The sequence below is a fragment of the Diplotaxodon limnothrissa genome, linkage group LG5 (genome assembly GCF_057381915.1).
Source record: "Diplotaxodon limnothrissa isolate DT_005_m linkage group LG5, D_limnothrissa_male_GT1.1, whole genome shotgun sequence".
NCBI classification, from domain to species: domain Eukaryota; kingdom Metazoa; phylum Chordata; class Actinopteri; order Cichliformes; family Cichlidae; genus Diplotaxodon; species Diplotaxodon limnothrissa.
Genome location: NC_140600.1, coordinates 12567716 through 12689611, shown reverse-complemented (window position 1 = coordinate 12689611; position 121896 = coordinate 12567716). Strand labels below are relative to the sequence as shown.

The window sequence follows — 121896 nt, the reverse complement described above, 5'->3', positions numbered from 1 at the left end:
CTAACTCTCATGTACCCATCCAGACTGCCGCCAGTGTTTCCAGTATATGTTCAACAGGTCTGAACCGTGTCCAGCAACACTCTCAGCGCCGCCTCTAGTTCACATCTTACGCTCGTCCCAGAAAGCTTTGTTGAAATATATACTTTGAAATGCTTAATTGGAGTTTGAAATCAAACGTTTCTGATTAATCCAAACTGTTCATTATTGGAAAAAAGAGTCGCCTTATTGTCCACTGGTACCCTGATTGTAGTCCATTGGTCTCAACAACCAGCATATTACATATGCTGTACACGTGGCTCCATGTTGCCAAGTGAACATAGTTTGTGATGAGTACGTTTGATCCCATTATTTTGTGATGGATATCTTGACAGCAGTCCTTTCCTTTCCCGCATCTTACAGTAAATACAATATGTGTGAGTCATCCATCCTTTCCACATGGAAAGCTTCATGTTTCCTCATGGCTCGGTGGCTCTCTTGCTATCGGGTGACCTAAAAAGAAAAAAAAGAGAGAGAAGAGAATCAGGGTCGCAGAGACATCTAATCACATGAAGTGCTTCACAGTGGCTGAACAAATGTTTCTATTTGAAAGAGACAATCGGATGTCAGGGGTGAATATTTAAAGTCAAACAATTTCCTTTGTATTTCAGCCTCTGTGTCCTTTTCATTGGACCAAAAGAGCTTGTTGGCAGTCTAGCCGGTGGTCTGATTGCAAGAACCAACAGTGTCTCAACTGGTTAAGCTGAATTTCACATGTCTTGGAGCTGCAATGGTTTGTTTACACTTGAACAGAGAGCTGAAGGAGTGTAATTGCAGATGTAAAGAACTTGTTTCCCAGCAAACCCAGTGCGGTGTGTGTTTATGCTGTATAATGACCAGATATGTTCATGCATAAAATATTAATTCTGCTTGTTCCACTCCTGCAAATAAAACTACATTAAGTAAGAATGAAAATACAGATCTCATGGTGTGGTGTTTTTGCTGTTTCTTGTTAAATGATGATGCCTCAGTCAGGCAATCTATGCATCTTTCTACAACACACCTACGCCGTGTGGGAGTGAAAGAAAGATTGACATATACTGATCATCATGGTGAATAATATGCTGAGGTGGTACAAGGAGGTCAGAGGAATAAAGAGAGACCCAGTGTAAAGAGCAGAGCTGCAGAGAAAGTAAGAGAGCAGGGCCGTGTGAGCAGTTGCCAAGGAATCGATGTCTCATTGCAACTATCTACAGTGACATCTGCCACCAAGTCTCCAAGTAACTGCTCGCCAGTCCCAAAGCACCTTGCAAATTCACAATTAATGTCCACTGATGCAGTTAGCTTAAAGGCCTCATCAGACAAGGTAGGAGGGACAAAAAGGAGAGGAAGGGAGTGAAGAAGAAGAGAGACGGCAACGTGCAACAAAACAGGGATAATTGCACCTATCAGTCCCAGAGTTGGTGTTAGGCCCAGGGTCATTAATTCCACTGCCTGTGACTGAGCTCGGCAGTGCCTCTGTTCCTCAGTCTACCCCACTCACCAATTTAATTACGACTCTTAATTGTGAAGCCTCTGTGGAAGGCCCCAGCCATAATGCATTCTAATGAATGCGACAGATGTTGTTCTGTTATGCCATCTCTTGAGCAATTAGTCTTATGGCGCCTGCGCCGCTTTCCCGTCCTACTGTTTCTCTTTTTATATTTCACCTGTAAATAAACACCTGCTCCATCCCACGGCACGCACTCTGGCGCATGCACACACACTGCCCGGTCGTCAGACCCACAAATTAACTTTCACACTTCAGCAGATTACAAAGGGCCATGAAGGGCCCTCATTTAAATCAATTTATCTCATATGAATAGCATCAGTTTACTCGACATCACATGGCGGTTGTGTGGGGTAGACTGTATAGAGGTCTCGGGTTTACTGTGATGGTTGTTTTTGTTTTTTGTTCTTTTTGATTCGTCTTACCTGAAGAGATACGGCTACAGGAGCTCCACAAACAATCACCTGGAGGCTTGCCTGTTGATTAGCGCTGTATTTTCTTTGTAATTTATAATGATCTCTGAAATAAGTGATTAAATTAGACTGCGGTCTTCTGTGGGCATTTTGAAGATCCAAACAATCTCTGTTTACAAGATCAACTTTAATTTTCTTGGGAAGCCCTTCTGAGTTTTTTCTTTTCATATACTGGCGTATACAATACGAACACTAGCAAGAGTCATCAAGTTGAAAGTTTGTTTACTCAACACTAATTCAAGCAAGATGTTTCACAGACAAAACAAATCAATTGAATTGAAGATCAAGGTCATATCTATCTACATCAAATGTTAGTTAGGTTGGTAATACATGCATTTTTTTGTATTTTTTTTTTTTTTTTTGGGCATCACATGATTCTCGTGGGACTTTTTGATGTGAGCACTGATAATTTTACACGCTTTGTTGTAGCACGCTGATGAAAAGATTTCAAAGGCTACGCTATAATTAGAGTTACACACTGCACGTAGGTCACGGTGCAGAAGCGCAAAAAACACAGGTAAGAAATCCATGAAAAGGAGAAGCGTTGATCAGTGATTTCACATCAGAGAGAGAGAGAGAGAGCAGGCAGGTGTAGACAAACAGACAAATGCATTCTTCTTACTTTGGTGGTTTTGACTTTGTTGCCAGTGCTGCAGGACCAACCGGTCAGGTCAGGAAGGACCTTACACTCCTCCCCATCCATACATGGCTGCATTTGACACCACCACTTCTGGGCTACAATGGACGCTGGAGTAGTGAGCGGATGTTCAGAGAGAAAATTAAAGACGGAGGGTTAGTAAATGGATTATATGACATGAAGAGCAAAAGGCTAGAATAAGGCAAATTTACAACACCAACGTGACCAGCACACCATGCAATAATTAACACTGATCACTGGAAACCACCAGAACCATGGACAGCACACTGTGAATAAAGATTAATGGGTTTTTTTGTATTCATAAGTAGAATGAGAAGAGTTGAAAAGTTCCCTCCTGCAACACTGCTGATGTTCACTTGTTTGTGTTTTTGTTTTTTTTTTTGCTTCTTGTGCAGATGTGTGAATTTGCATGAGGAGCTGACAGTCACTTCCTGTAATTCAAATGAAATTTCTGCTTATCATTTAATTGCCTTTTGTTACATGCAAAATCAGCAAAACACATTAAGTGAATGGAACCAGCATTATTCATATTGCATAAGACCAAGGGAAAAATAGGATTATGAAGAAGAAATTCTATCAATAAAAAAAAGGCTCATTTATTTAAGACAACATGCTGATTCTGAAGTGCTGTATGATTTTTGCAGGGCAAAAAGAGCTCTTTGTACTAAAGCAAACAATTAGAAGCTGTGTTTTATTTACCGACTGCAACAACTTTTATTCTGTTCAAACTAAGAAAAACTTGGACGGCAGGATATGCATGCAGGATCACAAAAACAAAACACTTGTGGAGATTTCATATTTGTTCTAATCGTATTAAACGAAATAATTCTAATTATTAGAATTACCTAAGTTTTGATTAATGGCAGCATCCAGTCAAGGACATATTTGAACCAAATCTAATAACTCAAATCATCCCAGCATGATGATGTTTCAGAGAGCTGCCGCTTTGACAGAACTGCTGTGGCGTTGGGTTCTTTGTTAGCAACTCCTGGATCTGTTAAAAAGCTGTTTTTCTGTGTTTCAGTGAACAAAGCTTGATGCACCCTTCTTCTCTTATTGTAGTCTCGGATGAAAACTGATCACGTTAAGGTAAAACACTTTCCCACCGTCATTCCAGCCGTGGTTTGACACTTTTATATGTAGAATAACGGTATGACATCTGACATATTCACTTAGTTCCAGTGCCATGGTTCATATTAATGCAATAATATCTCATGTGGGTGAACAATGAGGTAACATGGTCAATGCCGCACATTCGCTCATATTTGACTGCACATCTATACAGTGCAGAATCTATGTTTTTGTGAATGTCATGTTATTATAGTTTTTCAAGCATGTCCTCACACGACTGAAAATGTACCTGACTTGGTAAATATGGTCTTGAGCTACTGGATCCTGTTGCACAGGTAGGAAAGTGGATGCAGTCTGGGCTGAGCTATAGTTTATCCGCTATTAAAAGCTAAAGTTTCCTCCATCTTAGCAGCTGGCACTCAAATCTCACAGATCATTTGACCCCACCTTGTAGACAAGAGACAGAATAAGAGAGAATAACTCAGTCCCCGCTCTCCTAACTCATCATCTGCCCATCCTTTAGTCTCAAAGGTGAATGCAGAAAGAAAAAAAGAATCCCATCTCCCCAACTTCATCATCATTAAGCTGCTGGACTGATGGTGTTTAGAAAGAATTTTTTTTCATATCTGCTGTTTCCAACAAATGAATGAGATAAGCTGGTATTGTGAGGAAAATTGACTTTCAACTGCATAATGCAAAAGAACATGGGCCAATTCTCTCAAGCATTCTGGGAGAAGAAAACAGTGCCACTAAGAGAAAGAGGGAGGGAGACAAGACTAAATAATAGCTGTTCACCAAGAAAACATCTTTGTAGTGAGGAAATGAGCAGTGAGAGGAACTCGGGGAGGCAGAGTGAAGGGTGCAAAGGAAAGAGGCCGTTTGAGGATGACTATCACTGATTGTAGTGGTGAAAGGAGCAGATCAAACAAAGAAAACACAGGAAGAGGAGAGTAGCAAATTGAGGCGGAGTGGAAATTGGCGAGAAGCAGAAAGCTAACTTGAAGCTGCCCAGTCAACACAAAAAAACCTCTCGCCGCTATGATGAGGCTAATGTTGAACACACTGTTATGATACATGAGCTCAGTGGCAGTAAGCGGTTCTAAAAACCAATGGCTGTGTAATGATTGTTAATGTGGCCATTACAGTGTCAACGACAGTGCTTTGTACTGCTCGAGTGTTATATAGAGCTACTAGGCATGGCCTTTGAGTGCTATTATGGAGTTAGTGTTTATTGCACCTTATCTCATGCTATTACTAGGAGGGTGGGGCATGACACATAAGAACCTGCCTGTCAAGTGAGAAAATGGACACGAGTTTGTACGTGGCCTGTGATGTCATGGATAATTCAAGTACTGGACGGCATTCAGACAGAGATCTCAACAGGTCAATGGTAAAAAGATTACAGCAATACTGTGCACCAGTTAGTTCTGAAATTATCTCCACTGGAGCCGTATTTTTCCTCGCTGTACTGATGGAGGAAGTTTAGAGGCCAGTAGGAAGCTTTTCAGGTGCGCAACGGTTTGAATGACTGAAATTCAATATTTACATTTAGAAGATTTAGATAGTCATCTTGAATAGTTCACTAATCCACTTATATTAACACTACTGACCCTCGTGAGCCTCTACAGTAAATATGAAACCACAGACAGCCTCCAGCTAGTTTAACTTAGCACATAGACCAGAAACCGGCTTAAATAGCGACCTGTCCAAAAATAATCAACTTCGTCCACTATCACTATCAAAACTCTCAAACTGCATGGCATATACATATGCCTTTTATGTACAAAAACAAACAAAAAAGAGCATATAAGCAATACATGATGGATTTATGGAAGACTGTGTGCTGTCTTAGCGCTCAGAACACACAGGCCTAGAGACCCGTCGGCTAGCATCTGGCAACCACCAGGAAAAATGTGCATTCCCCTGGTTGTCAATAGTAAATGATGGCTGCTGGCAGTCACTTTGAAATCAAATGCTAAAGCCCCACACAGTTGTCAGTGACCCACCCTGGTAGCTACTGGTCATCAGAAAAAAAGGAAAAATTCAGTTGCTGGAGGTTGTTGGCATTTGCTAACCTGAAATTGGTCACATGAACTGGTGAAAGAGGTGTATATGGTGCTGAACTGAAAAGTTCCTTGGAACTGCTATTGTCACCCAGTAGTTTGCATGGGAGACGCCAACTTGTCTGCAGACACAAACTACTCACCAAGCAGTGGAGAATGTTTTCCTTCGAAGAAAATCTGTGCCTTTTGGGATGTGTTGGTTGCAGCGATAAGGACAACTTTTACTTTGAAGACAAATGGTCTCCGTTTCCAGTTTGCATCACACTGTTTCATTTTAGCTCAGAGAGGAATTAGCAAGTGTTCACAGACAAGTTAGTGTCTTCCATGCAAGCTACAGACAACAAAGGTGGGAATCTGCTGCCATCCAAAGCATTTGCAACAGGCCTTTCAGTGCAGCATCATGTACATCTTTGTGATCCATTTCATGCTAGTGACTGGCAGGAAAACCCGAAGAAATGATCCACAACTAGTCAGGAGGTGCACATTTTCCCCCTCATGATCAGCGGCTGCCAGATGGTCGCCAACAGGTCTCTCAGCCTGTGTGACTGAGGCCTGAGACATAGCGAGCACATAAGGGTATCAGGAAGGACATCTGTGGCAAAATTCTGCACCTGAGCAATAGGCAGATCCAGCCGATGTGGGGGCTCCACAGGAAATAAGGGAGCAACATTAAGTACCTACTGCTTGCTGCTTCATACCACATGACTCGTGACTCATGTAACAGTTGTTCTTTGGTCTCAGTTAAAGTCTCTCTTACAAAACAAAACAAAGTGGAAAAACAATCATCAGCTGAGTTGCTTTTAAAATTATTAAGCTAAAGTGACAATGACGACTTTCCACTGTGTCTCTGTAACCCAGTGTTAATTTGGTTATCTGATATTGTGTGATATTCAGTATATATGTATATACCTATATTGGGTGTTATAAAATGTTCTTCAATGATTTTGAGTTTTTTTTTATTGCTATTGGTTTGCGGCTGCTTTACGACAGTCGACTGTGGTAGTACATCCTAGCGGGAGGGGCTATGAGCTCACGTGGCTTGTAGCTGTGCCAGAGAGCAAGCTGGGGTGAGCTAGCGGGGAATATCGCCTTCTGCAGTAGCCTTGAAAAGGACTATTGTTCGTTCTCCTGCCAGACGCTTCGCTGCTGTGCTGCCTTACTGCTGTGCTGCCTTACTGCTGTGCTGCCTTACTACTGTGCTGCCTTACTGGTGCCATTAAAGGACAAGCGGCCGCCATCCCTTCATCCATCCGGACCTTGATTATTTGGACCGAAGTACTCACACACACGCCCGCACTCAGTGCCATACACTCTCTTTATTTTGCTGGCCAGCTAATATCATTTGTTTTTTTGTTTTGTTTTGTTTGCATTCACAAAGACTATCCAAAGACATTTTGGTTATTGTCAAATAGACACTCTCTGATTACGGACTGAGGAGGTTGTGGTGTTACAACCCCAGGACTGAGAAAAAGGACTCTTTACATAATATATTCACTTGTCTCCTGGTTAGGAAAAGTGACTATTGATGGAAATATTTTTCTTCTTCTTGTCTTTGTTTACATTGTATCCCAGAGAAGTTTTAAGTTGTTCAGGTTGAAACATTTGCATTTAAAGTCGGTTAAGTTTCCTTTGATATATCAGTGTCAAGCTGATGTTTAAGAGGGTATGTTAAGGACAGATGTGCTCCAGTCCATCAATCCTCTAAAGTGCTGGACACCGATGGTAAATTGCCATCAGACCCTAAATAAATTGTCCTCTGCTGTTATCCATATTGCTTCACTCATTCTTTGGTGAGTAGACGTATTGGTTACAACTAAGAGTAGTAGGAAAAAAATTGGCGCCCGAACAGGGACTGGAGCGCATCACTAACTTTATCCTGAAGCACATGCACAGACATCTGTGAATTCATCTACTGCTTTGCAGAGAGAGACAATGGAGTTTTGTGACAGGTATGGTTTTGATCCAGAGTACACTGTTTTGTTAAAAGGGGCTAAAGCCGAGATTAAACTACAAGAGGTGCAAAGAGCATTCGCTTTGCTGGATCACGTTGTCAAAATTCAACAAATAGATAGTCTCCCTGACACTATTTTGTGTCAGTTCATGGAGTGCATTACCCCAATGCTCTTAGATGGAGAACATTCAGCAGATGGGGAGTGTTGGGAGGTTATTCAGATAGATGAGTACTGTCCTCAGGGACCTGACAGTTTTCACCTGGCGCATGATGTGGTCCCCCTCGCTCGAGCAATTGATGATGTGACTGCTAGTTTCAGAGAACAAGTAAACGAACTGGCATTAGCATATAATGTGAGCCCCATGACTTTAAATCAGGCTGCAGTGAGCCACATGTGTGGGAAAAATGATACATATAAGGGGTTAGCTACCTCAACTCCTGCCTTGGGAGTTAAAACTCAGTCCACACCAGGTCCCAGGTCAACTGCCGCCTGTGATGATGGCCATGTGCCCAAGGCTAAACAGGCACTTGATGCGGACTCCCTGCTTGTTGATCCTTTGCCAGCGGAGGTTCAGAGAGTCATTGTGGAGCACATTGTAAAACATGACTCGCCCATGCACACTCCCTCTGGTTTTGAGCTCCGCTCATTTTCAGGAAACTCTCCAAAACCCCCTAATGAGGTAGAGTACAGGGTATGGCGACTTAGAGCTAAACAGGTACTAAATGACTCTACCCTTTCCGAAGGGCAGCAGCGCCGTGTTTTCCTCGATAGCTTGGCTAGCCCTGCTTTGAATGTGGCCCTTTCTATTGGGTCTCAAGCATCACCAAAAGACTATCTCGATGAGCTTGACAAGGCTTATGGCAATGTCACTGGAGGTGAAGAGCTGTATATCCAGTACCTAGAGACTCATCAGAATAGTGGAGAAAAGGCATCTGATTACTTGCGCCGACTCCAGACGTTGCTGCAGGAGGTAGTTGACGGTAATGGCATACCTAGAAGTGATTTTGATGTTCAGCTACTAAAGCAGTTCCTCAGAGGTTGCTGGGATGACTCTCTAATTGCCACTCTGCATCTAAAAGAAATAGTGGGATCTGCACATCATGTTATTCCCACTTTCTCAGAGCTGCTTTTTAAAATCAGAACGCATGAGAAAGAGAGTCAGTTAAAAGAAATGCGCAGGAGACGTTACATGAGCGGCACCTCAACTAAAGTGCAGGCTCGAACACTCGTAGCCACAGATGACGGCAGGCATTCTGGCACACCTCCCACAGCGCTGGATGCTTGTACCAGAGAGCAACTGGAGGAAAGAATCAGGCAGCTAGAAGCAGAGCTAATGAACAGCTCATCTGCAGCAAATTCTCAGTGTCCCAAAAGTGATAAAACTAGGCAGAAGCTATCGCACAGAACCAAAATCCACAATCCAGCTCCACCAACTCCTGCTAGGCTACCTGGTGATCATAAAAGGGTTGGGAAATTTTGCTATAATTGTGGGGAGGATTCACATATGTTGCCACAATGTTCAAACCCAACCAATGCCATATTAGTGCAAAAGAAATTGTGTGAGAGGCACAGTGCTGGGCAAAGCCAGTGTTCAAGGGCTCAGCGACAGAATAGTCCACAGTCCAACTTGCCTTTAAACCAGTAGGAGCTCCTGCTGTGGAACGAGCAGGAGCTGATGGTCAGAGCAGTTCCAAGCCTTCAAGCCAGTGCATGTACGAAGCCCCAGCTCCAACGGTGCCTCCCCAGTTTCCTCAGGGTCTAATTGGGGAGCCTTGTGATGGTTTAGCATGGTTAGATCAAGTTCCGTGTCGGTGTTTAATTGACACCGGGTCCCAAGTGTCAATAATATCAGAGTCATTCTATTCTCGCTATCTTTCTCATAGAGAACTGTTCTCTATAAAAGAGGTACTGGACATCGAAGGTGCGGCTGGACAAAAGGTACCATATGTGGGGTACATTGAGGCTAAAGTTCAGTTCCCTGAAAGTGCTTGTGGCACAGACAAGTGTTTCAACATCTTAGCATTAGTTAGTCCAGATCAATCGTACAATGATAAGTTTTCTCTTCTTGTGGGCACAAATGTGTTAGGTCCCATGCTACAAGACTGTCAAAAAAAGGGTGGAGCAAAGTTCCTGCAGACTCTACCCATTGACACTAACTGGGTCATGGCATATACCGAATGTTTCAAGCAGGCTGACCCCCAAGCAGACGAGGTCAAAGCCCTCCGTGTTGCACTCTCCAGCAAGGTACCGGTGCATTTGAAACCAGGTGAGGTGTATACTTTGAAAGCCATCTGCCACACTAAACCTGGGAGCGATAAATTTCAGGCTCTTGTGTGTAGCTCGGAGGACACACCTACACCAGGGGGGTTTATCATCTATGACCAGATAGTTGATGTAAAACCTATGTCTCACTGTAAGTTTAAAGTTGCGGTCAAAAATGCCTCTCGGCGGGGCATCACACTGTATCCTGGAACAGCTATTGCTGAGTGCTCCCCCATTGATTGGGCGGTTCCTGTTGCACTCCCTGATCTGAACCCCCAGCCCGAAGATGCTCCTCTGCAGGCACAGTCCCTGCTAGCTTCTCATAGCGAGGACAGTAACCAATCTGCCGTGCTTCTTGGCCTTGATTTTGGGGACAGCCCGATATCACCACAATTCAAAGAGCACATACAGGCTAGAATTGTCAAAGAAGCATCAGATGCTTTCTCGAAACATGATCTTGACGTTGGTAGTGTGATGGGGGTCAGTCACCGCATTGAGTTAGAACCTCATGTCCCATTCAAAGAGCGGACAAGACGTGTTTCGCCCGCTGATTTCAATGATTTGAAAAGACACCTCCAAGACCTTTTGGCAACAGGCATTATAGAGGAGTCACATAGCCCCTATGCCTCTCCAGTAGTGCTTGTAAGGAAAAAGAATGGGGAACTGCGAATGGTTGTAGATTACCGGAGACTAAACAACCTCACCAAAAAGGACGCATACCCATTGCCTCGTATAGAGGAGACGTTCACTCTGCTCTCTGGTTCAAAATGGTTCACTGTTTTAGATCTCAAGAGCGGGTACTATCAACTTGAAGTTGAGCCATGTGATCGACCCAAGACAGCATTTACAACGCCGTTTGGAACATGGCAATTTCGGAGGATGCCTCAAGGCTTGACTAACTCCCCTGCCACGTTTCAACGGACAATGGAGAAAGTGATGGAGGGAATTAACCTCCAGGAGGTTGTTGCATTTCTAGATGACCTCATAATCTTCTCCAACTCACTGGAAGAGCATGAAGAGCGGGTGATGAAGGTCCTTAAGCGCATTGCTGAGTTTGGTCTGAAGTTATCCCCTTCTAAATGCAAGTTCTTCCAAACCTCCGTGAAATATCTGGGGCATGTAATATCTGCCCAGGGGATCCAGCCTGACCCAGACAAAATTACTGCTGTGAAAGACTGGCCATGCCCACAAACTGCCAAAGAGCTTCGGTCATTCCTAGGTTTCACGGGGTATTACAGGCGGTTTGTGAGGGATTATTCTTGCATTGTCAGGCCTCTCAATGACTAGTTAAAGGGAGAACTAGCCCCCAGGCATAAAGGCCAAAAACATTGGCCACGAACAAAGTCACCCTCACTTGGGGCAAAATGGACCCCTGCCTGCCAGGCTGCTTTTGACCTTATCGTTGAAAAACTGATTTCAGCACCTGTTCTGGCTTTCGCCAACTGGCAGCTCCCGTACGTAGTACACACAGATGCCAGTATGTCAGGCCTGGGAGCAGCGTTGTATCAGGTTCAAGACGGCCAGACTCGAGTAGTAGCTTATGCTAGTCGTGGCCTCTCCAAAAGCGAAAAGAATTACCCTGTACATAAATTAGAATTTCTCGCCCTCAAGTGGGCAGTAAGTGAGAAGTTCCATGATTATTTGTATGGGGCTAATTTCAAGGTGCTGACTGATAACAACCCTTTGACGTATGTGTTGACCAGTGCGAAGCTTGATGCTGCAAGTCACAGATGGCTTGCTTCTCTGTCGATTTACAACTTTGACATACACTACAAATCTGGCCAACATAACACTGATGCTGACGGGCTCTCTAGGAGGCCTCATGGACCCTCAGAGGAGGACGAGGAGTCCCTGGAGACAGACAGAAGAATCTCCAGCATGCTGGACTGTGCTAGTTTGTCCCCTGAGGAGTTTAAAGTTCTCGATGGGGAGGCAATGAGTACTGTGTGTAAGCGTCATAGTGTCAATGTCAACACGATCTTAGGTGAAGGCACACAGACAGTCGACACTGTAATCCCTGCCGTGGAAACACTCTTGTGCAATGACAGTGCGGTTCCTGATGACCTTGAGGATCCGGTCCCCCTACCTGGCCAGTCAGCCCTACCAGGAATGTCTATGGTGGACTGGTATCAGTTACAGAGAAATGACAGCTCTTTAGCCCGCATCATAGGCATTTTAGAGACTGGGGATGAGACTTTTGACAGAAAGTCTGAGGAACCTGAGGTGGTTCTGTTTTTACGGGAGAAATCAAAGTTACTTCTAGTTGATGGGGTGCTATACCGTAGAGTTTTTGATCAAAAGGGGAAGGCCTTCCATCAACTTGTCATCCCTAATAGCCATCGAGAGAGAGCTTTCCAAGGTGTTCATGACGAGACAGGTCACATGGGTATTGAGAGAACCTTAGAACTGGCTAGAGCGAGGTTTTACTGGCCAAAAATGGCTAGCTACATTGAGAACAAGTGTAAAACATGTGAGAGGTGTGTGAAACGAAAGGCACGAGTGCAGAAAGCCTCTAAACTTGTCAACATCAAAGTCAGTGGTCCCCTCGAGTTAGTGTGCATAGATTTTCTGACAATAGAACCCGATTCGAGAGACACCAGGAACATCCTAGTACTAACTGATCATTTTACAAAATATGCACAGGCATATCCCACGAGAGATCAGACAGCGAAAACGGTGTCCACAGTGTTATGGGAGAACTTCATCAGTCACTACGGGTTTCCTCGCAGAATCCATAGTGATCAAGGTGCTTGTTTTGAATCTGAAATAGTGGCAGAGCTTTGTAAACTAGCAGGGATTACAAAGTCCCGTACGACACCCTACCATCCACGTGGAAATCCAGTGGAAAGATTCAACAGGACTCTGTTGGACCTCCTCGGAACTCTGGAGGATAAGAAAAAAGAGGAGTGGAGGAAGTATGTTCGCCCCATTGTACATGCTTATAACTGTACAAAACATGACGCAACTGGAGAAGCGCCCTTCCTTCTGATGTTTGGTAGAGAGCCACGCCTTCCGATTGATCTCTGTTTTGGACATAGTCCACGTGGCCACAGCACCAGAACACATATTCAGTATGTACGAGAACTAAAGAGTAGGCTGAAGTATGCATACGACCTAGCCTCAAGAAATGCTGAGAAGAGACAATTGTTGAACAAAAGACGCTGGGATGCTAAGGTTACTGCCCTTCCATTGGAAGTGGGTGACAGAGTCCTGGTAAGGAATCTGAGCCTAAGAAAGAAACACAAAATCTCTGATAAGTGGGAGCCTATTGTGCACATCGTTGTTAAGCAGACGGATGAGTCTATCCCGGTTTATGTGATTAGGCCAGAGGATGCAGAGGGCAGAGAGCGAGTTCTGCATCGTGACATGCTTCTTCCCTGTGGGTTCCTACCGGTTAACCTGCAATGTGACAGTCAGGATGTGCTAACCAGTTCGGTTCAACCTCTCATGAGAGTGGATGCAGGGAGCAACACAGAAGAAACTCGGCTGGAGGAGGAGTTTGGGCAAGACGAGGAAATAAACTTTACATCCAGCCAATTTCCTGACAATGACTTGTTGGCGGATCAAAGGGATGTTCTGGGAGAACAGGAGGCGTCCCAGCCACAGTATCCTCTGAATCCTGGGGCACCTGAATTCATTGTAGATCTGACAGGATCGGAGACAGCAAACGATGAGGAGGTGCTCAGCCCAGCCCCAACATGTGGTAGGCCACAAAGGAGGAGAGTGCCACCGGCTTATCTCAGTGACTATCAGGTCGGCTACAAAGTCGATTGTAAGCATCACAGTTTCAATGTGCCGATGACACTTGCATTGCTCAATAACTTTTTCCTGTCATTACAACAACAGATTGCTGGGTTAGTGCAATCTCTGTCGGGTGATAGTGACGGGGACGTCACACTTTAAGCAGGGGTGGATGTAACCCAGTGTTAATTTGGTTATCTGATATTGTGTGATATTCAGTATATATGTATATACCTATATTGGGTGTTATAAAATGTTCTTCAATGATTTTGAGTTTTTTTTTATTGCTATTGGTTTGCGGCTGCTTTACGACAGTCGACTGTGGTAGTACATCCTAGCGGGAGGGGCTATGAGCTCACGTGGCTTGTAGCTGTGCCAGAGAGCAAGCTGGGGTGAGCTAGCGGGGAATATCGCCTTCTGCAGTAGCCTTGAAAAGGACTATTGTTCGTTCTCCTGCCAGACGCTTCGCTGCTGTGCTGCCTTACTGCTGTGCTGCCTTACTGCTGTGCTGCCTTACTACTGTGCTGCCTTACTGGTGCCATTAAAGGACAAGCGGCCGCCATCCCTTCATCCATCCGGACCTTGATTATTTGGACCGAAGTACTCACACACACGCCCGCACTCAGTGCCATACACTCTCTTTATTTTGCTGGCCAGCTAATATCATTTGTTTTTTTGTTTTGTTTTGTTTGCATTCACAAAGACTATCCAAAGACATTTTGGTTATTGTCAAATAGACACTCTCTGATTACGGACTGAGGAGGTTGTGGTGTTACAACCCCAGGACTGAGAAAAAGGACTCTTTACATAATATATTCACTTGTCTCCTGGTTAGGAAAAGTGACTATTGATGGAAATATTTTTTCTTCTTCTTGTCTTTGTTTACATTGTATCCCAGAGAAGTTTTAAGTTGTTCAGGTTGAAACATTTGCATTTAAAGTCGGTTAAGTTTCCTTTGATATATCAGTGTCAAGCTGATGTTTAAGAGGGTATGTTAAGGACAGATGTGCTCCAGTCCATCAATCCTCTAAAGTGCTGGACACCGATGGTAAATTGCCATCAGACCCTAAATAAATTGTCCTCTGCTGTTATCCATATTGCTTCACTCATTCTTTGGTGAGTAGACGTATTGGTTACATCTCCACAGTCTTGCCTGTAATTTTTTCACAATAATGTTCAACAAGTACCAGTGAAAATGAATCACTGCCAAGTTCGTCAAACAGAAAGACATTTTTTCAGGGAAAAATGCATTTAACACATGAACTCCCCCTTAGCTCTACGTACTCTAATTGCATCAGTCTCATTAAGACTCTACATTTATATTCACAAAAGGTGCCCATGCTAATTAAAAAAAGGTTTGCAGCTCAGGCATACATTTCATCACAGTTACTCGCAGTCGTTATAGAAGCTGCACTCAGAATGCCTTTTAAGTTCTCCTGCAAACTTTCAGCATGGGATCAGCTGAGGGCAAACGTCTAGACAGGGCTTTGTTTAAGGTGCAGGTGATTAGGCAACAGAAGGGACTGGAGCTACAGTATGTTATTCCCCTGGCTCTCATTGAGTCTCCTGGGTTGTCGAAATAAGGTCTGCGGATGCTTTATGCTACGAGGGTGCCTACAGCTTTTGCTCGCCTGCTACTGATTACAACATGTCAATCTAGCACACACCTGGTAAATGTCACTCAGCATTCTGCCAGCTGCAGCTTCACTTTTTTCATTTTTGTGTGTGCAAACAAGCATGTCAGCCGTACGAGCATTCATCCCAGCGCCGCCTCTGTTCATGCCTTCTCTGCCACTGCTTGCATTGATATTGTAATGTTTGTGACATCAAGTGGACAAAGTTGAAATTGCAGGTCTCCTTCTCCACTGCATGAAAGCAAAAAGATGTTTTGTTCACATCCCTGTGGCACAACGCTGCTCAGTTATTGTATGCAATGCCTTGATTCTTGCCAATTAGCACTTCAAGAATGCATGCTGTGCTCCAGCTTAGCAGGTGAATTAACAAGCGTTGACTGAAAAAAAAAAAACACCACCTCCATTCACCTCGATGCCAAAAATATAAACCTGATTTCTAACACTGCTTTAATTTCTGATTTTTACCAGGTCAACACAATCAAACTCTCAAAAGACAAAAAAACTGTTATGCATAATCTAAATCATTTCTCTTTCTTTTCCTCCTCAACCTCAGTAGCATATCCTGGGTCTACCCTAGGGCCTCCCTACAGTTAGACATGCCCAAAACACCTCACCAAGAGGCACTCAGGCAGCATGCTGGTCAGATGCCCAAACACCTAAACTGGCTGCTTTGAATGTAGCACCTCTACTCAGGGCCTACCCTCTAAGGGTGAGATATGGTAATGAATATAGTTTAGCTATATTATAGTACATTATTCATTATTCTCATGACCTTTACTTTTATGATGTACCACAGTAAAAAATGTACATTTTCATCCATACAGCCTTTTTTTGATGGATTGAGCCTTTTCCCACCTCGTCCTCAGTTCATCAGTGGGCAAAAAATGTATCTGTCACATTGAATGCAAAAAAGTCACCAAGTTCAAAGGGACTTCCCTGACTCCTAACCTTTTCATCTAAAGTAACCAATTAGCCTCTGATATAACAAAACTAATTTAATGACTACCTATCCAATTGTGTAACTATGCTGTAGCCTGTTTGATGTTAGCCAGGACATCCTATCACACTGTGCGCACAGCATGTGTCTGTGGGAGTGTATCCCCATTAATACTTTACAAAGGCACTGCTTGAACTCACACGATGGAGCAGCTGAATATATACACTACAGCAGAGGAGGGTTTCTTTGTGTCTGTGTCTGGGTGCTTACACATTTATATGTGCGCACATGTCTGTTGAGCACTATAGATGTAATGTGATTTTCATGTGTCCATCTATACAGTCCCAAATGTGCAATAAGTGTAAGCTATAATGCACAATCAGAGCATTCCTGTGCCCTTGCTCCGAGGTCATCACTATTTAAAGGGAATATGATGCACCTCCATGTACTCAAACCCATACACACCCATAGGCAGTTTGGAGGTGGATCCAGATATATGAATGCTCCCAGGCTTTGTAACAGTTCCACTCAGTGATCCTGAAGTGCAGAAGCAGTTGGAGAGCGGCATCCATCTCTTTCTACAATGATTTACTAACACACTTTATCTCCATTGCCCCAGCTCGCACATCCATGCCAGCACACCCAGGTATGTGGACAAAAAACAAGAAGAAGAAGCAAAAAAGTGAAAAACACATTGGTATAACTGTCAGACAAAGACTGCACGCGGTTTATGGTTATGCACATACACCAGAACAGATTGGCAAAATTTCAAAAGCATGACATTAAGGAGCAGATATTATTGTAAACAACAGCAGGTTGATGTGTGCTGAAACACTTAACTAAATTTCTTGGCCCAGCAATGAAACACAGTTTGGCTGTCACCATATCTATCACACAGCGAGCAAAATTCACTCAGCCACCATTTTTATCAGGTCGCCGTGCTCTCTCTCGTTCCCCACCGCCAAACATACTTTAATGACAGTGACTGTGAAAAGATTTAAAGTCATTTTGTCTGGTACCCAAAAAAATCACCGTAAAAACATGCAGTTCACTTTATGAGCAACTTTCTGCTTTTGTACAGAAGTGTACTCCAGAGAAAGCAGATCAGATGGATGCCGGTGCTACTCTGATGATACAAGTGCAGAGGTTTGTTTATTTATTATGACATATTGTTAAAATTGCTGCTTACATCAATAAATTCACACTGTGTGATAGTGTTCACAATTGGGACCTTTACATCTAGTGAATCTGGTCAATCTTCAGGTTCAAGGTTCCTTTATTGGCACCTCTAGGCATATTTGTTTTGCAGTTAAAAGAGCAGACAACCCTTCTACCAGACATCAAACACAGACCCTGGACAATATTCACAAACACATGGTGAGAAAAATAAAAGAGAGAAAAGAGAGAGGGCTCCAGGCTTCACTACAACCCCAACTGCAAACCTTCAGACTAATAAATACAATTTAAAAAAAGGCCAAGAAGCTAAAAACAATATCATAATACATCACAAATTAAAAATCAATGGAACCGATATTACTTATTCAGATAAAGAATAGCAACATGGGACAAAGCTGTTTCTTTACAGCTTTGTCCTGCATTTAGGGACTGCTAACCTCGTCAAATAAGGGGTGGCCGTCAGCATTCACGATGGAACTGGTCATCCTCTGTAGCTGTCTGGTATAAAGAGGCTCTGGGCTAAGCTGCTGTTACTGTTCACAATTTGCAACAGTTTGTTCCTGTCCTTCAAAGATAGATTAGCGTACTGTGACACCAAGGAAAACATTTCCATAACATAACTCTGCTACTGCACTTCTTTTCTTGACATCGACCTGTGTTTTGTTTGTTTTTTAGGATATATAAATATAAAATATATGTGAGCCACTCAGAAGTGGACAGGGTGCATTTCTCCTACAGCGTTAGCCCGAAAAGAGCTTCACTGCTTGACTTCTATTTTTTTTCCGGTTAACAATTCTACCTCTGCAAACTCTTCACGCGCAGATTTAGACTTCTCCAAATGACCTTACTTTTTGCAGGACAAACCCTTTATTCTCACACGCCACCAGCGCTAATTCCAACAGAGAAGAAAAAGAAAAGAAGCCAATACAGAAGTGGGTTTCAGGGTTGTTGTGATGAATAGAGTTCACTTGAAAAAGCGTATCCCACCATGCAGTGCAGCAGCCCAGTAATGGGACCTCTCACCATTAACTCCTCTTTCAGCCAGCATCAATAATGTAACTCCATTTACACTATGGCTTTTCTACAAAGGCTACCTGCTGAGAGGGGGTTGTCTCTTTCCATCAGTGCTCCAGCCAAAAAAAGGGGAGAGAGAAGCACGCGTGGATGTGTGCGTGCACTGAGGTGTGTTTGTGTGCGTAAGAAAACCCTGGATGAGGTGAGATCTTTTGGAACTGTGAACTCAGAGGTCAAGCCTGACTCATGAGATAAGTGCTGCTGAGCACTGGATTTGGAAGTGAGAGGAGGTGAGACTCCGAGGTGAGATCTGAATAGAAAATTGCATGTGCGTCGAAAAAAGTCGAAAAAAGTGATTAAGACCATCAAAAAGAATCCATCACTAACTCTCAATCACACGCAGAGTGCATTAGGTTCTCATTAGTGTCACTCCTCCTTTTAGCAAACGAGACCACGTCTTTGAAGTAAACAAATAAAAGCAAGGAATCAGTGCAGTGCCTGCTCTGAAGGGTTAGCAAAGTTTCACGTGATTCCTTGTTTATCCTGGCTTTCATTACAAAGCCAGTCATCTTTGCTATGGTTGCCTGGTTTTATCATTATCAAGCAATAGTTCCCATCTTGGAACTCATCAAAGAGGTTAAAAAACAAATCTACTTTTTTATTGGGTGAAAATGGTGCTGAAATGAACCAGCAGGTATGCTTGTTACTAAAGTTATTTCAATGGGGAAAGCACCGTCTACTGGTCACGCGCAGCAATAGCAACTCAGTGCCTGGAGGTTGGCACAGACTGGCAGTGTGTGCACAGCCCTGACTAGTAAAGGTGGAAAGCGTGCGGGCATTTGCAAAGTCAGATAAAACGAAGACTCAAATGAAAATGGGAAGTTGTATTAAAGCCGATTGTATGTAGCAATAGCACAGCTGTAGGATTGGGAACCACGTGTCAAAAATAATGTGCGTTTTAATAAGAAGTTGCTATTTGCCAAACTAAATGACTGTGAGTAGTTCTTGTTTGTGTGCTGCACTGTCTGTCAATAGACGTCAACAAACAGCGAGCCGGGGTGAATGAGATTTGTTTTGGCTCGTTTTTTACCCTTCTTGATAATTACCATATCATTCATTTACAGCATTAGAGTGATAATGGGGCTAATACGCTATTTTTCATGGAAAATAAACCAAACGCTGTGAAATCTGATCTAGTTCCAAATCTGAAACAGAAAAAAAAGAGACATCACTTCAAGTTTGCCCACAGATCTCACATCAAAGACTCTATTTGTGTAGATTCATTACTTATTTGTTTGCAAGTGCGGAATCAGCTTCCAGTCCCCTTCCCGAGGTGACGTTAACAGTATGAATTACCCTCATGCTTTGGAGAGGTAGTGTCTCCGCTCACATATTAAACAACTGTGTATTTTCTTCTGGTAGGGGGCTAATACAGTGCGATTGGATGAGGTTGGCTGACACAGTGTGTGTGTGTCTGATCTCAGTGGAGCGTCTGCGGATGATAGGGGTCAGTGACACTGCTTGTTTCTTGCTGGGCAGCAGCTCTCGATGCGGACAAACGGGTGCAACAGAGGTCTATGAAAACGACCCTCAGCTTTTGTCTGTCCATCTTCGCTACTAGCCGCACACTCAGCATGTATAAACAGACACATTTGTGTATCTGAGCGAAAGTCTGTGGATGATTAATTAGCTTGATGATATTTTTGTTGTTGTCGTTTTTCAGAATCCAACATTTTTATTTAACTGTTGACTTGAAAATCATAACCAACATAAGGGTTTGATGTCATGCTTTTATTTGTTTATAAAAACGTTCCTCTCGCTAATCACCCAAATGTTCTGTCTGAACCCATAAAAACATGCAAAAAAAAAATACTTTCTCTATCACCATCTGTCAAATACTCGCGCGGCCTGACTGGATATGAAACGTTAAGCTGTCCCATATACCAGCATTCCTTTAAAACCGCAGCTTAATCATCCAATCTGATGTCATATTTTTGATTCTCCTTTCATATGGCATGGGGGAATTAGCAAGGCAAGGAGAAACATTACCGGCATTAGTGGCTTTAACTTTTCATGTTATCTCCTTGGGATGCAATGAACCCCAAACCGCTGGTGAAAGAGGACCGAGATATATCCAGGTTTACTTTAACACATTAAAAATCCTATTACTCAAGACCCACTTAAAGGTGCTTTACATTCATTTTCCAGTAAACATCCTATCTTAATTTAAGTAAAGACAGTGGTGTGAATTCACTCTCAATCTCACTCCTTCTATTATAGGGAAATAAACTGAAAATACATTTTCAATCCAGCAGCAGTGTGCCATTAAAAAAAAGTCATTTTCAGACAGAATCCAACCTGGCAGCAAATTTAAACTCATCTATTTACGTTTCTAATATCTCCAAAATGAATCTAGTAATGATTTGTTTTAGGTGAGAAGTTTCATGTAGAAACTTTAATGATGCAAGATAATTAAAACCATTTTTAGCCTTCGTGACCCCGCCGGATTCAGCAGCGTGTCAATTATTACAAAAACATGTTGTGCAGCGAAGCACTGTCCAAACCTGCAAAATCTTCATTTGGAATTCCAGTCACGCTCGCAAAGGTTTCCAACAGATACCAAAAAGATCTGGCAGAAATGGAGAGACTCTGCTGCAGTGTTGTGGGGGAGATGTCTGCAATATGATGCACAAAACACAGAAACCGAAAGCACACCCTACTTGTTTATGTGTTTCACAAAGCAACGATGCCCAACAAATTCAGGCCTGTGCGCTGTTAGAAGACGGGGCTGATTTTCAGCCCAAACATCCACTCAGGCTGTTGGTCGGTGATCAGCTCCACTAGAATCACTAATTCTACTTCATTTCAAGAGATTCTCACATCGGGATTTGTTTGGTATAAATGAGGAACCACTGGAAGAGACGCTTGGCCTGATATACACACTCACACTAACACTCACACATAGTTTTACCTTCCACACAGGAGGGTCTGGCTCTGGTCGTGCCAGCGACCTGCCCCGGGAAACAGGAACACTTGACGGTTTGAGAGCGCTCCTCAATCTTATTCTTATTACAGCAGCGATGCACCGCCACCACCTCACATGTCCCCTGCTTCACTTGGTATGATGCTGTGAGAGAGAGAGAGAGAGAGAGAAAGAGAGAGAGAGAAGGAGGGGAAAAAAGGGTGGGGGGATTATTTGCTTGAAATTCATCGACTGTAAGGGAGATTTTGTTGGTGTTTTGGCATTTGTTGTTGAAAATAATCGAGTCGAAATTCAAACACATTTGCGCCGCAAATAACAAGCCAGCTTTTCTGAGGATTAAACAGATCTGCTGAATAATTTACTTTTGTTTAAACTCCTCGATTTATTCCGGTCTCAGTCTTTGATTCATAAGTAAACACTTTTTAGTGATATTTTGCTTTTATTCTCAGCCCAGCGCCCTCATTAACTCTGTCACAGAGGCGACTCTTGTTCTCGTGATGGTGTGCATGGAGGGAAATTAAAAAAAGCAAACAGCATATGAAAAAATAATCATTTCTTTTTGACTCCTTTCAGACAAAGCACTTGATCTAAGCAGAGACGTGTGCACTTTATTTAGTTAGAGGAAATCGCTGTCACGTTTGCATCCGCATTTTTGTTTTTATCATTCCATCTCCATGCACGTCTGTCTGTGTGTTTGGTTCCTTGCATTTGTGTGTGCTTCTTAAAGTCATGATATATGTGAGGATAATTGTTTTTACCTGACACCTCCAACAAACCAGCCACCTCTAATGTCTCTTATTAGCTTCTCACTTCCCAGCAGGCATTGGTCTGGTTAATTATAAGACTCTCCGGACAGCAAACGAACCTGAGGGGTTGTAGCGCAAACCCAAAGCTTTCTGCACAGTGGCAAAATGTGGTACTATGTGTGTGAGTGTTTCAGTATTTTTTGTTGAATTCCTTCTGAACATCTTGCCCCCTCACACATGATTTCTTTTCAGAGTCTTCAGGGACTAAAAGGTGACTGTATCTTCATTTTAGGAGTAAGCTCACGAGAGCAACCATTTATACTTTAACTTGATCTGTCACATGTACAAGGCAGCAAGGATGACTTGTAAATTATGTTACATAGTAATGCATAGAAGTGTGTAATGCGCACTGTCTGTGTTAATGTTACATTCCCCTCAGCACATGAATAAACCCATGAATCCCTTAGCAGAAAGGTTTTTGTGCCTACCTAAAGGAAAATGCGCCAACCAAAACTGTTGGGTACAATGTTTAGTGAATCTAAGCTTTGCTTATGGCTTCTGAATGGATTCCAGCTGCCTTATCTTCCCTCTCAAAGCTTGTTGTGCACTCTTGAGAGTCTCTGGCACCGTTTCCAGAGCACAGCAAACCCTGCTGGCGACATAACTACCTATAAGCCTCTTTACAGCCCTGGAAAAACCTTGGTTATACTGTACCATAAGCCCAGATTTCATTTATGTACGTGACTATACCCAGACTCCAAAACTTTTCATGGTAAGCTGAATGGGCTTTGCAGGCAGACACAAAAGTGTGCACAAGCACACACACTCATACAGCGCACACACTCAGCAGAGGGTTCCATTTCTGCAGGCCATGGCCCCTCTCATCCTTTCTGATTTAAAGTTTGTTTGTTCTCTTCTCCAGAGAGCCCCATCAATGATCCCTGGCTCTCCGAGGGCGCCCCTCCGCTATCATCCCTCCACTTTCATTTCCCTCACTCCTCTGTCTCGGGCTCTCCTGAGGCTGGAGCAGCTGCCGGATTACACCCGTGCACACTGCACATGCACTCACTGACACACGCAAACATATATATAGGCTCTGTGTAATGATAAAAATCAAGAAAAGATCAAACTCAGCACAAGTCAAATGGACAAGAACTACACATTAAGTCATAGTTACAACAGCAATAATCACAACTGAAGCTCAAAGTAACAGCGTAAAAATAAGAAAATCTAATTCAAGCACAATTTTATAGCCTGTACAAAATAAATAAGAAATTATTCTGCTGCTGTTGCAGAACTGGAACTGAGTAAGACTGCTCAATCTGCTGGCCTTATCTCAGGAAAAAGGCAGCTTGTTAGCACGAGAGAGGAAAGAGAGGAAGAGAGTCAAGCAGGAGGAGGGAAAGCAGTGTCACAGGCAGCAGAGAGAACAAAGAGCAGCTCGCCTTCCGCTGGCATAATGAGGTCAGGAGGTACACTGGCCTTCTCTCTTTATTGCCTATATCAGGACTGGGCAGAAGATGTTTACGTTTGAAAACTTTAAAGCTTTGAGGGTATGTTTGAGCAGTGGATGATAAACCCTTCCCAGCTTCATTTATGCACATTCTTTTTGTCTGTCCGTGGCACGTACCCTAATTAAAATCTCAACGAAGTATAAATGGATGCAAATGAGGCAAATTCAGGCTGATGTAAGGTATGAGAACAGCCCACATCCTTCTCTTAATGTGATTTCCATTATTTAAGGAAGACAGGAGACAGAAAGCCTCTGCTGGGTTTTCTTAAAGTATACATATGCAGCTTAATGAAGAAGAAGAAGAAAAAGAGACCAAGGTGCTCTTCAAGTAAATGCTTTAAGAGGCTTTCTTTCATAGACAGTTTAAAGGACACTCTAAACAACTTCAGAGTATTTTAGATGTTGCCACTGTCGCGTTCATCGAGGAGCAACACAACACACTGCATACCGAAACATATTTTTGCTTAGACTGCCTGTGGTTTGTTGATGTGAAACATTATGTGGCTAAAATGTAACAATAAAAAGATAAAAATAAAAAAATAAAATACAGTTTTTATATAATGGTGAAGGGATTTGCTTCAGTAGGAGCAAAAACTGTCCAGTGTTTAGGTGTAAAATAGCCTTTAAATATAATAAACTAATTTCAATCACACCACCACACAGTACTGACCCACACATATGGTTCTTACACACACACTGGACTTTCTGGACTTTGGTTTTGCACAACACTGGTCACTATATTCTTCATTTCCGGTTAATACTTGTACAGCTGCTGTTATTGTGTATATATTTATTTATATTTAGATTTCTTCATACATTCTTATATAGTTCTATATTGTGTATTGTGTATTTTGTTGTACAGTTATTTTATTTTCAACTTTAATTTATATATTTATCTTTATCTTATTCATCCCAGTTAAATTTACCCTTCATTCTAATTTGTGTTGTACAGTTATTTCATTTTTAACCTTAATTTATATTTTATTCCTTCCTAGTTAAATTTACCCTTTTTAATTTTTCATATTTATTTCCTATCTTATTCATAGCCTTTTCCTTTTTTGTTTTCTTTAGGTCACGAGCAGTTGTCCAAGCATTTCACTACATATCGTACTGTGTATGACTGTGTACGTGACAAATAAAATTTGAATTTGAATTTGAATTTGAATTTTTGAATTCTGGAAAATATTATACAAGATGAGCTGATTCACTGATAAGTTTGTAAGCATGTATGGTAGCCGGCAGTTAGATCTGGCTGTGGTTCTACCATTCAGCATAAAAATGCTTCAGTCAGTAAAAGGTTTGGGAGCCATACAGCAGGCAAGTAGTACAATCCACTAATCAGAAAGCAGTTCAATCCCTGGCTCCTGCAGTCTGTATGTGAAGTGCTCTAGGTCACGACACTGAACTTTAGCACCTCTAATGAATCAATAAGTGGGGGTCGTAGGAAAAGGTTCTATCAAAAAAATCTTTTTTAAAAGGATGCGTCCTTTTGGTGCTCTGAGTGGTCAATAGGACTAGAAAAGTGCTATATAAATCCATCACAACTGTGCTGGAGGAATCAACTCAACATCGCCCACTCTTGTTGCCCAGAAACAAGAAAGTAAAGCTTTTATTTGGTATCATTGCAAACACTCTCATTCTCACTCTCTCATAGTGTAATGTTAATCATACAGTGTTCCTATATAGTCTTTGTGGGGAGTAATATAACTAAATGAGGACAGAGCATTTCACTTGGAGTGTTTATGTGCATGTGTGTGCACAGTAAGTGTGATAGTGTGGTTTAACGTGTTGATTTGGATTCAGTTTGGTGGGATTTGGGTAAAATAAAACATTTGCTTTTTATAGACACGAATGCAATTTTCATGCACAATGGGTCTAATCCAACCAGCGGACTGCAGGAACGTGTCAAAAGAAGCCCAGTTCAACCAGAAAACAACAGGCTTGCAACCCTAGTGACAGTGAGTTTATGAGCATATGCACACACAGTCTCTGGGTCTGAAAGGTGAGGCAGGTGCTGGTGCTTTAATCAGAATCAGAATACTTTATCAATCCCACAAGATATTACGTGATCATAGTTGCTCCAAGACAGTAATAACAGTAACAAAGTAAACAAAATTAAATAATACAACATATTAGAAAGCTGCAAAATAGTCCGTTTGGGCTACTTCACTGCTGGCAAATACTGACTGTGTATAAATGATGTCAACCGCCAAAATTCTAGACTTTGCATTTTGAAGGTACAATGTTAATATGGTTAACATGTTAGCTTCAAAATGCAGTGTTAATTTTGTTGACTAATAATTTTCTCCATAGTTTTCATCAATGACCTCTTTTCCTGACGAAAACAAGACGATACCGAAGCAAAAAACTAATAACTAAACTACTAGACAATATCCAATCAGAACTAATTAAGTTGTGTAAAAAGGCGGGACAAGTTTGGAAGTGAGTCAGTCAGAATTAATCTCCTTGTGCAATAAGATTAGATGCGCACACTTTGATCTCCACAGTGGGAGTTCCAATGCTCCCTGTTTCTCATAGAAACGTGACAAAATGTCAGCGATTGGGACGAAAGAAGAGTAGACACATGGACAGATTTAACATTTGATGTCAAGGAAAATATGTATAGCATACTTCAGATTTACTCCACTGTATTGCATGATATTTAGGATTTGCCTCAATAATGACTAAAACTATAGATGAAAATTTGCTGTCAAAATCAACACTGATTTTGTGTTAACCATATTTAGATCAGAGGGTGAAGTGAGAAGTTATCAAACTGCACAGATTCATGTATCTGCTAATTAGCATTTTAGTTATCTTTAGTTATCTTAATTAGCGTTAAGTAACAAACTAATAAAATACTAGAATTTGACGCACCAAGACTGAAGCACAAATTTTTTGGATGGTTTGGCAGATACTTCCAAAATGCCCCAGATGGTACGAAACATGATGAAGAGGATCAGAATAGTAAGTGGGATTAGTGAAGCCTAAACAGGCTTGTGTTGGCACACCTGTCAGTCGAAATCTGCATTTGAGTCATCTGAGCACAGTGAGTATGCTCAAAACCAGTGTTTAGTTTTCTGCTTCTGAACGCTATCAATTTGAGCCCTTTAACATGGTACTCTATGGGGATTGACATGCTCTCGGAGCAGACCTCAAGTGGCCAGTTTAGGAACTGCATTTTTTAGTACTTCTGCAGTAGTTTTGTTTTCGCTACGGTGGCTCTGAGAGGCCAGACGGACTGCAACTTAAGAAAACACCAGCAATAAGAAAAAAGCTGCAAAAGTGCTCAAAACACAACGGAAATAGGAAAAACGAAAACGGAAATAGGAAAAACGAAAACGGAAATAGGAAAAAACTGATTTCCAAAAGCACAAGGGAAGTGTTTCTGCGGAGACTATAACCCGACGGACCAGTTGCAGGAACCAAAATATGCTAGGAATTGCGCTGGGAGACACTTAAAAGAAGTGGAGGATCTATCGGTTTTGTCAGGAAAGAAAGGATGAGAGGGAAGTGTGTTAGCCTAACTATTAGCCTGAAAATCCGCCATCAGTATTACATGAATCATGAGATTAAAACACACTTACCTGGCATATTTTGGTTCCTGCAACTGGTCCGTTGGGTTATTGTCTCCCCAGAAACACTTCCCTTGTGCTTTTGGAAATCTGTTTTTCCTAATTCTGTTTTCGTTTTTCCTATTTCTGTTCTTGTTTTTCCTATTTCCGTTGTGTATTGTGTTTTTTTGCAGTGTTTTTCTTATTGCTGGTGTTTTCTTAAATTGCAGTCCATTTGGCCTCATAGGGCCACTGTAGTTTTCTCACTCTGGAGAATGCAGCACAATACCATGAAAAAAATGACCCTAATGTGATATATGATACAGTTCCCATATACATTTATGTTGTCTGCTTATGATACTATTAAAAGTGAAATAGCTTTTAAAGAATTGCATATTTTAGGGCATAGGTGGCAATTTGGCTTCCCATTAGGGGCGAGACCTAATGCCATATTTAAATTTTATTTAAAATGTAGCTCACATTTGGTCATTTCATGTACAGTTTCATCCACACAATGCTTCCAACGTGTCACCAAAATCTTATTACAATATTTAATCTGGTTAGTATGGAAGTCCGTTTCCGCCACTAAAAAAAAAAAAAAAGATCCATAACTCAAAATTTCGAGTTATTTTCTCAAAATTTTGAGAAAAGTAACTCGAAATTTCGAGTTAGCGCTGCCAATCAGTAATCTACGTGAATGACGTCATTTCCTTGTTACCCGGAAGCTGAAGCCCTCAGCTACAAATGCTACAGCTAAGCTACCGGTATTACATCCAGTCGTGAATGCACAGGTTGCTGAGTGTTTTCAGCCTGGCTACACAAATGATGAAATCCCTGTGTTATTAGCTGAATCACATGGTGTTACTATCAGCAAACGTACTCGCGAAAGCGCCAATTTGTTGGGATCCATTTTTGAGTGCGCGTTCCTCTGCGCCATATGCTTCCGGGTAACAAGAAAGCGACCTCATTCACGTATATTTTTGATTGGCAGAGCTAACTCGAAATTTCGAGAAAATAACTCGAAATTTAGAGTTATGGATACTAGCTTTTTTGTTTTTATTTAGTGGCGGAAACGGGCTTCCATAGGTTAGAGTTCAACAAAAAGTCTCCCGTAAAGCCTGTTTTCACAAGGCTGAATCTGACAGCCACTCGTAGTGCGAGCTATTCAGTGAAACCAAATATAGTGCATCCTGATGTAAAAAGTAAAGTAAAATAATGAAACTTTAATTGTTTGATTCTTCTTTCATATATAAAAACCAAGTCTGTTTCACAGGACTCAAAGCGACAGTACAACAGTTGTGTAGGAAATCATGTAGTTCACCTGCACCCTACAGTCGAGCCTGCTGCTGTGAAACTAACTGCACAAAAAAAAACTTATCATGCTTTTAGAGCTTCATCACTTCATTTCTGTTCCCTTTGTTCCTCACCTATTGTTCCATATCACCGGTGGCATGTGGATATGTGCACAAATGTGTTTCTCTGCCTTCATTATCATCAAATTCTTTTGGTGCTGTCCTGTGTTGCCCAACTTGTTAGCTTGCATTTGCATGCTTTGAGTTTTACCACTAAAAGGAACATTTTCAGAGGATAATTTGAGAAGAAACAAAATAAAGTTGAACCAAAAAAAGGAGTCTGATCATCAGAACAGTATCAGTAAGAGTATTAACAACTGAAGCTCAACTGTGAGCCCTCAGAGTTGAGCCCTTTACCTTCCCATTCAGCCTCTGCTTCTCACCCTTTATCTGCTTAAAATTCATGTGGTGAGCAGCCAGCTTCCAGCTATATACATACAAAAACAGTGTATCTAATGTCATAGTGTTGCCTTTAAATCATTCTGTTATGGCCATCTTGGTTAAATAGAGCCTGAGATGAAAAGACTTGGCAAGGCTAAACGCTTCTATTCCTGCGAAAGGGAGAGAGCCGGGCGGCCGACAAACGGAGCTCCCTTGAACTGATGGGTTAGCGAGGCGATTGATGTATTCTGACAGACATCGGCAAGCAGCAGCACTGTACAATTTATCAAAAAAAAAAAACTGTGTCTATCCCTTGTCAATACCTGACAAGCATGCACATTGCTATAAAAGGCCAGGTATCTAGCAAATCTGTCAGAGGCAGCAATGCCAGTTTAGCAAAGACATACTGACTATCTCTGGTAGAGCACACAGGTCAAGTTTTAAGTTTCAACAGAGCAAGCTCACAAGACCAGGTCTCATAACTTCTCCTTTACAAAATATACTCAAAAATTATATTTTTTTAAATTTCCATATCTTCCTATTTTCTGCTTTTTGAGCCCACTCTTTAACCTTCTTTGCTCCATCTCCTCTCTACTCCAGGCCTGCACCACCCATCAATCCTGACAGGATCAATGTCTCACAAGTCCACACCAGGCCCAACACAGATTTATGTTAAATATCACAACAGGTGCTTCTGTGGAACAAAAGTATCCCCAATAAATCCTACTCCCTTGACCTTGCCTGGTATGTTTTTTGAGGAGTCATCTTAGAAACAGCCTAAAGGGGAGGCAAAAACAGGCAGTATTCTCAAAGAGATGGACATGCAGATGTGGCGTAATGTTTGTTTAAGTCTAACAGAGACCGTTTAAAGCTAAAAGGAGGCTCCTGGCATGAACAGGGTGGGCAAAGAAGAGCCATCAACATGCTATAAATTTATTTATGATGGGTTGCCAGATTAGTAACTGTTCCACAAGAACAAAATGTGTGGTTTGCCAACCACCCTCTAATCTCTGTAAACAGATATCTGCATATCAGGCAATAGCTGATGGGTTCCCAGATTAAGTGTGCTATAACAAGCTGTGATAAGAGTGTATGGAAATATATCAGTTCTGCAAGGCAGTGATTGAATTTAATCTCAAATAATCTAATTTCAAGCATTCAACCGAGAAAAGAAAAGAGAATTTCAGATATTTTTGCGAAGCACTGCTGTATGAGCGCAGACAATGACTTTACCATTGAGAAAGGCTGATGTTTCAACAGTACATGACACTGGTATGTCTTGGATCACATTTACTGCTCCTGTAATGCAGCTTATGAATTTCTCTATTTGCCTTTTTAAAAAAAGAAAGAAAAAGAAAAAATGGTGTGTGTCCAAAGGAATAGCATTAAAAAATGGAGCTGTGTTCAAGTATGTGTTGCTACACAGCTTTGTTCTGCTCATGAGGGGGCAAACTGAGAAATGAGCTGTGAAGGCAAGACTTATGCTAGATGATCTTTCTCATGTGCTGAGTGTGTCTTGCAGGTGTGCAAAGAAGACGGCTACTAACCGCGCCAAATGAATCATCTGCACGTTGTGCTGTTAACCTGAGCTACAGAGATTATGTTCTTCCTTTCCTCTAAAAACTCTTAGTCGTGTTATGTCTGCTTGATTGAAAAAATACCGATTGCCCGAGAGCCAACACTGGCTATTTTTTGACCTATAGAGCCACCATGTGGAAGCAAATGGTACAACCGCAAGGAACAAGCAAATGTCTGAATGATCAGGAAAACAAAACAGCAGTAAAACTGCCTCTGGAAAATCTTTACAGCCCTCATAACACACAGCCAATTATTCCTCAGCCTCGGCATTATGAGTGTCATGTTGTATTCATCACTGAAAAGTCCTAAACTTCCAGCAATTAGAGGAAACCCTCAAATAAAAAGCACGAGTCAGTTTCAGAGGAAGACATCTTGTTTTACCGCGAGAAAGAAACTAAGAAGAGGGCAGGCACCGATGCTGACCTTCACAACACACAAGGCCTGCAATTAGTAGTGTCCCTGCCATAAGCAGGCAGCCTCCTCTCTGTCTAAAGGAAACTAATGCCATCAGCCAGTGAACAGACTGGATGCTGGTAGCATTTTCTGTGGCATATAAAGGTCACCTTGCAAATCGCGAGCAGCAATAGTGAAGAAACTGAGATAATTAAAGAAATTGTCATAATTAAGAGCTAGGAAGAGGTGACAGGGGAGGTTGCCGCCAACAAGTTGTAGCACAAGATGCTGTGACTCAGTACAACTGTCCCCGTTGTCAGCCTCAATGAAATTTTAATAAGACTGTGTTGGTCATTTTTATTTTTTTTTGCTTAGGGTGGCTTGTCTCCATGACTTATGGAAATTAAAGCTAGAGTAGAGATGTAGCTCGCAGGCCTGAATTAAGTCAGCGCTTGCCATGGTCTCTATCTTCTTCTTCTAGTTAAGCGGGGGCTGCAGAGTTGTGCATATTAATGTGAGCATTGACAATTATAAGCCTGAGGATTAGAAGTCATGAGCCGACGGGTCTCTTCAGCGTGAGGCATACACCCTGTTTTATGGCACTGCGAACACTAAACCACTAACAGGCCTCTTGAGAACCACAGCGTTGGCCCCGTCAGGGGCTGTCAACATGAATAGATCAGATCTCACCCACACTGATCTATTTGTGTTGACAGCCCCTGACAGCTTAAGTGCCATTTGTATCTGTACAGGCTGGATCACTCAAATAGAGACGTATTTGCATCCAAGACTAAAACGAGGTCTTGTCTAGATTACATTCTGTCATGCTGGGAAACGGAGCAAATTGTGCCTGCTCGTCCCCCTCCTCCAGGACGTGGATGGCTCAGTCAGCGACAGGCTCAGGGAACATGTGTTACACCTCTGAAGTGACAGTGTAATTAACCTCTCTTGGTGTTGGAAGGGGAGCTTGGATCGAGACCTGGTGTACCTGTCGGTCCCCGATGGTTACGGTTGCCAGCAGACACTGGGTCAACGTAGAGCATCACCAAGGCAACAAGGAAGGCCACCTGCCAAGGCCAAGCTGACCTCCCCCTCAGTTTCATCCTGAGAGAGAGAGAGAGAGAGGGAATGGAGCAAAAAGAGGCACAAATGGAAGAGAAGAGGAGGAAAAGGTCATCGTGAGGGGTCACAACCTGTACCCAAAACAAGAAGAGAAAAAAAAAACAGGAGGCAACAGCAGAGCACACAAAAAATATTGTTTTTTCCAAGAAGCAGAAACAATGTGAGAGGTAACTGTCAAAGGTCAAAGGAAGCAATGAGAAGCTTGAGAACAGACTAGGCCTGCAAAAAATGTCCTTCCTACATACTACAGGAAGACTTAGATATAGGAACTGCGGGACCTGTGTGCTAAAAGCATCCTGTTAGTATAAAGTTTTCAAATTTTCTTCTTGGAGCTGCAAATTACAAAAGGGCTGATTTTACAAGAGTTAGAGCAGAGAAACATGTGTAACCCAGAAACAGTAATACATGGTAAGAGGCTGAAACTAATCACTATGTTAATGATTGGACTTTTTTTCTGCTGTTGCTTCTTGATTAGCTGGTTAATACTGTTAAACATGTCCAAAAAGGCCAAAGGTGAATTGTTTCAATTTCTTGTTTGTTTGTTTGTTTTTTTGTGGTAAACAACCCAAATCTAAAGCTTTTAACTTAGGCAGGTTTTCACATCTGAGCTGCTACACTGAGTGAACTTTGGATTTGCTGGAAAAAAATAAAGTTATTCATTTATCTAATCTACTGATTAATTATTTATCAGTTAATTTAAGGGAAAAAAATGAAAGCGTCTCACCATGTTACCTTGAATTGTAGGAACTTGTCAAGTCATATAATTACTCTGTTTTATTGTTAAAACAATGACTTAGTTAACAAAAACCACAGAACAGTAATTAGTTGCAGCACCAGATGTGTTTCACTTGCCAGTAGGTGATGCGGGACACCATCTCACCTGTTGGTCATCTGTCTCCTTTGGTCTCGCTTCCACTGTGTGGCTTCTTTATGAACAGCGGCTACAGGCCATGGCTGCATTCACGCGCACCACCTCAAATGACCTCCTCCTTTTCTTCTTCCTCCTGCTTCCACCTTTTCCTCACCTCAAACAGAAGAAGGCTCTGGAGAAAGGAGGTACAAAGACATGCTCAGTCAGAGAGGCCAGGCTGCCCTGGAGTTCCTCGGTGGCCTCGGATGGCCTTGCATGAAGGTCTACACACACAAACAAGCATACACCCGCACGCACAGGGGGCGGAGATGTGAAGGCCCAGATTCTGTCAGATCCATTGTTTACAATAGGTTCACCTACCCCCAGGCTGAATGTGATCCCCACTCTAGACATCACACGTCTCTCCCCTTCTCCCTCACAAACCCTCACACTCTGTCATGTGCGTAAATACACTAATCAAAAAACTCAAAACGTGCGTGTGTAACACACTAAAAATTAAACTGGGTAGAAAATAGGTCTGTTTAACAGAAACATGCCAAAAAAAAAGCAGTCTAAAACATTTTCTTGCAACAAATCAGATGATCAAACAAGCCATGAACACAGCCTTTTTCTCTCTCCCTCTCTCTACACACACACACACACAGAGCACATTTACACAGTGTTTGCTAAGTAAATTCAAAGCCTATCTAAGGACAGCAAGAGAGGCCCTTCTAATTACAGCTGAGTGACAGCTACTGATGCATGTTGCTGTCTGCACACTCTCATACCCACACACTGAGTAAATTACCATCCCGCCATAAGAGTGTGTCAACACACCTCTCTTTACAAAGGGACAAACTCTGCAATCTAAATGAAAGACAACACATTCACATTAATAACAAAATGTTCTCTCCCTCCTCGAACCTTCATTATTCATCATAACTCATTGATATGCAGCTCAGTCCGCTAACATGCTGAGAAACTTCCCGAGTAGATAGGACTCCCTCCACACCTGCAGCCATCTATGTAGTACCACTGCCCCCTAGTGGGAAAGAAGCAAACAGCAAAGGGCATGAATCTCATGAAAACAGGAGGTTGCTTTGGCAAGAGTGAGAAAGTAGCTGGGCAGTGAAAGCGAGCAAAAGATCATGTGAATGAGTTATTATTATTGAATTATCATTGAAGGCAGCAGCAGCATGGGTTAGAGAGAAGAGGGCAGATACACACAAACAGATATTGTTTGTGTGTTTTCACTTTATATTTGTATCACAGTATCTATACTCCTGTCTATGTATATGTATGTGTGTGTCTTTGGGTTGTTGTTTTTTTTCTAGTACAGTATCCAAGTTGTGTGCGCTGTGTGGAGGGATCAGGCACACTGCATGATTGTACGATTGCATGCAAGACTATTTCACATTCCTTTTTAAAGGCTGGGTTATGGCATGCATTTTTATCAGCTTTGTTCTCTGAAACACTCATTAAGAGAGCACAGTTGTGCATGTGTATATGTATGAATGTGTGTTTATGTGTGTGTGTGTGTGTGGTCTCCAGATGCAGCCCACTGGGACTCAGTGAAATATGCCATCAGTAACAGCAATACTGTCACCTTTATTGTGTCTCACACAGATCACAGATTGTAGCCTTTTAACTGTGTAATAAATGTACCTTATATATACTGTATATCTAGATCTATTTGTATCTATTTGTGAATAAGTGTGTGAATCAGCAAACATACACACTGCAGTAAAAGGCCAAAGTCTCTGGTGACATTATGTTAAAGCAAGATGACGTGTGCGTGGGGCTCAGCTGGTCATCATCAGCTTGTTGTGTTTGGCAGGAAGGACATGCACACTTTAGCAAACAGTGTAACGACATCCTCAAGTTTATCTAAGAACATCAAGCCTCACTCTTTCTAAAATAATCGCTGCCTCTGTATCATCACTTCCACATCCTCCCTCACCAGGCGCCTGCAAGGTCTTGAGGCCTGGGTTGTGTCACTCCTTGCAGAAAACACACACAGGACTGACACGCAATGTCATGCAATGAGACGATCCTACCTCTGCCACAAATACATCCTGTGTGCCCTGCATCCGAACAGCATCATCTGCCCGTGCTCTACACGCACGCGTGCACAATCACGAACATGCACCCGTGAACTTGCAAAATTATACTTGCATGTATTATACCGCATACAGTCTCTGACCTCATCAGGAAAGATGTTTGCTGTGCATCAGAAATAAAAGGCTAAGACACTTCCCGCAGGAAGGGTTTACCGTGACACCGTGCTGTTTGTCACTCACAGATTATATCATTTGTCAGGGCAGCACAGGAAGTCGCGGCTCGGCAGAACTGCAAAAAACAGGCGCCATACCATTATTTGATAGCTTCAGTGTCTCTTGCTTTGTATGTACCAGTGTTCATAGGCAGGCTTTGTGAAATTTTCTGTAATATTAAATAATGTCTTTTAAAAATGAATGAGAAACAAGAAGGAGATTTGTATCTGTTGAAGTCTGCTTCAGATTATTGACGGGATAGTTTAGCCATCCGACTGACTGACAGGCTGATGTTTGCCTCGCCAGCCACCAAAAAGATGATGGCGATCCATTAAACATGGTGGTTTGGACGAAGGAATTCTCAGCAACTAACAACAGCTGAGCGTTCTTGCTGCTGAGCACATTTCACTAACACATAAAGTAACACAATCAAAATAAGCAGGATGAAATTAACATAAAAATTAAATGAGCATAGACTCACATTATGAACTGCACATTAAATTTTTTATGATCCCAAGGCCTTTCCTCTGACACTACCCCAAGACTGAAGATGCTGCCCAACACTACACGGCGAGAGGCAATGATAGTTGTTTAGGTTTGACTGTTTGTGTTATGTTGGCTGTATTGGGCCAATTGCGGCTTTATTTTAAATGCTAGATATTTACTGCTGTCAGATCATAAACATTTTGTCCCTGTGCAATCAATATTACAAATAAATATGCATTTTTTAACTGTGTAAGATCTGAATGGGTCTTATGGGTTTAAAATATATTTATAAAATATACATTTATATTACATGTGCATGTTTATTTGATTAGCTACATGAATAGCTTGCACATACATCACTGCAAGCCAAATAATGTATGGACAGATCCTCGTGATCAGTTACATAAAAACAGTATATTATTTGTCTTGTTTTTGTTTCTTTGTGATTCTTTTCAGAAATAATCCTTGCAAATTACATATTTAGCAGGAGCTTTGTGTACTGTTTCTTCAGCAAATAGATAATACAAGGACCTTGAACAGAATCTAACAAAAAAATTATTTTTTCTGTTTTTTTTTTTGTGGAATATGTTCAATTTCATGAGACTCTTTTTACTTAGGCAAGATTGGTTTTCAGTATTGGATTTTAGTGGTTTATTTGGAATTTAAAACTATTTAAATAGAATACAAAATTCAAAGAAAACTGAAAAGTAGAGCTACCGGATACATGAACGTGGTCTCTGGGTGAACTCCAATAAATGTGAACACACAAAAAAACAACACAATAAGATTGTAGACCACACAAGCATCACACCAGCATCTCAGTATGCTGATTTTCTCTGCCCAGACAAAGACCAAGCAGACAAAAAGCATATCAGTGTAAAACAAAGTGCATCTCCCTAAGGCGGAAAGATATTGAAAATGAAACGGGCAAAAGCACAAAGCCCAGTGGAATCTTACGTGAAGCGTTTCAGATTTCTGCCGATATGCACAGTATTATCATTCAGTTAGGATGTGTAATGTTCTGCTTCTATATATTTGTCTGCTTTCAGCTCTAAAACCAATACGGCATGGTGCTCCTTGCCATTTCCTCTGGGTCGCTGGGCAGATAGAGCTGGTGTGTGCCCACACACAAATGCACTTTATTACACACAGTGAGGCACAATGTACAAACTTAAATTAACACTGCGGTATGCATTCATATGGCACAGCCTTTTGCATTTGTCTGTCCTCCTTTGCCCAGCTCACTTTCTTCCTGCTTCTTGTTTGTTCCTCCTCACCCTTGCTCGCCAAAGGATTCTTGCCTCCGTGCATGTGTGTCTATGTGTGTGTGTATATGTGTGTGTGTGCGTTTGTGCCTTTTCGTTTCTCTCCTCAGTGTGCAGATCAGCATCTCTGCTTTTTTCAATACCTCCCAACTGCAAATTCTAATGACACCCCAACAATCTCTCTGCTTAAACTCATAATGAAGAAGACATCTTAAAATGTCAGACATTACGCATGTGAGTCAGACACATGAAGGGCACGCATAAAATCCAGGCCACCCTTCAGAAAATCTTCAGAACTGAGGCATGTTTTGTTTTCACATTAACAACAGCGTCTACAGAATTTTTAGTTGATGCCTAAAATCCTAAATTACTTTGTTTTAGTTTGTTTTGTACTGTTAACATATTATGAACAGGCGTTTCAGTATAGTCTTTGGTAGAATCAGTATGACAGTGTGCATAACTGCATAATAAAATCTGCACTAGGTCTCTGTGTGAGGTACACAGCAGCTGAGGATTAATACTACGTCATAGCACATGATTCTTATAAATATTTTATGGTGGGGGGGTCAGAAGGCACCTGAAAGATACAGAGCAACACTGAATCTGTTTACTGTCATCCACCCGCAACATCACACCTCCTCCACTGTATTTCTTCCTCCAATAAATCAGCAAGCAATTAAATGGAAAACCCCACATTTGCTGAAATGGCCAGGTGAGGAGACGGAGAGAGAGGAGAGACAGAGTTGTAAGCAACAGTCTGAGTTTGGGACCATTGCCTGGCACTGGCATCGACTGCAGAGTTCAGAGAATGGCCTTGGCACTGAGGTACCATTATGACTCAATTGATCGGCCTGCACTTAAGTCTAAATCCCACCTTGTTGCACAAACTATCGTCTCAGAATCCGGCGGCCAAGAAATATACGTGTATTTAGAGCGGTATGTGCAGCAAGCTAGAGAGTGAATCTATTTTTGTGTCTCTATTCTTTGGTGTGTTTTCCAAGGTTGTTCTTTGGCTCCGCTCTCATTCTCTCTCTGCCAACTTCTACATCCCCTTCTTTTCAGCACTTATCTTACTTCCTCTCCCTCACTGTTTTCCACTCCTTCACTTCCATAGATAAAAGCCAGAAATGATCAGAGTCCCACTATACGTTTCATGTGCTGCAGCAGGCGACCAGCCACTCCTGGGAGTCTGGATGCCGCTCATAAGCTGGTGTACACATGTCACCCATTCACAAACATGCCGTTTTACTGATACACCCATCTATGCAGATCACACCTGTTGTACAGTTAGATTAACTCAGCAGACGCACTTCTAAGGTTGCTAAATGTACCTGTCATGTTCCCACATTGCTAACAAGTGTCATTAAAGTGTTTTAGCATCCTCTTCCACTGAATTGGGCGGCAGGGAGAGGGAGTACGCTGTTAGTTGTTTTACAAAAGGGGATGAAGCGTAGGCACTAACAGGCTAATAAACATTAGCTCACTAATACAACAAGTCTGTGGCCAAGGCCCACTCCCTGGTTTCCTCAGTTTGTCATTTAAAACCTAGACAGCCAGCTTGAGCCAACATAGATCAGAGAAATCCTCCTCAGAGCTGCTGACAGACAGAGGCACGGTCCAGCAGTAAATCTGCCGCACCCTAATAAAGCAATAAAAGGCCATTAAAAGTCAGTGTCCCTCAGCGGTGGAAGATGGATGGAAAGGAGGAAAGAATAGGAGACACTTTTTGATGATTGTACACACCCACACCCATTTTGGCAGCTTTTCTTCCCCCCTTTCCACTCGAGACAAACTAGGTATCTGCAGTATTGATGCTTCTCTCTTGTTGTTACTCCTCTTTTATTCTAGCCATAGCTTGCTTTTGTGATAAAGAAGAAGAAAAAAACAAGTAGAGACTGTGATTTAGGGGGGTGAAGCACAATCTTTATGTACTGCTCTGCTCGCTCAGTAAGTTCTCCATTTCCGCAACTGATCTGCCTTCGTGCTAGAATGATTGCATAGCAGGTTTTCACATTTTACTCATCGTGTCGTGCACAGAAACAAATAGGAAGTAGCTTTTCACGGTCGCGGTTTTTTCAGTGCCAAATTAGTAATCGTGCACTCAGTGTGTCTGCATGGTTTTAGCATGATGTGGAAAGCAACTTTTTAGTCTTGTGTACATATTTCCTTGTCTGTTTTCTCTTATCTTTCTTTACGCTTTCATTGTAAGTATATGTTATATACTTCTTGTTTTCCCCAAGCCATAGAAGAAGCCTTATATGAAGAAGAAAACTGGTTAACCACAGTGAGGCAGGAAGGACACAGCATGACCTAGTAATAAAGTGACAGAACCCTTCACCTTTCTGTGCAAAGAATAAGAAAATGAAAGAGTCAAGAGCAGAGTGTGCATGCTGCAGTGTATTGCTAACTCTGACTGGACCCTTCTTCTGTGGCTGCTGGTATTGAACGGCGGCCTGGAGCCAAACAAAAGGAGACCCGGCCCTGACAGAGAGTCCCCTGAGAGCAGCAGCCATTCATTTTGTTTTGTGCCCAAATTATGATTAATGGAAAATAAACAGCCTTGATGTGGAGCTGGCTTTGATTTTCTTTGAGCTTTTGGCCTCTAGTTGTGCGTACTGCTTTGACCCAGAAAAAAGCACTGGACAAACACTCTCTGAACACTCTCTGGGCTGCTAGATTCGTTCACACAATTGTTTTAATTAAATGCCCACACAAACACACACACAGGTAAAGGAGCACATTCCCTTTCCCCTTCTTCTCCCTCACACTCGTGCAAACGCACACGTTATTTCTCACTCTCTTGCTGTCTGAGCACATCCCCACTGAAACTCAGATATGCAGACAAGTGACATCTTGATTATTTCAGTCCCCACTCCTGTTAATGACCAGCTTGTGTGTAATTATATTAATTACCATACGTGCCATGGCTGTCAATTGGCCAGTCAAATTAAAAAAGAGAGGTTGGTGCGTGTAGGGTGAAAGCAGGGGGAAGGAAGCAGCTTACAGATAAAAGAGTTGTAGACAGTGGAAATAGCAGAGTGGAAGGAATGAAAGGAGGAAAAGAAGTCAGAGAAAACAGAGAGAGGCCGAGAGTATGAGAGAGGTGTGTGTGTGTGGGGGGGGGATCAATTGTTCATTTTACAAAGTCACTGAGACGTGTCAGCAGTGTCAATAAGTGAATTAATTTGTCTGTGAGTCTTCGGGGCATGACACCATATCACTGTGCTCCCCTGAGACAGGCGGGGCCTTTAACCTCCTCACACTCTCACAAAGCAATTCTATGTGAGGATCATACACAGATATCAGGGACAGATCTACCAACAAAGGAAATTTTTAATGCAATTACACCAGTGCCTGTGATTCCATGTGGAAGCTCGCACCACACATAAAACCCTTTAGGAGGATTTTAGATTGCACAAATGTATTAGTGTCCTTGTGCGTGAGTTAGCTGTTGTCTCTGAGTCCACAAAATGCATTTGAGGAAACACATTTTTAAATGAACCCATGGTGCTATGTTTTTTAGAGGGCCCCAGATCCGATGGAAAAATAATATATTGTTCAATACAGGGGAATATGGGCAACAGATAGCACGCTTGCACAATTCCACTTCATGCATGATTTACAGCAAATTACGGTTAAGTTGAATTGATTTGGGGTATTTACTCTCTCTCTCCCATTACTCCCTACACACAGACACACATTCCTCTGACCGTCTCATGACTATCATGCTCCTCCCTGTTGAATTCTTATACACTCATTCAGTTTCAGCATCCCATTCAGCTCCCGCATTAGGCCGTCTCTCTCACTTCCTCTCTTTCAACTCTGTGGGGGTTTTTTTGTTTGGTTTTTTTATCCCTTCCTCTTCTTCACAACTTCTCCCTTTTAAAGCTCCAATCCCGCAGGGGTGAAACCCTCTTTCCCCCTCACGAGCTGTTGCGTTGTTTGAGGGCTGCTGTGATGACCGCCCCAGGCTCTGCCGTCGCCACACGGCTTCTTCGCAGCGGCTTTACAGTGGACCCGGGCAGCACAGCACAGTGGGAGCTTTTCATAATCCCACGAACACACTCACACTGTCGCTCACAGTTAACAGCACATCTGCCAGCTGCCAGAGGGGCCGCGAACAGGGACACGCAGTCTCTCAAAGAGACACACACAGATGGACATAAAAAAAAATCCAAGCACACACACACACACAAGTGGAAGCAGCATATTGCATCCAAGGTGATAGATAGAGCACTGTGGGTTGCAACTGTGCCTGTTCAATTACAATCATTACTATCACTTAGGGAGATTTGTCATGGTCAAAGTGAGTCGGAGCTACAGAGAATATCACCTTGAGGGCTGTAAGGTGGAGTTATTTTCAGTGTTTGCAAAGGGATGACGGCATTCTCGAAACTCTCTTCCAATTGGAAGTGACTCAAATTAAAACATAAATGAATTACTCCAAAATATACTAGCAAAACAGCTGTTTTAAAAAAATAACCCCTCAGTAGTACATGACAGATTCTTTAAAAGCTCCTGACACAAAGTGGACAATAATCCAATAACTCCTAGTCAAATTACTATTTTCAAGACAAGTGAGAAGTTTGAAATACACGGCTATGTCTTTCACCATTTCTCTTGAGCTGGACAGCAGGAGTTTTCATGTGGCGGTGTAAGCTACCAGTCTATGCAAGACCTGCTAGACTTAGTCAGAGGGCTGGTGTTATGACACCACACAGAAAAGCCAAGGCCTTGTTGTCTTCAACTGATTGACTGTCTGACAAAGGACAGGATGAAAGGTAAAGAACAACTGTGGCCCTCCAACAAGAGATCTTTACTGCCGGGACCAGCTGGAGCCTACTATGAGAAAATGATTGCTGTGTGAAAGAAAACGTTAAAACATGAGATGCTTTAAAATGCTTTCATAATCTGATAAAATGTTTGTTTGAGGTCATTTTTATTAGAAAGTACAGTGAAGCATGTGATGCATGGCTCCTGGAGGTTTCTTTCTGTTAAAAGGGAGTGTTTCCTTCCCACTGTCACCAAGTGCTAATTCAAAGGGATTTGTTTGATTGCTCGGGTTTTCTCTGTATTGTTGTTGAGTCTTTACCTTACAATATGAAGTGCCTTGAGGTTGTGATTTGGTACTATACATACTGAATTGAATTGAATTGAATTGATGTATCGTTCATTAACCGATAGATACACTCTGGATATCATTCTACTCTAAGCCACCTTTCACAGTTAATGATGTATCAAATGTTATCCCCCTGGCCTGTAAGCACCAGCTGAACTTTACTCTTTTTTTCACCACAGGTCATGACTTCTGTCCACTTGTGGTTTTGTGGTTGAAACAAAAGTGAGATGCATACCACACTCTTACTTATTGATCTAATGTCGCTCCTTCCTCCATTAAAGTCATGGATCTCATATTTTTGAGAAGACACAATAGTCCTCTTAGAGCTTGCTTTCACTGAGCCTGGTTTCATGACGATGAGTGACGGCATTATTTTCCAGTGCTGTTACATGACGTCTATTCATGCTTTCTGACTCAATATCCCCAGAAGCTGCCTGAAATGAAAAGCTGTCCAGGACATTGTCATTTACAAATGAGGGTCCTTTCCCCTATCCCTCTCCCGGTGACATGGACAGTGACATGCCTCTCTAGTCTTCTTCTCTGGTCTTTTTTTTCTACCACTCCTTGTCCTCCTCCTCCTCTTAGTCAGGAAGAATCCACTTATCACAGAAATCTGTTTATGCCAGTGTGTGTGTGTGCGTACATGTGGAGGTGAGCTCCAATCTGTCACGCTGCTGTCACCTCATCAGTCCTACATGTCTAATTCTTGCTTATTCACATATCACCCACAACACCTTTTACACACATGCACAGATTATCATCATCATCATCTCAAATATGCAGTGTTCACCCCTCCGTCACACATAAACAAGTACACAGATTTACAAGATGCCATTGTGCAGAGTTCCTGCTATTACAGACACACGTCATTTCACATATAGGCTTTCTGTTTCTCCCTTTCGCACATACACATCTTTCCCTTGCATCATCATTTCTGTCTCTCCAGCTCATTTCTCTCGCCTCCCCTGCTCTCCCTTTCCTCCTCCTCGCTGTCGTGGCCTCTCTGCTTGGCTGTGTCCTCATGCACAATCACAAATGCACACAATCCATCCCTCCCACCTCATTCCCATCCAGTCATCCCAATCAGCTCTCTGTGGGGTAAGTAGATAGGAGGTTGTTGAGACATGTAGAGCAGAATAGTCTTCAGAGGATACCTGTTGTCCCATCACTGGGACCTGCTACAAGAGGAAGGGGGAGAAAAGGGAAGGGTATGGATGATAAAATTGTGTGTGTGAAAACTGTGTATGTGCGTGGATCTGGAGGGGGGCTGCGGAGGAAGAGAGGCAGAGGGGGTGAAGGGTGGAAAAGGTTGACAAAGACAGAGGAGAAGCCATCTACTGCAGACAGACGCACAGATATCAGAGTGCCACCCTCTTACAGGTGTTTGTCACAGCGTGTGAGTAAGTGAGCCCCTGGAGGATGGGTGGGTGACAGGGAGTCAGGTTGGAGAGAGTAATCTCCACAGGATTAAGAGTGCTGCTCCTGTGTTAATGTGACTGTCAATGAGAATTAAGTCTCCGGACCGATCCCCTCCACCAGGCTCCCCTCTCCCTCGCCTGTCGGCCCTGTCACACTAATGACACCGCTTTCTGTGGAGTGCCACTACCGGCGCACTCAAAACAATGGGGAAATAATTACACAATACAGTACAAATTGCAGAGCCGAGCCACAGGACGGGCAGGGATACACGCGAAGGGAGGGAGAGGGAGGGAGGGCGGAGGGGATGGGATGGGATGGGAAGGGAAGGGAGAGGGAGGGTGGAGACAAGGATGACTAACAATTACAACACGATAGGGGTTGGGTCTCATTACTGCGCCCATTAACATGCACCGAGTAATTTTCCCCACTCGGGCTGTGTGTGTGTGTGTGTGTGTGTGTGTGTGTGTGTGTGTGTGTGTGTGTGTGTGTGTGTGTGTGTGTGTGTGTGTGTGTGCACTAGACAAAGACACACACACACAGAAAGGGAGAGAAGAGAGAGAGAGAGAGACGCTTCTGTGCGTGTACGCCCAATAGAGTGTGGCCATTAGGTTCTGCAACACACCTCCTTGGCTCCGTGCGCAATCTGCTTGGAGAACCCGGCGGCACTTCATTTCTCTCTTCTACGTCTGAGCTGCGCGCGCCCCGCTATTCCCAGCCGATCTCAATCCATGCAAAGAGATTAGAAGGCGAGCAAAAAGAGTCTGGTCAGCGGATCAGCCTGGCGGAGCACTCAATAGGTGCTAAGCGGAACCGATCGCTTATTTAACCTCATAGTGATGAAACACTGCATCAATCTCACCTCATTTTTCCGCGATCTTTCTAACGGCACGCGCTGCACATTATCACAGGACGGACGGCCGTTTGAACGGGCTCGTCGCGTGTTCCATTCTTTTACGCAAAGCTATGAAAATGAGGAGACATGAGTGATCAGGAGATCGGCGAGGTTTTCTATGAAAATTACGCTGTTAATAACACATCGTTCCCCAGCAAAGCGTGTCCGCTGCGCTCTGAGCCAAACAGCAGCAAAGTTGCTTTCAGTTTGCCAGTCAGTCGCCACCTCTTCTCTCCCTGCTCGACATAGAAAAATGTTCCACATACAAAGTCCTCCTCCGACCCTAGCCTTTACGCTTTAGCCTACAGACCGCGCGTTATGAAGGAGACAAAGAGAACTTAAACGTGAATTATACTAATTTAATCTAAAGAGAAGGGGGTAAAACATCTTACCCAAATCTATAACCGCGATGGCATGATCTTTGGTAGCTGTACAGAGTCCAGGTGAGGCGATAGTAGAGCTTTGCCACTTTCTGTTTCAACTCCAAGGCGTTTTGTTTTCACACCAAACAGGGCAATCCTAGTAAGTCTTCCGTCCGGGTACCCGCGCACAAACACGCTAAAGAATGAGTGAGGAGATATGCTGCCACTCCGCAGAGCCAACCCTCCGAAACCGGGCTAGAAGACAGGGATCGCGTAATAAGGACGTGCTCCAACTTGCCATGATCTCGTTGAGTCCCATCTCAGAACCAGACTGAGGAGAAAGTCATCAGAAGTGCGTAATTCCCCCAAAGCGACACCGGGTTGATGACACTCCGCACAAGTTCATCTCGTTATGTGAGTCTGTCACACAGAGGCGTTATAGTCGCCGGGGAGATGCTGATGAGAGTGATGGTATAGTGATATAGGAGTGATAGTTGCTCTCCCGTCGCTCCTCCCGAGCAGGGATCGATTGGACCTGAGAAATGCGATGCGAGCCCGTCTTCCCCATTCAGAACACGTGCAACAGCGCCCGCCCAGTTCACCAGCTCCCTAGTACACCCCTTCTTCCTCACTGATGTCATGTAGTTTACAAGTAGCCTGGACCGTACGTATAGGTCCAAGGAGAGATGAGACACACGTCAGTGGGTTGTTTTTTTGGTTTGGTTTGGTTTGTGGGGGTTTTGGATTGCCATTAGTTAATCTTAAGGTGTTCCATCTCACTTTTGATTTCCAGAATTTTTAAACGCTGAGGTTATATTAAGTCCTGAAATTTCTTCAGGACATAAGCTATATGGCACAAGTTGCAAATCATATTTGAATGAGAAATCAGTGATGTCGACCTAAAAGGATTTTAGATCATTTTTCCCACTTTGGCTTGTTTGTTTAAGCCGATCAGTAGTTTCGGTGTCTGTTAAGGTACGAAGTACACGTACAATGCACATCAATGATTTCTATGGATTTGCCTAGTAGGGATCACAAGCTGAACATTCACACTTCAGTTATCGCCACTTCATTATTCGTGTACCCTTGTGTGTGTGTGTGTGTGTGTGTGTGTGTGTGTGTGTGTGTGTGTGTGTGTGTGTGTGTGTGTGTGTGTGTGTGTGTGTGTGTGAGTAGGATTGTCTGCTTTTGTTCCCGAGTGACTGACAGGTGCGCGACTGTGCAAAAATCGCTGACCTGTGCTCGTCAAATAATAGCCCACCTCGCCCCAACACTTCGCTCATGTTACAAACAGTGTGTGGATGTCAATACTTAGGTTCCTTGCTCGGATATGCACGCGGATGATGTAAAACTACCCACTATCACCACCTCCCTTTCACCCACCAAGATGTTAAACAGAATTTAATCACCGCAGCCTCTCCGTTACGCACCAGGAGACAGCCTATCAATTATTCCATCCCCAGAATATTCTTGTGTGTTGATGGCGATTGATTGCTTTGCGCTGCATTTGCAGTCGTTAAGACTTTGGGGATGTGGATGCCTGCTAACGACCCAAAAGTAAGGGCTATCAGACAGACTCAGATGTCTTCCTTGTCTTCTTGTTGCCAGCATTGTTACGCGACAAGATGGACTCAGTGTCCGCTGAGGTTGTTTTTTTTAATTGTATTTTTTGAGGTTATGGCTTTTTTTTTTTTTCTCTTATTGCTTCTTTAAAATTTATACAAAAATGAACCACGCGCCGTGAACCACATCATGAAGCATAGGTAATCTCAGGCACCTTCATCTGACACTGCCCTAAGCACCTTGGGACCATTTTTGCCCCCTGTGTATAGAGTGAGAAAGTCCAGTGTGTTGCTTTGAACCGATTAATCTTTGCTTGAATCTATTACAAATCGATCTGTCTGGCTTTGAACTGAGAACAGATTAGACATTGATGTAGGTTTGCAAGGAGTGAGGTACATGCAGCACTTTTACTCGCAAGATCCAGATAAAAAACATTAAACCGAAGCAAGTTTCCTAGTTTCAGCACCACGGAGAGCGCCAGACGCACTGCATACAAATTCAGCGAGTTGGACAGCTCCAGACTGTTCCGGTGTTCCGTCACCGGGCTTTTCTGTGGATTTACTTTGCTGTCAAGCGGCTAATCCACTTTGGAGATAAAAGTGGTTTAACGGTGTAAATGGTAAGTAAAGGAGGGGGCGGGAAAAAAGTTGATACTATATCCTGTTTGTAGCGGCAAGTGATTGTATCTACAGTCCTGAACCCGTGTGTCCCAGTGGGGATCTGAGGCCTTTTATCTTAAAGTGAGGCAGCTAATGGATGCAACAGCCCACATCACTTATCTCATCTATCGTTCGTCAGAGGGTCAGATAGTATAAAAGGAAGCTGCATCATGTGGACCTGGCCACTTTTCTGGAAAGCGCCGAATGGTGTGAAATTAAATTTCCTTGCGTTTTACCTCACATTGCATTTAGAGATTTCAAAGTCACCAGATTTATTTTTCCTAAAAAAAAACCAACAACAACAAACCGTTTTGGCGTTTAAGCTAACATGAAATGCTAAAGGTCGCAGAAATGACCTTCTGTGTTGTGGAAAAAGTAAGAGTATATGCTTGAAGGCCTCCTGGCATGTCATGTAAAGAGAGAGACCAGGGTTATAGGATATCGTTTGGAATTATTCCACCCCCCACCCCCACCCCAATAACAGGGGAGAAAAACATTATGGAAATGTCTGTTCATAACTTGAGGAATATTTCTTACTACTTGATCGATATTCCTGCATTAATCCTGCTGAAATGCACTGTTTTTTCTGGTGTGGGCACGCCTGGAAAAGTGGCCATGGTAAGATGAGCGGGCTGCAATTGATTTGTCTGGGTTCGGCGTGAGAAATGTTTGTCTTTTGAGATATATTAGACTATGCTAATGATCGTGCTGCAAATTACAGCAAGAAATGGCTTTATGAAAGAATGAAGGACTGACGGCTCAGACGTGATCCAATCGCTTTGTTTGGAATTCCATCCAGTAATTAAACCTCAGTCTTTATTTGAAATCGCTCTCATCATCTTGACGCTATTATTAATTCTCACTGAAGAAAAAAAAATCCACATTTTCATGACGGGGAATAGCCGTAATGTGCATCCTTAGAAGTCTGAACTGAGGCCTAAGGTAGAAAGGCAAGACCTGACAGGCAAGAGAAGGAACCCTGAACAAAAGCTGTCGTGTGCGCACACATAGGGAAAGTTTTACGTACTTGTAACTTTCTGCAGTTTATCTCATGCTGGAAATTATTTGGGTGACCGAGTGCGCCTTCTCTTCCAGGCAGACGATCCATTTTGAATGCGCTTTGGTCAGTTTTGCGCTAAAAACCATGACTTACTCATCGATTCGCAGCGGTCATGAAGGTTAATGAAAACAGACATCCTGGTTCCTCTGCTTTTGATCCCCCTCTGCATCAAGATTCTTCATTTCTTTACGAGGTCACTGACAGTAACCCGAGCAGGGCCATAAATAGTGTCCATCCCAGACAGGCCCGGTGTCTGTCAATACTCTGAAAGTTCAGACACAACATCCGAAAAGAACACGCAGGAGAACGACTGCTGACAGCAAACTTGGGATATTGAAGCAAACGCTTTTGAACAAATATTGTCTCTTTGTGACCCACTGGGTACGTTTGTGAATAAATTATTCTCGGTGTCTACACCGTTGAACCAAGTCTGTCAGGAACGATCACACAGCGCAGGCTGGTGATTTGGCCTCATGTGTGGTGTTGTACTGCCCCCATGTGGCCACGATCCGTCACGCAGGTACTTCGGGTAGTTTTTGAGGTCATCCAGATTTATTACGGTGACAGTAAAAACTGAACAAGTGCCCTTTTGCGAGGAGCCCTTTCCCTCCTTAGACCTGAACTCAGTAAAATAATGAAACCCACAGCAAAGAGCTGTCTGGCATCAGCAAGAACTGGCAAGGCAGAGGCTTCAGTTTTTCCCTCCAAGGTCAGACTTCAAAAGATGATTGATTAAATTAAGATGAATTAAATCTCTGATGCCTAATATGGCCTACATAGACACAAAGATATGCTTCAGCATGTTTTTTTAAAATTATTTATTTTAAAATTTAACACAGCTCCTGAATATGAAATTGCCCGCAAGTCTAGGAAAGCCCCAACCAAGTGTCTGACTCAGTCCAACACAGTCTCATGGATAAATAAAACATCAGGCTCAGAGGCCAAGAAATATGAACATTTTCTTGTGATCGCTCAAAATACTCCTGTGGATAGCACCAGACTGCATGCAAAGTGTCATTCCAATTCAGACAAATTTATCGTAAAATACAAAACTAACAGCATTCAGAAGTCTCTGGAAAAGGTAACAGATAATAGCAGCACTCTCATTATTTGACCATAACGACACTTTCCTTTGGTAAAATGCAAAGGAATTTATAATGAAAAAGGCATTGGCATCAAAAGGTATTCAATCAAACCAGCACAACATATTTTTAAATAATAAATGTGACAAATATTAAAGAAAACCAGGTCAAATTTAAATAAAGATCCAGCAGCAAAGAGTAGAGCTGCAAAGCCAGTTAAATATTTTTGCTTTTCATCCTAAAACAGTCTTTATCAGTATGTTTGGAGTGTTAAGGTTTACATACACATACATCCTAACATACAACATACACATACGTGTATGCACCGTTACTGTTCTAAATACTATTCCTGCATTTAAACACACAAACATTAATACTGATACAACAGAAAATACATCATGGCAGTAGGGAACACACATGCTGTATCTTACCATTTAGACTTCTATGTGTTTGGGATGAGATTGTAACTTAAAACCACGATTTCAAAATGTCAGACTACAACTGGATGTGTCAAATTGGATGTGAGAATCCAGCATGTGAATACTGTTCACCGTATTAGACTGGTTTATGCAGGATGTGCGCAGAAATTCTAGCGTGACTGTCAACAACTCTAGAGGCTCCCGTCAACGTGACACTGATCAAATGGGACAAGATGTCGCATGTGAAGGAATGCCATAACAGCTGCTCATTTGCTAACTCTGGCGACGTGGAATGAAGCAGACGCAGGGAGGTAATGAAGAAGCATAGGACACATCTTATTGCTTTCCAGATGGTTCCACTACACACGCCTAGTCCTTTAACTGATTTGACACTAATAGAGCTAGTGAAAGCCATTCAAACTCGAGCTGTCCGCCATACTGTTTTCATTCATCCAGACCTGTCAATGCAGCAGATAGTAGGTGACAAAAAACCCGCTGCACCACTGTGATTCACTGGTAAATGTGGCAACCTTTCAAGATACCTTAACGATTACTCTGCCAATGTGAAGTTTTTTTTCCCATCACAGAAAAAAGCAGGTTAAAGTTTAGAGTTCTTCAGCAGCCAGATGTCTGCGCGCCCTCGGTCCACTCACAGACGCTCTAGAGTTCATCACGAAGGGCACGGCGCTGCCATTTAGGATGGTGCGTGACATAATCGGCTGCCTCCAGCACAAGGCGCATGAACTCCTCCACATCAAAGGAGTAGTTGGTAAACTTCGGATGGTCCCCAAGGGTGGGATGGTGACCCTGAGAGAAGCATTAGAGAGGATGTGTGAAACACAGAAGCACAGGAGAAAGACAACATAAGAGCATAGGCGTGTGTGTTTACACGCTAACCTCACTGTTACACGAAGAGGACAAAGATGTTATATAAGTACGAAATGAAGTCTTTACATTTGTTCTGTTGCACCAATAACTGCACATAATTCAGTGTGCACATGTGAGGTTAAGTGTGTGTACACTTATGTTACACAGGTGAGATGAATTACCAAAGCTGCTGCTGGGGTACTGGGAAGCTAATGGCGTATACAGGAGTTTCCCCTACCTTGTCCTGTGGGAGCACTTTGTCCATTTTCTGCCAAGTCACGTATCGAATGCCCCGCAGCCGAGCCAAATCTCGATAGCAGCTCTCATCCTGACAGTTATATCTAGGAGGGACGGATGCAGACACTTTATCTCTTGCTCGCCTCGATCTGCCTCTCTTTCCCTCGTTCTAGCTCAATTTCTCTCTCTCTGTCTCTCTTTCTCTATGCACACAGTGCTTCTTCCTTTGTGTCACCCTCCAAAATCTACACCCAACTCTCTCTATGCTTCTACACACACACACACACACACACACACACACACACACACACACACACACACACACACATTTCAAGTAGCTCCTTTGCTGAGGATTGCCAGGTGTGATGACGAGCTGCTTAATTAGACAGTATTTCACAGTCATATACCAAGTGGCTGAGGGGTACTTTGGACAGAGCAGGCTGCAAAACAAACTGCTCTCCCCGTGCCTGTGCTCCACCTGGCTTTTACTCACACATACACACAACTATACACACATGCATGTGTACAGCTGACACACAGATGGACAATGTCACTCACAGCTCAAAGATGACAGACCAGTCAGGGAGGAAGAGGAGGTGGGTGAGACCAGCCCCATGCATCCCTATAAAGATGTCAGAGTTGTGGGTGATCCTCAGCTGCTCCAGGAAGGGAACATCCCTGAAAGACAGACAATGAGTTACACATCAGTCATTGTGACTGATTCCTTTATTCTTACACACAGCTGTATAACAATGTGTGGTGACCAATGCTGAGCAGCACTGAAAGCTTCCTAGACTCGTGTAGCCAGCGCTCTATAACTCACTTGTATTTGTAGTCTACCACATTGACCTCCAGTGAAGGCACAGTCTTGAGGGCATTTACCAGCTGTAACAACAACAAAAGAACAGGTTCTGTGATCAATGAGACAGCAAACAAATACAGACAGTGACAATATAAATCACAAGCCTTGTTTTTTACTCATACTTTTTATAACAAATAAGATTTTAAATAGGCACTTAACAGAGGTGGGCAGTAAATCGATAGCTGAAGGAGGAGGTGTGAGGGAGTTGTATAAAGTAAAGACAGAAATGTAAAAGAGACAGAAGACAAAGAGAAAGAAAAAGGAGGACAAGCGGTAAGAAAACAGGAGAGTTCTGTGCCGCCTGTCCTGCAGAGTGAAGAACAGGTACAAGGAAGAAAGAGACAAAGAGAAGGGCCAGTGGTGCTGGACTCACCTCCATTTGGTTTAGTATCCTTCTGTATTCTGTGCTGCGTGCAAGCAGGGTGACACGAACACGCCCCTCCTGGAAACAGCAACGCACCCAATAAACAATCAGCCAAGGACAAACAAGAGATAGACAGCTGGGAAAACATGGTGCTCATACAAATTAACGCACTTACAGCGCAGTGGATAATCTCAATAGCCTAAAATCACGTTTAGAGTCCAATTTTTAATGTGACAATGAGATTTTTTTTCCTGAAATAATCTTATTAGTCCAGACAGCCAGCTTAGGGATATTTCTTTTCACGGTCTACTACTGCCATCTTGTGATCAGAAAGAGTATTTAGACTTTTGGAGGGGTCACAATCTGTAACATACTGTTAAACAGTAAGGGCCCTTCATTAGCTTATCATCAAAATAAATGCAGGAAGTTCAAACCAGTGAAATAATCTAAATACAAAAAAACCAAACTATTATACCTCAGTGGTAATTATATATGCAATCAGTACAGACACAATTTCTCTTTTTCGAATTCAAATATATTTCAAAGAGTATTGGGGAAAAGCCAATTGAGCAAAACAAAAAGACAGCAAATTAAGATGAGGTGAGATAGAAGGAGTGGGATGGCAGTAGCAAATGGATAGGACACAATAAAGGAGAGCAGCGTGAGTTTCTGCCTGATGTCATTAATCTAAGGATGAAAGAAAGAGCTGGGAAGAGGGTCAGGGCTGGGAAGACCTCTCATTCAGTTGCCAGCCTGCTATCGCCCGTAGCCCCGTGTCTCACTGAAAAGCCTCTTAGCATATTTCCAGTGAAGAATATGAATACCCAATGAGCTGCTTCACAGGAAGGAAGAAGTTATCGGGCCTCGCTGGTCATAAAGATACAGTCAATCATTACAAGCATGGCACCATAAAGCACTTATGAGGAGGTCTGGAGAGTTATAGATGAAGAATATGAATAAGGAAGTGAGTGCATGGCACTGTCAGTATACAGTTATGCGTGTACTCTTTCAGAAAGTACTATATCAGGTTGGGGTGAGGTGGGTGTTGGGGTAGGTGTAGTGTCATTGATGCACTTAGTATCCAATAACCAATCAACTATTGTAGAAGTCAACATCGTGGTTATGTTACACTTACTGCTGATGGCAAATGATGGCAGACTCAGTGCAAAAGAGGAGGTGCCATCAAGGCAAACATTTTTAAAGGCATCGATCGTGGACTTTTGCAGAGTCTGGGCCAGATGTTTCTGAATGTTACTTACAGAATATGGAAGAGGAAATTATGTTTCTTTTCCTTATTCCTAAAGACTTCCTATTGAAGTTTATAGTGCACATCCATAATGTCGGTGTAATACTCAACTGCCAAGCATTAGAGCGTCCACGTGTGTAATTTGCTTCTACAAATTATGGGTGCAGCCGAATAGTCAGTTTTGCTTAGGAAGGTTCCCTGGAAGTATTTGTGTCCAGATACAAAGAAAATTTAGTTACCTTGTTTCTTAATTACCTCATTTAGCATAAGCTACAGTGGACTATCCTTAATGAAAGGAGAGACGATAATACCGTCCTACTACTTAGAGCAGTGATCAACAAAACACAAGAGATAGAACAGACCATGTAAATGTTAATTAAAACTGTTTTCCACCTCATGCATTAACTTGATAAATTGTTTTCAATGCTGCAGCGAAATCTTCTTCCTGTTCAGGTGTTGCCTTGAGTGAAGATTATAGGTTGTATTACACTGTATTAAAATAAACCACCTTTACGATTTGCCATAGTTCCGTTTCCATTATTGCAAGCATTTTGAATTATCAGTAAATTAATTTTTACTTCAGGTCAGCTGGGATAGGACCCAGATGCTTACCCACCCACCCTGAGTTGGATAATTGATTAATGGAGGGAATTGCATTTCAGTCATCGAAAGCCTTTACAGAAAGGAGGAACTGAATCACTAGGAAAGGAAAGAAAGAATAATGTATTTTCTTTTATAGGCTATATGTTCATTTTCTATAATATAATGTCATATTTTAAGAATATGACATTATATTATGTACTATATGACCCGCATGAAAAAAACATGGTGAGAACACGTTGAGATAAAGTAAAACATGCACTTTGTAGTCCATCTTTTTGAAACTCTAGTTTCAAAATGGCACAGATCTCCCATCACGCTCTTAGGGAGTTGGTAAGTGCAGTTGGGATTCTTTAAGCAACATGCTTCTATTTTCCTAAGACCTTGTAAAATCTTCTTCAAACCTTTCCTTGATTTCATTACATTTTCCACCAAAGTGAGGAAAAAGCAGTTAGAAAAAGAGAGCGATATGAGAGAGACCCTCTTGTCTTACAGGGCTATAATCATACAATATGAAAAGCCTTGAGCTAACCGCTGTAGAAAAGAAGCGGAATTAGGAAAAGGAAATTTTTTAGGGTATTCAACTGCGACCTGGGAAAAAACTTGACATTCCCTATCAGAAATTGAATCCAGACTATGGCAGCAAGAGCACCAAATCTTAACCACTAGACCACTCTGGCTGCAGAAGATTCAAGACACTTCTACCGGTGGGCTATTTGCTTCCACATATTCATGTTAACTGTAAAAAAAAACAAGAAAAAAAATAAAATCTACAGGTTCTTAAAGTGCATTGGCCATTTGTAGGCTCTATGACGAACTTTCCAGACCCTTGTCCACAGGTTGTAGCTGTAAGCAAGTAAGTAAATAAAATAAGTAAAGTTTATTTATTAAGTGCTTTTCACAAACAAACAGTCACAAAATACTGTACACAAAAAGAGTAAAAGAAATAAGAACATTAAGTGCCATGAAAGCTAAGACAAAGTAAGACACAATAAAATAAGCAATGTCACTGGGGGAAAATGTTAAAATGTATGTGCAAAATGTTTTGTTCCTATTTGTGCTTTTGTTAGTCTTTAAGCTTAGCAATTCTAACAGAAGACAAAAGTCCCATCCACCTCTCTAGAGAAGTCAAAGACAAAGACTAAATAAACAGACACCAGCCTGAACCTGTGGCAATAAATCCCTCAAAAGGAGACCATCCTTCACTCATAATGTTTTACCTGCTCTTACTGTTAAACTCGTAGCCTGAAGAGGCATTACCCATTGCATCAGACCTGCTGTTTCTGAAAATGGCTTTACAGAAAAATAAACATTTTAATATAGACATTATAAGATGAGATAAACGTGCATTAGCAAAGAAAAAAATTTAAAATACATCCAACTTATGCTTAGTCTTTATTTACTGAATGTATTAGTCAATGTCCCACTGATTACAGTTTAGCCTTTTCCATGAATCAAACCCATGATATCAATGAGCAAATCAAATTTTACCTGAGACCACCAAAGCAGCTCAGTAAGTACTTTTATCTTACATAGTCCCACAATTTTATTGTGAATACATAGGGTAAGAGGCACTACTGCTCTCCCTAAAGTCTGCTCAAGAAACAATATCTTAATTGTTATGCAAACAGTGAGTCCACAGAAGTGGTCGCAAACGAGCTTTTAACTGAAAACTTTTTAACCAAAATAATTGTTCAAAGGCTTGATTCAGTAGCAGTATGATCTATGCACAAGAAAGAAACTTCTGAATGCTTTCACAGGTTCTCTATAGTGGTGAAGTGCAGCCATAATGTTATTTATGAGAAATTATTTGGTGTTATGTATATTATATGGTATAACTCGGACACAGGAAAAGTAATTGCTGTGTTTCCCTAGAGATTTTGTTCCTACCTTTGGCTTGTCTTGTGTGATGTTGAGTCGATGCAGGATGTGCTGGGAAAATGCCCGAAACATCCCTTCACTGTAGCAGTCTGAGATCTGTCATTAACACAGTACATAAAGAGTCAATTTCAATAACATTTATAATTTATATATTACATACATTTATATAACTATTTTTTAACTGTTTAATATCAAATATTGTACTAGAATATGTATGCAGTCATACATAAATACTACTCTGAAATTTGAAATGAAGTAAAAACTAATTGAATCTAGCAATACCATCACATTACTGCACTGGACGGTGATAAAAAGAAATAATAAAAGAAATATATACTGTATATTACACACATAGGGAAACTGACAGCTGTATAGATATTTGCTTATCTCCCTGGAGTGAGTATCATATGAGATGAGGCATTTCTCAGGTTTTAGAATATCACATACACACCGTTGTACTGCAGCTGTAAATGTGAGCACATGAATATAAACATGATGTGCAGCAGGGGCAATCAAAAGCAGCTTGAGGCTGACCTATCAATATTTCACACCTCAAGGCTGGAACCACAGGACGACACATATTTACGTGGGATCCTCTTTGTAGTAATCTCCTTGGAATTATCATTTAAATAACATAAGCACTTGCTGAGCCTTTGAATATATTACAAAAATATTTGACCTAAACTGCATGTTTACGACTACACCAGATATCTTGAATTTAGGAAAGACCTTTAAATATATGCAATGTGAGATAAAAATAGATAGAGACGCAAACAAAGCAGGTTTGAAGATGTAAGACACTGCAGTTTTCATATAGCAAATACATATATGAATCTCAGTAGTTACACTAATTTTCACACATACACACACACACATGCGGGGGGTAACTTACAAGAGGAGTGTTGTAAAAAAGACCATATCTCATTCTTGGGAGAAGGGAGAAGAAGGCATCTTTGAAGCAAACCTATACACAAATGGGAAGAGATCAAACTTTAACTATCTGATATGACGCAGAAATTATTGTCAAGTTGTAATAATGACATCTACATGCATGCATGTATTGGGAGTCTATAACAACACTTGTACTACCATATCAGAAAAGCCAAACAATCCCCTGATGGTTTCAACTCTTTCAAAAATCGCACATTGTTTGTGACACTGGAATGATATTAGATCCTGACCAGTAAAGGATTTTTAGGATTCAGAATCAGAATCAGAATCAGAAAGGGTTTTATTGCCAAATGTTGAGCAGGTTTACAACATTAGGAAATTGCTGCGGTGCTTCAGTGCAAACATACTGTCATAAATTGCGCTTAAATAGACATGAAAAAATAAAAGTAAGAATAAGAAGGATTGATAAGGATTGATACCCTTACCAATATTTGGGGATTTAAAAATAAGATATTACAATATCGAGGATGTTTTCTTTACCTTTCACACATGTTAAACATAAACAGGTTTTCCTAACATGTGTTATTCCTAGTTTTTTATTTACCTTACCCCTCATCAAACCACTGGCATTTCAAATATGTGTGTTGCCAACAAAGATCTTACAGAGTGCCCTCTTGTGGAAAACTATGCCATATAAACACTCAGAACATAGTTGAAGAGTATTTCCGCTATTTCTTCTTTACTTTTCACATTTTTCATTTTCAGCCATTATAAATGCAAATAGTAGTATCGTCCTAAACATGTGGAAGCTGACTTTAAAACAATGATCAACTCTAATTTTTTTCTACTCTCTAGGAAGCACTTTCTTGTGCCATTCTTAAGCAACTTGGCTTGATTTCATTAGTTTAATAAATTAATTCTTTATGAGAATTGTGAGATCAGACTTTGATCTCTGACTAATCGTTCAAAACATTCATGAGAGCATCCTTCGCACTACCAAAAGAAAAAAAGAAGAAAAAAAACACCAAACAAAAAGAGCACACACATTCAGAGCAAGTCAGGAGTCAAACCCAAGAACATTTGAGCTCATTGTGCCACTGACCCCCTCTGAAACTGAGCAAATGTAAGGTGAGGTGACAATTTGTTATTTGAACAAATTTCAGGGCTGAATTTGTTCATAATTTTCTGATTCTGGTCTCTGCCCAGTCAATTAGTGTATCTCCATGTTAAGCAATTAGTAAGACTATGTAAATATAGTGCAGTTCAAACACCAAAGAAAAGGTAGAACATCTATATTTTGGCCTCAGCAACAGAGAATAATGTCAAAATTATTTTCCAGGACAGCTGTGTAGGTACAGGGCATCTTCTCCTGAACCTCTAAAAATACCTGGTTTGCCAGAGTTGTGATTATACCTACTCTTTTTGAGTCAAAAGTCTTCAGATGGATGATGTCATACTCTGAGAAGGCCCTCCACGTTTCACTGAACAGATCTCCATAACCATAAAAACTCTGGGAGAAACATATAAAATGGGCAACAAATATTGATTCAATCTCTGTCACAGCAGAAATAAAAAAAACAAAGCAATAAAATCCAAATTAACTACATTATGCCTCAAGCACCACCAGAGGCAGTTCTTCTGAAGTTTTGCTTTTGTACAAAAAATCTATTACCACACTATTATGCGGCAGCTTGCAGCACTGTGCAATTTGTGATGAAAGGTCACTGCTTTCCCTCTTCCTGCCAGTTTTCTCTAACTCTGAAAGAGGCGTTTATAAATTCATGGGGAAATAGACAACGGGAAACTCCAGCCCTGTGTCTTCTTCTGACAGACAAGTGTGGCATAAACATTTTAGGCATTAAGTGCAGCAAAACAAAGATTTGGAAGGTTATTAATTTATTTATTAGTTATTGTATTTACTTCATTATCCATTATTATTTCCCTTAAATGGAAATAATTAATTAACAAACCCATTGTAGATTAAAACCACCACTGAAACAGCAGTGGCAAGCATCAGGTACCCACCGTGTCCCACATGACAATGTTGATATCTGAGCTGAAGGAGTTATTGATGTGCTGGGAGATGTATAGGTTGATGAAGTCACAGAAATGGTGGTACATGTTCACCCCTGTTACACAAACAAATAAAATACATATATATATAAATAATAATTATTATTATATTATACTGTTACACTTTCAGACAGTTTTTTAATTCTCAGATCTCTATAATGTCATAGAAATGGGATATCACTAATATTGTCATCTCAGCTGTGGCCCTGTACAACACCAAAGCTTGTGTTTCGAAGGCACACTCAGAGAGTTGGCCTAAAGAGAGCAAAAATCATGATCAAAGTAAATAACCGGTCGGTTAGTATAAGACAAATAAAGATTATTCTGAGTTGTGACTCATGCAAAGCTGCTCTAGTAGAATTAAAGAATCAAATATGGATATGAGAATAGCTCACAGAGCTTTTACATTTTCACCTTCCTTTTAATCTTTTCATCTTGGCGATGGCCTATACCTGTTGCTTCTCTACGATGTCTTTGCTATGTAACAACTCCTATTCCATGTTTTCACTACCCTGAACCCCTCATACAATAGTGTTATTGTTGGTAAAGTTCCATCTCACCTTGACTTGGTTTCCTATTCAAGCTGGTAGACACAAACACAGTGTGCTTGACTGCTCAATGCAAAGTCACATTTAAGGCAGACTGCGAACTATCTATTTTGATTTCTTTAATTTTAATTTTAATTTTAATTTTTCTCTGATTTTAGACAAAAAATATCACTAGTATTCATTTGTGTGGATAAAAGCAGAAAGAATGCTGTCAATACATTGCTGCAACATTTAAATGAGGTTTTAAATGCGTCAGTTTCAAGTATAGTAAGAGTAAAAGATTCAAGCTTTCTGTTAAGGTTTCAGGGCTTTAATTTGAGTCCAGTAAATCTTTATTACTCACCAGCATCGAGTTTCATGAAAACTGTAGGTTTTTCAACTATTAGGTCACAGTAACCATCCTCTATGGGATGAAAATCCAGATTTGTGTATGTCTGCAGCTCAGCATACCTACAAAAACATCAAACAACTATTGTAAATAAAACAGAAAAATTATAAAATTATAAAAATTATATATGTAACTGGAAAGGCAGGACATGATGAAAAAAACATATGAACACACCAATAAAAACAAACACACAAATTAAGACATCAAAACAAATTATTCTTTTAGAAGATTTAGTGATGCAGAATAATCTATATCAGAAAACAAAAACATAATTTTCTGAGCTGTTGTCACAAGTGTTTACTGTTAACTGCAACGACAAAATCATGTTATGCAATAAGCTTAGCTCACTTGAAGAAGCTTCACATAACACTTCATGGGCATTTATGAAGATTAATAATCAAGTGAAATGAAAAATTCATTGAGAATTATAACTATAAAACTGTAAATTTTCGCTAGGTGGAAACATACATTAACTATCTATTTCTTTCAAGGATTATGTAACTGTAAATATGTAATAGCAGTTGACACATGTAGTTAGGACTTTTACAGACCTGGAACAATATTTGGTTATTATTTATATAATTATCCTACCATTGGCGCGATGAGTAAACAAACTAATCTTAAAGGGCAAGAAAACCAAAAGGTCAGGTGAGGTCAAAGTTTGTTCTCTGACCAAATTTGTACAATATTTAAGAGCGTATCCATTCCAACACGAAAAACAGCACGAGGTGCAAGCCAGCCATGTGGATGACGCCTGGGTGAAAGTCAAATTTCGGGATGTAAAACCAATCACAGATGACATTAAGGTGGTGCAAAAACACATCAGGTTCACCAGGAAGGATATGAAAAATGACACGCTAGCTTTCTTAGACTGGGAAATTGCCATCAGTAATAGGGGACATTTGAAAGTCATTGCGTAGTGTAAGCCAACGCATACAGTACTTACAGTACTTAAGGTTTGACTCTCATCATCCACAACCTAGCACGACCTAGATGTCATCAGGACGCTATAAGACAGAGGGAACACCATGAGATTGGCTGCTGTGAGTAAATGTGATCATTCTAGCTGGATATTTGTTAAACCTTGGAAGGTACCCAAAGAACGCTACGGGGGAACTGAGCGAGACGAAGGACAAGCTCTGGCTGAAGGAAAACCTTTGGTGATCCCTTATGGTTTTAGGAGTATCAGAGGAGCTCAGATGCACTGTCTGAAAACGCTGTGCCTCGGTGGTTTTCACCCTCCGAAACTGACAGCATTACTCCCAATATGCACAAAAGCAAGCAGACACTTGGAGACAGCCAGGAGTCGAACCTAGAATCTTCTGATCCGTAGTCAGATGCGTTATCCATTCAAAGATAATCCTTCAAAATATTCCAGAAAGCAAAATCTCTTGATGCAGGCTCAAAACATCCAGGTAAGAAAAATCCCACAATGTTGATTCTGTTTATACTGTTTCTAGTTTCCAGGTGAGCACAATCAACTTTGTCGGATTTCCTTACGCGGTTGGTTGAACATCCATCCAGACATTTTGCCTCCCTTTGGCAAGGACTGCCTGAAGCTGCTACGTGAGTATAAGCAGGTGGCATGTAAGATGGCAGACTACAGGAACCGCTTGAGATTTAGCCTCAGACCTAAACAGGCTGGGATTACTCCTAAAAGTCTGCAAATGACATCATCTGTTTAAGGCCTCCAAGCTACTAAAATCTTCCCAAAGCCACAGAATCAGATGCTAAACGAACTGGTGAGAAACATTGATTTACCTACCATGTTTTAAAACCAAAAGAGGAGCTGGGCCCAAAAAGACTTGCAACTCTTCTAGATGACAAAAAGCTTCAAAGGTGATTGAATTCACTGAGAAGGGAATTCAGTCATACTTTTCATGCTGTCTAACACTGCATAAATAGCCTAAGACCAGGGAGTAGAGGCAGGCTCATCTACTTACTGTGCACAAGACACATTGGCATGCGACAGAGCGGGTCCTCCAAGGCCAGTTAAAGAGACAAACACCAAGGATGTGGACAAGTGAGCAAAGATTTTGTCTGGAAGCTACAGCAAGTCTCTGTTGTTTGCCTAAGTTGTATAAACAGGAGGTAATTAAAATAAAATTTGAATTTGAATTTAATTTAAAGACCCATTGTCTGCACGATCAACTGTGCTACATACAATATCGAAAGGCTTTTGGCTTCGGTCCTCAAGCCGTCGGTAGGCAGCTGGAAACGCCATCCTCAGAACGCTATGGATTTCATGAAGAAGGTTAGCCATATCGTTATGTAGGCAGAGGACACTACGGTCACTTACAATGGTAGAACTCTCTTCCGTTGTCTTACAGCTACCGAAGAAGTGGTGCTAGTTCACAAGAGCTTACAGGATGACCCCACCCTCACCAACAGGACCACCCTCAACACCAACAAAGTGTGAGTGTGTGGGTGCACCATGAATTCCCCAGTTTAACCCATTGTGGCTAACTCTTATAAGCAGGAAGTGGGAAACAAAGACTGCTAAGTCATCCTGTCCTCGAACACCACTGGTTCAAATATGTGGATGACGCCTGGGTGAAAGTCAAATTTCGGGATGTAAAACCAATCACAGATGACATTAAGGTGGTGCAAAAACACATCAGGTTCACCAGGAAGGATATGAAAAATGACACGCTAGCTTTCTTAGACTGGGAAATTGCCATCAGTAATAGGGGACATTTGAAAGTCATTGCGTAGTGTAAGCCAACGCATACAGTACTTACAGTACTTAAGGTTTGACTCTCATCATCCACAACCTAGCACGACCTAGATGTCATCAGGACGCTATAAGACAGAGGGAACACCATGAGATTGGCTGCTGTGAGTAAATGTGATCATTCTAGCTGGATATTTGTTAAACCTTGGAAGGTACCCAAAGAACGCTACGGGGGAACTGAGCGAGACGAAGGACAAGCTCTGGCTGAAGGAAAACCTTTGGTGATCCCTTATGGTTTTAGGAGTATCAGAGGAGCTCAGATGCACTGTCTGAAAACGCTGTGCCTCGGTGGTTTTCACCCTCCGAAACTGACAGCATTACTCCCAATATGCACAAAAGCAAGCAGACACTTCGAGCCAGCCAGGAGTCGAACCTAGAATCTTCTGATCCGTAGTCAGATGCGTTATCCATTGCGCCACTGGCCCCCCGCCAAGAAAATCAAGAGGTCAGGTGAGGTCAAAGTTTGTTCTCTGACCAAATTTGTACAATATTTAAGAGCGTATCCATTCCAACACGAAAAAAAAGCACGCACTGCGAACCAGCCAGGAGTCGAACCTAGAATCTTCTGATCCGTAGTCAGACGCGTTATCCATTGCGCCACTGGCCCACCTACAACGATCCCTGAAAGGGCAGGTCAGGTCAGGTCACACTTCGATCGCCTGCAGAATTCAAAGATAATCCTTCAAAATATTCCAGAAAGCAAAATCTCTTGATGCAGGCTCAAAACATCCAGGTAAGAAAAATCCCACAATGTTGATTCTGTTTATACTGTTTCTAGTTTCCAGGTGAGCACAATCAACTTTGTCGGATTTCCTTACGCGGTTGGTTGAACATCCATCCAGACATTTTGCCTCCCTTTGGCAGACTACAGGAACCGCTTGAGATTTAGCCTCAGACCTAAACAGGCTGGGATTACTCCTAAAAGTCTGCAAATGACATCATCTGTTTAAGGCCTCCAAGCTACTAAAATCTTCCCAAAGCCACAGAATCAGATGCTAAACGAACTGGTGAGAAACATTGATTTACCTACCATGTTTTAAAACCAAAAGAGGAGCTGGGCCCAAAAAGACTTGCAACTCTTCTAGATGACAAAAAGCTTCAAAGGTGATTGAATTCACTGAGAAGTGAATTCAGTCATACTTTTCATGCTGTCTAACACTGCATAAATAGCCTAAGACCAGGGAGTAGAGGCAGGCTCATCTACTTACTGTGCACAAGACACATTGGCATGCGACAGAGCGGGTCCTCCAAGGCCAGTTAAAGAGACAAACACCAAGGATGTGGACAAGTGAGCAAAGATTTTGTCTGGAAGCTACAGCAAGTCTCTGTTGTTTGCCTAAGTTGTATAAACAGGAGGTAATTTAAAGACCCATTGTCTGCACGATCAACTGTGCTACATACAATATCGAAAGGCTTTTGGCTTCGGTCCTCAAGCCGTCGGTAGGCAGCTGGAAACGCCATCCTCAGAACGCTATGGATTTCATGAAGAAGGTCAGCCATATCGTTATGTAGGCAGAGGACACTACGGTCACTTACAATGGTAGAACTCTCTTCCGTTGTCTTACAGCTACCGAAGAAGTGGTGCTAGTTCACAAGAGCTTACAGGATGACCCCACCCTCACCAACAGGACCACCCTCAACACCAACAAAGTGTGAGTGTGTGGGTGCACCATGAATTCCCCAGTTTAACCCATTGTGGCTAACTCTTATAAGCAGGAAGTGGGAAACAAAGACTGCTAAGTCATCCTGTCCTCGAACACCACTGGTTCAAATATGTGGATGACGCCTGGGTGAAAGTCAAATTTCGGGATGTAAAACCAATCACAGATGACATTAAGGTGGTGCAAAAACACATCAGGTTCACCAGGAAGGATATGAAAAATGACACGCTAGCTTTCTTAGACTGGGAAATTGCCATCAGTAATAGGGGACATTTGAAAGTCATTGCGTAGTGTAAGCCAACGCATACAGTACTTAAGGTTTGACTCTCATCATCCACAACCTAGCACGACCTAGATGTCATCAGGACGCTATAAGACAGAGGGAACACCATGAGATTGGCTGCTGTGAGTAAATGTGATCATTCTAGCTGGATATTTGTTAAACCTTGGAAGGTACCCAAAGAACGCTACGGGGGAACTGAGCGAGACGAAGGACAAGCTCTGGCTGAAGGAAAACCTTTGGTGATCCCTTATGGTTTTAGGAGTATCAGAGGAGCTCAGATGCACTGTCTGAAAACGCTGTGCCTCGGTGGTTTTCACCCTCCGAAACTGACAGCATTACTCCCAATATGCACAAAAGCAAGCAGACACTTCGAGCCAGCCAGGAGTCGAACCTAGAATCTTCTGATCCGTAGTCAGATGCGTTATCCATTGCGCCACTGGCCCCCCGCCAAGAAAACCAAAAGGTCAGGTGAGGTCAAAGTTTGTTCTTTGACCAAATTTGTACAATATTTAAGAGCGTATCCATTCCAACACGAAAAAAAAGCACGCACTGCGAACCAGCCAGGAGTCGAACCTAGAATCTTCTGATCCGTAGTCAGACGCGTTATCCATTGCGCCACTGGCCCACCTACAACGATCCCTGAAAGGGCAGGTCAGGTCAGGTCACACTTCGATCGCCTGCAGAATTCAAAGATAATCCTTCAAAATATTCCAGAAAGCAAAATCTCTTGATGCAGGCTCAAAACATCCAGGTAAGAAAAATCCCACAATGTTGATTCTGTTTATACTGTTTCTAGTTTCCAGGTGAGCACAATCAACTTTGTCGGATTTCCTTACGCGGTTGGTTGAACATCCATCCAGACATTTTGCCTCCCTTTGGCAAGGACTGCCTGAAGCTGCTACGTGAGTATAAGCAGGTGGCATGTAAGATGGCAGACTACAGGAACCGCTTGAGATTTAGCCTCAGACCTAAACAGGCTGGGATTACTCCTAAAAGTCTGCAAATGACATCATCTGTTTAAGGCCTCCAAGCTACTAAAATCTTCCCAAAGCCACAGAATCAGATGCTAAACGAACTGGTGAGAAACATTGATTTACCTACCATGTTTTAAAACCAAAAGAGGAGCTGGGCCCAAAAAGACTTGCAACTCTTCTAGATGACAAAAAGCTTCAAAGGTGATTGAATTCACTGAGAAGTGAATTCAGTCATACTTTTCATGCTGTCTAACACTGCATAAATAGCCTAAGACCAGGGAGTAGAGGCAGGCTCATCTACTTACTGTGCACAAGACACATTGGCATGCGACAGAGCGGGTCCTCCAAGGCCAGTTAAAGAGACAAACACCAAGGATGTGGACAAGTGAGCAAAGATTTTGTCTGGAAGCTACAGCAAGTCTCTGTTGTTTGCCTAAGTTGTATAAACAGGAGGTAATTTAAAGACCCATTGTCTGCACGATCAACTGTGCTACATACAATATCGAAAGGCTTTTGGCTTCGGTCCTCAAGCCGTCGGTAGGCAGCTGGAAACGCCATCCTCAGAACGCTATGGATTTCATGAAGAAGGTCAGCCATATCGTTATGTAGGCAGAGGACACTACGGTCACTTACAATGGTAGAACTCTCTTCCGTTGTCTTACAGCTACCGAAGAAGTGGTGCTAGTTCACAAGAGCTTACAGGATGACCCCACCCTCACCAACAGGACCACCCTCAACACCAACAAAGTGTGAGTGTGTGGGTGCACCATGAATTCCCCAGTTTAACCCATTGTGGCTAACTCTTATAAGCAGGAAGTGGGAAACAAAGACTGCTAAGTCATCCTGTCCTCGAACACCACTGGTTCAAATATGTGGATGACGCCTGGGTGAAAGTCAAATTTCGGGATGTAAAACCAATCACAGATGACATTAAGGTGGTGCAAAAACACATCAGGTTCACCAGGAAGGATATGAAAAATGACACGCTAGCTTTCTTAGACTGGGAAATTGCCATCAGTAATAGGGGACATTTGAAAGTCATTGCGTAGTGTAAGCCAACGCATACAGTACTTAAGGTTTGACTCTCATCATCCACAACCTAGCACGACCTAGATGTCATCAGGACGCTATAAGACAGAGGGAACACCATGAGATTGGCTGCTGTGAGTAAATGTGATCATTCTAGCTGGATATTTGTTAAACCTTGGAAGGTACCCAAAGAACGCTACGGGGGAACTGAGCGAGACGAAGGACAAGCTCTGGCTGAAGGAAAACCTTTGGTGATCCCTTATGGTTTTAGGAGTATCAGAGGAGCTCAGATGCACTGTCTGAAAACGCTGTGCCTCGGTGGTTTTCACCCTCCGAAACTGACAGCATTACTCCCAATATGCACAAAAGCAAGCAGACACTTCGAGCCAGCCAGGAGTCGAACCTAGAATCTTCTGATCCGTAGTCAGATGCGTTATCCATTGCGCCACTGGCCCCCCGCCAAGAAAACCAAAAGGTCAGGTGAGGTCAAAGTTTGTTCTTTGACCAAATTTGTACAATATTTAAGAGCGTATCCATTCCAACACGAAAAAAAAGCACGCACTGCGAACCAGCCAGGAGTCGAACCTAGAATCTTCTGATCCGTAGTCAGACGCGTTATCCATTGCGCCACTGGCCCACCTACAACGATCCCTGAAAGGGCAGGTCAGGTCAGGTCACACTTCGATCGCCTGCAGAATTCAAAGATAATCCTTCAAAATATTCCAGAAAGCAAAATCTCTTGATGCAGGCTCAAAACATCCAGGTAAGAAAAATCCCACAATGTTGATTCTGTTTATACTGTTTCTAGTTTCCAGGTGAGCACAATCAACTTTGTCGGATTTCCTTACGCGGTTGGTTGAACATCCATCCAGACATTTTGCCTCCCTTTGGCAAGGACTGCCTGAAGCTGCTACGTGAGTATAAGCAGGTGGCATGTAAGATGGCAGACTACAGGAACCGCTTGAGATTTAGCCTCAGACCTAAACAGGCTGGGATTACTCCTAAAAGTCTGCAAATGACATCATCTGTTTAAGGCCTCCAAGCTACTAAAATCTTCCCAAAGCCACAGAATCAGATGCTAAACGAACTGGTGAGAAACATTGATTTACCTACCATGTTTTAAAACCAAAAGAGGAGCTGGGCCCAAAAAGACTTGCAACTCTTCTAGATGACAAAAAGCTTCAAAGGTGATTGAATTCACTGAGAAGTGAATTCAGTCATACTTTTCATGCTGTCTAACACTGCATAAATAGCCTAAGACCAGGGAGTAGAGGCAGGCTCATCTACTTACTGTGCACAAGACACATTGGCATGCGACAGAGCGGGTCCTCCAAGGCCAGTTAAAGAGACAAACACCAAGGATGTGGACAAGTGAGCAAAGATTTTGTCTGGAAGCTACAGCAAGTCTCTGTTGTTTGCCTAAGTTGTATAAACAGGAGGTAATTTAAAGACCCATTGTCTGCACGATCAACTGTGCTACATACAATATCGAAAGGCTTTTGGCTTCGGTCCTCAAGCCGTCGGTAGGCAGCTGGAAACGCCATCCTCAGAACGCTATGGATTTCATGAAGAAGGTCAGCCATATCGTTATGTAGGCAGAGGACACTACGGTCACTTACAATGGTAGAACTCTCTTCCGTTGTCTTACAGCTACCGAAGAAGTGGTGCTAGTTCACAAGAGCTTACAGGATGACCCCACCCTCACCAACAGGACCACCCTCAACACCAACAAAGTGTGAGTGTGTGGGTGCACCATGAATTCCCCAGTTTAACCCATTGTGGCTAACTCTTATAAGCAGGAAGTGGGAAACAAAGACTGCTAAGTCATCCTGTCCTCGAACACCACTGGTTCAAATATGTGGATGACGCCTGGGTGAAAGTCAAATTTCGGGATGTAAAACCAATCACAGATGACATTAAGGTGGTGCAAAAACACATCAGGTTCACCAGGAAGGATATGAAAAATGACACGCTAGCTTTCTTAGACTGGGAAATTGCCATCAGTAATAGGGGACATTTGAAAGTCATTGCGTAGTGTAAGCCAACGCATACAGTACTTACAGTACTTAAGGTTTGACTCTCATCATCCACAACCTAGCACGACCTAGATGTCATCAGGACGCTATAAGACAGAGGGAACACCATGAGATTGGCTGCTGTGAGTAAATGTGATCATTCTAGCTGGATATTTGTTAAACCTTGGAAGGTACCCAAAGAACGCTACGGGGGAACTGAGCGAGACGAAGGACAAGCTCTGGCTGAAGGAAAACCTTTGGTGATCCCTTATGGTTTTAGGAGTATCAGAGGAGCTCAGATGCACTGTCTGAAAACGCTGTGCCTCGGTGGTTTTCACCCTCCGAAACTGACAGCATTACTCCCAATATGCACAAAAGCAAGCAGACACTTCGAGCCAGCCAGGAGTCGAACCTAGAATCTTCTGATCCGTAGTCAGATGCGTTATCCATTGCGCCACTGGCCCCCCGCCAAGAAAATCAAAAGGTCAGGTGAGGTCAAAGTTTGTTCTTTGACCAAATTTGTACAATATTTAAGAGCGTATCCATTCCAACACGAAAAAAAAGCACGCACTGCGAACCAGCCAGGAGTCGAACCTAGAATCTTCTGATCCGTAGTCAGACGCGTTATCCATTGCGCCACTGGCCCACCTACAACGATCCCTGAAAGGGCAGGTCAGGTCAGGTCACACTTCGATCGCCTGCAGAATTCAAAGATAATCCTTCAAAATATTCCAGAAAGCAAAATCTCTTGATGCAGGCTCAAAACATCCAGGTAAGAAAAATCCCACAATGTTGATTCTGTTTATACTGTTTCTAGTTTCCAGGTGAGCACAATCAACTTTGTCGGATTTCCTTACGCGGTTGGTTGAACATCCATCCAGACATTTTGCCTCCCTTTGGCAAGGACTGCCTGAAGCTGCTACGTGAGTATAAGCAGGTGGCATGTAAGATGGCAGACTACAGGAACCGCTTGAGATTTAGCCTCAGACCTAAACAGGCTGGGATTACTCCTAAAAGTCTGCAAATGACATCATCTGTTTAAGGCCTCCAAGCTACTAAAATCTTCCCAAAGCCACAGAATCAGATGCTAAACGAACTGGTGAGAAACATTGATTTACCTACCATGTTTTAAAACCAAAAGAGGAGCTGGGCCCAAAAAGACTTGCAACTCTTCTAGATGACAAAAAGCTTCAAAGGTGATTGAATTCACTGAGAAGTGAATTCAGTCATACTTTTCATGCTGTCTAACACTGCATAAATAGCCTAAGACCAGGGAGTAGAGGCAGGCTCATCTACTTACTGTGCACAAGACACATTGGCATGCGACAGAGCGGGTCCTCCAAGGCCAGTTAAAGAGACAAACACCAAGGATGTGGACAAGTGAGCAAAGATTTTGTCTGGAAGCTACAGCAAGTCTCTGTTGTTTGCCTAAGTTGTATAAACAGGAGGTAATTTAAAGACCCATTGTCTGCACGATCAACTGTGCTACATACAATATCGAAAGGCTTTTGGCTTCGGTCCTCAAGCCGTCGGTAGGCAGCTGGAAACGCCATCCTCAGAACGCTATGGATTTCATGAAGAAGGTCAGCCATATCGTTATGTAGGCAGAGGACACTACGGTCACTTACAATGGTAGAACTCTCTTCCGTTGTCTTACAGCTACCGAAGAAGTGGTGCTAGTTCACAAGAGCTTACAGGATGACCCCACCCTCACCAACAGGACCACCCTCAACACCAACAAAGTGTGAGTGTGTGGGTGCACCATGAATTCCCCAGTTTAACCCATTGTGGCTAACTCTTATAAGCAGGAAGTGGGAAACAAAGACTGCTAAGTCATCCTGTCCTCGAACACCACTGGTTCAAATATGTGGATGACGCCTGGGTGAAAGTCAAATTTCGGGATGTAAAACCAATCACAGATGACATTAAGGTGGTGCAAAAACACATCAGGTTCACCAGGAAGGATATGAAAAATGACACGCTAGCTTTCTTAGACTGGGAAATTGCCATCAGTAATAGGGGACATTTGAAAGTCATTGCGTAGTGTAAGCCAACGCATACAGTACTTACAGTACTTAAGGTTTGACTCTCATCATCCACAACCTAGCACGACCTAGATGTCATCAGGACGCTATAAGACAGAGGGAACACCATGAGATTGGCTGCTGTGAGTAAATGTGATCATTCTAGCTGGATATTTGTTAAACCTTGGAAGGTACCCAAAGAACGCTACGGGGGAACTGAGCGAGACGAAGGACAAGCTCTGGCTGAAGGAAAACCTTTGGTGATCCCTTATGGTTTTAGGAGTATCAGAGGAGCTCAGATGCACTGTCTGAAAACGCTGTGCCTCGGTGGTTTTCACCCTCCGAAACTGACAGCATTACTCCCAATATGCACAAAAGCAAGCAGACACTTCGAGCCAGCCAGGAGTCGAACCTAGAATCTTCTGATCCGTAGTCAGATGCGTTATCCATTGCGCCACTGGCCCCCCGCCAAGAAAATCAAGAGGTCAGGTGAGGTCAAAGTTTGTTCTCTGACCAAATTTGTACAATATTTAAGAGCGTATCCATTCCAACACGAAAAAAAAGCACGCACTGCGAACCAGCCAGGAGTCGAACCTAGAATCTTCTGATCCGTAGTCAGACGCGTTATCCATTGCGCCACTGGCCCACCTACAACGATCCCTGAAAGGGCAGGTCAGGTCAGGTCACACTTCGATCGCCTGCAGAATTCAAAGATAATCCTTCAAAATATTCCAGAAAGCAAAATCTCTTGATGCAGGCTCAAAACATCCAGGTAAGAAAAATCCCACAATGTTGATTCTGTTTATACTGTTTCCAGTTTCCAGGTGAGCACAATCAACCTTGTCGGATTTCCTTACGCGGTTGGTTGAACATCCATCCAGACATTTTGCCTCCCTTTGGCAAGGACTGCCTGAAGCTGCTACGTGAGTATAAGCAGGTGGCATGTAAGATGGCAGACTACAGGAACCGCTTGAGATTTAGCCTCAGACCTAAACAGGCTGGGATTACTCCTAAAAGTCTGCAAATGACATCATCTGTTTAACACCTGCAAAGCCAGGCTTCTACCTTTCTACCTATAAAACCCGAGAGCAGCCAAATGGCTGGTAGGCTTTTAGTTAAGCTTTAGCTTCAGCCAAGTGGAAGCTAAATTGGCTAGTCATTCATATGTATATTAGGTCGTTACCTGGGAATTCTGGAGGGAGGGGAGTGGGGGTGTGTGATTGAGGGCATGGGGGAGCTGCTAAAAGCTGTGCACTTCCTTTTGTGTTTCATCTTGATGCATTCTCAATCATCCAGGGAAATAAATCTCCAAAAGTCACCAACTTGGAGTGTTTCAGTTTGCCATCTTAGGGAGAAATCAACACACATGGGTGTATGTCCTTTGTTGCGGAGATTTATTGATAAAAACAGTACAAAAAACCAACCATTTGTACACATATTTACAGGCTTTGTGCCTTCAGAACTGCTTTAATTTTCAGCAAGATGATGGAAAGATTCCTTAGACTTTGACATGATAGCATTACACAGTTGCAGTAGATTTGTCAGCGAATATCCATGATGCACATTTCCCATCTAAGGTGCTCTACTGGATTGAGATCTGGTGACTGTGGAGTCCATTTGAGTACTGTGAACAAGGAATGGGAATGGATAAGAATTTAGTAATTCTGATTCTATTATTGATATCACTTACTGATTCGATTCCTCATTGATTCACTTTGACAATGACCACCATTGCTAAGCTGCATACGAAAGACATTACATTGATACAATGTTGTTGCATGTTTGTTGTGATCAGTGTTCGGATCTCTACTCAGAAAAAGTAATTATTACACACATTACACTGAATGCTTTCCCTAAAAGTAATGCAGTATGTTAATTACACCAAGAAAAATTAATTCCTCCACTTTACCATCGCGGTGTTGTGCAATAAAAATAAAAGTTATGTCCATATCCACACCATATACTGCAATGCCATTTCCCTCCTCTGGCACACAACCTGAAATCGGATGGATAAACAAGCAGACTAGCAAATTCAAAAAATTGGATGCTGGGTACCGGTTTTCTACCAGAACCAGTTCACGATTTTTCTATGGTGCCAGTTAATATTACTTTTTATTTTTCGCATGTATCTTTTGACAGTCTAGTCTGGCCATGCATCTTGCGGGGGGTTACCAGGGTTCCATCTCTAAATGACTGCTGGTCAGCAAACCTGGGAAACCCACAGATAATTGGAACTATGGCACGAAACCGCTTCCAAGACATCATGCAACACCTACGCTTTGATGACAAGTCCACCCGCAGTGATCGAGCAAAGTTCGCTGCAATTTCCAGTGTGTGGGGATCATTTGTCACCAACTGCATCACGTGCTACAACCCTGGTCTACATATCACCGTTGATGAACAGCTTTTCCCATCAAAGACTCGGTGCTGTTTCCTGCAGTATATTGCAAGTAAACCTGACAAGTTTGGGACACAAACACACAAATGCAAGAACAATCATGCCACTGTGCGATGTGTTCACTGCAACAGATACACATGTGGTAAATGCAGACTACAGATACCATGGCAGTGCCAGGATTGTGAGTGATTGCTGAAAATGTTGAAATGTACTCACTCACTTTTTATTATTATTTGTAAATATGTGTACAAATGGTTGGTTTTTTGTACTGTTTTTATCAATAAATCTCCGCAACAAAGGACATACACCCATGTGTGTTGATTTCTCCCTAAGATGGCAAACTGAAACACTCCAAGTTGGTGACTTTTGGAGATTTATTTCCCTGGATGATTGAGAATGCATCAAGATGAAACACAAAAGGAAGTGCACAGCTTTTAGCAGCTCCCCCACGCCCTCAATCACACACCCCCACTCCCCTCCCTCCAGAATTCCCAGGTAACAACCTAATATACATATGAATGACTAGCCAATTTAGCTTCCACTTGGCTGAAGCTAAAGCTTAGCTAAAAGCCTACCAGCCATTTGGCAACTCTCCGGGTTTTATAGGTAGAAAAGCCAAATGGCTGGTCTCTGGGAGTTTAAGTTAAGGCCTCCAACCTACTAAAATCTTCCCAAAGCCACAGAATCAGATGCTAAACGAACTGGTGAGAAACATTGATTTACCTACCATGTTTTAAAACCAAAAGAGGAGCTGGGCCCAAAAAGACTTGCAACTCTTCTAGATGACAAAAAGCTTCAAAGGTGATTGAATTCACTGAGAAGTGAATTCAGTCATACTTTTCATGCTGTCTAACACTGCATAAATAGCCTAAGACCAGGGAGTAGAGGCAGGCTCATCTACTTACTGTGCACAAGACACATTGGCATGCGACAGAGCGGGTCCTCCAAGGCCAGTTAAAGAGACAAACACCAAGGATGTGGACAAGTGAGCAAAGATTTTGTCTGGAAGCTACAGCAAGTCTCTGTTGTTTGCCTAAGTTGTATAAACAGGAGGTAATTTAAAGACCCATTGTCTGCACAATCAACTGTGCTACATACAATATCGAAAGGCTTTTGGCTTCGGTCCTCAAGCCGTCGGTAGGCAGCTGGAAACGCCATCCTCAGAACGCTATGGATTTCATGAAGAAGGTCAGCCATATCGTTATGTAGGCAGAGGACACTACGGTCACTTACAATGGTAGAACTCTCTTCCGTTGTCTTACAGCTACCGAAGAAGTGGTGCTAGTTCACAAGAGCTTACAGGATGACCCCACCCTCACCAACAGGACCACCCTCAACACCAACAAAGTGTGAGTGTGTGGGTGCACCATGAATTCCCCAGTTTAACCCATTGTGGCTAACTCTTATAAGCAGGAAGTGGGAAACAAAGACTGCTAAGTCATCCTGTCCTCGAACACCACTGGTTCAAATATGTGGATGACGCCTGGGTGAAAGTCAAATTTCGGGATGTAAAACCAATCACAGATGACATTAAGGTGGTGCAAAAACACATCAGGTTCACCAGGAAGGATATGAAAAATGACACGCTAGCTTTCTTAGACTGGGAAATTGCCATCAGTAATAGGGGACATTTGAAAGTCATTGCGTAGTGTAAGCCAACGCATACAGTACTTACAGTACTTAAGGTTTGACTCTCATCATCCACAACCTAGCACGACCTAGATGTCATCAGGACGCTATAAGACAGAGGGAACACCATGAGATTGGCTGCTGTGAGTAAATGTGATCATTCTAGCTGGATATTTGTTAAACCTTGGAAGGTACCCAAAGAACGCTACGGGGGAACTGAGCGAGACGAAGGACAAGCTCTGGCTGAAGGAAAACCTTTGGTGATCCCTTATGGTTTTAGGAGTATCAGAGGAGCTCAGATGCACTGTCTGAAAACGCTGTGCCTCGGTGGTTTTCACCCTCCGAAACTGACAGCATTGCTCCCAATATGCACAAAAGCAAGCAGACACTTCGAGCCAGCCAGGAGTCGAACCTAGAATCTTCTGATCCGTAGTCAGATGCGTTATCCATTGCGCCACTGGCCCCCCGCCAAGAAAAATCAAAAGGTCAGGTGAGGTCAAAGTTTGTTCTCTGACCAAATTTGTACAATATTTAAGAGCGTATCCATTCCAACACGAAAAAATGCACGCACTGCGAACCAGCCAGGAGTCGAACCTAGAATCTTCTGATCCGTAGTCAGATGCGTTATCCATTGCGCCACTGGCCCCCCGCCAAGAAAATCAAGAGGTCAGGTGAGGTCAAAGTTTGTTCTCTGACCAAATTTGTACAATATTTAAGAGCGTATCCATTCCAACACGAAAAAAAAGCACGCACTGCGAACCAGCCAGGAGTCGAACCTAGAATCTTCTGATCCGTAGTCAGACGCGTTATCCATTGCGCCACTGGCCCACCTACAACGATCCCTGAAAGGGCAGGTCAGGTCAGGTCACACTTCGATCGCCTGCAGAATTCAAAGATAATCCTTCAAAATATTCCAGAAAGCAAAATCTCTTGATGCAGGCTCAAAACATCCAGGTAAGAAAAATCCCACAATGTTGATTCTGTTTATACTGTTTCTAGTTTCCAGGTGAGCACAATCAACTTTGTCGGATTTCCTTACGCGGTTGGTTGAACATCCATCCAGACATTTTGCCTCCCTTTGGCAAGGACTGCCTGAAGCTGCTACGTGAGTATAAGCAGGTGGCATGTAAGATGGCAGACTACAGGAACCGCTTGAGATTTAGCCTCAGACCTAAACAGGCTGGGATTACTCCTAAAAGTCTGCAAATGACATCATCTGTTTAAGGCCTCCAAGCTACTAAAATCTTCCCAAAGCCACAGAATCAGATGCTAAACGAACTGGTGAGAAACATTGATTTACCTACCATGTTTTAAAACCAAAAGAGGAGCTGGGCCCAAAAAGACTTGCAACTCTTCTAGATGACAAAAAGCTTCAAAGGTGATTGAATTCACTGAGAAGTGAATTCAGTCATACTTTTCATGCTGTCTAACACTGCATAAATAGCCTAAGACCAGGGAGTAGAGGCAGGCTCATCTACTTACTGTGCACAAGACACATTGGCATGCGACAGAGCGGGTCCTCCAAGGCCAGTTAAAGAGACAAACACCAAGGATGTGGACAAGTGAGCAAAGATTTTGTCTGGAAGCTACAGCAAGTCTCTGTTGTTTGCCTAAGTTGTATAAACAGGAGGTAATTTAAAGACCCATTGTCTGCACGATCAACTGTGCTACATACAATATCGAAAGGCTTTTGGCTTCGGTCCTCAAGCCGTCGGTAGGCAGCTGGAAACGCCATCCTCAGAACGCTATGGATTTCATGAAGAAGGTCAGCCATATCGTTATGTAGGCAGAGGACACTACGGTCACTTACAATGGTAGAACTCTCTTCCGTTGTCTTACAGCTACCGAAGAAGTGGTGCTAGTTCACAAGAGCTTACAGGATGACCCCACCCTCACCAACAGGACCACCCTCAACACCAACAAAGTGTGAGTGTGTGGGTGCACCATGAATTCCCCAGTTTAACCCATTGTGGCTAACTCTTATAAGCAGGAAGTGGGAAACAAAGACTGCTAAGTCATCCTGTCCTCGAACACCACTGGTTCAAATATGTGGATGACGCCTGGGTGAAAGTCAAATTTCGGGATGTAAAACCAATCACAGATGACATTAAGGTGGTGCAAAAACACATCAGGTTCACCAGGAAGGATATGAAAAATGACACGCTAGCTTTCTTAGACTGGGAAATTGCCATCAGTAATAGGGGACATTTGAAAGTCATTGCGTAGTGTAAGCCAACGCATACAGTACTTACAGTACTTAAGGTTTGACTCTCATCATCCACAACCTAGCACGACCTAGATGTCATCAGGACGCTATAAGACAGAGGGAACACCATGAGATTGGCTGCTGTGAGTAAATGTGATCATTCTAGCTGGATATTTGTTAAACCTTGGAAGGTACCCAAAGAACGCTACGGGGGAACTGAGCGAGACGAAGGACAAGCTCTGGCTGAAGGAAAACCTTTGGTGATCCCTTATGGTTTTAGGAGTATCAGAGGAGCTCAGATGCACTGTCTGAAAACGCTGTGCCTCGGTGGTTTTCACCCTCCGAAACTGACAGCATTACTCCCAATATGCACAAAAGCAAGCAGACACTTCGAGCCAGCCAGGAGTCGAACCTAGAATCTTCTGATCCGTAGTCAGATGCGTTATCCATTGCGCCACTGGCCCCCCGCCAAGAAAATCAAAAGGTCAGGTGAGGTCAAAGTTTGTTCTTTGACCAAATTTGTACAATATTTAAGAGCGTATCCATTCCAACACGAAAAAAAAGCACGCACTGCGAACCAGCCAGGAGTCGAACCTAGAATCTTCTGATCCGTAGTCAGACGCGTTATCCATTGCGCCACTGGCCCACCTACAACGATCCCTGAAAGGGCAGGTCAGGTCAGGTCACACTTCGATCGCCTGCAGAATTCAAAGATAATCCTTCAAAATATTCCAGAAAGCAAAATCTCTTGATGCAGGCTCAAAACATCCAGGTAAGAAAAATCCCACAATGTTGATTCTGTTTATACTGTTTCTAGTTTCCAGGTGAGCACAATCAACTTTGTCGGATTTCCTTACGCGGTTGGTTGAACATCCATCCAGACATTTTGCCTCCCTTTGGCAAGGACTGCCTGAAGCTGCTACGTGAGTATAAGCAGGTGGCATGTAAGATGGCAGACTACAGGAACCGCTTGAGATTTAGCCTCAGACCTAAACAGGCTGGGATTACTCCTAAAAGTCTGCAAATGACATCATCTGTTTAAGGCCTCCAAGCTACTAAAATCTTCCCAAAGCCACAGAATCAGATGCTAAACGAACTGGTGAGAAACATTGATTTACCTACCATGTTTTAAAACCAAAAGAGGAGCTGGGCCCAAAAAGACTTGCAACTCTTCTAGATGACAAAAAGCTTCAAAGGTGATTGAATTCACTGAGAAGTGAATTCAGTCATACTTTTCATGCTGTCTAACACTGCATAAATAGCCTAAGACCAGGGAGTAGAGGCAGGCTCATCTACTTACTGTGCACAAGACACATTGGCATGCGACAGAGCGGGTCCTCCAAGGCCAGTTAAAGAGACAAACACCAAGGATGTGGACAAGTGAGCAAAGATTTTGTCTGGAAGCTACAGCAAGTCTCTGTTGTTTGCCTAAGTTGTATAAACAGGAGGTAATTTAAAGACCCATTGTCTGCACGATCAACTGTGCTACATACAATATCGAAAGGCTTTTGGCTTCGGTCCTCAAGCCGTCGGTAGGCAGCTGGAAACGCCATCCTCAGAACGCTATGGATTTCATGAAGAAGGTCAGCCATATCGTTATGTAGGCAGAGGACACTACGGTCACTTACAATGGTAGAACTCTCTTCCGTTGTCTTACAGCTACCGAAGAAGTGGTGCTAGTTCACAAGAGCTTACAGGATGACCCCACCCTCACCAACAGGACCACCCTCAACACCAACAAAGTGTGAGTGTGTGGGTGCACCATGAATTCCCCAGTTTAACCCATTGTGGCTAACTCTTATAAGCAGGAAGTGGGAAACAAAGACTGCTAAGTCATCCTGTCCTCGAACACCACTGGTTCAAATATGTGGATGACGCCTGGGTGAAAGTCAAATTTCGGGATGTAAAACCAATCACAGATGACATTAAGGTGGTGCAAAAACACATCAGGTTCACCAGGAAGGATATGAAAAATGACACGCTAGCTTTCTTAGACTGGGAAATTGCCATCAGTAATAGGGGACATTTGAAAGTCATTGCGTAGTGTAAGCCAACGCATACAGTACTTAAGGTTTGACTCTCATCATCCACAACCTAGCACGACCTAGATGTCATCAGGACGCTATAAGACAGAGGGAACACCATGAGATTGGCTGCTGTGAGTAAATGTGATCATTCTAGCTGGATATTTGTTAAACCTTGGAAGGTACCCAAAGAACGCTACGGGGGAACTGAGCGAGACGAAGGACAAGCTCTGGCTGAAGGAAAACCTTTGGTGATCCCTTATGGTTTTAGGAGTATCAGAGGAGCTCAGATGCACTGTCTGAAAACGCTGTGCCTCGGTGGTTTTCACCCTCCGAAACTGACAGCATTACTCCCAATATGCACAAAAGCAAGCAGACACTTCGAGCCAGCCAGGAGTCGAACCTAGAATCTTCTGATCCGTAGTCAGATGCGTTATCCATTGCGCCACTGGCCCCCCGCCAAGAAAATCAAGAGGTCAGGTGAGGTCAAAGTTTGTTCTCTGACCAAATTTGTACAATATTTAAGAGCGTATCCATTCCAACACGAAAAAAAAGCACGCACTGCGAACCAGCCAGGAGTCGAACCTAGAATCTTCTGATCCGTAGTCAGACGCGTTATCCATTGCGCCACTGGCCCACCTACAACGATCCCTGAAAGGGCAGGTCAGGTCAGGTCACACTTCGATCGCCTGCAGAATTCAAAGATAATCCTTCAAAATATTCCAGAAAGCAAAATCTCTTGATGCAGGCTCAAAACATCCAGGTAAGAAAAATCCCACAATGTTGATTCTGTTTATACTGTTTCCAGTTTCCAGGTGAGCACAATCAACCTTGTCGGATTTCCTTACGCGGTTGGTTGAACATCCATCCAGACATTTTGCCTCCCTTTGGCAAGGACTGCCTGAAGCTGCTACGTGAGTATAAGCAGGTGGCATGTAAGATGGCAGACTACAGGAACCGCTTGAGATTTAGCCTCAGACCTAAACAGGCTGGGATTACTCCTAAAAGTCTGCAAATGACATCATCTGTTTAACACCTGCAAAGCCAGGCTTCTACCTTTCTACCTATAAAACCCGAGAGCAGCCAAATGGCTGGTAGGCTTTTAGTTAAGCTTTAGCTTCAGCCAAGTGGAAGCTAAATTGGCTAGTCATTCATATGTATATTAGGTCGTTACCTGGGAATTCTGGAGGGAGGGGAGTGGGGGTGTGTGATTGAGGGCTTGGGGGAGCTGCTAAAAGCTGTGCACTTCCTTTTGTGTTTCATCTTGATGCATTCTCAATCATCCAGGGAAATAAATCTCCAAAAGTCACCAACTTGGAGTGTTTCAGTTTGCCATCTTAGGGAGAAATCAACACACATGGGTGTATGTCCTTTGTTGCGGAGATTTATTGATAAAAACAGTACAAAAAACCAACCATTTGTACACATATTTACAGGCTTTGTGCCTTCAGAACTGCTTTAATTTTCAGCAAGATGATGGAAAGATTCCTTAGACTTTGACATGATAGCATTACACAGTTGCAGTAGATTTGTCAGCGAATATCCATGATGCACATTTCCCATCTAAGGTGCTCTACTGGATTGAGATCTGGTGACTGTGGAGTCCATTTGAGTACTGTGAACAAGGAATGGGAATGGATAAGAATTTAGTAATTCTGATTCTATTATTGATATCACTTACTGATTCGATTCCTCATTGATTCACTTTGACAATGACCACCATTGCTAAGCTGCATACGAAAGACATTACATTGATACAATGTTGTTGCATGTTTGTTGTGATCAGTGTTCGGATCTCTACTCAGAAAAAGTAATTATTACACACATTACACTGAATGCTTTCCCTAAAAGTAATGCAGTATGTTAATTACACCAAGAAAAATTAATTCCTCCACTTTACCATCGCGGTGTTGTGCAATAAAAATAAAAGTTATGTCCATATCCACACCATATACTGCAATGCCATTTCCCTCCTCTGGCACACAACCTGAAATCGGATGGATAAACAAGCAGACTAGCAAATTCAAAAAATTGGATGCTGGGTACCGGTTTTCTACCAGAACCAGTTCACGATTTTTCTATGGTGCCAGTTAATATTACTTTTTATTTTTCGCATGTATCTTTTGACAGTCTAGTCTGGCCATGCATCTTGCGGGGGGTTACCAGGGTTCCATCTCTAAATGACTGCTGGTCAGCAAACCTGGGAAACCCACAGATAATTGGAACTATGGCACGAAACCGCTTCCAAGACATCATGCAACACCTACGCTTTGATGACAAGTCCACCCGCAGTGATCGAGCAAAGTTCGCTGCAATTTCCAGTGTGTGGGGATCATTTGTCACCAACTGCATCACGTGCTACAACCCTGGTCTACATATCACCGTTGATGAACAGCTTTTCCCATCAAAGACTCGGTGCTGTTTCCTGCAGTATATTGCAAGTAAACCTGACAAGTTTGGGACACAAACACACAAATGCAAGAACAATCATGCCACTGTGCGATGTGTTCACTGCAACAGATACACATGTGGTAAATGCAGACTACAGATACCATGGCAGTGCCAGGATTGTGAGTGATTGCTGAAAATGTTGAAATGTACTCACTCACTTTTTATTATTATTTGTAAATATGTGTACAAATGGTTGGTTTTTTGTACTGTTTTTATCAATAAATCTCCGCAACAAAGGACATACACCCATGTGTGTTGATTTCTCCCTAAGATGGCAAACTGAAACACTCCAAGTTGGTGACTTTTGGAGATTTATTTCCCTGGATGATTGAGAATGCATCAAGATGAAACACAAAAGGAAGTGCACAGCTTTTAGCAGCTCCCCCACGCCCTCAATCACACACCCCCACTCCCCTCCCTCCAGAATTCCCAGGTAACAACCTAATATACATATGAATGACTAGCCAATTTAGCTTCCACTTGGCTGAAGCTAAAGCTTAGCTAAAAGCCTACCAGCCATTTGGCAACTCTCCGGGTTTTATAGGTAGAAAAGCCAAATGGCTGGTCTCTGGGAGTTTAAGTTAAGGCCTCCAACCTACTAAAATCTTCCCAAAGCCACAGAATCAGATGCTAAACGAACTGGTGAGAAACATTGATTTACCTACCATGTTTTAAAACCAAAAGAGGAGCTGGGCCCAAAAAGACTTGCAACTCTTCTAGATGACAAAAAGCTTCAAAGGTGATTGAATTCACTGAGAAGTGAATTCAGTCATACTTTTCATGCTGTCTAACACTGCATAAATAGCCTAAGACCAGGGAGTAGAGGCAGGCTCATCTACTTACTGTGCACAAGACACATTGGCATGCGACAGAGCGGGTCCTCCAAGGCCAGTTAAAGAGACAAACACCAAGGATGTGGACAAGTGAGCAAAGATTTTGTCTGGAAGCTACAGCAAGTCTCTGTTGTTTGCCTAAGTTGTATAAACAGGAGGTAATTTAAAGACCCATTGTCTGCACAATCAACTGTGCTACATACAATATCGAAAGGCTTTTGGCTTCGGTCCTCAAGCCGTCGGTAGGCAGCTGGAAACGCCATCCTCAGAACGCTATGGATTTCATGAAGAAGGTCAGCCATATCGTTATGTAGGCAGAGGACACTACGGTCACTTACAATGGTAGAACTCTCTTCCGTTGTCTTACAGCTACCGAAGAAGTGGTGCTAGTTCACAAGAGCTTACAGGATGACCCCACCCTCACCAACAGGACCACCCTCAACACCAACAAAGTGTGAGTGTGTGGGTGCACCATGAATTCCCCAGTTTAACCCATTGTGGCTAACTCTTATAAGCAGGAAGTGGGAAACAAAGACTGCTAAGTCATCCTGTCCTCGAACACCACTGGTTCAAATATGTGGATGACGCCTGGGTGAAAGTCAAATTTCGGGATGTAAAACCAATCACAGATGACATTAAGGTGGTGCAAAAACACATCAGGTTCACCAGGAAGGATATGAAAAATGACACGCTAGCTTTCTTAGACTGGGAAATTGCCATCAGTAATAGGGGACATTTGAAAGTCATTGCGTAGTGTAAGCCAACGCATACAGTACTTACAGTACTTAAGGTTTGACTCTCATCATCCACAACCTAGCACGACCTAGATGTCATCAGGACGCTATAAGACAGAGGGAACACCATGAGATTGGCTGCTGTGAGTAAATGTGATCATTCTAGCTGGATATTTGTTAAACCTTGGAAGGTACCCAAAGAACGCTACGGGGGAACTGAGCGAGACGAAGGACAAGCTCTGGCTGAAGGAAAACCTTTGGTGATCCCTTATGGTTTTAGGAGTATCAGAGGAGCTCAGATGCACTGTCTGAAAACGCTGTGCCTCGGTGGTTTTCACCCTCCGAAACTGACAGCATTGCTCCCAATATGCACAAAAGCAAGCAGACACTTCGAGCCAGCCAGGAGTCGAACCTAGAATCTTCTGATCTGTAGTCAGATGCGTTATCCATTGCGCCACTGGCCCCCCGCCAAGAAAAATCAAAAGGTCAGGTGAGGTCAAAGTTTGTTCTCTGACCAAATTTGTACAATATTTAAGAGCGTATCCATTCCAACACGAAAAAAAAGCACGCACTGCGAACCAGCCAGGAGTCGAACCTAGAATCTTCTGATCCGTAGTCAGACGCGTTATCCATTGCGCCACTGGCCCACCTACAACGATCCCTGAAAGGGCAGGTCAGGTCAGGTCACACTTCGATCGCCTGCAGAATTCAAAGATAATCCTTCAAAATATTCCAGAAAGCAAAATCTCTTGATGCAGGCTCAAAACATCCAGGTAAGAAAAATCCCACAATGTTGATTCTGTTTATACTGTTTCTAGTTTCCAGGTGAGCACAATCAACTTTGTCGGATTTCCTTACGCGGTTGGTTGAACATCCATCCAGACATTTTGCCTCCCTTTGGCAAGGACTGCCTGAAGCTGCTACGTGAGTATAAGCAGGTGGCATGTAAGATGGCAGACTACAGGAACCGCTTGAGATTTAGCCTCAGACCTAAACAGGCTGGGATTACTCCTAAAAGTCTGCAAATGACATCATCTGTTTAAGGCCTCCAAGCTACTAAAATCTTCCCAAAGCCACAGAATCAGATGCTAAACGAACTGGTGAGAAACATTGATTTACCTACCATGTTTTAAAACCAAAAGAGGAGCTGGGCCCAAAAAGACTTGCAACTCTTCTAGATGACAAAAAGCTTCAAAGGTGATTGAATTCACTGAGAAGTGAATTCAGTCATACTTTTCATGCTGTCTAACACTGCATAAATAGCCTAAGACCAGGGAGTAGAGGCAGGCTCATCTACTTACTGTGCACAAGACACATTGGCATGCGACAGAGCGGGTCCTCCAAGGCCAGTTAAAGAGACAAACACCAAGGATGTGGACAAGTGAGCAAAGATTTTGTCTGGAAGCTACAGCAAGTCTCTGTTGTTTGCCTAAGTTGTATAAACAGGAGGTAATTTAAAGACCCATTGTCTGCACGATCAACTGTGCTACATACAATATCGAAAGGCTTTTGGCTTCGGTCCTCAAGCCGTCGGTAGGCAGCTGGAAACGCCATCCTCAGAACGCTATGGATTTCATGAAGAAGGTCAGCCATATCGTTATGTAGGCAGAGGACACTACGGTCACTTACAATGGTAGAACTCTCTTCCGTTGTCTTACAGCTACCGAAGAAGTGGTGCTAGTTCACAAGAGCTTACAGGATGACCCCACCCTCACCAACAGGACCACCCTCAACACCAACAAAGTGTGAGTGTGTGGGTGCACCATGAATTCCCCAGTTTAACCCATTGTGGCTAACTCTTATAAGCAGGAAGTGGGAAACAAAGACTGCTAAGTCATCCTGTCCTCGAACACCACTGGTTCAAATATGTGGATGACGCCTGGGTGAAAGTCAAATTTCGGGATGTAAAACCAATCACAGATGACATTAAGGTGGTGCAAAAACACATCAGGTTCACCAGGAAGGATATGAAAAATGACACGCTAGCTTTCTTAGACTGGGAAATTGCCATCAGTAATAGGGGACATTTGAAAGTCATTGCGTAGTGTAAGCCAACGCATACAGTACTTACAGTACTTAAGGTTTGACTCTCATCATCCACAACCTAGCACGACCTAGATGTCATCAGGACGCTATAAGACAGAGGGAACACCATGAGATTGGCTGCTGTGAGTAAATGTGATCATTCTAGCTGGATATTTGTTAAACCTTGGAAGGTACCCAAAGAACGCTACGGGGGAACTGAGCGAGACGAAGGACAAGCTCTGGCTGAAGGAAAACCTTTGGTGATCCCTTATGGTTTTAGGAGTATCAGAGGAGCTCAGATGCACTGTCTGAAAACGCTGTGCCTCGGTGGTTTTCACCCTCCGAAACTGACAGCATTACTCCCAATATGCACAAAAGCAAGCAGACACTTCGAGCCAGCCAGGAGTCGAACCTAGAATCTTCTGATCCGTAGTCAGATGCGTTATCCATTGCGCCACTGGCCCCCCGCCAAGAAAACCAAAAGGTCAGGTGAGGTCAAAGTTTGTTCTTTGACCAAATTTGTACAATATTTAAGAGCGTATCCATTCCAACACGAAAAAAAAGCACGCACTGCGAACCAGCCAGGAGTCGAACCTAGAATCTTCTGATCCGTAGTCAGACGCGTTATCCATTGCGCCACTGGCCCACCTACAACGATCCCTGAAAGGGCAGGTCAGGTCAGGTCACACTTCGATCGCCTGCAGAATTCAAAGATAATCCTTCAAAATATTCCAGAAAGCAAAATCTCTTGATGCAGGCTCAAAACATCCAGGTAAGAAAAATCCCACAATGTTGATTCTGTTTATACTGTTTCTAGTTTCCAGGTGAGCACAATCAACTTTGTCGGATTTCCTTACGCGGTTGGTTGAACATCCATCCAGACATTTTGCCTCCCTTTGGCAAGGACTGCCTGAAGCTGCTACGTGAGTATAAGCAGGTGGCATGTAAGATGGCAGACTACAGGAACCGCTTGAGATTTAGCCTCAGACCTAAACAGGCTGGGATTACTCCTAAAAGTCTGCAAATGACATCATCTGTTTAAGGCCTCCAAGCTACTAAAATCTTCCCAAAGCCACAGAATCAGATGCTAAACGAACTGGTGAGAAACATTGATTTACCTACCATGTTTTAAAACCAAAAGAGGAGCTGGGCCCAAAAAGACTTGCAACTCTTCTAGATGACAAAAAGCTTCAAAGGTGATTGAATTCACTGAGAAGTGAATTCAGTCATACTTTTCATGCTGTCTAACACTGCATAAATAGCCTAAGACCAGGGAGTAGAGGCAGGCTCATCTACTTACTGTGCACAAGACACATTGGCATGCGACAGAGCGGGTCCTCCAAGGCCAGTTAAAGAGACAAACACCAAGGATGTGGACAAGTGAGCAAAGATTTTGTCTGGAAGCTACAGCAAGTCTCTGTTGTTTGCCTAAGTTGTATAAACAGGAGGTAATTTAAAGACCCATTGTCTGCACGATCAACTGTGCTACATACAATATCGAAAGGCTTTTGGCTTCGGTCCTCAAGCCGTCGGTAGGCAGCTGGAAACGCCATCCTCAGAACGCTATGGATTTCATGAAGAAGGTCAGCCATATCGTTATGTAGGCAGAGGACACTACGGTCACTTACAATGGTAGAACTCTCTTCCGTTGTCTTACAGCTACCGAAGAAGTGGTGCTAGTTCACAAGAGCTTACAGGATGACCCCACCCTCACCAACAGGACCACCCTCAACACCAACAAAGTGTGAGTGTGTGGGTGCACCATGAATTCCCCAGTTTAACCCATTGTGGCTAACTCTTATAAGCAGGAAGTGGGAAACAAAGACTGCTAAGTCATCCTGTCCTCGAACACCACTGGTTCAAATATGTGGATGACGCCTGGGTGAAAGTCAAATTTCGGGATGTAAAACCAATCACAGATGACATTAAGGTGGTGCAAAAACACATCAGGTTCACCAGGAAGGATATGAAAAATGACACGCTAGCTTTCTTAGACTGGGAAATTGCCATCAGTAATAGGGGACATTTGAAAGTCATTGCGTAGTGTAAGCCAACGCATACAGTACTTACAGTACTTAAGGTTTGACTCTCATCATCCACAACCTAGCACGACCTAGATGTCATCAGGACGCTATAAGACAGAGGGAACACCATGAGATTGGCTGCTGTGAGTAAATGTGATCATTCTAGCTGGATATTTGTTAAACCTTGGAAGGTACCCAAAGAACGCTACGGGGGAACTGAGCGAGACGAAGGACAAGCTCTGGCTGAAGGAAAACCTTTGGTGATCCCTTATGGTTTTAGGAGTATCAGAGGAGCTCAGATGCACTGTCTGAAAACGCTGTGCCTCGGTGGTTTTCACCCTCCGAAACTGACAGCATTACTCCCAATATGCACAAAAGCAAGCAGACACTTCGAGCCAGCCAGGAGTCGAACCTAGAATCTTCTGATCCGTAGTCAGATGCGTTATCCATTGCGCCACTGGCCCCCCGCCAAGAAAATCAAAAGGTCAGGTGAGGTCAAAGTTTGTTCTTTGACCAAATTTGTACAATATTTAAGAGCGTATCCATTCCAACACGAAAAAAAAGCACGCACTGCGAACCAGCCAGGAGTCGAACCTAGAATCTTCTGATCCGTAGTCAGACGCGTTATCCATTGCGCCACTGGCCCACCTACAACGATCCCTGAAAGGGCAGGTCAGGTCAGGTCACACTTCGATCGCCTGCAGAATTCAAAGATAATCCTTCAAAATATTCCAGAAAGCAAAATCTCTTGATGCAGGCTCAAAACATCCAGGTAAGAAAAATCCCACAATGTTGATTCTGTTTATACTGTTTCTAGTTTCCAGGTGAGCACAATCAACTTTGTCGGATTTCCTTACGCGGTTGGTTGAACATCCATCCAGACATTTTGCCTCCCTTTGGCAAGGACTGCCTGAAGCTGCTACGTGAGTATAAGCAGGTGGCATGTAAGATGGCAGACTACAGGAACCGCTTGAGATTTAGCCTCAGACCTAAACAGGCTGGGATTACTCCTAAAAGTCTGCAAATGACATCATCTGTTTAAGGCCTCCAACCTACTAAAATCTTCCCAAAGCCACAGAATCAGATGCTAAACGAACTGGTGAGAAACATTGATTTACCTACCATGTTTTAAAACCAAAAGAGGAGCTGGGCCCAAAAAGACTTGCAACTCTTCTAGATGACAAAAAGCTTCAAAGGTGATTGAATTCACTGAGAAGTGAATTCAGTCATACTTTTCATGCTGTCTAACACTGCATAAATAGCCTAAGACCAGGGAGTAGAGGCAGGCTCATCTACTTACTGTGCACAAGACACATTGGCATGCGACAGAGCGGGTCCTCCAAGGCCAGTTAAAGAGACAAACACCAAGGATGTGGACAAGTGAGCAAAGATTTTGTCTGGAAGCTACAGCAAGTCTCTGTTGTTTGCCTAAGTTGTATAAACAGGAGGTAATTTAAAGACCCATTGTCTGCACAATCAACTGTGCTACATACAATATCGAAAGGCTTTTGGCTTCGGTCCTCAAGCCGTCGGTAGGCAGCTGGAAACGCCATCCTCAGAACGCTATGGATTTCATGAAGAAGGTCAGCCATATCGTTATGTAGGCAGAGGACACTACGGTCACTTACAATGGTAGAACTCTCTTCCGTTGTCTTACAGCTACCGAAGAAGTGGTGCTAGTTCACAAGAGCTTACAGGATGACCCCACCCTCACCAACAGGACCACCCTCAACACCAACAAAGTGTGAGTGTGTGGGTGCACCATGAATTCCCCAGTTTAACCCATTGTGGCTAACTCTTATAAGCAGGAAGTGGGAAACAAAGACTGCTAAGTCATCCTGTCCTCGAACACCACTGGTTCAAATATGTGGATGACGCCTGGGTGAAAGTCAAATTTCGGGATGTAAAACCAATCACAGATGACATTAAGGTGGTGCAAAAACACATCAGGTTCACCAGGAAGGATATGAAAAATGACACGCTAGCTTTCTTAGACTGGGAAATTGCCATCAGTAATAGGGGACATTTGAAAGTCATTGCGTAGTGTAAGCCAACGCATACAGTACTTACAGTACTTAAGGTTTGACTCTCATCATCCACAACCTAGCACGACCTAGATGTCATCAGGACGCTATAAGACAGAGGGAACACCATGAGATTGGCTGCTGTGAGTAAATGTGATCATTCTAGCTGGATATTTGTTAAACCTTGGAAGGTACCCAAAGAACGCTACGGGGGAACTGAGCGAGACGAAGGACAAGCTCTGGCTGAAGGAAAACCTTTGGTGATCCCTTATGGTTTTAGGAGTATCAGAGGAGCTCAGATGCACTGTCTGAAAACGCTGTGCCTCGGTGGTTTTCACCCTCCGAAACTGACAGCATTGCTCCCAATATGCACAAAAGCAAGCAGACACTTCGAGCCAGCCAGGAGTCGAACCTAGAATCTTCTGATCCGTTATCCATTGCGCCACTGGCCCCCTACAATGATCCCTGAAAGGGCAGGTGAGGTCAGGTGAGGTCAGGTCACACTTCGATCGCCTGCAGAATTCAAAGATAATCCTTCAAAATATTCCAGAAAGCAAAATCTCTTGATGCAGGCTCAAAACATCCAGGTAAGAAAAATCCCACAATGTTGATTCTGTTTATACTGTTTCCAGTTTCCAGGTGAGCACAATCAACTTTGTCGGATTTCCTTACGCGGTTGGTTGAACATCCATCCAGACATTTTGCCTCCCTTTGGCAAGGACTGCCTGAAGCTGCTACGTGAGTATAAGCAGGTGGCATGTAAGATGGCAGACTACAGGAACCGCTTGAGATTTAGCCTCAGACCTAAACAGGCTGGGATTACTCCTAAAAGTCTGCAAATGACATCATCTGTTTAAGGCCTCCAAGCTACTAAAATCTTCCCAAAGCCACAGAATCAGATGCTAAACGAACTGGTGAGAAACATTGATTTACCTACCATGTTTTAAAACCAAAAGAGGAGCTGGGCCCAAAAAGACTTGCAACTCTTCTAGATGACAAAAAGCTTCAAAGGTGATTGAATTCACTGAGAAGTGAATTCAGTCATACTTTTCATGCTGTCTAACACTGCATAAATAGCCTAAGACCAGGGAGTAGAGGCAGGCTCATCTACTTACTGTGCACAAGACACATTGGCATGCGACAGAGCGGGTCCTCCAAGGCCAGTTAAAGAGACAAACACCAAGGATGTGGACAAGTGAGCAAAGATTTTGTCTGGAAGCTACAGCAAGTCTCTGTTGTTTGCCTAAGTTGTATAAACAGGAGGTAATTTAAAGACCCATTGTCTGCACGATCAACTGTGCTACATACAATATCGAAAGGCTTTTGGCTTCGGTCCTCAAGCCGTCGGTAGGCAGCTGGAAACGCCATCCTCAGAACGCTATGGATTTCATGAAGAAGGTCAGCCATATCGTTATGTAGGCAGAGGACACTACGGTCACTTACAATGGTAGAACTCTCTTCCGTTGTCTTACAGCTACCGAAGAAGTGGTGCTAGTTCATAAGACCTTACAGGATGACCCCACCCTCACCAACAGGACCACCCTCAACACCAACAAAGTGTGAGTGTGTGGGTGCACCATGAATTCCCCAGTTTAACCCATTGTGGCTAACTCTTATAAGCAGGAAGTGGGAAACAAAGACTGCTAAGTCATCCTGTCCTCGAACACCACTGGTTCAGATATGTGGATGACGCCTGGGTGAAAGTCAAATTTCGGGATGTAAAACCAATCACAGATGACATTAAGGTGGTGCAAAAACACATCAGGTTCACCAGGAAGGATATGAAAAATGACACGCTAGCTTTCTTAGACTGGGAAATTGCCATCAGTAATAGGGGACATTTGAAAGTCATTGCGTAGTGTAAGCCAACGCATACAGTACTTACAGTACTTAAGGTTTGACTCTCATCATCCACAACCTAGCACGACCTAGATGTCATCAGGACGCTATAAGACAGAGGGAACACCATGAGATTGGCTGCTGTGAGTAAATGTGATCATTCTAGCTGGATATTTGTTAAACCTTGGAAGGTACCCAAAGAACGCTACGGGGGAACTGAGCGAGACGAAGGACAAGCTCTGGCTGAAGGAAAACCTTTGGTGATCCCTTATGGTTTTAGGAGTATCAGAGGAGCTCAGATGCACTGTCTGAAAACGCTGTGCCTCGGTGGTTTTCACCCTCCGAAACTGACAGCATTACTCCCAATATGCACAAAAGCAAGCAGACACTTCGAGCCAGCCAGGAGTCGAACCTAGAATTTTCTGATCCGTAGTCAGACGCGTTATCCATTGCACCACTGGCCCCCCGCCAAGAAAATCAAAAGGTCAGGTGAGGTCAAAGTTTGTTCTCTGACCAAATTTGTACAATATTTAAGAGCGTATCCATTCCACACCGGTTCTGACTTAAACGGTAGTAACTAGACCGAAAAGCAGCGCACATTTCGGTGCTTTATTTCGGTGCTTTTTTTCCCTGAGCTGTGATACACTTCTAGCCAATCATTTTACGTTTCCGAGGATAGTAGGCGGGTCCAGGTACGTACGTTCTTTTAGAGCAGAGCTACAGATTAAAAATGCCCAAGGTGAAGCGGTCAAAAGTCTGGCTGTACTTCACAGCAAAAGATGCAAACTCAGCAGCCTGCAACAAGTGCTTTAAGCTGATACTGTGATACTGTCAAAGGAGGTAACACCTCAAATCCGGTGAAACACCTGGCGACGCATAGCGGGCTTTTTTTTAAAAGCCCAGAAATGCGCCGTATTTGATAGCTTGCTGCGAGACCTCACACCGAGCGCATCTACTGCGGGTGGGTTGCCTGTTATCGGACCCGGAGTTAGCAACATCCCCAAAAACCCGAAGAATAGAGTCCTGGCCCCTAGCCCTGCCAGTGTAGCAGAAATGATGACGGATGATGATGGCAGCAGCAGCCGTTCTTCTCTGCGTGAGTAGCTTAATGTTGTTCGTGTGTAATTTACGTTGAGTAGGCTAACCACGTTATTACATTAATGCATGTAAGGTGAACTAGCAAACATCATCATAGCTACATGCGGCTGTCTTCTTGTTCGATGGCAGATACTCCCTTCACCCTGGCCAAAAAGGCTAAAATGACCAAAGAAAAAGAGGGAAACGGTTAAACATGAGAGGTTTTTGGATAAAGTTTGTGTTTTTTCCATTGTTTAAGCACTGCTTCCAGCCAAGAGTGATACCATATATGCCCCATAGCTGCAGAAAAGGCTAACATTGTTATCTTTTTACAAAAAACCAGCTGAACATGAGAGGTTTTTGGACCAATTTTGTGTTCTCCATTCTTTAAGCACCGGTTTGAGCACCGTTTGAGCACCGGCACCATTTCAAAAGTACCGATTTGGCACCGGTATCGGATAAAACCTAAACGATACCCATCCCTATTTGTGGATGTGTTTCAGTATTTGACATTGTGTTTTATATTTGTAAATCAAGGAAATCAGTGGGACAAACATCCAGCTTTCTTTTGTTAACAGTGGCTCCGGAAGATTATTAACACAAGCTCAAGATTTCAACAGAAGCCATTCATTGTAGTTTGATTGCTAAGTGTAGGATTCATGTGAATGTATCTGTCCTGCCTCACCAAGACTGCAAGGGGCTTTTGTGGTCGCCCTCTCCAACAAGTGCTTCCTTGATGAGTTTGCAGTGTCCACCAATCTCTCCTGTCTGAATGAAGTCCTCTTTGTACCTGCAGCATAAACACAGTTGACTTTCAAAGCATACTCATTGATGTTTAAAAAAATAAAAATAAAAACTGTATTTTCAAATTGCACTGACCTCTCATGACTTCTGCGTGGCTTTCGTAAGTCCAGGTAAAGATTTGTAGCCTTGCAGAATCTAATGTGACTACAACACTTTAATGAGGAGTCCCCCTTGAAATGCAAATTCATAAATATTTAGTATTCAGGTGACCAGCAAAATGTGGACCTTAAAGGCCATGAGAGTGGCCTCTTTACTAGGTTCTCTCTATACCACTGCTTTTGAACTTGAAATTATTTTAGGCTCATTGTCTGTGGACTCCTGTTGAATACTGCGTCTATTTCTACCTGTTGTTTCTTCCTGTTGACTCAAAGGCGTGTGGGAACTAAGGAAATGAGCAGACTTACTGGCCGGGTAGCCTTGCAGAGTGTTTTGAGCTCAGAGAGGCGCTCTTTGACGTAGCCGAAATCAGCCTGCTTCCAGAAAAGTTCCTGGGCGGCATCCAGTGAACGGGCCCTGACAGATTCAGACAAATCAGCAAAAGCACAACCATTACACCATCGATGACGCACACTTTGCATGAAACCACTTATACTGTGGAAAATTACATACACTGCAACTCAGTAAATCCAAAATTTCTTAATTTAAAAATCACGACAATAATTTTGGTAATTTCACTGAATATGATGTGAGGGACAGTACCATCCAGAGTCAGCTTTGGTGCACATAGGATAGCTGAAGCGTTTCTCTGGATCACAGTTCTTCTCATAACCCCAACAAAAAGACAGATCCTGGAGTGCATCCTGTTGTCAAAATACAAATTAATATAAGCAGTGTTGTGTGTGTATGTAGGAGAGAGAGGGTGTGAGAGAGAAAGAAATAAAGAAAAGTTACATTAAATCTTATCTTTCTTTTAGAAAATCCATTAGAAACAGAATGTAATATGCAATGTGAAAGACACAGCAGTGGTGATGGATTATCTGCTAATCCATTTACCTAACTAACCTAACTAAGCTGATGCAAAGTCTGTCTAGAAGCAATGGCCCCAGGCACTTAGTTGTGTAGTTATTTTGAATTAACAGAATTAACTTTATTCACTTAAGTCTTACAAAAACCACGTGGAAAGTTTGCAGTTTCACCAAAATACGATTTTAACAAGCTTTTAATTCAGCTGCTTCTATTTAGAGGAGTCTCTCTCTTGTAAAGAAGCACAGACAAAGCAAAATAAACTGTTAAGTTTCTTCTTTCTGAGTTCAGGAAAACAATATCCATTAAACCAATGCACAGAAATCCTGTATTTCAAAATTACTACTGTGTGGATCACAAGGAAATAGCTCGCATGATGCCTATACTCACAGGCAAAATAATTAATTAACCATTTTCATGTGAGTCATAAGTTAACAAGGTTACCTGTTATATTTTTTACCGTATTCTGAAAGTAAAGTAAAGAACAAACATTAACTCCAACCAAGTTCATATCTTACTTTAAAAGGGCAGAGCGGGTCCAGGCGGCATCGCTTGGCGACCCTCTTGTTGTTGTTCAGGAAATAGGGTACGTGCTCTGGTGGCAGGGAGATCGTGCTGTAGTTGAGAGTTGGTGTTGGTGGTTTGTGGTGTGGGTTTTCAGGCGTCTCAGTGATTACCACAAAGGGTGAAAAAACTATGCTCAGTGCTACCAGGAGCAGCATAGTCAGAATTACACAGACATGCGAAATAGATGCTTCCCTTCACCGCACACTGTGAAAAGGCAAGAGGCAGAGAAACAGACTCAGACTTGCAATGGGTAAAACTTAACACTGGAGTATACAAGCATGTGGGTACAAGCAAGTGCATGGGAGTGTAGCTCTGGGCAGATCTAAGCTTCACAAAAGGAAACGTTTTTTGTTTTTTTGTTTTTGTTAGTGTTAGTGACCTTTCTCCGTTAGTAAGCACAACTGAGGCTGCAGGGCCAAATGAGAAATATTCACTGGTAATAATGTGACCTAATATGCAGGTAGCCAGTGCAGTACCTGGTATTTACACAACAGCCAAATTTGCATGATCAATGCTATTTTGTCAAAAGTATGCATGTTCTTGCACAGCCTGGAGCCTTCGTCCCAATACCATTGACTGATGATTGAATAGTACAGTGTGACCTTTCTTAAAGCAGATACCACATTGTGCTGTATAACAAATGGCTCCCACACAGTTTCACATTCAAATGAAGGGAAGGAAACGAGGAAACTGCCTTATGCTGCACATTTGGTAACAATAGGTGGTGAAGGTTAACGTTATCGGTCATTAATTGCATATTCTCCTGGTGGTAACGTTGACACAGTTAGGTAAAGCTTAAATGTGTGTGACGTTAAGGCGGTGGTACTGATGTAACTGGAGACATGAAATTAAGAGCGCTACATCAAAGCACCGGCTAAGCATATATTGATCAAACTCAGTAATACCTGTGGAACACAAGTAAGCCTAAAACACGTCACCGACGAATTGTATCTATTTTTTACGATTATGGTTAGGTATATTTTAAATCTTTAAAAGGAGTAGTTTTAAAAAAGCCCTTGAGAAATCTGGCTTCATTTCCTCGAGTTTCTGACGTGCAGGAGCTCTCCGAGCGCATGAAAACTTCGTTTTTAGAGCGTTTAATTAATTCTTAAGTTTTAGCTAGCTTCCGGTCAATTAGCAAGTTAACTAAACTTTACCTCTACGTCGCGACCGTCAATAGTGACCTAACAGGCACGTGAGATGAGATTGAGGAGTTGTTGTGATTATAACGCATTACTTAAACGTTTCTTCGTCTGTGGATAAAAAAAAAGGAAAATACGAACTGAGGCTGACCGGTAACTGAAGTATACTATGCAGAGGCTAACATCTAGCCTTTAAGTTCTTGACAAAGACAAGGAGCCCCCTTAACGTTAATTTTAAGATAGACTAAAGAGGCAGTACAAGAAAAGGAGCAAGAAAAAATGTTTTTACATTTCCGAGAAACAAAACCTTTAAAAGAAACGAGACCCTTATCAGTGGTTGCCTATAAAAGATTGCTATAAGTTTATATGAGAGACAGTTTACCTGAATGCAGTCTGCTTTCCCCAGATTGAAGCGATGCAGTGACCGGCGGTCGCCATAACACCGGAAACCTTACACCGGCATGTAATACGAACATTCGGCCATAGGGTGGCGCTGTCCACCGCAGTTTTCTGATAGTAAACGGCACTATAGCGCTCTCCACACTCCACGTTATTACAAAATACATCATTCAGTTTAATAATAAAAACACAAATATTCAGTGCAAACTTGTTAATGTGCTTTGTCTCTTACAGAATATTATTCAAATGTAACTAAGGCCACTCAGTTTCAGAATATCATCTCACATTCTAGGTGTTACAATATGGCATTAGTCATTTGTATCAGTCATTTTTTTTAAGTTTTAGTCTTGCCAAAAAGTGAAAGAGACACATAGAATTGTTCAGAACAGATTTATTGTTGTGTTGCACTGAGATGTAGTGTTTTATTTGAATGCAATGAAAATTCGATCTTCTGTGTGATTTAACAATAAAGAACCAACTTACTTTTTACTAACCTAATAAATGTATATTAATTTACATATGTATAAAGTTTGAAATCCAATCTTCAGGATTTCACTCAAAGACTACTCAGGCCTACACCACACTTTGTGATCTGTAAGGTGTTAAGAACAATACATAAATTTCTCTGTACAATACATTTTATATATATCTTAAACCTTTCTGATTATAAAGAAATGTTGGATGAATTCATATAGTGAAAAAACCTTCACCAGCTCATACAATTTAAACTATACAATACTATGTTAAAGGTTCAATCACAAGAAATTTTGAAAGCAAACTCCCAAAGATTCCAGATGGACGAGTCAAGTCAACGTCGACAATTCTTCACATACTGATTCTGTATTCATTGTATGCTTTGCACAATTCCAATATTGACACTTAAATAAAGCATATGATAATCAATTAAAACAAAATAACAAATATGAATGAATTTCCTTCTTACACAGTGATTCAACTTAAAAGTTCTACCTCATTGTTTCTTGTGAATGCATTTATTGTTGATATTGTCAGCTGATTCGTGCCCCAAAATAACACGTAAAGGAAACTGGTTTATTTCTGGTTCTTCAGCAATTCATCGATTTGGGTTTTGTACATATTCTTTACATCTTCAAGGTCCAGTCTCAGCTCCTCTGCTTCTTCAGCCTTTTCTCCATACATCTGCAGAATGGTGTTATGCCTCTGCTCCAGATCCTGAAATGCACAGCCACAATAATCAGAAGACACTCTGCAAATAAGCCCTCTCAAGAGGAAATATGATTCAATTCAAGTTTTGACATCTGGCAGCATGGAAAATGTATAACATTAATTCCCTGCGCTGTACAGCCTTGTACCTTCAGCTGAACTTTCAACTTGGGGATCTCTGTCACCTTCTCCTCCATCTCATCGTTTTGATTTGTGAGTCGAACCAGCTCCTGTGCCATCACAGATCGTCTCCTCTCCAGATTAGCGATCTCAAGCTAAAAAGGGGAGAAAAAGAAAAGGACAAAAAGGTGAGGTGCAGTACAAATAACTGCGTGCATTTGCTGATAGCAGAAGCAACAGCCTAATCACTAAAATTTTAATTCGACATTACCTGCAGCTGTGCTATCTCTCCTTCTCTCAGTTTGAGTTGAGACTGGAGGTTTTCTATGATGCTGGAGCCTCCAGACAGTCTGGCCGCCTCATACAGGTTGGTCCCACTCATCGACATGGACATAGTCATAGTGCCCAGTGAATGGTCTAAAGAGTCATCCTGCAGATGGATTAAGAAGAAGGAGAAAAATAATGTACAAAAGGACATCACAGCATTTAAAAACTCATCTTCAGTTTACAGAGCTTAACCTTTTTATCATATTCCTAACTACCTCTATGAGAAAAGTAGAATGCACCTGTGAAAGAACAGAAGTGTGCAGCCCATTGTCTGCCCCACTCATCGAGCTGGAGCGAGACAAGGAGGGTGTAGATGATGCTAGGGCCTCTCCAACTGATTGTGTCGTGGCCTTTCGCTCCTGATAGGACACAATTGAAATAATGAAGTCATGACTGAATGAAGAAAAGTCAAAACAGAAAAGAAAAGGAAAAAAAAACAACACATAAGAGATTCTCTCAAACCTTTTCCTTGAGTGCTTCCTGTGCCAAATAGCATTTCTTCTTTTCTTGCTCTACCTTCATCTTCTCCATCTCTAACTGATTAGTCAGCAGTAACTGGTAGAAGGAGCAAAAAAAAAGATGCCCATGAGAAATCATTTTCATACAGGACAACATCATAAGTAGAAAATAGCTTTTTTGGTACCTTTTCTTTCTTTGTTTCCTCTAACGTTCGATTGTGTTCTCCTTGCAGGTTTTCCAATTCAACACGATCCCTACATTGATAAAATGAGCAAGAAGTCACCAAAAAAAATTAAACAGCAATAAAAACAGTGCAATACATCTGTGAAATGCTACAAATGAAAGCCTAACTGTGTGATATAAAGGATTACTTTTCTACATGGTTCCTCAGGGAGAAAAAAAAAAGGTTTATATCTAATGTATTTATATTTCCAACAACTTGTTTTTTGTTAAAAGACCAAAAACAGTGACGAGCCAGCCAGGAGTCGAACCTAGAATCTTCTGATCCGTAGTCAGACGCGTTATCCATTGCGCCACTGGCCCCACCACACCCTCTGCTTTCCTCATCAAAGAAAACAGTCTGCCACTGAAACCACGTGCTGACACATGAGTGGATGTTGAGGGGCCTCAGCTTCACAGTCACAAATGGCTTTGTTGAAAAACAAAAGCACTCCAGGAAGGATTAGCATTACAAGCGAGACTACTGTGACTCAGTTTTCCTGTCTCACTGAGAAAAACCCGAGCTACTCATTTCTTTTCACATACATATGAAAGAACAAAACCAAACTGCAATCTACAAACAAAGCCTAGCAGAGACTGTAAGATGTTTTTCACCATTAATCTTGACACAGAATATTTTTCTATTGGCACAACATAAAACCACAACCAAAGAGATTTCATTTCATTCAGAGCAACTAATGCAATAAATGCAGCATTTCATTGTGCTGCTCAAACTCTTTGTGTTGTTAACTGATGTTTCAAAGCAGGTTTTTGGAACCAATAAGAAAAACCACAGCGAAAAAAGACAAATGAAATTCAAAGTCAGGCTCTAAGTTCTACACAAAGCCTCTCTGACAACGTGGAGAACAATCCCATTTTTGACAGTCACACTAACACTTTTTTTTGTGCAAAGCAAAGAAAAGCCACCAACAACCAAACGGCAAAAATTGATAATTATCAAACAAACTAACCACACATATGTTTACTTTAACTCCACATATAAGCCACATACAGTAAACGCGGTATACATGATGATGGGGATGATCTACATGAGCACTTAACCCTGTAGACTCCAGTTTGTTTGGTTGGTTTTTTTAAATTTATTACCTGCTGCTCTCATCTTCCAATTTCTCCCTCTTGTTTTTCTCAGCATCCAGCTGTGCCAGAAGCCTGGCTTTCTCCTGCCGAAGCAAGGAATTCTGGGATTCCAGAGAGGCTAACTGGGACTTAATGGACAACAGTTCTTCTGTTGCTGATCGCTCTTTCTCCACAGCAATGGCTAGCTGCGCCTGGGCATCCACTGTTTAGAGGGGGTGCAAAAACAAATCAAGCTTTTATTCCCCACTTTCTACGATACTGTAATTTGCTGTTTGTTTTACACAGACATGGTGTAAAAGCTTAAATCCCTAAGTCTCACCAAGCCTGTCAGAGATATTCTTCTCAAGTTTTTCCCACGAGGCCGTTTGACCACCCAGTGAGGCCTGTAGGTTTTCAATTTGTCGCAGTAAAGGTCGCGTGGCAGAGGTAACGCTCTGGCTGAGCTCCTGGTTCCTAGTTTCTGCATCCTGAAGTCTCTGACAGAAGACAAGAAATGATGGCATGCATTAAAAAAAGAATTCTGTTGCTATATTTAAAAAAAGATGAGCTCTTTACTGTCATTGTACATGTACCACGAAATTGTTGTAAAATTATTTTCTTCTATCAAAATGTATTTTTCGTCTATTGAGATAATTTAGTTGGAAATAGTATGCTACCTGTTGAAGTTCACTGATCTCCTCTCTCAAATAATCTTCTTTCCTGGCCTGCTGTTGCTCTGCTCTCTGCAGTGCCAGCCTCAGGTCAGCCACCTGTACACAGCATTAGACAACAATATAATGTTGAGTTAACTATTTTTTTTAAATTGCACCAGTATCTTATAGTTGATGTTTATCACATGTGTTTTATATATTTAGTGTGTGGCCCAGTGTTACCTGGTTTGCTAGGGCTTCCTGTTGTATCTTGGCCTCCTCCTGAGCCTTCTCCAGAGCCAGACTCAGCTGTTCTCTGGCCTGAGTCTCCCTGCTCAGAGCCACCTCTTCAGCCTCACTGGCTCTGCTGGCATTTACCTTGTGTAGTTCTGCTAGCTCCCTAACAGAGATATTGAAGAAGACCATCATCACTGTGACTTTCCATAAATATTACAATCAGCACATGTATCTATGTATATTTATTTAGAGTGGTCCCGGCTCTAAGGTAATATAATAATGAGATGCCTTCGGCTACGTTCACACTGCAGGTGAAAGCGCATCAAATCCGATTTCTTTGACCCTATGCGACCCGTATCCGATCATGGTATGACAGTGTGAACGGCACAAATCCGATATTTTCAAATCAGAGCTGGGTCACTTTCGTATGTGGTACTGAATCCGATACATATCCGATGTTTTAGAAAGCGACTGCTGTTTGATGGTAATGTCACATTAAATCTGTCTTTTGCGTCACTGACACAAGACAGACGCCAATTATCAGCTCCGGAGAAGACACTGTGAACGCTTCCTGGCCATCAAGCGTAGATGTTAGTGAAACTGTTGGGAAGACAACGTTGGAGAAACGTGAGCATGTTATTTGTACTGTATAATCTGCAGATTCTGACAGAAATCTGCAGCTATCCTTTGAAGCACCGCTCCTCTAAAACAGCAATAAGGATCATTATTAGGTTATCTACATTATTATGTAAATAAAATAACTTAAAACAAAAATTGGGAAACGTAAAGTCCGAAGTCTTTATATTAAGGACCATCAGTCAAACAATACTATTTGGTCTGGGTATAAACAGAGCGCGTTGTGTGTGACGTCTTCTTTTGAGCATTCGGGCCGCTTTGACCGTTCACACTAGAGAGCGTTTGCTGTCACATTTTATTTGTATTGTGAACAAGCAGACAAAAAATCGGATTTGATCAAAAAATCGGAATTGAGCATTAACACCTGCAGTGTGAACGTAGCCTTAGTGTACATGGAACGAGCATGGCCATGAATTGTCACTTTAAATGAAAGGCATGTGGAAAAACAACCACATGGCTTGTTCTGTTTTAAAATACATATCAAAGTTCAACTCGTGGTTGTAAAACATTTAATCAGCCTGACTCACACAAATTAGTTTTTGGCTTTTGGCCAAAATTTGTGTCTTCACAGTGTAAATATGGCAATGAGGAAATAGTATCAAGGGAAACATAGGGAGAAAAAAAACTTTGCAAAAAGAAAACAACATGGATGAGTGCACTCTAATAGCTCTGGTTAACATATGAATGTCTTTACGAATACAGTGACCATTTAGGATCTGCAAAGAATTTGTCATGTTGCAAGCTTATGAGGTTAGTTTGCTTACTTATAAGAGTTGTCCAGAGCAGCCTCGAGGCTCCTGTTTTTCTCCTGCAGCTCCTCAGTGTCTGACTGCAGCCTGCTCAGTTCCTTCTCCTGGCGCTCCACCACACCATTCAGCTTCTTGATGTTCTCTCTGTGCTGTTTCTCCACCTCCTCCTTTCCATCTAGAACCTGCACATAACAGGAAACCATGATCATTTTATAGTTGAAGTAAATATCAATAATTGTCTACACTGGATGGGCAAATGAGATACAAATGTGTTTGAGAAAAAAAAACAACTGAGAAAAAGTGACTTTATCATGTTACATTTACCAGTAATAAATGACTAGTAAATGCCATGATTTACAACATTGTTTTCTTTAGATCTCCTGCAAGAAAACAAAGTATAAGACTTTGGCTTGACATACCATACGTTACACGTGACCATGTTGAAGCCATAATCCACACTACCATAACAAACTGAGAAAACTAGTATGAGCAGCATTGTTTAACAGTGTAAGCAAATGTAACAGTGTTCTTAAGGTGTGCATTTACTCATCATTTTGGAAAGTGACATTTTTATTTTCCACAGTCTCAAGAGTATGATTCAAGGGGCTTTTTCATTTAAAACAGGGCAGAGGAGGCTGTTGAGAGCTTGAAAGCATTTTGGAATTACTTTCATTTTTAAAACAAGCCCCATCTAGTACCATTACTGAAAGGACATGCCAAAACATGCAATAAAAGTAAACCCCTCTTGTAATAAAACCAAATGAATTCCCATAAAATGAGAGCTGAAGAATAAAAACGCTCCCAATCAGCACAATTACGAGCAAGTTCAGCTTAATTATAAACTAATTAACAGGTACCTTTTGATTCTTCCAACATAATATTTAACCACTAAACACTGAAAACAAAGAATTAATAATATTAATATTATGTTTTTAATTAAAAATTATGATAACATTTTCTTAAAAATTATTGTAAATTAAATTAAATTGCATATATAAACCCCCAAATCACAACAGTAACCTCAAGGCACTTTACATTGTAAGGTAAATACTAGAGATGGCACGATACCACTTTTTTATGTCCGATACCGATATCACAAATTTGGATATCTGCCGATACTGATATGAATCCGATATAGTGTTTTTTAATCAATAAAACGTTTTTTTAATATCTTGCAGCTTTTTGTATAAGTTCATACTCAAGTTACAAAAACAAACACTAAAGCTATTCTGATATACCTGTATGTAAAAAATACACTGCACCCAAAATATTTCATAGTTCAGCAAAACTGATCAATCTAATAACCTTAAACCTACTCCATCCTTTCTATTCTGGTATTTTAAAGAGTACTTAGCAGAAATATTAAGCAACCTAACTAATAGGGTTGCAAACTCCCAGCAAAAAAAAAAATAGGGAAACACCCTCCACCTCGTGATGCTTAATCGACGTAATCAACTTTAATTTGATGCAGTGTGAAGAAAAAAATGCACAGAAATAAAAACATTTTCTACAATAATTAAATAGATTCAACATCTTTCTTCAACAGAACTGCAGACTGCACAGATGGTATCTTCCCAAAGGAAAAAGTAGTATAGCTTACTAGGGTATATTAGACTTAATAGTTACTATATACAGTAATGGACTTCTATATATTCTACATCAGATTAAAACTTTGGGTGTAAGATTCGGATAATTATTTATTAAAAGCTCAACATTTTAAATGAGAATAAGAAAGAAAAGTATGTCTTTGTGCCCCCTTTTCCCTGTTAATGCCCTATCGGCCCCCCTGGCTAAACTTTGCTAGATCGGCTCCTGCACAGTTACCAGTCGTCAGCTACATAGAAAAAGATCCTGGTGTAGAAAGTAATAATAAATAAATTCTAACAACAGCTGATCAAGCTGAAACGTGCTGCTGTTGTTCAGCTGCTGGTTTCCTCTTTCTGGCGCGAAGTGGGCCAAAAACAAAGAAGAGAGACGGACTCGCGACAGAAAAGCCGATCAGCTGATCATTGATCAGTTTCATGATTGAAGTAGCAGCAGGAGAGGGAGGAAGAGAGAAGAGGCAGTTGGTCCATATGTTGTTAAGCTTAACGCGGGAATGCTTTACAAACATTCAGAGATGAACTTACACATTTGCTTTACTTCTCTCTGGGATCACTTCCTCGGAGATGAAATGACGGTTTGGCTACAAATACACACAGCAGCACTATCACGTGACGCACACTGCTCCGACGTGCTACCGTTATGAGCCAAGTTACGCTGTGTCGCAAGTTTTGTGAGGTGCTTTTTTGATATTTAATGGATCAGTTTACATTTTTTATTTCTCTCCGATATCTGATCCAATAATTTAGGTCAGTATCGGACCGATACCGATACGTAATATCGGATCGGTCCATCTCTAGTAAAATACCCTAAAATAATAGCGACTATCAGATGAACCCTATATGAACACGCACTTGGCGACAGTGAAAAGAAAAAACTCCCTCTTAACAGGAAGAACTGGAAGCCGTGATCGGTTAAAGGTGAGGGAAGGAAGAGAGAACAAAATAAGTTGATCCAGGATCTGCCTTAAAACTAAAATGCTTTAAATAACAGTTGGGTATGAACTTTTATTCAAGTGTAGTATTGAACACATCCCAAATCCCTACCTGCTGGAGCTGTCTCAGCTCTTCCTCTTGATCCTTGATTTTCTTTTGTTGTTTGGTGATCTTTGTGTCACTCTCCTTCTCCTTCACACGCAGTTTCTTGATGATGTTGCTGTGCTGTAGCTGCTGTTTGGACAGCTTTTCACCTAAAAGTGAGAAAAATAAAAACCTACTCAGACACTTTAACAAAGCCGATATGTGATGCTAAGTGGGGCGATCGTGGCTCAAGAGTTGGGAGTTCGCCTTGTAATCGGAAGGTTGCCGGTCCGAGCCCCGGTTTGGACAGTCTCGGTCATTGTGTCCTTGGGCAAGACACTTCACCCGTTGCCTACTGGTGGTGGTCAGAGGGCCCAGTGGCGCCAGTGTCCGACAGCCTCGCCTCTGTCAGTGCGCCCCAGGGTGGCTGTGGCTAAAATGTGTGTGTGTGAATGGGTGGATGACTGGATATGTAAAGCGCTTTGGGGTCCTTAGGGACTAGTAAAGCGCTAAATAAATACAGACCATTTACCATTTAATCAGTAATAACCTAACAAGTAAGAGCTACTGTCCTACCAAGTGTTGATTATGCCATCTGTTGGTTGCGGTGGAAAAAAAACATGTTCCATAAACAAGTCTTACCCTCTTCCAGCAGACCTCTGATCTGCTCCTCCTTCTCCTTGATGATCTCCATTGTATCACTGGCGTTTAGTCTTGTGGAAAGCTCCTCTCGCAAACCCTTTATCTCCTACAGCACCAAAAGAATAAAATAAAATCTTTGCCACAAAAATTTTGGACATGTAAATTTTTAATTGTCCATCTAGAAGTAATTGTGGTAGGAGAAATACATGAAAGGTCAGCACCTTTCATTTATTTTGTTAATCATAAGTTAACAAGTCACAGACTAAGAGCTCTTAGCATTACCTTCTTAGCTATGTCTCTCTCTTTGCAGGCCAGCTGAGCCTTCCTTTCTGCCTCTGCTATACGCTGGGTGAACTCTTCCTTCAGGGACTGAACAGTGGAGCTCTCCTCCTTCAGACCTATCACTTCACTGGAGGATGAAAGACCTCATTAGTTTAACCTTTGGTAGAACCTCAAAATCCCATCCTTTCGTGAACCTCGGGACCAAAAAATGGTCCCGCCCCAAAAGTGCTCTAAAAATGTTATATATCAATATTTTTTTCTACTTTAAATTAGTCAATCTTTTAAAACTACTTCTGCTTAAAATATCCATGTCAAGTTTTAATTATATTTTCATTGTTTTAACCCTTTAAATCCCAGTTTTATTACATGAGCGCCCTGTTTTTTTAGCCCCAAAAAACAAAAAAACTAAATATTTTCCAAAAAAAACATTTGAAGTAATATTTGTTTGTTATTATAATTAGGCCTTTAGATGGACTAAAGATTGCCACCAACAGTCATTTCGATCGCCTTTTTTTTTTTTTCCAGGAGCACATTTCATAAAATGCACACTATCGACCACGCCCAAAAAGTGCAATAAAAATATTAAATATTAATTTTTTTTTTCACTTTAAATTGGTCAGTCTTTTAAAACTACTTCTCCCTGAAATATTCATATAAAGTTTTAATTATATTTTCGTTGTTTTAACCCTTTAAATTACAAAAAAACTAAACTAAAAAACTAAATATTTTCCCAAAAAAACATTTGAAGTAATATTTGATTGTTATTATAATTAGGCCTTTAGATGGACTAAAGATTGCCACCAACAGTCATTTCGATCGCCTTTTTTTTTTTTTTTCAGGACCAGAAAATGGTCTCCAGGCGGCAAATGCTCCTCCTCTAGGCCGAAATAAGTGCATGTTGCCGGGGTAAGTCGCGACGATCACCGGGGCACGATCACCGGGGACTGCTTTTTCCAGCCCACACGTCCGATACCACGTGACAACAAATACGTCATTTCCTGTTGACTAAAAAAAAATGCACCCTCTCATGGTCCTAGGGACCAAAAAATGGTCCGCCCGATCAGCGGGCGAAGCCGCTGCTGCACGCCGGAAATGAGGCTTCATTTCCGGCAGGTCTGTCCAAGCAGCCCGCTGTTTTCCAGCAGAGGTCAAATGTGAAGCAAGGGCGCCACCCGGTGGACAAATAAAAAAATTACAACTCTAAGGCCTGTAGTCCAAAACGAAACCTAAGCTGGAAACCTGACGATCCCTTTGACCGTAATTTTTCTGGCGTGAAAAATAGCATTTATAATGGGTTTCAATGGGGCACAAATCGGCCACGAGGTTCGATAGTGGATGTATGTCTGTAGCTCAGCCATTTAAGCTCATTTTTTTTCATTTTAAAATAAAATGAAAAAAAAATACATTTTTGAAAATTTGGCTATACTCCATTAAACACAGTGGAAATGGCGTGGAATTGAAAAATGCAAAGGCCACGAAATGGTCCCAGGTTCTACAGAGGGTTAAAAGCTCATTTTGAAAGACAACCTCAAGACCAAGCCAGCGTTTAAAAATCCATACTAGTAGATTAGTATGACAATTCAGAGTCACTTAATTTTTAAGTAAAGGATTTGAAATTCTTAGCAGACTCTTACAGTACTGTCATGCCAATTTAGAAATCCATTTCATTAAATCAGATTGACTTATTCTCCCCTTGCTTGCTCAGTGTTTGCACAGTGGCATTATGCTGGTGACATTTCATCTCACCTACATATCCGGAAGACCAGCACTCCTGGCAAGACTGTTTACACTTCCTTTGTGAACCAGGTGTCTGCCTCATACTCACTCTTTCAGATTGTCACACTCCTCCTCCAGTGTGGCCTTGTCTTTGCTAACTGCCAGCAGCTGAGACTCTCTCTTCTCAAGACGCCCTGATAGCTCATCAATAACCTATAACGTGACCACAACATGCTCTGTATTTACAGAAGATTCTAAAAATGTCGCAAAAGAAATCATTTGGTTCTGTTTAACAAGAAGCGAAATTCTTAAAGTTTATCAATAAAGATTCCAATTTGTCAGGTAAATACATATTTATGGATAAAGAGAAACATTACTTAGATTATAAGCACTGTTACTCAATTCACTGAAAATAAATCCATGACTACTTTTAATACAACCAAGTAAACGATTTAGTCCTTTCTTAAGCAAATATTCAACAAAATTGCTGATTAAAAAGAAGCTTTAAAATAATCTTAAACAGAAAAAACAAAGTACCTAAAGTCACACTAAATGCGCTGAAGATCAAGCGCTGTACAGTTCACAAGCTGTCATGATGCTGTGACATGACAATCTAACAGAGCAATTTCTCCCTTTCTTGCATATGGAGGAGAAAAACTATGCTAAAAATGTTTTTTGTAAATTTATTATTTTTAAATGTGACTCATTTGCCACTTCATCAGTTATACATTACTTTTCAGTTACAGATAAAAACCTACCCTTCTTTGAGCAGTAACCATTTTGCAGGTTGTATTCAATGGATTTTAGAAGCAATATGGACTTTTTCCAACTAGATCTGGCAGTATGTGCATTGCATAAACAATCTTTTCAAATGACAGGACCAGATGCAGACAGCATTTGGTTACCTTCTGAAGCTCCAGTATCTGGACAGTTGAGGCACTTTTCATTTCTGCAGTGATTGGTGGAGTGATCTGTTCTTCAGCTGCAGCGGTGGCATCAGACAGTGTGAGATTAACCTCCTGCTCTGTCAAGTCTTCGGGCTGCTCGCTATTCACAGGTGTCGCACTTCGTCCGCTTTCCTCCATCTCATCCAGCGACTGCTCCCGCATTGTTTCAGTGAATCCCTCCTCGTCATCTTCTTCCTTCTCATCTACCTTTGCTGCCTCTCCACCTTCCTGCTTCTGACATTCAGCTTGTTGCACTGTTAAAGGGGCAGGACCCGCAGTGACGGATGCTAGAGTCCGACTGCCAGGGATTTCGTCATCCGAGTTGACCTCACTGACGCTCCGGCTATCCAGTGACTGCACGCTAAAGGAATCAATACGCTCAAATGCATCTGAGGAGGAACCACAGCTCTCTGTGAGTTTTGGGTAGTCTTCTAGTCTAGGAAAATCTCCACATGTGGAGGCAGTGAGAAGCTGGAAGGAGCCCTGCATTAGGTGAAGGCCAGTCTTTCCTTCACCGGTTTCTTGTCTAGAGCTGGCTGAGCTCTCGCTCAGCACACTCTCATGGTCAAGCACTTCAATGTCACTGGTGGTTGAGGTTCCTGAGGAGAAAGCACTAACTGGAGGAGAGGGTGTATCATTCTGACGATCCTCTGTCTTTGAGTCTTTATGCTCTAGGAGTACTTCCTTAGTGGATACGGGAGGTGACGGATCAGAAGGGGCAGCACTCTTAGGTTGAGGGGAATCTGTGGTATCCTTCTCTGGTTGGTGTTCTATTGAAGTGTGTGACTGCTCTGCTTTTGAGTCAACAGAAACTACTGAGTCAGCATCTGTTTTCACACTGCTTGCTTTACTGTCAGAGTCACAAGGAAGATCACTGGAAGAGGAAACAGGAGAAACTGGCTGCAGGAGGACAGTGTCTGCTGGTGAGGGCTTGATCTCCACCACCTGGATCTCACCAGCTTTCTGACTCTCATGGATCTTATCAGCAGGTCCAGATTGAGGATCCTCAACCACGAATGACATTTGACTCTCCACATCTTTTTGGACAACAGCCTCTTTGATTTGCTTTTCTTTCTCTTGAGGCCGCCTTTGAGACTTAGTAGGGGGTACTGACACAACCTGAGTTTTGGTGACAGCCTGTGAATCTCCAGGTGACAAAAAGGCACTGAAAAAATTTTCGGATTCATCCACAACAGTACGAGTGACGGGAGTAGTGATGGCTTCCGATGAAGGGGGTGGTGTGATGGTCTTTTCCTCGGTGGGTGCTTCCCACTGTGTCAACCCCCAGCCTCCACTTAATGAAAGCTTTCCAGGTAATGTGACATCTGCTGAGAAAGATTATTTATGTCAAGTCTTTCGATAGCTTTAGCTTCTAATTTTACATTTGCATATCATTTACATACATCAACATTAGCTGTTAACACGCTATATTACATTAATTACTTACCGTGGTGGGGCATTACAGTTGTACCATCCCACTGGTCCTCCTCTTTGATGTCCAGAACTCGGTCGATTGACTTCTGAGCTGATGTTAAAGCTTGTTTAGCGAAGCTGGACAGGTGAGATGCGTTGAACCAACTCATTTTGCTTATAAGGCAAGACAGCAAACAAACTCCAAGTTCAGGATTTGTAACACGGATGTTAGAGCGAATTCAGCGTCAGCAGAAGAATACGTTTATTTTTTCCGTTTTTCCATTTTTTTATATAGATATATAATCAACGCCGACTGGTTGGGAATAATCTGCACTGTCAAAAAACGGACTGTCCACTCCAAGCTTTGATGACAGCAAGTTACCAAACAGCTAGTTAGCAATGCATACCTTTGGTGTATATGGACAGTACCAATGCACTATAGTTTCGGATCGAAAACTGACAAGCTGGCCCTCAAAATCGCTTTCACGCCAAAGGTCAGTCATGCAGGAATACAGTTATCCCCAGAACTCTGCAACCATCGCAAATTCAGACCATTCTCACGTTTAATCCCAAATTTCACGGCTACTTTCCTTGGTTGTCATCGTTTGTTTTGGTCGCTCACAACTTGTAGCAATGCTAGCATTAGCTTGCTCGCTGCTTCCTTTTCCACGTAGCACAGTGACGTCATTATCCGGTCTGAGCCGTAACCCAGCGAAGAAGCGCGTCCGTGCCCCTCCCGCTCCGTAAATATTAGCACAACAGACAGCTATCAGCCAGTAAACGGTATCATTGGTTATTAAACTGTCTCTTAAATCTATTTTTGTGTTTTATTTATTAACCGAGGTTACGAGTAAAATAAGGAGTAAAAGAGAGTTTGACTTTGAAACCATTTGTCATTCGTTTCATCAGTGTTTATTAACCAAAAATGTTTGTTTGATTGATGCAAAGAACTTTCTTAGAAGGAAAACCGAAAATTCAGCTTTAGAGAAAGGACATTGCAATATGGTCTGAAAATAAGAACATGAACAAAATATATATATATTGGGGTTTTTTTGTTGTGATATAACCCTGGCATTCAAAGGCTGTATGTAAATATGTTAAGCTTCTGAAGTTTACCCTGGCTCTTGAGCAATCCTTTTGGGAACCAGATCCACATAGGACGTAGTGCCAACTCCTGCTAAGAATAATCTCATTATAACACATTTAATTGGAAATATCTATATTTAAAAATATGTGAATGTGCTTGAATATGTGAGGAAAAATATTTGGTTATTTAAAGGTGGATTTTGATGTAATTTGTTTGCTAAAACAGTATTTTCTGGTTTGTTGCCTCAGGGATACTATGCAGTTAAATCACCTTTCTTAGGGCAATACTGATAGTGCCTCTAAACTTTGGTATTTGAGACTGCTTGTTTTAGGTTTTAGGTGCTTAACTGCTCTAAAACACCTGATTCTGATCCATTTATCAAGCACCTGCCATGTTTAATACCCAGCTGATCATCTGAACTGTTGGAGCAGAGATTGGGGTCATGGTTTTGAGTTTGGTTAAGTGGTGCAAACCATACATTAATATTAACTAACTTCTAGGAAATGAGCAACAACAGTGTGTATCTATATAACACATTTTCTAGTTGTTTCCACCTCATCCAAAAAAAGAAAATTACAAAGATGTTTAATATCAAGTGTAAATTGGCTTTGCACCACAAATACAGGTGATCTAATTAGAGATGGAACCATATAACAAAACATTAACAGCTTTTGTGTTAACATTTATATATAAACAACATAAAAATGATTAGATTAAAAAAAATTAATAGAACACCTGCTGACCTGTTCCTCTGGTAGATTTTGGATGTGAGGGGGACCTCAGTAAGTAACTGCTGTTGATGGCTTTTTGAGTTGGGTGGAGATGTTGACATTGCAGGAGAGGTTTTCGAAGATTTAGACACCTAGGCTCCACCTGTTTGATAGAAGCAAATCTAGTAGAATTTATACATTTTCTTTGTTTTGTTTCAGTTTATCTGTCATTTTCTTTTTTTTTAATTGAGCAGCTAACACAGCTAACACAGCTAACGCCTAACAGGAAGAAGGTGCATGGTTTTGTTGAGCCTGATCCCTGCAGTTTAGGAAAAGAGATTTACTGTCATGCTACGGGATACATTTGGTTACGTATAGGTTCATAGTCAGACGGAGGACGCTTCAGCATGCCAGAAAAAGAGGACAGGAGAATTTAGATAGTAACAAAACCCCTAACATTAGTGCTTCTCCAATTTTTCCTCTTGATTTTGAAGTATTTCTTTTTTCATCGTATCACTGGAGATGCTACCACACCAAAACATTGACACCAGTGTTATATTCAGACCTGGACAAGTAAAGACATGGCAAATTGTATAATCAGTCAAATGAACAGGTTATAATCCACAATCAAGAAAACGAATCAGAAAGGAGACTCAAAATAGTCAGTCCTCAACTGAATATTTGGTTGATTTTGTAGCATCTTATTTATTTTATCGTGCTGTATGTCTGTTGGATTAGACAACTGAAGTTCGGTTACAAGTTATGTTCAAATTAACTTAAATTTTATTCAGTTTTTTATATAAACCACATATAGCCAATAATTTCCAACTACAGTTCTCAAGACAAAAGCTCCAACAATCAAATGATCCCCTGTGAGCAAGCAATTAGCAAGACCAGGGAAGAAAAACCTCAGTTTAACAGGAAGAAACCTCCTGCACAACCAGGCTCAGGGAGGGGCAGCCTTCTGCTGGGTCCAACTGGGGCTGTTAATGGAACAAGATGTGAAAAAGGAAAACATACAGAGACAGGACAAACCACACCCTATTAGTTATAGAAGAGAAAGGTTAATGACGTATAGTAGCTGTCATGATATGAAGTAATAAGACATGGGGTATCTTCAACACCACTTGCTTTATTGAACCGTAGCAGGGGCGTACATGGCTATAGCAATACTCAGTAGCATAGCCTGTCCTAAAGAGTCCTCCCATGGTCGCCCCCTCTGGTAGCCTTACTAGGACAATATAGATGAGATTTGAGTTGCGAGATTTCAAAACAGTAGTGGAATATAAATACAACCTCCATGCTCTGTAAGGGTTAACTGACCAAGAAGGAGAGTGATGGAGTGCTCTGCTAGATGGGCTGGCCTCCACAGTCCCGTGACCTAAACCCAATTGAGATGGTTTGGGATGAGATGGACAGCAGAGTGAAGGCAAAAGGGCTGACAAGTGCTCAGCACCTTGAGACTCCTTCAAGACCGTTGGAAAACCATTTCAGGTGACTGCCTCATGAAGCTCAGTGAGAGAATGCCAAGAGTGTGCAAAGCAGTAATCAAAGCAAAAGGTGGCTGTTCTGAACAATCTAAAATACAAAGCATGTTTTGGGTTATATCACATTTTTTTTGTTTATTACATAATTTTGATGCCTTTAAAGAGAATCTACAATGTAAATGCCCCCCTCCCCTCTTTTGGGGTTCTTGCTCCAACAATTAATTTTAGTAGTTAAGAAATACAGAAAAATAACTCTAAATAATACAAAAAAAGCCTTCACATTCATTTATGACCTTGTACTGGATTTTTGTTGTTGTCGTTTTTTATAGTGTGGTAACAATAGTTCTATCCTATCAGCAAAGTGGTCTTACCTCTAGGGGGTTGAGGTCAACCTCTGAGATCAGTTTTAATCTCTAGCAGATATGCTGCTGTCCCATTATAAAGTTATAGTAGTCACTGAGATCAGAATTACAAAATTCTAAGGGGGCATTGTTTTATTGGGGCGACCGTGGCTCAGGGGGTTGGGAAGCGTATCTGTAACCGGAAGGTCGCCAGTTCGATCCCCGGGCTCCCTGTCCTGGTCGTTGTGTCTTTGGGCAAGACACTTTACCCTACTGGTGTTGGCCAGAGGGGCCGATGGCACGATATAGCAGCCTCGCTTCTGTCAGTCTGCCCCAGGGCAGCTGTGGCTACATCTGTAGCTTACCTCCACCAGTGTGTGAATGAATAGTGGCATTGTAAAGCGCTTTGGGTGCCTTGAAAAGTGCTATATAAATCCAATCCATTATTATTATTTTATTTTTGAAACAGTCACTCACTGACCCTACAGCAATGTCACAGCAGGGAATTTATGTGTTTTGAGCACTTTTGTTCCCATTTCAGAGGTACTGGTACCTGATAATGTTCTCACTGATCATTTGTGTTCTCTCCAATATGACTACCTCCACACACACACAGTCAAACTGGTGAACCACTGAAAATACCAATGAATTATATTTGTAATTGTGAAAGGCAATCACTACTGTTAAAAATATATGTTAATATGAATAAAAGAACCTTTGGCAGTGACTGACCTTGATCCTAGAACGAAAAGGACACTAAATCAAAAAAGTGGAGGAAAGGTGGTTTTATATGGTTTTACCAATTCAAATTTTGAATCCATTATTTTCCTTTTTTTTCAAGATTTTGAAAATCAGTTTTTCTTTAAAAAAAAAGATTTTTATTTAATAGATTAATAGTTCATTTACAAATATTTGTTTATAATTATTCTTTTCATTTTCCTTTTAAGTTATCAAACAAGAGTCAAATTTAATGTCTAAATGAATAGAAGATATTAAAATGAATGTATAAAATGTATTTCCTCAGGAACATAGATGTGTGAATTACTGCATAATTAATTAATAAATCACAAAAAACCCCACTTGTCTTTCCTCTTCCTGCCACACATTAAGTGCACACAAACTTAATAAAACAAACAAAAAAAAGATTTTATTCCAGTTCACACATCATCATTGTCGATGTGTTTTACCACTTCCGTGGCTAAACATCTAAAAAATGAGTTGAAATAAATAAATATTCATTTGTAAAACAAGTACAAAGTAATCTTAAAACAATAACCCTTGCATCTGTCATTGCACAGAACATGCTATAGGCTCCAGCAAAATATTAATGCAGAAATCTGACATCAATTATTCACCAAAACATAACCAAGTTTGAACTAAGATTTGGCTTTTCAGTGGAAAATGTTAACTTTAGTCAATACTTGTACTGGAACAGTTAAATAGGTTATAATGGTTGACATTTTGACTGAATAAGCAGTAAACTGTTGTAGCTTTTAGATGAGTTGCAGAGGTGCTTGATTCTGTCTCATGAGGTAAAGCAGAGTTTGAACAACACAGTCTGAGGTGTGGTGACATCAGCTACAGCCAGCTCTTGTCCGTCAGCCAGCCCCAGCTCTGGAAAACATGTTCATAACATAAGTGAGTCAGCACATTCACAGTGAACTCATCTGACCAATGTGGAAACATTCTCAGTAAATAAACCAACACACCCTTCAGGGTTTTGGCCAGATTAGGCCGCGTCCTCTGTTCAATGGAAGCAACCGACTGTAAAACAAAATACTTCAGCTACAACCAAAACTTGAACTTCTCCAGAAAACACCTCAAATTGCTCAAAGATTGAACTAGAATACAAAACTGTACTAAATGGGAGGTTAATTACCTGTAAATATAAAGTCTTATTCTTTCCATCCATCGTTGTTGTTATGGCAGGTGATTTCATTTGTCTGAAAAAAATCCATTGTATTTGGTTGTTGGAAGCATTGCAACATAAAGTAAATTGAATATAGCTGGTAGTGTGATACAAACAAGGTGGGAACTAATATTAGGACATCACAGTAAGTGAGGTAAACGTACATGGAGGTGCTCTCGGTCAGGTAGTCCAACACCTCCTGGAGTTTGGAAGATGGCGAAAAGTGTAGGTCCGAAGGTACTTGGCTGCAAGCTGAACAGTTTTCCTGTAATAAGAGTAATAACCACAAACATGCACGCATTATCCAAACAGGCAAGTCTGTCATGAACTAACAGATGCGAGTCAGACACAAACCTTCCTTTCGGCTTCAAAGGTGTAGGTGTACAGGCCGTCAACATCATTGAAGACCATGTAATTATTCAGAGGTAAATATGCACTGCATGCAAAAAGGTAATAGCAATGTTATTAGAAACTGTGAAATATGCATTCAGTTTTTAAACACATTTTGACATGTGGCAAACAACCTGCAAACTCACCTTGATGCTATTTTGAAAACCTCAGTTGCACAAGCAGCTGCATCGAATAAAGCAGAGAAAAAACGAATGCTATTTACAGAGCACTACGAGTGAATGATTAACTTTTATAATCGTTCATAGAGGAATCAGGTCCACAGGTCTTACATTTATTCAGTGTTAGCTACTTACCAGCAATGGCAGCATTTGTGGATGCTACAGCAGGGATTATCCTCTTAACAACCCCTGAAACATTTAAAGCCAATTAGTTTTTTATATCTCTAATCATGAAAGAAAACAAAGAGGAAAATGCAGTTTGGGCAAAAGAAAGAAAAGCTGTACAAAGCATCTGATCTGAATGAACTTTAGGGAGTGTTTTAATGTTTTACTGACACAAAATAAGATAAGAGTTTGAAAGCACCATCAACTTGCTGTGTTTTATATTACTTGGCTCATCTTCCACAGGAGTAGCTAGAAAAGTAACAGTCACCTCATGGCCACAGAAATGCTATTTATGCAAGCTCACCCTGTGTTAGTCTATACGTGACTCCTGTTATGCTGAACTCTGCTGCCCTCTCCAGAGATTTCTGGTACACCCACTGGATGTGTTCTGGGTCATCTCCATCCAGAGACACGTCATCTAATCCACATCAAAACAAACAAAAAATAATAATAAAATAAACAAAAATTGAAACATACTTTCTGTTCAAATGTTTGACTACCTCATAATTGTAATTATTATTGAAAAAAAATATACCGGTAATATGGTGTGACTTCCTACCTCCAAAGGGCATCTCTTTTGGCCATAGTAATATTCGCACGTACTCAATGCAATGTTCTGGCAGACGAGGCATTGAGGCTATTGTACACATGGGGAAGTTGATCTACAGACACAGATTGGGTTTAGCACTGAAAAACTGACTGGGATCTGGTTCTGAAAGATAATTAACTCATGGCTATGACCATTATTTTAGACAAACATCTGCTACCTTACCTGGGGAGGGTAAAGCTCAAGGGTGCAGTCAATGCAGGCTGTCATGCCAGGGAAAATGACTCTGGCATTGCCTTTAAAGCCTTCAGTCCCACCATCAATCAGAGGGATGATGGATGATGGATCTAAGACACCATCTTCATACACCAGCAAAGATAGCTACAAAAAAAACAGAAACACGGAGTTTACATTTAGAATATGTTCCTTTTAGCTAGCATTATCTTACAGATAGAAATCCAGTCATTTTTCAACTGTGCAAAGCTAAACAGATCATGTTAAAGATCACAATAAAGAGATTTAACTTACCAGCATACCATTCATCCACCTCCTCGCCACAATAGAGTCCAATCCACACACAATTATATGGAATTCTAGGTAAAGATAGAAAGAGGGACAAAGTCAAATCCAATTTTCTATGTTTTCTAATCTAATTGGTTTTTTTAATTCAAATTTTGTGAAGAAAATGTCAAAAAAGTGGAGGTATCAAAAAGTGGTGTATCAAGTTTATGGATTCTATAGAGTTCTGTGAAAAACTAACTACTCTGCACTACCCGACTCACTGGACCATCTACAATTTGCATACCGCCACAACAGGTCCACTGATGATGCCATAGCCCTGACACTACATACTGCCCTCTCACACCTGGAGAAGAGAGACACGTATGTGAGAATGCTGTTTGTAGATTACAGCTCAGCATTCAACACCATCGTTCCCTCGAAGCTGGACAGGAAACTGCAGGATCTAGGACTGAGCAGCTCCCTCTGCAACTGGATCCTTAACTTCCTGTCTGACAGACGCCAAGTGGTCAGACTGGGCATTTCACCTCATCCCCCATCACACTGGTGCTCCACAGGGGTGTGTACTGAGCCCTCTCCTGTACTCACTCTACACCTACGACTGCACGGCCACTAGCAACTCCAACATCATTGTGAAGTTTGCAGACGACACTACAGTGGTGGGTCTTATCACCAAAGGTAATGAGACGGCCTACAGGGAGGAGGTCAGTGCCCTGACCCACTGGTGTCAAGACAACCATCTCACCCTCAACGTCACAAAGACAAAGGAGTTGATAGTGGACTTCCAGAGGTGCAGCGAAGTACACCACCCCCATCACCGGCGCTGCTGTGGAGAGAGTGAGCAGCTTCCGCTTCCTTGGCGTACACCTGGCTGAGGATCTTACGTGGTCAGTACACATAAACAAAACAGTGAAGAAGGCGCAGCAGCGCCTCTTCTTTCTCAGGAGACCGAAAAGATTCGGCATGAGCCCCCGCATCCTCAGGACCTTCTATCACTGTGCCACTGAGAGCATCCTCACTGGATGCATCACCACCTGGTATGGCAACAGCACCGCTTACAACCGCAAAGCTCTCCAGAGAGTAGTGCGGTGCTCTGAACGGATAATTGGAGGTGAGCTTCCCTCCCTCCAAGACATCTACAGGAAGCGGTGCCTGAGGAAAGCGGGGAGGATCATCAAGGACTCCAGTCACCCCAGCCATAAACTGTTCAGACTACTTCCATCAGGAAGGAGGTTCTGCAGCATCCGGTCCCGTACCAGCAGACTGAGAGACAGCTTTTTCCACCAGGCCATCAGACTGCTGAACATTTCATAGACACCTCACCTTCACTACTGGAACTTCAACATTATGCACTCCATACTGTACATTAATGCCACTTGTTTTGCACAATATCCAACTACCAACCTCTGTATATTTTATACATTTTATTTTATCGTTTACTCTATTTAATTTTTAAAATATGTATACACACACACACACACACACACACACACACACACACACACACATATATACACAAGTAGATATACATATTAGTATACACATTCAGTAATATGCATACACTCTTATATTGTACATATATAAGATACATGATAAGTAGTCAATAGTTTTGTTGTGTGTGTCAGAACAATGAGGCGACTGCTGAATGTTACAGGTGTTACAGGAGTGATACATCTCCTGTTGTCAGGCCTGCAGGTATCAGGCTGTTGTTCTCCTTTATCTCATAGTGGGCAGAAATAATTTTTTGGAGTGGCACAAATAATTTGTGTGGCATCAAATTTGATGCAGAACAGCTGATTGTTCTGTAAATCAGCGGTCCCCAACCTTTTTCGCGCCACGGACCGGTTCATGCCCCACAATATTTTCACGGACCAGCCTTTAAAGCGTCGCGGATAAATACAACAAAATAAAAATAGTACCGGTACCGAAAAAAAGAAGATTTATTCATAACACATGTGAAAAGACCCAGGAAAACCGAGTTAACGATAAAAACGATAACAAAATAATGCTAAAAACCGATAAAAATCCTGAAAACCATACATTTCACACCTGAGCCTCAACTCTTGCGGCCCGGTCCAAACGACTCACGGACCGGTACCGGTCCGAGGCCCGGGGACCGCTGCTGTAAATACTTTGAAATGTTTATTTAAAAAAAAAAAAAAAAACACCCTGGCTGCAATTTTAGGTAAACAGCTGTAAAAAAAAACTTTGTTTGCAAAACTCAGTTACTTTTTTAAAGAAGTAACTATATAATTAATTGCGCAACATTGGTCATTATATACTGTATTCTACAGACAGAGTTACAGGACTCTCTCCCAGACCACAGACTCATACTCATAATACAAGTCAGAGCTTTATAAAAAAAAAAGAAAAAAAGAAAGAAGAAAGTTTTGTTTTCATAATTGGAGATCAAGTTATTTTTACTTCCAATAGTGTTAACATGCTGCACAGGTCATGAACAAGACTTTTTTTAATTTTTTCATTGTAAGTGGGCTAAAGAGGTTAATTAAAAGTAGTCTAACATAAATGCTGTAATTTGATTATTTTAATAAACCATGTAACTTGGATGGATCTGATGCTGGCGTGACCACAGTGCAGACGTCTAATGTTGCTCACAGTGGTCCAAGGGACCGCTCAGGGAGTTTGTGTGTTTGCTCAGACACATGAAAAATTAGAGGGAACATTGCTGTAGCCCTTGGGTTTTTAAGAATATCACAAAGGACTTTTATAGGATTTTGTGGGGTCCTGTGAAAACTTTCTTTTTCAAGTAACTATAGTTAACAAGTAAATTGCTAATGGCAAGTGAGATCATTAAGAAGCAGGTTTACATCACAGGAAAGTGGACATGTGAAGTATGTTTCTCTATTCTATTAAGGGGTGCAATGGCTTTTCATTTAGAGTAAGTTGCACACACTTAAAAAAATAAATTAAACTGCAGTGAGATATTTAATGTGAAACAAAATTAATCTCAAGTGAGCAAATCCATTCAGACATTACAAAAGCCAGTAATGGATTGCCCTGTTGATACTTACGTCTGTAGAATGTTTCATCTAAGTCTTGAATCTTTTTAAAATAGCTGCACAAAACATTTAGGAAAGGTTTGGGTTTTAACACAATATTCACTTCATATTGTTCGCATCACAGAAAAGTAGTATGGTGTCTTTGCATTCTTAAACTGTAATATCTGAACATTCTTCACATTTTGTCCACAATGACTGTACGTTAAAATTTTAGCCATGTGAACGTGATAAAGCATTTGAACTCTCAGAATAGATGCTCAATCAAAAGGATACGGGATTACACAGCATCCAGGCACACGGCTGTTTATAAAGTCAGCAGCAACATCCGCCTTGGGTCGACCTACATCTTTAGCTCTAGTGAAAATTACAGACACATGAAAATCAAAGATAAAACGTAACACAGTAAGGATCAGCCTTTACACAGAACTGACTGATTCTACTCACCTGAAGAGGAACTGTCGATTTAGGTTGGAAACATCAATGGTGTCCATGTCAACAACATGAATGTTGCGAAAGCCTGATAAGGCCTGAGCCACAAGATGAACAAAAAGATGAAAATTAAATACGAACTATTCACTGAAATTATAATTATACCATTTAAATGATAATAATAATAATAATAATAATGATAATAATAATAATAATACCAGGTTTTTTAGCAGCTCGCATCCCAAACCACCAGCACCAATGACCAAGATTTTGCAGGTTTCTAACATAAACTGCAAGGACTAAAATAGGAGAATACATTTCATATCAGAGATATCAAATATGCCACAGGACAGAAAAAATGACATATCTGTATCAGATTCCTCACTGCAAATATTACCTCTGTGCTGGGTTCAAAGTCAGGATGCATGAATGGACCTGATCTTTCCAAAAACTTCTTGATATGGTTCCAACGGTCATCCCAGTCAGAGGTGCTTCCAGTGTCTCCATCCACCAACATCCTAAGGATGACATTCATGTTTAGGATGCATTATCAACAGTATCTCTGACAAAAATGTTAAATAGTGCATGCATGGCAACATATGGCCCCATAACATAAAAATGTTTATCGCTACTTAAATTGTACAGCATGGAAAAGAACCAAATCCTATGCTCAATGTTGTGATTAATGTTAACAGGAAGAGCGCTATTTACAGCAGAAAATTAAATGACTTTTAAGAAACTAAGTAGGCATCATTACCTTATGTTTTAATGTCTACTCTACTCTACATCAACCTCGGTTCTCTCACATATGACTCTTTTAAAGCGGCTCTATTATGCAGTTTCATAGTTGTTGCAACAGCGGATGCTCACATTAAACATGGCCAAATCTTTGAGCCAAAAGCTTTCAGTTTCAAAAGCTTGTTTCTACTTATATGGTCATCTCAGGCACACAACTTTGGCCGTGACCACAAAAGCCCCACCGACCTCAAGTTAAAACTTTCTAGTTGTGAAGAGCAGCCAATCAGATGAAAGCTCCCTTAAAGGGCGCTAGCTGAAAGTGATTATAGGGCTTTGGACAGAATGCCTGGGCTACACCAAGGTCCAATATAAGATGAAAAAAATATGAACTTCTTGAAAAGAGTCCAAGATTAAAAAGAGTCAGCAAAGAGTTGGAAGTGAGCATAATTTGTCCCCTTTAAACATCTTAGTAAAACTGCCTGTCTCACGGGTGGGCGTTTCTGACCCACTGAATTTTGGGTAATATCTCTTGCCTGAATAGCTCCCAGCCTGCCGGCAGCTAAGCTAAGTGAATAGCTAACATGTCAACAGTGAGGAGGTACAACAGACCTCAAACTTCGCACAGAGATTAATAATACCACTACTAATTCACTATACAGACGTGTTAGTTATTCACTGTCAACTAGGCAGGATATTTCTGTCAACTAGCTACTCACAAGTTTCATTTACAACCAGCATTAGCTTAGCTCTTCGTCTAGCTAATGTTAACCTTCCTCCTAATGTTAACCTCAAACCTTGCGCCAGTTCTACCAATTGATCACTAACTTCTCAGTCAGCTCCACTACTCTCCTTCTTTTCTTCTCCCTAAAAAGAGAGAATAAAAGAAGGTTGATTCATGCTGTGCTTTCGCAGATTAAGGTGACTTGAAAGCATCTTTCGGGGTTTCTTGCTTGTTTCTTCGGCAGCTACTTACGGCTCGTCCGTCTCCGCCATCTTTGAGTAACTTCAAATGTCCAATTTAGCAGTAGTAAACAAGAAATCTGTCAGCCAACAATAGCGTTACTGTCGGATAAAAGTCTCTGTTGACAATGTTCTGGTTTACAGTTTTAGAATTAATGTGTCCCGCAGCTAGAGGCTGTAGAGCATATAATCTATATAAGATAAATTAGTTGTAATTTTATTATTTAGGTGGAATTTCAATATTCCCATTATCATGAAGGTTGCATTGTCAACAGTCGGTCATAAAGGCGGAAATTACATCGAAGTTCCAACAAATGGTAGCATTTACCTTACGGCTTTACAAGTCACCAGTTTTCAAGCGCAAACTTGTATTGCTGGGCAATACTGCACATTTTAGTATTGATCCAGTACCAAGTAAATCAAGGGCCAGTGTTTGCAATACCGCTGCTTAAGTAGAGCGGGTCGGGGGGCAGTGTGCCATGATTTATGAGATGAATTATTCATTTTCAAATTCTGAACACATTTTAATGACCATCAACCACTGTAATGTTTTTACTGTTCACAATAATTAGTAAATGTAACAAAACACACCTTTCAGCTTTTCAAGCTTTCATCATCTGTTGTTTACTTGTGCAATAGGCTATAAATAAAATAGATGTGACAGTCAACACAAAACGATTCAGACGTTTTTAATAGTGCATGTTTATATATTTTCACCCCCCTCCAAAAAAATTATTTGACATCA

The 121896-nt window shown here is 42.0% G+C and overlaps 4 protein-coding genes and 24 non-coding genes across 30 annotated transcripts; all 28 read right to left on the bottom strand.

The window, feature by feature from the left end:
• Positions 1–455: 455 nt before the first annotated feature.
• On the bottom strand, positions 456–33088 carry tafa4b (TAFA chemokine like family member 4b). Its single transcript, XM_085354833.1, has 5 exons — positions 33009–33088; positions 31995–32110; positions 21478–21633; positions 2604–2745; positions 456–489 (listed from the first exon to the last, which is right to left on the bottom strand). Exons 1-5 carry the CDS (start codon positions 33086–33088, stop codon positions 456–458), a joined length of 528 nt encoding a protein of 175 aa, XP_085210959.1.
• Positions 33089–50237: 17149 nt separating this feature from the next.
• On the bottom strand, positions 50238–94007 carry eogt (EGF domain-specific O-linked N-acetylglucosamine (GlcNAc) transferase). Its single transcript, XM_085353876.1, has 15 exons — positions 93804–94007; positions 93022–93122; positions 92727–92835; positions 92398–92492; positions 92204–92308; positions 59490–59596; positions 58551–58654; positions 57943–58035; positions 56527–56598; positions 55644–55730; positions 51917–51985; positions 51505–51566; positions 51240–51359; positions 50683–50785; positions 50238–50384 (listed from the first exon to the last, which is right to left on the bottom strand). The coding sequence occupies exons 1-15, from the start codon at positions 94005–94007 to the stop codon at positions 50238–50240; spliced, it is 1578 nt and encodes a 525-aa protein (XP_085210002.1).
• Positions 62621–62693, bottom strand: trnar-acg (transfer RNA arginine (anticodon ACG)). The gene has a single exon. It is a non-coding gene; the product is annotated as a tRNA-Arg (tRNA).
• trnar-acg (transfer RNA arginine (anticodon ACG)) lies at positions 62803–62875 on the bottom strand. Its single transcript has one exon. It is a non-coding gene; the product is annotated as a tRNA-Arg (tRNA).
• On the bottom strand, positions 64583–64655 carry trnar-acg (transfer RNA arginine (anticodon ACG)). The gene has a single exon. It is a non-coding gene; the product is annotated as a tRNA-Arg (tRNA).
• trnar-acg (transfer RNA arginine (anticodon ACG)) lies at positions 64765–64837 on the bottom strand. Its single transcript has one exon. It is a non-coding gene; the product is annotated as a tRNA-Arg (tRNA).
• Positions 66598–66670, bottom strand: trnar-acg (transfer RNA arginine (anticodon ACG)). The gene has a single exon. It is a non-coding gene; the product is annotated as a tRNA-Arg (tRNA).
• On the bottom strand, positions 66780–66852 carry trnar-acg (transfer RNA arginine (anticodon ACG)). Its single transcript has one exon. It is a non-coding gene; the product is annotated as a tRNA-Arg (tRNA).
• trnar-acg (transfer RNA arginine (anticodon ACG)) lies at positions 68622–68694 on the bottom strand. Its single transcript has one exon. It is a non-coding gene; the product is annotated as a tRNA-Arg (tRNA).
• On the bottom strand, positions 68804–68876 carry trnar-acg (transfer RNA arginine (anticodon ACG)). Its single transcript has one exon. It is a non-coding gene; the product is annotated as a tRNA-Arg (tRNA).
• trnar-acg (transfer RNA arginine (anticodon ACG)) lies at positions 70646–70718 on the bottom strand. The gene has a single exon. It is a non-coding gene; the product is annotated as a tRNA-Arg (tRNA).
• trnar-acg (transfer RNA arginine (anticodon ACG)) lies at positions 70828–70900 on the bottom strand. The gene has a single exon. It is a non-coding gene; the product is annotated as a tRNA-Arg (tRNA).
• On the bottom strand, positions 74673–74745 carry trnar-acg (transfer RNA arginine (anticodon ACG)). The gene has a single exon. It is a non-coding gene; the product is annotated as a tRNA-Arg (tRNA).
• Positions 74855–74927, bottom strand: trnar-acg (transfer RNA arginine (anticodon ACG)). The gene has a single exon. It is a non-coding gene; the product is annotated as a tRNA-Arg (tRNA).
• On the bottom strand, positions 75037–75109 carry trnar-acg (transfer RNA arginine (anticodon ACG)). Its single transcript has one exon. It is a non-coding gene; the product is annotated as a tRNA-Arg (tRNA).
• Positions 76879–76951, bottom strand: trnar-acg (transfer RNA arginine (anticodon ACG)). Its single transcript has one exon. It is a non-coding gene; the product is annotated as a tRNA-Arg (tRNA).
• trnar-acg (transfer RNA arginine (anticodon ACG)) lies at positions 77061–77133 on the bottom strand. The gene has a single exon. It is a non-coding gene; the product is annotated as a tRNA-Arg (tRNA).
• On the bottom strand, positions 78894–78966 carry trnar-acg (transfer RNA arginine (anticodon ACG)). The gene has a single exon. It is a non-coding gene; the product is annotated as a tRNA-Arg (tRNA).
• On the bottom strand, positions 79076–79148 carry trnar-acg (transfer RNA arginine (anticodon ACG)). Its single transcript has one exon. It is a non-coding gene; the product is annotated as a tRNA-Arg (tRNA).
• Positions 82921–82993, bottom strand: trnac-aca (transfer RNA cysteine (anticodon ACA)). The gene has a single exon. It is a non-coding gene; the product is annotated as a tRNA-Cys (tRNA).
• trnar-acg (transfer RNA arginine (anticodon ACG)) lies at positions 83104–83176 on the bottom strand. Its single transcript has one exon. It is a non-coding gene; the product is annotated as a tRNA-Arg (tRNA).
• On the bottom strand, positions 84946–85018 carry trnar-acg (transfer RNA arginine (anticodon ACG)). The gene has a single exon. It is a non-coding gene; the product is annotated as a tRNA-Arg (tRNA).
• On the bottom strand, positions 85128–85200 carry trnar-acg (transfer RNA arginine (anticodon ACG)). The gene has a single exon. It is a non-coding gene; the product is annotated as a tRNA-Arg (tRNA).
• On the bottom strand, positions 86970–87042 carry trnar-acg (transfer RNA arginine (anticodon ACG)). Its single transcript has one exon. It is a non-coding gene; the product is annotated as a tRNA-Arg (tRNA).
• Positions 87152–87224, bottom strand: trnar-acg (transfer RNA arginine (anticodon ACG)). The gene has a single exon. It is a non-coding gene; the product is annotated as a tRNA-Arg (tRNA).
• Positions 94008–95987: 1980 nt separating the features above from the next.
• tmf1 (TATA element modulatory factor 1) lies at positions 95988–109321 on the bottom strand. 3 transcript variants are annotated; one of them, XM_085353874.1, is made up of 18 exons: positions 109078–109321; positions 108705–108844; positions 107216–108585; positions 106420–106523; positions 104595–104721; positions 104313–104418; positions 103698–103840; positions 101065–101231; positions 99671–99827; positions 99455–99547; positions 99118–99274; positions 98808–99000; positions 97666–97735; positions 97485–97577; positions 97262–97381; positions 96967–97125; positions 96725–96850; positions 95988–96584 (listed from the first exon to the last, which is right to left on the bottom strand). In XM_085353874.1, exons 2-18 carry the CDS (start codon positions 108838–108840, stop codon positions 96444–96446), a joined length of 3462 nt encoding a protein of 1153 aa, XP_085210000.1. In that variant the 5' UTR covers positions 108841–108844; positions 109078–109321; the 3' UTR covers positions 95988–96443. The 3 variants fall into 3 exon arrangements, with proteins under 3 accessions (XP_085210000.1, XP_085209999.1, XP_085210001.1); XM_085353873.1 differs by having other exon boundaries at positions 108705–109321; XM_085353875.1 differs by having other exon boundaries at positions 107216–108582; positions 108705–109321.
• Positions 97952–98024, bottom strand: trnar-acg (transfer RNA arginine (anticodon ACG)). Its single transcript has one exon. It is a non-coding gene; the product is annotated as a tRNA-Arg (tRNA).
• A 4289-nt stretch (positions 109322–113610) lies between the features above and the next one.
• uba3 (ubiquitin-like modifier activating enzyme 3) lies at positions 113611–121184 on the bottom strand. Its single transcript, XM_085353872.1, has 17 exons — positions 121165–121184; positions 119851–119971; positions 119672–119752; positions 119469–119551; positions 119298–119378; positions 119037–119080; positions 116014–116078; positions 115711–115866; positions 115498–115600; positions 115243–115356; positions 114909–114962; positions 114741–114777; positions 114559–114640; positions 114369–114469; positions 114175–114238; positions 114005–114059; positions 113611–113909 (listed from the first exon to the last, which is right to left on the bottom strand). Exons 1-17 carry the CDS (start codon positions 121182–121184, stop codon positions 113821–113823), a joined length of 1350 nt encoding a protein of 449 aa, XP_085209998.1. The 3' UTR covers positions 113611–113820.
• Positions 121185–121896: the final 712 nt, after the last annotated feature.

Coding starts and splice junctions, on each gene's coding strand:
- tafa4b (XM_085354833.1), bottom strand. CDS start 33,088: ATGCAGCCATGGCCTGTAGCCGCTGTTCATAAAGAAGCCACACAGTGG. Junction 2,746..21,477: donor CAGACCCTCCTGTGTGGAAG/GTAAAACTATGT, acceptor TCACTACTCCAG/CGTCCATTGTAGCCCAGAAG. Junction 490..2,603: donor AAAGTAAGAAGAATGCATTT/GTCTGTTTGTCT, acceptor TTTTCTTTTTAG/GTCACCCGATAGCAAGAGAG.
- eogt (XM_085353876.1), bottom strand. CDS start 94,007: ATGCTGCTCCTGGTAGCACTGAGCATAGTTTTTTCACCCTTTGTGGTA. Junction 56,599..57,942: donor AGACTTTTGACTCAAAAAGA/GTAGGTATAATC, acceptor ATTTGTGTATAG/GTTTGCTTCAAAGATGCCTT. Junction 55,731..56,526: donor TTTTTTACAACACTCCTCTT/GTAAGTTACCCC, acceptor TGTTAATGACAG/ATCTCAGACTGCTACAGTGA.
- tmf1 (XM_085353873.1), bottom strand. CDS start 108,840: ATGAGTTGGTTCAACGCATCTCACCTGTCCAGCTTCGCTAAACAAGCT. Junction 101,232..103,697: donor AGCTGAGACAGCTCCAGCAG/GTAGGGATTTGG, acceptor TGTTATGTGCAG/GTTCTAGATGGAAAGGAGGA. Junction 97,382..97,484: donor AGGAAGCACTCAAGGAAAAG/GTTTGAGAGAAT, acceptor GTGTCCTATCAG/GAGCGAAAGGCCACGACACA.
- uba3 (XM_085353872.1), bottom strand. CDS start 121,184: ATGGCGGAGACGGACGAGCC. Junction 116,079..119,036: donor AGATGAAACATTCTACAGAC/GTAAGTATCAAC, acceptor ATCTTTACCTAG/AATTCCATATAATTGTGTGT. Junction 115,601..115,710: donor TTGAGCTTTACCCTCCCCAG/GTAAGGTAGCAG, acceptor CTGTGTCTGTAG/ATCAACTTCCCCATGTGTAC.